This window comes from Ranitomeya imitator, chromosome 2, assembly GCF_032444005.1.
Source record: "Ranitomeya imitator isolate aRanImi1 chromosome 2, aRanImi1.pri, whole genome shotgun sequence".
Classification (NCBI taxonomy): domain Eukaryota; kingdom Metazoa; phylum Chordata; class Amphibia; order Anura; family Dendrobatidae; genus Ranitomeya; species Ranitomeya imitator.
This window is the reverse complement of record NC_091283.1, coordinates 357,150,732-357,271,457: the sequence shown is the minus strand read 5'-3', so window position 1 is coordinate 357,271,457 and position 120,726 is coordinate 357,150,732. Positions and strand designations below refer to the sequence as shown.

Sequence of the window (120,726 nt, the reverse complement as noted above, 5' to 3'; positions counted from 1 at the left end):
AGCTGCAAAAAAGGAAACAGAGAAGCACATTGCTAAGGAGAGTAAAACTAATCCCAAACTGTTCTTCAACTATATCAATAGTAAAAGAATAAAAACTGAAAATGTAGGCCCCTTAAAAAATAGTGAGGAAAGAATGGTTGTAGATGACGGGGAAAAAGCTAACATATTAAACACCTTCTTCTCCACGGTATTCACGGTGGAAAATGAAATGCTAGGTGAAATCCCAAGAAACAATGAAAACCCTATATTAAGGGTCACCAATCTAACCTAAGAAGAGGTGCGAAACCGGCTAAATAAGATTAAAATAGATAAATCTCCAGGTCCGGATGGCATACACCCACGAGTACTAAGAGAACTAAGTAATGTAATAGATAAACCATTATTTCTTATTTTTAGGGACTCTATAGCGACGGGGTTTGTTCCGCAGGACTGGCGCATAGCAAATGTGGTGCCAATATTCAAAAAGGGCTCTAAAAGTGAACCTGGAAATTATAGGCCAGTAAGTCTAACCTCTATTGTTGGTAAAATATTTGAAGGGTTTCTGAGGAATGTTATTCTGGATTATCTCAATGAGAATAACTGATTAACTCCATATCAGCATGGGTTTATGAGAAATCGCTCCTGTCAAACCAATCTAATCAGTTTTTATGAAGAGGTAAGCTATAGGATGGACCACGGTGAGTCATTGGACGTGGTATATCTCGATTTTTCCAAAGCGTTTGATACCGTGCCGCACAAGAGGTTGGTACACAAAATGAGAATGCTTGGTCTGGGGGAAAATGTGTGTAAATGGGTTAGTAACTGGCTTAGTGATAGAAAGCAGAGGGTGGTTATAAATGGTATAGTCTCTAACTGGGTCGCTGTGACCAGTGGGGTACCGCAGGGGTCGGTATTGGGACCTGTTCTCTTCAACATATTCATTAATGATCTGGTAGAAGGTTTACACAGTAAAATATCGATATTTGCAGATGATACAAAACTATGTAAAGCAGTTAATACAAGAGAAGATAGTATTCTGCTACAGATGGATCTGGATAAGTTGGAAACTTTGGCTGAAAGGTGGCAGATGAGGTTTAACAATGATAAATGTAAGGTTATACACATGGGAAGAAGGAATCAATATCACCATTACACACTGAATGGGAAACCACTGTGTAAATCTGACAAGGAGAAGGACTTGGGGATCCTAGTTAATGATAAACTTATCTGGAGCAGTCAGTGCCAGGCAGTGGCTGCCAAGGCAAACAGGATTATGGGGTGCATTAAGAGAGGTCTGGATACACATGATGAGAGCATTATACTGCCTCTGTACAAATCCCTAGTTAGACCGCACATGGAGTAGTGTGTCCAGTTTTGGGCACCGGTGCTCAGGAAGGATATAATGGAACTAGAGAGAGTACAAAGGAGGGCAACAAAATTAATAAAGGGGATGGGAGAACTACAATACCCAGATAGATTAGCGAAATTAGGATTATTTAGTCTAGAAAAAAGACGACTGAGGGGCGATCTAATAACCATGTATAAGTATATAAGGGGACAATACAAATATCTTGCTGAGGATCTGTTTATACCAAGGAAGGTGACTGGCACGAGGGGGCATTCTTTGCGTCTGGAGGAGAGAAGGTTTTTCCACCAACATAGAAGAGGATTCTTTACTGTTAGGGCAGTGAGAATCTGGAATTGCTTGCCTGAGGAGGTGGTGATGGCGAACTTTAGTCGAGGGGTTCAAGAGAGGCCTGGATGTCTTCCTGGAGCAGAACAATATTGTATCATACAATTATTAGGTTCTGTAGAAGGACGTAGATCTGGGGATTTATTATGATGGAATATAGGCTGAACTGGATGGACAAATGTCTTTTTTCGGCCTTACTAACTATGTTACTATGTTAAGGGAGGATCCAAGGGTCAGAGACTGACATGGCTCTGAGCCACGAAAACCACAGCCACTTGGGCCAAAACGGGGTTATCAAGATCACTTTTGCTCCTTCCTCCCTTATTTTTCTGATGGCTATTGGTAGAATTGTCATCGGGGGAAAGGCATAAGCCTGATGAAAGGTCCATGGGGACTGAAGGGAGTCGAGTATATCTAGATGGTTCTCTCTGTATAGCGAAACGAACCTTTCGACCTGTCGGTTATTTCTTGTACCAAAGAGGTCTATCTCTGGCATGCCCCACATGTCAGTTATCTTCTTGAAAATACAACGGTTGAGCACCCCTTCCCCCTGATCCAGGGTATGGCAACTTAGGAAGTCTGCTACAGAGTTGTCTACACCCCTGATGTGCATGGCTAAGAGGGACAAGAGATGTTCTTCGGCCAAATTTAGGATCCTGTCTGCGGTAGACATCAGAGTTCCTAATCGTGTTCCTCCTTGATGGTTTGAATATGCTACTGCCATGGTGTTGTCTGATAGAACTCTTGTATGAGTTCCTTGCAGCTGTAGAAGAATATTACGTATGGCATGATAAATCGCTTTTAACTCCCTTAAATTTTGAAGAGTCGTTTTCTTCAGTTAGAGACTACGGACCCTGAACTATATTTTCCTCTAAATGCGCTCCCCACCCAAAGGGGCTAGCATCCGTGGAAATGGTCTTTGAGGGTCTTACTACCCACAGAACTCCTCTCGAGAGGTGTCTTAGATCTAGCCACCATTCCAGGGATCTAACTACCTCAGTTGAAAGTGACAACTGTCCCTGCAATCTTTCCTCTTCTTGTAGGATAGCCCGCTGTAGCTGTCTAGTATGGAACTGGGCCCACTGTACTGCAGGGATACATGATGTAAGAGAGCCAAGCAGAGATATACCCTCCCTCAGGGACATTCTAGGGTTGTCAATTGCTGAAGGTGCTTTATTAACTATTGTTAATTGTTTTGCTTTTGGAAGAAGGCATTTCTGACTTACAGGGTCTAGATGAAGTCCCAGGAACGTCTGGCAGGTTATTGGGAACAACCTGTTTTTTTTTGCAGTTGATCAGCCAACCCAAATCCTGCAAAGATGAAATTACATCAACTAGCCGCCGCTCACATTGGAAGACTGAGTTTCCTACCACTAGAAGATTGCCCAGGTACGGAACTATTAAAGTGTCCTTTAACCGTAAATGTGACATCATCTCCACCATTAACTTGGTGACGATCCGAGGGGCCATGGACAATCCGAAAGGCATCGCCATGAACTGGAGATGACAGATCTGACCTTCTAACATGACTGCTACCCGGAGGTATTGTTGATGCAAGACATGAATTGGGAGATGGTAATATGCATCCTTGAGATCCAGGACTGCCATGAAGCACCTGGGAAAGAAAATTTTTATGGCTGATCGAATGGACTCCATTTTGAAAGTCCGAGATCTTAGAAAGGTGTTTAACTTTCTTAAGTTACCATATATACTCGAGTATAAGCCGAGATTTTCAGCCCATATTTTTGGGCTGAAAGTGCCCCTCTTGGCTTATATGTTGTGAATTCTGTTGTCAAGCTCCCTCCTGTGGTCATGAATGGTACTTCGGCTGGTTATGTCCATGGGCTTCCTCTGGTGGTTGGGAGTGGGGCTGCGGCTTCTGAGTTTCCTTCCACAGGTGACGAGGTTAATTCGTTAGCTGGCTGCTCTATTTAACTCCACTTAGATCATTGCTCCATGCCACCTGTCAATGTTCCAGTATTGGTCTAGTTCGCTCCTGGATCGTTCTTGTGACCTGTTTTCCCAGCAGAAGCTATTTTGTTTCTTGTCTTGCTTGCTGGAAGCTCTGGGACGCAGAGGGAGTGCCTCCGCACCGTGAGTCAGTGCGGAGGGTCTTTTTGCGCCCTCTGCGTGGTCTTTTTGTAGTTTTTTGTGCTGACCGCAAAGTTACCTTTCCTATCCTCTGTCTGTTCAGTAAGTCGGGCCTCACTTTGCTAAATCTATTTCATCTCTGTGTTTGTAATTTTCATCTTTACTCACAGTCATTATATGTGGGGGGCTGCCTTTTCCTTTGGGGAATTTCTCTGAGGCAAGGTAGGCTTTATTTTTCTATCTTTAGGGCTAGCTAGTTCCTTAGGCTGTGTCGAGTTGCATAGGGAGCGTTAGGAGCAATCCACGGCTATTTCTAGTGTGTGTGATAGGATTAGGGATTGCGGTCAGCAGAGTTCCCACGTCTCAGAGCTCGTCCTGTATTATTGGTAACTATCAGGTCATTCCGTGTGCTCTTAACCACCAGGTCCATTATTGTACTAACTACCAGGTCATAACAGTACAGGTGGCCCAAAGTATTAATTCATCTCAATAGAGGGATAAGAGAAGTTCTGAGACCTTTTTTTTTTCTTTGCAGTGTGTTTTGTCTCTCTTTTCCCCTTTACCTCTGGGTGGTTCATGATACAGGTGTAGATATGGACATTCAAGGTCTGTCCTCTTGTATGGATAATCTCACTGCAAGGGTACAAAACATTCAAGATTTTGTGGTTCAGAATCCGATGTTAGAGCCTAGGATTCCTATTCCTGATTTGTTTTTTGGGGATAGATCTAAGTTTCTGAATTTCAAAAATAATTGTAAATTGTTTCTTGCTTTGAAACCTCGCTCCTCAGGTGACCCTCTTCAACAAGTGAAAATCATTATTTCTTTGTTATGTGGCGACCCTCAAGACTGGGCATTTTCCCTTGCGCCAGGAGATCCGGCATTGCGTGATGTTGATGCGTTTTTTCTGGCGCTTGGATTGCTTTATGACGAACCAAATTCAGTGGATCAGGCAGAGAAAATCTTGCTGGCTCTGTGTTAGGGTCAGGATGAGGTAGAGATATATTGTCAGAAGTTTAGGAAGTGGTCTGTACTCACTCAGTGGAATGAATGTGCCCTGGCGGCAATTTTCAGAAAGGGTCTCTCTGAAGCTCTTAAGGATGTCATGGTGGGATTTCCCATGCCTGCTGGTCTGAATGAGTCTATGTCTTTGGCCATTCAGATCGATCGACGCTTGCGTGAGCGTAAAGCTGTGCACCATTTGGCGGTATTATCTGAGCATAGACCTGAGCCTATGCAATGTGATAGGACTTTGACCAGAGCTGAACGGCAAGAACACAGACGTCGGAATGGGCTGTGTTTTTACTGTGGTGATTCCACTCATGCTATCTCCGATTGTCCTAAGCGCACTAAGCGTTTCGCTAGGTCTGCCACCATTGGTACGGTACAGTCGAAATTTCTTTTGTCCGTTACTCTGATTTGCTCTTTGTCATCCTATTCTGTTATGGCATTTGTGGATTCAGGCACTGCCCTGAATTTGATGGACTTGGAGTTTGCTAGGCGCTGTGGTTTTTTCTTGGAGCCCTTGCAGTATCCTATTCCATTGAGTGGAATTGATGCTACGCCTTTGGCCAAGAATAAGCCTCAGTACTGGACCCAATTGACCATGTGCATGGCTCCTGCACATCAGGAGGATATTCGCTTTTTGGTGTTGCATAATCTGCATGATGTGGTCGTTTTGGGGTTGCCATGGCTACAGGTCCATAATCCAGTATTGGATTGGAAATCTATGTCTGTGTCCAGCTGGGGTTGTCAGGGGGTACATGGTGATGTTCCATTTCTGTCTATTTCGTCATCCACCCCTTCTGAAGTCCCGGAGTTTTTGTCGGATTACCGGGATGTATTTGATGAGCCCAAGTCCAGTGCCCTACCTCCTCATAGGGATTGCGATTGTGCTATCAATTTGATTCCTGGTAGTAAGTTTCCTAAGGGCCGACTGTTCAATTTATCTGTGCCAGAACACGCCGCTATGCGGAGTTATATAAAGGAATCCTTGGAGAAGGGTCATATTCGCCCGTCGTCGTCACCATTGGGAGCAGGGTTCTTTTTTGTGGCCAAGAAGGATGGTTCTTTGAGACCTTGTATTGATTACCGCCTTCTTAATAAGATCACAGTCAAATTTCAGTACCATTTGCCGCTGCTGTCTGATTTATTTGCTCGGATTAAGGGGGCTAGTTGGTTCACCAAGATAGATCTTCGTGGTGCGTATAATCTTGTGCGTATTAAACAGGGCGATGAATGGAAAACAGCATTTAATACGCCCGAGGGCCATTTTGAGTACCTGGTTATGCCTTTCGGGCTTTCCAATGCTCCATCAGTATTTCAGTCCTTTATGCATGACATCTTCCGAGAGTACCTGGATAAATTCCTGATTGTATATTTGGATGATATTTTGGTCTTCTCGGATGATTGGGAGTCTCACGTGAAGCAGGTCAGAATGGTGTTCCAGGTCCTTCGTGCGAATTCTTTGTTTGTGAAGGGGTCAAAGTGTCTCTTTGGAGTTCAGAAGGTTTCATTTTTGGGTTTCATTTTTTCCCCTTCTACTATCGAGATGGACCCTGTTAAAGTCCAGGCCATTTATGATTGGACTCAGCCGACATCTGTGAAGAGTCTGCAAAAGTTCCTGGGCTTTGCTAATTTTTATCGTCGCTTCATCAGTAATTTTTCTAGTGTTGCTAAACCGTTGACTGATTTGACCAAGAAGGGTGCTATTGTGGCCAATTGGTCTTCTGTGGCTGTGGAAGCTTTTCAGGAGTTGAAGCGTCATTTTTCTTCTGCCCCTGTGTTGTGCCAGCCAGATGTTTCGCTCCCGTTTCAGGTCGAGGTTGATGCTTCTGAGATTGGAGCAGGGGCTGTTTTGTCGCAAAGAAGTTCTGATGGCTCGGTGATGAAACCATGTGCCTTCTTTTCTAGAAAGTTTTCGCCTGCTGAGCGCAATTATGATGTTGGCAATCGAGAGTTGTTGGCCATGAAGTGGGCATTCGAGGAGTGGCGTCATTGGCTTGAAGGAGCCAAGCATCGCGTGGTGGTCTTGACGGATCACAAGAATTTGACTTATCTCGAGTCTGCCAAACGGTTGAATCCTAGACAGGCTCGTTGGTCGCTATTTTTCTCCCGTTTTGATTTTGTGGTTTTGTACCTTCCGGGCTCTAAGAATGTGAAGGCTGATGCCCTGTCAAGGAGTTTTGTGCCCGACTCTCCTGGTGTTCCTGAGCCGGCGGGTATTCTCAAAAAGGGGGTAATTTTGTCTGCCATCTCCCCTGATTTGCGGCGGGTGCTGCAAAAATTTCAGGCTGATAGACCTGACCGTTGCCCAGCGGAGAAACTGTTTGTCCCTGATAAATGGACTAGTAGAGTTATCTCTGAGGTTCATTGTTCGGTGTTGGCTGGTCATCCTGGAATCTTTGGTACCAGAGATTTGGTGGCTAGATCCTTTTGGTGGCCGTCTTTGTCGCGGGATGTGCGTTCTTTTGTGCAGTCCTGTGGGACTTATGCTCGGGCTAAGCCCTACTGTTCTCGTGCCAGTGGGTTGCTTTTGCCCTTGCCGGTCCCGAAGAGGCCCTAGACGCATATCTCTATGGATTTTATTTTGGATCTCCCTATCTCTCAAAAGATGTCGGTCATTTGTGTGGTTTATGATCGCTTCTCTAAGATGGTCCATTTGGTACCCTTGTCTAAATTGCCTTCCTCCTCTGATTTGGTGCCATTGTTTTTCCAGCATGTGGTTCGTTTACATGGCATTCCGGAGAACATCGTTTCGGACAGAGGTTCCCAGTTTGTTTCGAGGTTTTGGCGATCCTTTTGTGCTAGGATGGGCATTGATTTGTCTTTTTCCTCGGCTTTCCATCCTCAGACAAATGGCCAAACCGAACTAACTAATCAGACTTTGGAAACATATCTGAGATGCTTTGTTTCTGCTGATCAGGATGATTGGGTGTCCTTTTTGCCTTTAGCTGAGTTCGCCCTTAATAATCGGGCCAGCTCAGCTACTTTGGTTTTGCCGTTTTTCTGCAATTCTGGTTTCCATCCTCGTTTCTCTTCAGGGCAGGTTGAGTCTTCGGACTGTCCTGGTGTAGATACTGTGGTGGATAGGTTGCAGCAGATTTGGACTCATGTGGTGGACAATTTGACATTGTCCCAGGAGAAGTCTCAACGTTTCGCTAACCGCCGGCGCTGTGTGGGTCCCCGACTTCGTGTTGGGGATTTGGTTTGGTTGTCGTCTCGTTATATTCCTATGAAGGTTTCCTCTCCTAAGTTTAAGCCTCGTTTCATTGGTCCGTATAAGATTTCTGAGGTTCTCAATCCTGTGTCGTTTCGTTTGACCCTTCCAGCTTCTTTTGCCATCCATAATGTATTCCATAGGTCGTTGTTGCGGAGATACGTGGCTCATGTGGTTCCGTCCGTTGATCCTCCTGCCCCGGTGTTGGTTGAGGGGGAGTTGGAGTATGTGGTGGAGAAGATTTTGGATTCTCGTATTTCGAGACGGAAACTCCAGTACCTGGTCAAGTGGAAGGATTATGGTCAGGAAGATAATTCCTGGGTCTTTGCCTCTGATGTTCATGCTGCCGATCTGGTTCGTGCCTTTCATTTGGCTCATCCTGGTCGGCCTGGGGGCTCTGGTGAGGGTTCGGTGACCCCTCCTCAAGAAGGGGGTACTGTTGTGAATTCTGTTGTCAAGCTCCCTCCTGTGGTCATGAATGGTACTTCGGCTGGTTCTGTCCATGGGCTTCCTCTGGTGGTTGGGAGTGGGGCTGCGGCTTCTGAGTTTCCTTCCACAGGTGACGAGGTTAATTCGTTAGCTGGCTGCTCTATTTAACTCCACTTAGATCATTGCTCCATGCCACCTGTCAATGTTCCAGTATTGGTCTAGTTCGCTCCTGGATCGTTCTTGTGACCTGTCTTCCAAGCAGAAGCTAAGTTCCTGCTTGTTTTTCTCTGGTTTGCTATTTTTCTGTCCAGCTTGCTATTTTGTTTCTTGTCTTGCTTGCTGGAAGCTCTGGGACGCAGAGGGAGCGCCTCCGCACCGTGAGTCGGTGCGGAGGGTCTTTTTGCGCCCTCTGCGTGGTCTTTTTGTAGTTTTTTGTGCTGACCGCAAAGTTACCTTTCCTATCCTCTGTCTGTTCAGTAAGTCGGGCCTCACTTTACTAAATCTATTTCATCTCTGTGTTTGTAATTTTCATCTTTACTCACAGTCATTATATGTGGGGGGCTGCCTTTTCCTTTGGGGAATTTCTCTGAGGCAAGGTAGGCTTTATTTTTCTATCTTTAGGGCTAGCTAGTTCCTTAGGCTGTGTCGAGTTGCATAGGGAGCGTTAGGAGCAATCCACGGCTATTTCTAGTGTGTGTGATAGGATTAGGGATTGCGGTCAGCAGAGTTCCCACGTCTCAGAGCTCGTCCTGTATTATTGGTAACTATCAGGTCATTCCATGTGCTCTTAACCACCAGGTCCATTATTGTACTAACTACCAGGTCATAACACTTATACTCGAGTCATTGTCAGTGGGGGGGGTCAGCGGCTGTCACGTACTCACCTGCTCCTGGCGCGGTCCCTGCATGTCCGATGGTCTCCGGCAGCTTGTTCCTGTGTTCAGCGGTCACGTGGTACCGCTCATTAAAGTAATGAATATGGACGCATATTCATTACTTTAATGAGCGGTACCACATGACTGCTGAACATAGGAAGAAGCTGCCGGCTCCTGGAGACCATCTGACAGTGAGAAGCTGCCATGGACCGCATCGGGAGCAGGTGAGTATATCGGGGGAGGTGAGCATTCCGATATTCACCTGACCCCGTTCTATCGCTGCGCCCCCCCCATCTTCCTCATCCTCTGCCTGTGACTGTTCAGGTCAGAGTGGACGATGACATAGTTAGTGTGCGCCCTCTGCCTTGAACAGTCAGAGCCGGAAGACACAGCGGCGCAGCGGTGGAACAAGGAAGGTGAATATCGCAAGTGCCGGGGGCCTGAGCGACGAGAGGTATGTGATTTTATTTTAATCGCAGCATATGATGCATAATGTATGGAGCATCTTATGGGGCATAACGTACAGTTAGGTCCATATACATTTGGACAGAGAAAACATTTTCTAATTTTGGTTATAGACATTACCACAATGAATTTTAAACAAAACAATTCAGATGCAGTTGAAATTCAGACTTTCAGCTTTCATTTGAGGGTATCCACATTAAAACTGGATGAAGGATTTAGGAGTTTCAGCTCCTTAACAGGTGCCACCCTGTTTTTAAAGGGACCAAAAGTAATTGGACAATTGACACCAAGGCTATTTCATGGACAGGTGTGGGCAATCCGTTCATTATGTCATTCTCAATTAAGCAGATAAAAGGCCTGGAGTTGATTTGAGGTGTGGTGCTTGCATTTGGAAGGTTTTGCTGTGAAGTAAACATGCGGTCAAAGGAGCTCTCCATGCAGGTGAAACAAGCCATTCTTAAGCTGCGAAAACAGAAAAAACCCATCCGAGAAATTGCTACAATATTAGGAGTAGCAAAATCTACAGTTTGGTACATCCTGAGAAAGAAAGCACTGGTGAACTCATCAATGCAAAAAGACCTGGGCGCCCACGGAAGACAACAGTGGTGGATAATCGCAGAATAATTTCCATGGTTCCATGGTGAAGAGAAACCCCTTCACAACAGCCAACCAAGTGAACAACACTCTCCAGGAGGTAGGCGTATCAATATCCAAATCTACCATAAAGAGAAGACTACATGAAAGTAAATACAGAGGGTTCACTGCACGGTGCAAGCCACTCATAAGCTCAAGAATAAAAAGGCTTGACTGGACTTTGCTAAAAAACATCTAAAAAAGCCAGCACAGTTCTGGAAGAACATTCTTTGGACAGATGAAACCAAGATCAACCTCTACCATAATGATGGAAAGAGAAAAGTATGGCGAAGGCATGGTACAGCTCCTGATGCAAAGTATACCACATCATCTGTAAAACATGGCGGAGGCAGTGTGATGGCTTGGGCTTGCATGGCTGCCAGTGGCACTGGGTCTCTAGTGTTTATTGATGATGTGACACAGGACAGAAGCAGCCGAATGAATTCTGAGGTATTCAGAGCCATACTGTGTGCTCAGATCCAGCCAAATGCAGCAAAACTGATTGGTCGTCATTTCATACTACAAGTGGACAATGACCCAAAACATAAAGAAAAAGCAACCCAGGAGTTTATTAAAGCAAAGAAGTGGAATATTCTTGAATGGCCAAGTCAGTCACCTGATCTCAACCCAATTGAGCATGCATTCCACTTGTTAAAGACTAAACTTCAGACAGATAGGCCCACGAACAAACAGCAACTGAAAACCACTGCAGTGAAGGCCTGGCAGAACATCAAAAAGGAGGAAACACAGCGTCTGGTGATGTCCATGAGTTCAAGACTTCAGGCATTTTATTTAAAATTATTTAATCTGTCCAATTACTTTTGGTCCCCTTAAAAACAGGGTGGCACATGTTAAGAAGCTGAAACTCCTAAACCCTTCATCCAATTTCAATGTGGATACCCTCAAATGAAAGTTGAAAGTCTGACCTTCAACTGCATCTGAATTGTTTTGTTCAAAATTCATTGTGGTAATGTCTATAACCAAAATTAGAAAAATGTTGTCTCTATCCAAATATATTTGGACCTAACTGTATGGAGCATCTTATGGGGCATAATGTATGGAGCATCTTATGGGGCCATAATCTATGGAGCATTTTATGGGGCATAATCTATGGAGCATCTTATGGGGCATAATGTATGGAGCATCTTACGGGGCATAATGTATGGATCATCTTATGGGGCATAATGTATGGCAAGCATGTCAAACATGCGTCCCGCGGGCCACATGCGGCCCTTTACAGGCATATCTGTAAATCTACAATCAGTAGATTTGGTTTCCAGTACCATCTCTATGCTGACGACACCCAATTATACACTTCTGCTCCCGATATCACACCGACCTTTTTAGAAAACACCAGTGATTGTCTTACCGCTGTCTCTAACATCATGTCCTCCCTCTATCTGAAACTAAACCTGTCAAAAACTGAACTCCTCGTGTTCTCTCCCTCTACTAACCTACCTTTGCCTGACATTGCCATCTCCGTGTGCGGTTCCACCATTACTCCAAAGCAACATGCCCGCTGCCTTGGGGTCATCCTTGATTCTGACCTTTCATTCACCCCCTACATCCGATCACTGGCTCGCTCTTCTTACCTGCATCTCAAAAACATTTCTAGAATTCGCCCTTTTCTTAATTTCGACTCTGCAAAAACTCTGACTGTTTCACTTATTCATTCTCGTCTGGACTATTGTAACTCTCTACTAATCGGTCTCCCTCTTGCAAAACTCTCCCCGCTCCAATCTGTCCTGAATGCTGCAGCCAGGATCATATTCCTCACCAACCGTTACACCGATGCCTCTACCCTGTGCCAGTCATTACACTGGCTACCCATCCACTCCAGAATCCAGTACAAAACTACTACCCTCATCCACAAAGCACTCCATGGCTCAGCACCACCCTACATCTCCTCCCTGGTATCAGTCTACCACCCTACCCGTGCCCTCCGCTCCGCTAATGACCTCAGGTTAGCATCCTCAATAATCAGAACCTCCCACTCCCGTCTCCAAGACTTTACACGTGCTGCGCCGATTCTTTGGAATGCACTACCTAGGTTAATACGATTAATCCCCAATCCCCACAGTTTTAAGCGTGCCCTAAAAACTCATTTGTTCAGACTGGCCTACCGCCTCAATGCATTAACCTAACGATCCCTGTGTGGCCTATTTATAAAAAAAAAAAAAAAAGGTTCCTCGCATCATGTTCTCATACGCTTTGTGCAGTTATTAGCCCTCTGTGTCTGTACTGCTACATACTTAGGCAGATAACTGGTTCATGCAGCTTTACATGAACACCTGAGCCTTACACTATAGCTGGTCCGAATAACTAAAGCAATTGTTACCATCCACCTCTCGTGTCTCCCCTTTTCCCCATAGTTTGTAAGCTTGCGAGCAGGGCCCTCACTCCTCCTGGTATCTGTTTTGAACTGTATTTCTGTTATGCTGTAATGTCTATTGTCTGTACAAGTCCCCTCTATAATTTGTAAAGCGCTGCGGAATATGTTGGCGCTATATAAATAAAATTATTATTATTATTATTATTATATCTGCGGCCCGCACAAAAGTCTCAAACTTTGACTCTAAACACAAACTTTGAGACTTTTGTGCGGACGCAGATGCTCAAAACTTCACGATCAGCACTTCTGGCTCTTCATTCATTGGCCCATATCCCTGCATATGACCTGCTTACGTGTTCAGCAGCCGACCAACTAGCTCCATGTCAATCCATGACGTGTGTACTTTGGTCGGCTGCTGATCACGTAAGCAGGTCATATGCAGGGATATGGGCCAATGAATGACGACCCGGAAGTGCTGATCGTGAGTTTTGTACATCTGCAGCTCGCGTGGCTGCTGATCACCTAAGTCAGTTTTGTTGTGAGCGGAGGAAGAGTCGTGGCTGAGAGTGACTGGGATACTGTGACCGTGCTGAGGAAGAAGGGACCCACTGCCGCACAGGTAAAGTCCAAGCAAGTGAGTGGCCCTCCTGTATGTAACCATTAAAAACTAAAGAGAAGGGTGAGCACTCAGATTATAAATAATTGTGATGCAAAAAACAGTGGTGCTGATTGCATTTTTCATCCAATCAAACACAAAGGAGAAACAGCATCCAATATAAAGCACACACAAAATTTCTTTATTAAATAACACAGCAAACAAGGAAAAATTAAAAGCAATTAAAATACATGTGCACCCTTGGAGGCAAATACCAGGGGTGAACACCAAAAAGAACAAATCCTACAGACGCCCATTAAATAAATATAAAGTAAATAAATACATATTGAAAATTCATAATAATAATATAAATAATAATATAATAATATAATATAATGAATAGGCCTATTCATTATATTATTATTATGAATTTTCAATATGTATTTATTTACTTTATATTTATTTAATGGGCGGCTGTAGGATTTGTTGTTTTTGTTTTTGGTGTTAACCCCTGGTATTTGCCTCCAAGGGTGCACATGTATTTTAATTGCTGTATATTGGATGCTGTTTCTCCTTTGTGTTCGATGGCCCTCCTGTATGTGTTAGCAGAACAGAGCCATCTATATATAACCCCCCCTCTCCCCCCCCCCGGAGAGCTGTTACTCTATGAACTGGTGGAACACCATCTGTATGTAACCTGCCATTGGTGCTGTTACTATAGATACCAGTATTACAGCACCATCTGTACATACCCTTTTGGGGGAATCATTACTATATTGGCCAGTTGTCATTTCAGCCTGATATACCAACAATTGTTAGCACAAAGAGGTGTCATGCCTCAGGACAAAACACTAAAAATGATTGAAAAAAATTGATAGCAAATAAATGTTTAGCTTTTAATTGCTGTATTTTTGTTAAATATATTAGTTGCTGTTGCGCACTGCAAATATATGTTGCTGTTACATATTACTACTTCATATCTTGTTTTCATGACTGCTGTTAAAATACGCGTGTGACATTAGCTGCTGTGTGCGGCCCTCGCAACAACCTCTTGTTACTCATGTGGCCCTCGGGGTACCCTGAGTTTGACATGCCTGATGTATGGAGCATCTTATGGGGCCATAATCTATGGAGCATCTTATGGGGCATAATGTATGGAGCATCTTATGGGGCCATAATCTATGGAGCATCTTATGGGGCATAATGTATGGAGCATCTTATGGGGCCATAATCTATGGAGCATTTTATGGGGCATAATCTATAGAGCATCTTATTGGGCATAATCTATGGAACATCTTATGGGGCATAATCTATGGAGCATGTTATGGGGCCATCAACCTTTATACAGCATTGTATGGGGTAAATGTTTCTATGGAGCATCTTATGGGGCCATTATTAAACTTTGTGCAGCATTATATGGAGCATATTTTAATATGGAGCATCTTATGGGGCAAATCATGAACTGTATGGAGCATTATATGGGGCTCCTGATTCAATATGGATATTCAAAATCACTTAACCTACTGATGTCTCAATTAATTTTACTTTTATTGGTATCTATTTTTATTTTTGAAATTTACCAGTAGCTGCTGCATTTCCCACCCTAGGCTTATACTCGAGTCATTAAGTTTTCCCAGTTTTTGTTGCAAAATTAGGGGGGGGTCAGCTTATACTCGGGTCAGCTTATGAGTATATACGGTAACTATTGTCATATAAGAGCCATCAGGCTTAGAGACCAGAAATAAGGGGGAGTAAATTCCCTTCCCTCTTTGGTCTGCCGGAACCTCTTTAAGAACACGTTTAGCTAACAGACGCTTAATTTCCAACTCCAAAGCCTCCTGCTGAGCCTGAGACGTTAGAGAAGTGAATAGGAAGGAGTCCGGAGAGACCCGGGCAAGCTCTAATCGAAAGGTACCGTCACACTAAGCGACGCTGCAGCGATACCGACAACGATCCGGATCGCTGCAGCGTCGCTGTTTGGTCGCTGGAGAGCTGTCACACAGACAGCTCTCCAGCGACCAACGATGCCGGTAACCAGGGTAAACATCGGGTTACTAAGCGCAGGGCCGCGCTTAGTAACCCGATGTTTACCCTGGTTACCATCGTTAAAGTAAAAAAACAAACACTACATACTTACCTACCGCTGTCTGTCCTCGGCGCTCTGCTTCTCTGGTCTGGCTGTGAGCACAGCGTCCGGAAAGCACAGCGGTGACGTCACCGCTCTGCTTTCTGGCTGCCCGGCGCTCACAGCCAGACCAGAGAAGCAGAGCGCCGAGGACAGACAGCGGTAGGTAAGTATGTAGTGTTTGTTTTTTTACTTTAACGATGGTAACCAGGGTAAACATTGGGTTACTAAGCGCGGCCCTGCGCTTAGTAACCCGATGTTTACCCTGGTTACCAGCGAAGACATCGCTGAATCGTTGTCACACACACCGATTCAGCGATGTCAGCGGGAGAGCCAGCGACGAAATAAAGTTCTGGCCTTTCTTCCCCGACCAGCGACATCACAGCAGGGGCCTGATCGCTGCTGCGTGTCACACTGGACGATATCGCTAGCCAGGACGCTGCAACGTCACGGATCGCTAGCGATATCGTCTAGTGTGACGGTATATTTAAGCTAGATGACACGAGGCTAATGGCACAGGAGTTAATGTTATTGCCTTCCATTGACGGCAGAAGAGTAATAACCTGCCACCCACCGGCAGGTCGGAGCTACCGGGATTTATCTCCACTTCGAAAGGGACATCTGCCAAACAGGGTACCCTTCTACTTAGTATCTTTGTTGCCCCAGCGGTCTTGGTTCCTATAGTCTTTTCTCCTGTTGAATGACTGACCAAAACCTGCCTTCCTGAAGGCTCTCCCTGGCATGATATGGCACAGAGTTTTGATTTGGTGTGTGCGTCACCTCTCCAGCCTTTTAACCATAAGGCCAGACTGACTGCATTAGATAATCCTGCTGATTTTGCCGCTAGACGCAGAGAATCAGCCGAGGCGTCTGCTAAGAATGCAGCTGCACCTGATTAGAGGGATAGAGGCACATAATTTTTCCCTGGATAAGCCGGCTTTTATATTCTCCTCCAATTGATCTAGCCAAACTAACATGGATCTTGCAGTGCAGGTGGCTGATATTGCTGGTTTGAAGGCTCCAGTACATGCCTCCCAGGATCTTTTAAGGATAGTATCCGCTTTACGATCTAGGGGGTCAGAAAGCATTCCTGAGTCCTCCACTGGTAAAGAAGAACGGCGGGAGGTAGAGGCTACGGCCGCATCTATTTTGGGATCTTTTACCCAAGAGGCTAGATCATTATCATCGAAGGGGTACCATCACTTAGATGTTGAGCGAAGGAAACATCTCTGACCTTGCTTCCCCCATTTATTTACCAGTTCTTTAACTTCTGGTATTACTGGAAATGCACGCCTCTTCCCCTAAGAGAGACCTGCAAACTTAATTTCCTGAGGCGTTTTGGGGTCCTTAGTATCAGTCAACCCCATAGTCTTACGAACTGATCTGACAAGGTTAATACTGTCAGTCGGAAAGCAATTATGCTCCTCCGCTTCTGAAGATAATGTCTCCCGGGAGGAATCTGAGAGGAGCTCGCCACTGTCCAAAGATAACCTGGACATAGGGGAGGTATATTCCCTGCTGGGCCTCTGCCCTTTTGTTCCGTTAGAATCCCCCAGGGCCTGCAGCTCTTCTCTGATCATACATCTAATGTCCTCCGTTTTACTGAGAACTCCTGCAGAGTATACCCAATACAGGTCTGAAATAGCCTTTTGGTATAACTATAGGAAAGAGGCTGGGAACACAGAGCACATTCCTTATATTTAGTTTTTCCGGTCTTTTTAGCCTGAAGGGGTATCTAGAAAGAAGGGGCTGTCAGCTTAATAGGTGTAATTAGTAACACTCACGAAGTGAAGTTTATCAATATGGTACCGGATGTGGAGGTGAAGGCACAGGCTGAGATGTGGATTCGACTTTTTGCCTTTACCACTTTTATCTGTGGAACCGCTCTGTCCAGATTGTCCACTGCCGCCTTTTCTGCAGCCGTGCGTAGGCACCACTACTTTCTCTAGTGGTTGCATAATGGCGCCATTTGGGGACGACATCGCTGCACATCGGTAGGAGCGACGCCGATGCTTTTATGCAGCATGCCCCATTAGCGATGGAATCCTCAGAAAAATTATTATTTTTTCCCACCCGGAAGTGTTACCATCACTTCCAGGTCACGGACCGCAGGTCGGCGCGTCCCTGTTCTGTGCGCCTGCGTGGCTTTGCCGCTCTGTACAGGCACACAGCTCTTCTACCTCCCGGTTACCCCCGGAAGCTAAAGCCCATACTTCCAGGGGAGAGCACTCTCTGAGTCACTGCGCATGCACCCGCCGGCCGCATGGAAGCTTTGGGCAACAGCGCGTCCTCTCCGCCTGCTGATACTCACACCCAGCACAGACTCGGACAAGTACCAGCCCATCCAGCCGTACTGCACTCTCCACGTGAGCCAGGGCAGCCCTTCCCGGATCCTGGCCTCACGGTGTCCATCAGCTGAGGGGGGAGCTGAACGCAGGAGTCCCCCGACGCTGCATCCGCTGCTGGAGCTCTTGCCATTCCCGCATACACCGGATAGGCGGCATTCACAGCCCAGGTAACTTGCGACCTTCACTCCACAGTTTCCCTTAGGAACAGGAAACCAACTGAGGGAGCGAGAAGAACCACCCCTTTTATCTCTCTGTAGGTTTCTCGTGCCTAGAGGCGGATCCCCTCTCTCAGTGGGTGCTGTTGTGGCGAATAGAAAATAGGATTTTCCAGTAATTTTTTTATTTTTTATTGTAATTTTTGATTAAATACATGTTTCAATTTTTACAGGAAAAGAAAAAAAAATACATATAATTTTTTTTCACTATTGTTTATAGGTTGTCAACCAATCTTATTCTATAATAATACTTTATATACTTGAAATTGTTTAACTAAATGCTAAAGCGTAAAAGCTCACAAGCAAACACAGACTCAGACAAAATGAAAGGGGGGATATGATATCGATTGTTTTGACCTATTAATATCTATGTCATAGAGGTCATATTTGACATGGCCCGAAAGGATTACCAAGTTGACCAAAAATGGTTAAATCTCTAAAATATAGTCTACACAGTCAGTGACTGTGTATGCTCACTGCTCTTTTTGGTGATCAGAGCACGAAAGGTGAGCCCCCGTCAGACCGCAATCCATTATGTTGACAGATGAAATGGAAGATTTGACTAATGGCGATGAAGCTGTTAATGGCCTTATGGCAGGCAGAGAGGGAGCGGGGGAGTTTTTTACGGATTGTAACCACAAAGATGAACTGGAGCTGATAAGCACCAAGTCCCTGGAAGTTAAAATCCAGAATCTGGCAGAAAAAGAAATTCGCCTTTATTGGACAATTAAGTCTCTAAAGTCTTATATGGATTGTAATCGTGTCCCGAGAGGTTTAAGAGTATTGAAAGAGATTTCGCAGTTTAAGGAGGATCCTGGCTTCTTGAAAGCATGGGAGCAAATTCATCTTGAGTGCTCTCGAAACCTGCTACAATTAGTCACCACTCAGAATGAGAAAGACTATAAATTTATCTGTGAACAATTGGAAAAATCTAAATGTGAACTCTCCTCCCGCATAAGTGTGGATAATTTTAGATCCTTTGAGAAAAAGTTAGAGAAAAAATTGATCGTAGTCCAGATGGACACGAAAGAAAAGAAAAAAGAGAAATTTCTCAGAGATAAGCGGGATTTTGATTCAGGACAGATTTTTACATGGAATCAAAATAAGCCTAAAAAACCTTTTTCCCGGTTTCGTTCTAAGAAATTTTCTAAATATCAGAAAACGTCTCGCGATGGATGGATTACAGACTCAGATTCCAGCGCTACGGAGGAGGGTGGAGAAGAAGTGGCTTCCACCTCTAATGCCACACTTCCACTCCCAGCACCGGTTAATACTCCAATCCCTTTAGGAGGAAAAAAATCCGGCGAGGCGGCAGAAGAAAAAAGCGCTTGGAAGAAGCGCAAACAAGTGTCTTGGAGACGTTAGAGACACGTAGTGAGGATAGCCACCCAGATGACTCGCTCCAAGTTATTAATTTATCACAAAGAATGCTTACAGGGGATCAAATAAAAGTTCTCTCACGAGGGGTTAATTTTTGTCTGCCTGAGGCTTTTGACTTAAATGATTTCAAAATTGATTTATTTAAAGGTGTTAGAAAGCTACATTTACATAAACACTTTTCTAAATGTAAGGATAATCAGGCCAGCTCAGTCTCTACAGATACACCAGCCACAGTGGGATCTTTGGGCTTTATGGTATATCCTGTTATGGATCAAGGGGATATTGAAATGAGTACACTACTAGCGGGGTTAAGTGAGGACGCTGAAGAGGTTCATGATGATCGGCAAATAGCTTTTAAACATGGTCCAGCAAACCCCTTTACAGGGGGTACAAAATCTAGCTGGATGCCTCCTATCTCACCCGGTAATAATATAGATCTTTTTCAGGAGTTGTTGATCAAAGATATAGAGGCATTATTATATAGACAACCTCAATCCAATTTGTCATTTGAAGAGAAAAGAGCCCTGAAAGAAATACAGAGGTGGGACGATGTAATCATTAGAAAAGCCGATAAAGGCGGTAACCTCGTTATTTTAGATAAAGCGTATTACATCAAGGAGGCTTTGTCCCAACTAAATGACTCCAGCACATATTCGCTTTTACCTAATAATCCGACTAATAGGATTAAACAAAAACTAAGAACACTGTTACGAAAATATGTAGAAAAGGGGACCATTTCTAAAAAGCGAGCAGAAAAATTAATACCTGAATTCCCACATTTCCCTACCTGGTACAGTATCCCAAAGATTCATAAGAATGCAGAGCGTCCCCCTGGACGCCCAATAGTTTCAGGGAAGAATTCAGTGACTGAGCCGTTATCCCAGTTTTTAGATTGGTTGTTGAAACCCCTATTGTTGAAAATACCTTCGTTCGTCAAAGATTCAGGTGACTTCTTATTGGCGCTTAAGAACTTTGTTTGGCAACCCACCTTCGCCCTAACTTCGATAGACATTGTTAATCTGTATACGAGAATACCACAACAAAGAGGCTTGGAAGCTATCCAACGTATTCTTCTTAATACAGACAAAGATCATGACTTTGTTTCGTTTGTGCTGGAAGGACTTGAATTTGTGCTGTGCAATAACACTTTTAAATTCTTGGATAAATGGTACAGTCAAAGGGTCGGTACCGCGATGGGTACCCCGGTGGCGTGCGTTTTCGCGAACCTGTTTCTTGCAGCGTTTGAGGAGAAGCACATCACCGGAGCCCTAAATCCATACCTAAAACATATACGCCTTTATCTGCGTTTCGCGGATGACGTTTTCATTGTGTGGGATGGAGGTGAACCCACGTTTAACGATTTTGTCAGCTTCTTAAATAATAATAACGATCAAAATATGAAATTTACGTCCGTATTTGGAGATAAGCAACTAGAATTTCTGGATGTAAAAATTGAGATAGAGGAAGGCAGTATCAAAACTAGTGTCCACAGAAAAACAACGGCGACTAATAATGTGTTGCATTTTCAGAGCGCTCATCCAGCTCACACTAAGTGTGGTATCCCATATAGTCAGATGGTAAGATTAAGAAAAATTAATAATTGTGAGGAAAATTACATAAAACAACTGGAGGATCTCAAATTGCGCTTTAGAAATAGAGGTTATCCCAATCACATACTGCATAAGGCAGAACAAAGGGCCGCCAATTTAACCCAAGCTGATCTTTTAAGGAAAGGGAGAAATAAGAGTAGAGGAAATAATACTACGTTGACTAATCGTAAAGAAAACGGGACTTTTACTTTTTTATTTAAACATAGTCCACTTGATGATAACATCCATGCAGCCATCCGAAAAAATTGGCACGTGATTAAAAATGATACCGCTTTTCGCGATTTAACCACCTGTATCCCGCGTTTTGCCTATAAACGAACAGTAAATTTGGGCGACTTGGTAGTAAAGCACCGGCTGTCTGCTGACACCAGCAGCTGGATCAAAAAATCGCTCCCGCAAGGTAATTTCAGGTGCGGTGGTTGCAGTATGTGTCACCTCCATAATATTACTAATCCCCTCAAAATAAGCACTTTTTTTCATTTCGTAAAAGACTTCATAACATGTAAATGTAAATTTGTGGTATACGTTATTTTCTGCCCTTGTCATCGTTTTTATATCGGAAAAACCATAAGACCCCTATTTGTTAGGTTTCGCGAGCACTTTAACTCTGTACTTACAGGGAAGGGGCGTGTGCGCCTGGTAAAACATATACATGATGCGCATGGTGGCGACCCTAGTTCCCTTAGTTTTGCCGGCTTAGAGGTAGTTAAATTCCCTCAGCAAGGAGGAAACCATAATAAATTATTATTACAGCGCGAAGCACACTGGATTCTAAAAACTGACGCACAAGGTGCTTGGGGTCTTAACGATAAATTAGACATGGCGGTTTTCCTTTAGATCCGTTAAAATGTGGAGATAGTAGAATGAGTTATGTTGTTTTTAGTATTTGTTAATTGCACGCATATGTGGTAAGTAGGGCGTCAACTCCTATAAAAGGATATGACATCACTAACACAACTCACTGGACCCGTTGAAGCGATTGTTCGCGAAACGGCCGTCGTCTGTCTCGTCTCTGCACCCTCCCTCACCGCTCCCTCCTCATGTTGTAACCTGCCTTGTTCCTAGCTGGGAATGTTGAGCCACGGTCAATAAAGGACTATATTATCATTGAAGATCACGGGTGAGTGCTGCTTTCATTCATCTCCTCATGTTTTGGTCTAAAATATAGTCATTAAGGGCTGCCTAGTACTCAAAATACCTGATGCCCTTGATGCGAGAATATAGATCCTAGTAATTAATTTTTAACATTCTAGGTAGGATAATAACATTTTCCTGTGTGGGATTTTTAATCTTTAAAAGGGAACCTGTCACCCCCCCTGGTGTTTTTAACTAAAAGAGCCACCTTGTGCAGCACTAATGCTGCATTTTGTCAAGGTGACTCTTATTTGGGGTCCCTTCCAATGCTGAAATATTTGTTTTTATAATTTGCCCCTCATACCTGTAGTCTGTCCGGGGGGCATGTCTTTCCCCCGGACACAAACGCCCCCCAGCCATCCCTCAGCCCCTCCGTGCGCCGCCTCCTCTGCGGTCATTATCCTCCCCGGCGTCTGCGCTGTAAGTTGTTTTTTTTCCGGGCATGCGCAGATTGCGCTGCCCTTCGACTCCCATCACTTGATGGGAATTTGCAGCGCAGGCGCCGGGGACTTTAATGACTGCAGAGGAGGTGGCGTCCAGCGCACAGAGTTGAAAGGTTCCCTTTAAGAAGGTTCCATTTTCAGTTAAAACATTTCCCTCATTCTGAATGTGAAAAAGGCTTGTAACCTGTGTGGGTTCTCTGGTGTGTAATAAGATTTGATTTCTGATTAAAATATCTCCCACATTCTGAACAGAGAAAAGGCTTCTCCCCTGTGTGAATTCTCTGGTGTGTAGTAAGATTTGATTTCTGATTAAAATATTTCCCACATTCTGAACAGACAAAAGGCTTCTCCCCTGTGTGAATTCTCTGGTGACAAATAAGGGCTGATTTTGCTGCAAAACAACTTCCACATTCTGAACATGAAAAAGGCTTCTTCCCTGTGTGAGTTTTCTGGTGTGTATCAATATCTACTTTACATAACATTTGTTTCCCAAATTCTGAACACGAATATGGTTTCCCCCCTTTGTGAAATATCTGATGTGCAACAAGAAATGATTTACGTGTAAAACATTTCCCACATTCTGAACACGAAAAAGGCTTTTCCCCTGTGTGAGTTCTCTGATGTACAATAAGTGATGCATTCTTTCCAAAACATTTCCCACATTCTGAACATGAAAAAGGCTTCTCCCCAGTGTGAGTTATTTGATGTGCAACAAGTGATGATTTATGTGCAAAACATCTTTCACATTCCGAACATGAAAAAGGCTTTTCCCCTTTGTGAGTTCTCTGATGTGCAAGAAGTGATGATTTATGTCCAAAACATTTTCCACATTCTGTACATGAAAATGGCTTCTCCCCTGTGTGAGTTCTCTGGTGAATAACAAGATTTAATTTCACATTAAAACATTTCCCACATTCTGAACATGAATATGGCTTCCCCCCTTTGTGAAATATTTGATGAGCTACAAGAAATGATTTACGTGAAAAACATTTCTCACATTCTGAACACGAAAAAGGCTTCTCCCCTGTGTGAGTTCTCTGATGTACAGTAAGCGATGTTTTCTGTCCAAAACATTTCCCACATTCTGAACACGAAAAAGGCTTCTCCGAAGTGTGAGTTCTCTGATGTACAATAAGGGATGTTTTCTGTCCAAAGCATCTTTCACATTCTGAACATGAAAATGGCTTCTCCCCAGTGTGAGTTCTCTTATGTGCAGCAAATGAAGATTTATGTCCAAAACATCTTCCACATTCTGAACATGAAAAAGGCTTTTCTCCTTTGTGAATTCTCCGATGTGCAACAAGTGATGATTTATGTCCAAAACATTTTCCACATTCTGAACATGAAAATGGCTTCTCCCCTGTGTGAGTTCTTTGGTGAATAACAAGATTTGATTTCACATTAAAACATTTCCCACAGCTTGAACATGAATATGGCTTCTCCCCTGTGTGAGTTCTGTGGTGAATAACAAGATCAGTTTTCAGGTAAAAAGATTTCCCACATTCCAAACATGAACATGGCTTTTGCCCAGTATGAATTCTCTCATGCCTAACAAGTTTTGATTTCTGGTTAAAATCTCTTCCACATGTGATACAAGAAAATATCTTCTCCCCTGTGTTAATTTTTGGATGTTTAACAAAAGATGTTTGAAAGGGAAAATTATTTCCATGTTCTGGCTTCTTTGATTTAAGAGCAGTTTGTTTTTTAATGCCTTCTTTCTGACTTTTATTTTTATTAGCTGTCTGTAATGAAACAGAAGGTAGGACCTGATAAGATGATAGAGCTTTGCTGTTAAGGGATGATGGTATATAGGGAGTAACAGCATTCACTTCAGTTGTATTCTGTGTAATCGCAAGGTTATCTGATTTAAAAATTGAAGATGTCAGCTGTCCCTCTGATCTCCTGTCACTCTCATCTGCCAAGAATAAAACCAATTATTATTTTTGAATAAAATATCCATGAAATTTATAATTTTGAACATTTATATTCAATTTTTTCATCAAAATGGGAAGTTATAAAGCAAAATTAAATGATTCACTAGGACACTGACAATTCACAATCTAATAGGAAACCTGTATGAACTTGAACCAGTAGAGTATGGTTACATAGTTATTAAGGTTGAAGGAAGACTATAAGTCCAACTAGTTCAACCCATAGCCTAACCTAACATGCCCTAACATGTTGATCCAGAGGAAGGCAAAAAAAACCCATGTGGCAAAGAGTAAGCTCCACATTGGGGAAGAAAATTCCTTCCCAACTCCACATACGGCAATCAGACTAGTTCCCTGGATCAACGCCCTATCAAGGAATCTAGTGTATATACCCTGTAACATTATACTTTTCCAGAAAGGTATCCAGTCCCCTCTTAAATTTAAGTAATGAGTCACTCATTACAACATCATACGGCAGAGAGTTCCATAGTCTCACTGCTCTTACAGTAAAGAACCCGCGTCTGTTATTATGCCTAAACCTTCTTTCCTCCAAACGCAGAGGATGCCCCCTTGTCCCCGTTTCAGGTCTATGATTAAAAAGATCATCAGAAAGGTCTTTGTACTGTCCCCACATATATTTATACATTAACATAAGATCACCCCTTAGTCTTCGTTTTTCCAAACTAAATAGCCCCAAGTGTAATAACCTATCTTGGTATTGCAGACCCCCCCAGTCCTCTAATAACCTTGGTCGCTCTTCTCTGCACCCGCTCTAGTTCAGCTATGTCTTTCTTATACACCGGAGACCAGAACTGTGCACAGTATTCTAAGTGTGGTCGAACTAGTGACTTGTATAGAGGTAAAATTATGTTCTCCTCATGAGCATCTATGCCTCTTTTAATGCATCCCATTATTTTATTTGCCTTTGTAGCAGCTGCCTGACACTGGCCACTGAATATGAGTATGTCATCCACCCATACACCCAGGTCTTTTTCATTGACGTTTTGCCCAGAGTTTTAGAATTAAGCACATAATTATACATCTTATTACTTCTACCCAAGTGCATGACCTTACATTTATCCCCATTAAAGCTCATTTGCCATTTATCAGCCCAAGCTTCTAGTTTACATAAATCATCCTGTAATATAAAATTGTCCTCCTCTGTATTGATTACCCTGCAGAGTTTAGTGTCATCTGCAAATATTTAAATTCTACTCTGAATGCCCCCTACAAGGTCATTAATAAATATGTTAAAAAGAAGGCCCAATACTGACCCCTGTGGTACCCCACTGCTAACCGCTACCCAGTCCGAGTGTGCTCCATTAATAACCACCCTTTGTTTCCTATCCCTGAGCCAGCTCTCAACCCACTTGCACATATTTTCCCCTATCCCCATTATTCTCATTTTATGTATCAACCTTTTGTGTGGCACCGTATCAAAAGCTTTTGAAAAGTCCATATACACTACATCCACTGGGTTCCCTTGGTCCAATCCGGAACTTACCTCTTCATAGAAACTGATCAAATTAGTCTGACATGAACGGTCCCTAGTAAACCCGTGCTGATACTGGGTCATGAGGTTATTCCTCTTCAGATACTCCAGTATAGCATCCCTTAGAATTCCCTCCAGGATTTTACCCACAGTAGAGGTTAAGCTCACTGGCCGATAATTTCCGAGTTCAGTTTTTGTCCCCTTTTTGAATATTGGCACCACATTTGCTATACGCCAGTCCTGTGGTACAGACCCTGTTATTATGGAGTCTCTAAAGATTAAAAATAATGGTCTATCAATGACTGTACTTAATTCCTGCAGTACTCGAGGGTGTATCCCATCCGGGCCCGGAGATTAGTCAATTTTAGTGATTTTTAGACGCCGCCGCACTTCCTGCTGGGTTAAGCCGGTGACATTTAATTGGGAATTTTTATCACTAGTCATTTTGTCTGCCATGGGATTTTCTTGTGTAAATACTGATGAAAAAAAGTCATTTAGCATATTGGCTTTTTCCTCATCCTCATCCACCATTTCACCCAGACTATTTTTAAGGGGGCCAACACTATCATTTTTTAGTTTCTTACTATTTATGTAGTTAAAGAATATTTTAGGATTATTTTTACTCTCTCTGGCAATGAGTCTCTCTGTCTCAATCTTTGCTGCCTTGATTTGCTTTTTACAGAATTTATTTAATTTTTTGTATTTATTTAATGCCTCATCACTACCCACTTCCTTTAATTCTCTAAATGCTTTCTTCTTGTCACTTATCGCGCTCCTTACAGCTCTATTTAGCCATATTGGTTTCCTCCTATTTCTAGTATGTTTATTCCCATACGGTATATACTGTGCACAGGTCCTATCCAGGATGCTAATAAACGTCTCCCATTTTCTTTGTGTATTTTTATGTCTCAGGATATCGTCCCAGTTAATTGCACCAAGATCCTCTCTCATCCGTTGGAAATTTGCCCTCCTGAAATTTAGTGTCCTTGTAAGCCCTCTACTACAAATCTTATTAAAGGGTACATGAAAACTTATTATTTTGTGATCGCTATTTCCCAAGTGACCCCCAACCCTTATGCTTGATATGCGGTCTGGCCTGTTGGTTAATATTAGGTCTAGCAGTGCCCCCCTTCTTGTTGGGTCCTGAACCAGTTGTGAGAGGTAGTTGACTCTCATAGTTGTCAAAAACCGATTACCTTTGCTGGAACTGCAGGTTTCTGTTCCCCAATCTATTTCAGGGTAGTTGAAGTCCCCCATAATAATGACTTCTCCTTGAGTCGCAGCTTCATCTATTTGCTTTACGATGATATTCTCCATTGCTTCCATTATTTTTGGAGATTTATAACAAACCCCTATCAGTAATTTATTATTTTTCCCCCTCCCCTTATCTCCACCCACAGGGATTCTACATTTTCATTAAATTCACCTATGTTATCACGCAGGATGGGTTTTAAGGACGATTTTACATATAGACACACCCCTCCCCCTCGCTTATCTGTACGGTCATTTCTGAACAGGCTATAGCCCTGCAAGTTAACAGCCCAGTCTTGGCTCTCGTCCAGCCATGTCTCAGATATCCCCACCATGTCATAATTATGCTCCAACAACATTAGTTCTAATTCGTCCATTTTGTTGACGAGGCTTCTGGCATTAGTATACATGCACTTGATGTTCCTCTCTCTACCTCTATTCTTTCTTAAATTATTAACTGTTCTAACCCCAATACCCTCCCCCCCAATTCCTAGTTTAAACACTCCTCCAACCTTCTAGCCATTTTCTCCCCCAGCACAGCTGCACCCTCCCCATTGAGGTGCAGCCCGTCTTTAGCGTAGAGCCTGTAGCCAACTGAGAAGTCGGCACAGTTCTGCAGGAACCCAAACCCCTCCTTCCTACACCAATTCTTGAGCCACTTATTAACCTCATGGTGTTCAAGTGTTTGTTCATTCTGCCTCCCAAATATAAAAAGTCACCAAAAATGATGTAGTCAAAAATGATACTAATAAACTTTTACTTGTCCCAGTAAAAAACAAGCCCCCACACAGGTGTCAAAATAGTCACTACTCCTATAGATTAATTCAATGATGGTTACAATTTCTAAAAATTAGTTACTTTATGGGGTTTTCTACTGGTCTGGTTTTCTGCAATTCTGTAACATTGAGGCTTCTACAAATGGTGTTACATTTCTTCTGGGATCTTCTGCGATGTCTGCTTCTATCACTTTTATCAGTCGCCACCATCAGTCATTCTGCAGCCAGCGTTGGTGATTGAGGAAACATTGGAACCAGAAGCTCTAGGTGGCAGAGCCACTAAAAATAGCAGCATCACTCAATCTGGCAGTATGAGCATCTGTGCAATCCAGCTGGAACAATCAGTTCCCTCTTTCAGGTAATTGGAAAGCACCACACCCTTCAAAAGCTCAAAGCATATTGATGGAAGCTGCCAGATACAGCCTTGCTCTCCTCTGGTTCAGTCCTGTGTGCTCAGCTCCCAGCTTGTGTATTTGATCCTAGCATGTTTACTGACTTGACTCTTGTGTCTTCTAATTTAGTATTTTCTATGCCCTCCTGGTTCTATCTAAATTCTAGGTTCCCCCAAGTAATTTCAAGTAATTTGTTGCCCAAAAAATAAGTTTTGTAAATTGAAGTGAACATATAAAGACTTGCTGTTAAACTTGTAAGCCCTCTATCATCAGAAATAAAAAATAAAAAAGACTTGAAAGAATAAAATGGGATGCTGGAAAAATGCGGACTACCTAAAGAAGAAATACAGGAAATGTTATTAACTACTTTGTGTGGTATCACTATCTGATTAAAGATAGAAACATAAAAATGCAAAGTTTGAAAACTTCAAATCTTTCTAAACTATTTGGAAATTTTCAGATATTTTTAAAAATAAATGCAAAATATAACAACCTAAAATTGACAAACGTAAAATACAATGTGTCACAGAAAAAAAATAATCAGAGATCACTGGAATCAGAAGAAGCATCCAAAGTTTGTCACCACATAAGAGACACATGTCAGATTTGAAAAATGGGGCCAGATTAGGAACACAAAACTGGTTGCGGGAAGTGGTTAAAACAGAGTATTTGGGGCACTAACTACTGTAGTCAGAAACTCTGAATATGGACAATAACAGATCTACTGAAATGATCAAACTCTACAGTCTTCACCAGTAAAAAAAAATGGAGTAACTAGTGGTGAAATCTTTCAAGTAATTAGAGTATGCAGCTCGGTGGTTCTTGGAAATTGAAACTATCCTAGGACCAATAATTTCTGTCAGGTGAGTTTCTTGAAGGAATATTAGAGATATAACTTTTTATAATAGTGTAGAGCTGAGGCGTCTTAAAATTTGATCTCCGGAATTTGGAAGAGGCAATGGAGACTTTTTTTAAAGACTACCAAGGAGTTGCAGACTCACATAAATGAGGCAGGCCAACCGCACCAAAATAAAACATCATACATAATAGCCTATAACCTGCAGTAACCACCGATCGACCAAACCGCTGCATGCCCAGCTCTACCCTCGCCTACTGTATCCTCACCCATCCCTTGTAGATTGTGAGCTTTCACGGGCAAGGTCCTCTCTCCTCCTGTACCAGTTATGACTTGTATTGTTTAAGATTATTGTACCTGTTTTTATTATGTATACCCCTCCTTACATGTAAAGCGCCATGGAATAAATGGCGCTGTAACAATAAATAATAATAATAATACATAATGAACGTTTCCTGAGATCTCAATCTGCGTATGCGCTGCCACCAACAGCCATTTTCCTGAAGCCCACTGTTAGGGCTAGTGGAACACACCAAATAATTAAATATATATAATAAGGTGCGTTCGCAGCCCGGCGTCCACCGTGCAGAGATAGAACCTGCTACTAAGTAATGACAGACTATATGGAGGTACAATGAGGATACACACATGGGTTAACTTCACTCTGTATGAAGAAAGCGATCCCTGTTAAGTCACAGGGTCACGGTACCGCACAGAGAGCGCAAGCAAGGAACCACAGAACTCTATCCCAGGACACAGGATTAGAGTTAGTGTAGACCTCTTGTGATCGACACCACAATTGGGGTATCAGAGGTAACTAATATGCACAGAAGTGCATGCTGTGCCACACTAGCGGACGCCACTAACCACCCAGACTTGGGTAAGGTAAGCGCTCTAATAGCGCACGGCGCTGCACTGGCAGTCACAGCAGTTAGACGCTGTTTCGTGTGTTAAAGCTGTGAGTTCAGCTAGGCGCTAGATTGCAGCCATACACCTTACGCGAACAGTCATACACAAGAAGATGGGTTTTTTAAGGAACGACTTGCACTCATCAACACACACACGATAACAATTGTATACTAGCGCATGGCCGTGCGGCCATGCAAACCTTTTATAGCTGCAGCAAGTACAAGACCTTCCGAGAAGGACCAATGGGAGACTGCCACAGAAGAACACATTTAGGACCTTCCTAGAGGACCAATGGGATTAGCTGCAGTATCTAAGCATGTGACCCCCGACCTCCAATGGGAGGTCATCCCGTGGGCATGCTCAGAAAGGGAAAATCTGGACTTAGTCCCAGAAAGACCTGCTCGCTGCTGAACATTGCTGGCTACAAGAACAGAGCCTGGAAGGGCAGTAGTAACCAGTCGTCCAGTATTAGCCTGAGCTAGACTCTGGGACCGACGTCTCCGCTGAGCAGACTCCACTGCGGCTGGAGAAGAATGGGAGACCGCAGCGGAGATGGTTCGAGATTCCCCCTGTGCAGAGGCAGGAACTCGACATCTAACATTACCCCCCCTCCTAGGGCCCCCCCTCCTTGGGCCTCGCTACGCTTAAAGGCCGCAATGAGCTGTGGAGCTCGAATGTGTTCAGCAGGCTCCCAGGACCTGTCCTCTGGGCCATAACCCTTCCAATTTACTAAATAGAATTTTTTGCCACGTACCACCTTGCACCCCAAAATAGCGTTCACCTCGTAATCGTCCGTAGACGAACCCGATGTCCCGGCAGATGACTCGGAAAACCGGGACATGAATACGGGCTTCAAGAGGGACACATGAAGGTCCAGATGGTAGACCACAGGATTAACCTGTTCGAGGACCTTGAAGGGACCCAAGTAGCGAGGTGCAAACTTAGTGGACTCAACGCGCAGCCTGATGTTACGGGCGGAGAGCCACACCAAGTCGCCAGGAGCAAAAGTCGGAGCGGGGCGCCGATGTGCATCGGCGGAGGTCCTCATTCTCTCCTTGGAGGCCCGAATGGCATCCTGAGTGCGGTCCCAAATGTCCCGTGCCTCCACAGCCCAGTCTGCCACCCTGGAGTCAGCGGAAGACACAGGCATGGGCACAGGGACACGCGGATGCTGGCCGTAATTTAGGAGGAATGGAGTCTGACCGGTGGAGTCGGCTACAGCGTTGTTAAGCGCAAACTCTGCCCATGGTAGCAAGGATGCCCAGTCATCCTGCCTGGCAGAAACAAAATGTCGTAAATATGTGACCAGGGTCTGGTTGGCCCTCTCAACCAACCCATTCATCTCGGGATGATATGCCGAAGAGAGATTCAACTCAATAGTGAGTAGACGACAAAGCTCTCTCCAGAATCGAGACGCAAACTGGGGACCCCGGTCACTGACAATTTTGTCCGGCATACCGTGTAGGCGAAAGATATGCCTGATGAACAACGCTGCCAGAACCCGTGCAGAAGGTAGCCGTGGAAGAGGCACCAAATGAACCATTTTGGAAAAATGGTCGGTGACCACCCAGATAATGGTGCAGCTACGAGACTTGGGTAAGCCCACCACAAAGTCCATCCCCACCATCTCCCAGGGCCTGTCCGCCACCAGCAGGGGGTAAAGCAACCCAACTGGCCGTTACCGAGGAGACTTGTTCTTGGCGCAAGAGACACACGCCCGAACATAGTCTGCGACATCACGAGCCATATGCGTCTACCAGTATGTCCTTGCCAGTAACTCAGATGTCCTTTTGGACCCAAAATGTCCACCCACCCTGGACGAATGAGCCCAAGAGAGAACCTCCGGACGCAAACTGGATGGTACAAAAGTCTTGCCCGGAGCCACAGTCACTCTAGCGAAACCGGGGCCACAGTTCTCAGGCTCTCGGTGGAGACAATAAGCCGAGGCTCCTCTTCCTCCTCCACAGATGATACAACGGAGCGACAGAGAGCGTCGGCACCAATGTTCTTTTCCCTGGAAAGAAAATGAAGGGTGAAATGGAACCGGGAGAAGAACAAGGACCATCTGGCCTGGCGAGAATTTAACCGCTGGGCTGTCTGCAGGTACACCAAATTCTTGTGTTCTGTGAAGACTTGGAAGGGAAAACGAGCTCCCTCCAAGAGATGTCTCCACTCCGAGAAGGCCAACTTCATGGCTAGCAACTCCTTGTCCCCGATGGAATAATTCCTCTCTGCTGGTGAGAAGGTCTTAGAAAAGAAGAAGCAAGGATGCTTCCGACCTTGAGCATCCTTTTGGAAAAGGACTGCTCCAGTACCAACAGATGAGGCATCCACCTCCATTATAAATGGGTTATCTACATCGGGGCAATGTAGGATGGGAGCGCTAGCGAAGTGTGACTTAATCAAGAGAAAGGCCTTGGAGACCTCCTCAGACCACAATTTGGGATTTGCTCCCTTCTTGGTGAGGGCAAACAAGGGAGCTACCAAAGTTGAGAAGTGTGGAATGAACTGGCGATAGTAATTAATGAACCCCATAAAGCGTTGCACCGCTTTAAGAGAATGGGTTTCCTGCCAGTCCATCACAGCCTGTAGTTTGGCAGGATCCATAGCCAATCCCTGGGCGGAGATGATATAGCCTAGGAAAGGTAGGGACTCCTGCTCGAACACACACTTCTCCAACTTGGCATAGAGGGAGTTTGCCCGTAGGAGGTCGAAGTCTTTGCAAACATCTCTCCGGTGGGAGTCAATATCTGGAGAGTAGATGAGAATATCATCCAGATAGACTACGACCGAGGTGGAGAGCATATCCCGGAAGATGTCGTTCACAAAGTCTTGGAAAACGGCTGGGGCATTACAGAGCCCGAAGGGCATCACCAGATATTCATAGTGCCCATCCCTGGTGCTAAAAGCCGTCTTCCATTCATCCCCCTCACGGATGCGAATCAGGTTGTAAGCACCCCGCAGATCTAATTTTGTAAATACCCTTGCTCCCCGAAGCCTATCAAAGAGCTCAGATATCAGGGGCAAAGGATACTTATTCTTAACGGTGATGGCGTTAAGACCCCTGTAATCTATGCATGGACGTAGTTCCCCATTCTTCTTCTGCACAAAGAAGAACCCAGCCCCTGCAGGTGACACTGACTTCCTAATGAATCCTTGTGCCAAATTTTCCTTGATGTACTGTGACATTGCCTCCGTCTCCGGGAGAGATAACGGACAGACTCGACCCCGGAGAGGCTCAGCACCAGGCAAGAGGTCAATAGGACAGTCATAGGGGCGGTGAGGCGGAAGGGTCTCCGCAGCTCTTTTGGAGAACACGTCTGCATAGGGCCAATATTGCTTGGGGAGAGAGGATAGATCTGCGGGTACCTCAGTAGTAGCAACCTGAACACATTCCCTCTGACATCTACCCCAACAAGATTCACCCCATCCCAAAATTCTGCCTGTGGACCACTCAATATGAGGAGAGTGGTACCGTAGCCAAGGCATCCCCAACAGGACCTCGTCAATTCCCTCAGGAATGACAAGCAGAGATATAATCTCCTGATGAGATGGCGACATGGACAGAGTGAAAGGGATGGTCTGGTGTGTTATCTGTGAGGGCAGTGTCGACCCATTTACCACTCGTACGGTCACTGGTTGAGCTAACATTACCAGGGGAATTGCGTGACGTTGGACGAAGGCAGATGACATAAAATTGCCCTCCGCCCCAGAATCCACGCAGAGCTCTACCGAGTGGGAAAATGAGCCTATAGTACCGTATATACTCGAGTATAAGCCGACCCGAGTATAAGCCGACCCCCCTAATTTTGCCACAAAAAACTGGGAAAACTTATTGACTCGAGTATAAGCCTAGGGTGGAAATGCAGCAGCTACCAGTGAATTTCAATAATAAAAATAGATCATTATTTCCCCATAGCTGTGCCATATAGTGCTCTGCGCCGTTCATTATTGCCCTATAGCTCTGCCCCATATAGTGCTCTGCGCCGTTCATTATTGCCCTATAGCTGTGCCCCATATAGTGCTCTGCACCGTTCATTATTGCCCTATAGCTGTGCCCCATATCGTGCTCTGCACCGTTCATTATTGCCCTATAGCTCTGCCCCATATAGTGCTCTTGCACCGTTCATATTGCCCCATAGAAAGCTCTGCCCCATATAGTGCTCTGCACCGTTCATATTGCCCCATAGAAAGCTCTGCCCCATATAGTGCTCTTGCACCGTTCATATTGCCCCATAGAAAGCTCTGCCCCATATAGTGCTCTTGCACCGCTCATATTGCCCCATAGAAAGCTCTGCCCCATATAGTGCTCTTGCACCGTTCATATTGCCCCATAGAAAGCTCTGCCCCATATAGTGCTCTTGCACCGTTCATATTGCCCCATAGAAAGCTCTGCCCCATATAGTGCTCTTGCACCGTTCATATTGCCCCATAGAAAGCTCTGCCCCATATAGTGCTCTTGCACCGTTCATATTGCCCCATAGAAAGCTCTGCCCCATATAGTGCTCTTGCACCGTTCATATTGCCCCATAGAAAGCTCTGCCCCATATAGTGCTCTTGCACCATTCATATTGCCCCATAGAAAGCTCTGCCCCATATAGTGCTCTTGCACCGTTCATATTGCCCCATAGAAAGCTCTGCCCCATATAGTGCTCTTGCACCATTCATATTGCCCCATAGAAAGCTCTGCCCCATATAGTGCTCTTGCACCGTTCATATTGCCCCATAGAAAGCTCTGCCATTGTCGCTGCTGCTGCTGCTGAAGTAAAAAAAAAACCAAAACACATACTCACCTCTCTTGCTTGCAGCTCCCGGCGTCTCGTTCCGGCGTCTCGTCCCGGCGTCTCCGCTCTGACTGATCAGGCAGAGGGCGCCGCGCACACTATATGCGTCATCGCGCCCTCTGACCTGAACAGTCAGAGCGCAGAGACGGGAAGATGGAGCGGCGCCCGGCGGCTGGAACGCGGACAGGTGAATATTACATACTTACCTGGTCCTGGTGTCCGGCTCCTTCCCCCGCACAGCTGTCTTCGGTGCCGCAGCTTCTTCCTCTATCAGCGGTCACCGTTACCGCTGATTAGAGAAATGAATAGGCGGCTCCACCCCTATAGGAGGTGGAGCCGCCTATTCATTTCTCTAATGAGCGGTCCCACGTGACCGCTGATAGAGGAAGAACTGCAGCACCGAAGACCGTGGGACGGCAGGGGGAGCGCCAGGATCGCTGGGACTAGGTAAGTATGCCTCAGCGCCCTCTCCCCCTCACCCGCCGACCCCACCGCCGACCGTGACTCGAGTATAAGCCGAGAGGGGCACTTTCAGCCCAAAAATTTGGGCTGAAAATCTCGGCTTATACTCGAGTATATACGGTAATTGTCCCCTTATAGGACAATTTGGAGGCAAACGTCGCCGTGTCTAGTGTACCTCCACCCACTACCACTAGATGCTGACGTTTCCTCGACCGCTGGGGACATCTGGTGGCAAGATGTCCTGACTGCTGGCAAACATGACAAACCTGGAGTGCACGAGCGGTCCGGGACTTAGATCCCGCTCGTGACACTACCATAGGCTCATGGGACTCAGGGGCCTGGACTGGAGATTCCAAAGGTTTGGCGAAGGTAGGAGCCAGCCGAAAAATCTGCCTACACTGGGCTCGCTCTAACCTCCGCTTGTGAAAACGGAGGTCAATACGAGTGGACACTGCTATTAACTCTTCCAGTGTGGCTGGAATCTCCCTAGTGGCCAGAACATCCTTCACGTGGTCAGCCAGCCCCCTCCAAAATATTGGAATAAGGTCTTTATCCGACCACTCCAGCTCAGATGCTAGTGTGCGAAAGTGGACGGCAAAATGGCTGACCAAGGACGAGCCCTGAGTTAATGCCAACAGTTGGAGCGCCGTATCATGGGTGACACGAGGTCCTAAAAAGACCTGTTTCAGAGTACTCAGAAACAACGGAGCATTCTGCACCACATGATCGCTACGCTCCCACAGCGGCGTGGCCCACTCCAATGCCCTGTCCGACAGGAGAGACACAATAAATCCCACCTTAGCCCGCTCTGTAGGGAAACGAGAGGCCAGAAGCTCGAGATGAATAGAGCACTGACTCACGAAACCCCTACAAGATTTACTATCACCAGAAAATGTTTCTGGCAGCGGGAGGCGAGATAGAGTCGGAACAGGGGTGGCAGTGGACAAGGTTGCTGGAGCCACGCTAGCAGCATGAACAGCAACTGCGGTTACATCCACAGCTGAGGTTGTGCGCTCAAGAGCCGCCAACCTACCCTCCAGCTGCTGGATGTACTGCAAAGATTGCTGTTTGTATGTCATTACTAGCCAGACCTTGGTGCTAGTATAATGTTAGGGCTAGCGGAACGCACCAAATAATTAAATAGATATAATAAGGTGCGTTCGCAGCCCGGCGTCCACCGTGCAGAGATGGAACCTGCTTTTAAGTAATGACGGACTATATGGCGGTACAATGAGGATACACACATGGGTTAACTTCACTCTGTATGAAGAACGCGATCCCTGTTAAGTCACAGGGTCACGGTACCGCACAGAGAGCGCAAGCAAGAAACCACAGAACTCTATCCCAGGACACAGGATTAGAGTTAGTGTAGACCTCTTGCGATCGACACCACAATTGGGGTATCAGAGGTAACTAATATGCACAGAAGTGCATGCTGTGCCACACTAGCGGACGCCACTAACCACCCAGACTTGGGTAAAGTAAGCGCTCTAATAGCGCACGGCGCTGCATTGGCGGTCACAGCAGTTAGACGCTGTTTCGTGTGTTAAAGCTGTGAGTTCAGCCGGGCGCTAGATTGCAGCCATACACCTTACGCGAACAGTCATACACAAGGGATGGGTTTTTTAAGGAACGACTTGCACTCATCAACGCACACACGATAACAATTGTATACTAGCGCATGGCCGTGCGGCCATGCAAACCTTTTATAGCTGCAGCAAGTACAAGACCTTCCGAGAAGGACCAATGGGAGACTGCCACAGAAGAACACATTTAGGACCTTCCTAGAGGACCAATGGGATTAGCTGCAGTATCTAAGCATGTGACCCCCGACCTCCAATGGGAGGTCATCCCGTGGGCATGCTCAGAAAGGGAAAATCTGGACTTAGTCCCAGAAAGACCTGCTCGCTGCTGAACATTGCTGGCTACAAGAACAGAGCCTGGAAGGGCAGTAGTAACCAGTCGTCCAATATTAGCCTGAGCTAGACGCTGGGACCGACGTCTCCGCTGAGCAGACTCCACTGCGGCTGGAGAAGAATGGGAGAGCGCAGCGGAGATAGTTCGAGATTCCCCCTGTGCAGAGGCGGGAACTCGACACCTAACACCCACTGCCTGGAAGTAAATGGAAAGTAAGGGGACTCCACTCACCACCGACATTTTCTGAAAGCCCAGGGTCCACAGCCTCGCACCACCAGGATATCCCCTCCTCCCAGCCTGGGAGTCGCAGCATTGCCCCACTCCTGCCTCCGTCAGCTTCCTGTGACCCCACTAAACCGCCGCTGCCCCCCATAAGGTACCGTAAATTCAGACTATAAGATGCACCTCTATTTCCCATCCCAAAATTTTGGGGTGCGTCTAATTGTCCGCTGCGTTTTTTTGTCCATGAACCACGCCCAGCTTAGAGATATATCATGGCAGAGGTGTAATGTTTTTTGTGCAGTTTAAATCGAAATCCCCTTTGAAGTTAGTCAGTTTAAAAACAAAATGAAAAATCAGGAAAAAGGGAAACTGTAATTGTACGGAAATTCACACTTGGCCCTCACTGCACATTTAATGTTGACCTGGTCTTGTAGGGACCACAAGAGCACATTCAGTAGCACAGAAGGGAGACACGGTAGATCCTATATGATGCATCCTATATGATGCCATGATTCTATTAAGACAACAGAATCATCAATCTTCGCTTTTTCTTAAAGGAACACCATAATATTTTACTTCAAATGATTTTCTAACTTGTCTGCACAGCCGGTGACAAAGAAGAAACTGTGATTCTGTATTTAGTGGTTACTACTCACCTGGGTAGTTATATGTAGGAATCTCCTCTGTACACCACTTATCACCCCTCACATGTGTCTCTGTAGTATTAATATAGGTCAGATCTTTACCCTGAAACAAATATTGCAAAAGTTACAGACAGATTGAGAAGTCTCATCTATGATCAGCTCTAATCCTGCCATCTCCACCGTCCTCGTGTTCTCATTACACAAGTATAAAACATATACACACGTGGTCAAAATTGTTAGTACCCCTCGTTTAATGACAGAAAAACCCACAATGGTCACAGAAATAACTTGAATCTGCCAAAAGTAATAAAAAATTTTTTATGAAAATTAACAAATGAAAAACATTGCTTTCAACCATGCTTCAACAGAATTAAAAAAATAAAATAAAACTCATAAAATAGGCCTGGACAGAAATGATGATACCCTTAACTTATTTTGTTGCACAACCTTTTGAGGCAATCACTGCAATCAAATGATTCCTGTAACTGTCAATGAGACATCTGCACCTCTCGACAGGTATTTTGGCCCTCTCCTCAAGAGCAAACTGCTCCAGTTGTCTCGTGTTTGCAGGTTGCCTTTTCCAGACTGCATGTTTCAGCTCTTTCCACAGATGTTCAATAGGATTTAGGTCAGGGCTCATAGCAGGCCACTTCAGAATAGTCCAATGTATTCCTGCTAGCCATTCTTGGGTGTTTTTAGCTGTGTATTTTGGGTCATTATCCTGTTGCAAGACACATGACCGGTGACTGAAACCAAGCTTTCTGACACTGGGCAGCACATTTCTCTCTAGAATCTCTTGATAGTCTTGAGATTTCATTGTACCCTGCACAGATTCTAGACACCCTGTGCTAGATTCAGCAAAGCAGCCCGAGAACATAACAGAGCCTCCTCCATGTTTCACAGTAGGGACAGTGTTCTTTTCTTGATATGCTTACTTTTTTCGTCTGTGAACATAGAGCTGAGGTGCCTAGCCAAATAGTTCCATTTTTGTCTCATCTGTCCATAGAAAATTCTCCCAGAAGCTTTGTGGCTCATCGACATGTTGTCTGACAAATTCCATTCTGGCTATTTTATGATTTTTTTTCAACAATGGCGTTCTCCTTAGTCATCTCCCATGAAGTCCACTTTGGCTCAAACAATGACGGATGGTGCGATCTGACACTGATGTTCCTTGAGCTTGAAGTTCACCTTTAATCTGTTTAGAACTTTTTCTGGGCTCTTTTGTTACCATTTGTATTATCAGTCTCTTTGATTTGTCATCAATTTTTCTCCTGCAGCCACATCCGGGGAGGTTAGCTACAGTCCCATGGATCTTACATTTCTGAATAATATGAGCAACTGTAGTCACAGGAACATCAATCTGCTTGGAGATGGTCTTATAACTTTTACCTTTAACATGTTTGTCTATAATTTTCTTTATGATCTCCTGAGACAACTCTTTCCTTCGCTTCCTCTGGTCCATGTTGAGTGTGATACACATCATGTCACCAAACAGCACAGTGAGTATCTGTAGCCCTATATACAGGCCCACTCACTGATTCCAAGATTGTAGACACCTGTGATGCTAATTAGCGGACACACCTTAATTTAACATGTCCCTTTTGTCACATTATTTTCAGGGGTACCATCATTTCTGTCCCATCCTATTTCATGAGTTTTATTTTTTTCTAATTCTGTGGAAGCATGGTTGAAAAGCAATGTCTGACTTTCATTTGTTCATTTTCATAGATTTTTTATTTATTATTACTTTTGTCAAATTCAAGTAATTTCTATGACCATTATGGGTTTTCATGTCATTAAAGGGAATCTGTCACCCCAAAATTCTCCTATAAGCTAAGGCCACCGGCATCAGGGGCTTATCTATAGCATTCTGTAATGCTGTAGCTAAGACCCCGATGTCACCTGAAAGATGAGAAAAACAAGTTATATTATACTCACCAAGGGGTGGTCCCGATGTGGTGCGGTCCAATGGGTGTCGCAGGTCCACTGCAGTGCGTAGGCGCCGAGCCTCTCTGACCTTTCCTGGCGCCTGTGCACTGTAGTACTTTGCTCTGCCTTCAACAGGGCAGATAAAGTACGCCTGCGCAGGAGCCGCGTCAGGAAGCAAAGAAGAGGACATCATCGTAAGAAGATGGTAGGCCCCGGACCGGACCACACCGGGACCGCCCCTGGGTGAGTATAATCTAACTTGTTTTTCTTACCTTTCAGGATACATAGGAGACTTATCTACAGCATTACAGAATGATGTGGATAAGCCCCTGATGCCAGTGGCCTTAGCATAAAGGCGAATGTTAGGGTGACAGATTCCCTTTAAACAAAGGGTAAGAACAATTTTGAACATGTTTGTAAAACTGGTGGATAAAACAAGACTGAGCACAAGACCTTCATAGCCATCTACACAACATAGGAAAGATCTCATGACACCTTCACTCCATCTACCTGATGATCCTGAGGAACATCGGGCTTTTCTTGTTTACCGTGCTGTGGAAGAGGACGGGGACATCTCTCTGGTGTTGTCCTTTTACTGGATATATCTGGAGGAAACACATACAGGGACTGAATTCATTCTTTACATACAGTTAATTATAGGTTGTGTGTATTACGTACTGCCTATTACCTGGTGATGTGAGGGGCTGGGGAACCTTCATAATGAAGTCCTTGTACAGATCTTTGTGTCCTTCTAAAAACTCCCACTCCTCCATGGAGACATAGACAGCGACATCCTGACACCTTATAGGAACCTGACACAACACATACAATAATACCGTCATACCCCCGATCCGTTTACACCGTTACTGTATAATTTCCGCAATGTCACCTCTCCAGTCAGCAGCTCAATCATCTTGTAGGTGAGTTCAAGGATCTTCTGGTCATTGGTATCCTCATGTATCAAGGGGTGAGGTGGAAGCCCCGGTACTGGGCTCAGGGGTCTTCCCCATCCCTCAGACACAGGATCCTGACAGCGCTCACTAGAGGTCTTCTTCACTACTGTGTAATCCTGGTTATGGAGAGACACATTAATAAATCTCACTACAGACATTTCCAGAGTCCTCACCTCTCCAGTTCTGTCCATCTGTTATTCCCATAGATAAGAATGATGTAATGTGACGTCATCAGAATCTCTCACCTCTCCAGTAAGCCGGAAGAGGATCTCTAGGGTGAGGTGTAATATCCTCTCCGCCATCTTGTCTCTGTCCATATTCATCCTTAATTGGTATATCAGAAAAATTCTCTAAATATAGAAGATCTCCACTAATATTAGATATCATAGGGACCTGAATGAGAAGAAGATGAGGGCAATGTAACATCCTAAAAAATCCTGTGTAATAATCCAATTACTGGAGATAATAAGGGAAACATGAGATTTATTAATTTTACAGTACTTAGGTTTTTTTTCCCCTTCAAATCTACTAATATATCCTATGTATTTTACACCACACACAACAAGCAGTTTCCTCCTCGGAGTCGGCAGCTGAATACATTTCTCATAGACTCATCTTCCATACACATACATATAGACATATACACATACACATAGGAACAAAGGCCTTAATTTATGGAGACAAGTCCTGTGGTCTGATGAAACTAAAATTGAACTTTTGGGGCATAATGTCCACCATTACGTTTGGAGGAAAAAAGGGAGAAGCTTGGGAGCCTAAGAACACCATCCCAACTGTGAAACACGGGGGTGGCAGCATCAGGTTGTGGGGCTGTTTTGCTGAAGGAAGGACTGGTGCACTTCACAAAATAGATGCATCGCACCGCAACATACCACTGGCCACACATCCTCTGGTGACTTAGTTCCTCGCCTTTCTTGCTTCCCCTTAAAGATAAACTGTGAACAAGGACTTGTTTGGCCGAAACGTCAGTTTTTGTTATAACTAATACAATTTATGGTTAGCGTGTATTTTTTTCATGATGTAATACATTTTGGAATCTCTCTTTTTACTATTGACGCTGCCTATGCAGCATCAATAGTAAAAAGTTATAATGTTGAAAATAAAAAAATAAAAAATTGTCATATTCTTATCTTCCGGTGTCCCGCGCGGCCCCTGCAGCCTTCCCGCGGCCCTCCCGATACTCGCGATGCTGCCGGCAGCTCCAGTTCCCAGTGATGCATAGCGAAATGACCCGATGACGTAGCAGTCTCGCGAGACCGCTACGTCATCACAGGTCATTGTCTCGCTATGCATCACTGGGAACCGGAGCTGCCGGCAGCATCGAGAAGGCTGCAGGGACGACGGAAGGTAAGAATATCACGATTTTTTAATTTTTTTAATTATTTTTATCATGGGTTGTGTTGTGTATGCTTTTTCGTAGCGAGAAACCGCGGCGAAGATGCATACACGACGTGCACATAGCCTTCTAGGATGCACTGGAACCGTCAAAAAAACGGCTCCAGCGCACCCGTTTTTGACAATCAGCACAGGATCCGTCTTTTCAACATTTTGACGGATCCTGGCAGATTGTAAAAACGGAAGTGTGAAAGAGGCCTAACGTCATATATAGTGGAGTTTATAGGAGGATATTTCTGAATTCAATGATCACTTCAGTTATATTTATCAATTGTGGATTCAAGTGCCATCTAATGGTTGGATAATACAGGTCCTTCTCAAAAAATTAGCATATAGTGTAAAATTTCATGATTTACCATAATGTAATGATTACAATTAAACTTTCATATATTATAGATTCATTATCCACCAACTGAAATTTGTCAGGTCTTTTATTGTTTTAATACTGATGATTTTGGCATACAACTCCTGATAACCCAAAAAACCTGTCTCAATAAATTAGCATATTTCACCCATCCAATCAAATAAAAATGTTTTTTAATAACAAACAAAAAAACCATCAAATAATAATGTTCAGTTATGCACTCAATACTTGGTCGGGAATCCTTTGGCAGAAATGACTGCTTCAATGCGGCGTGGCATGGAGGCAATCAGCCTGTGACACTGCTGAGATGTTATGGAGGCCCAGGATGCTTCAATAACGGCCTTAAGCTCATCCAGAGTGTTGGGTCTTGCGTCTCTCAACTTTCTCTTCACAATATCCCACAGATTCTCTATGGGGTTCAGGTCAGGAGAGTTGGCAGGCCAATTGAGCACAGTAATACCATGGTCAGTAAACCATTTACCAGTGGTTTTGGCACTGTGAGCAGGTGCCAGGTCGTGCTGAAAAATGAAATCTTCATCTCCATAAAGCATTTCAGCCGATGGAAGCATGAAGTGCTCCAAAATCTCCTGATAGCTAGCTGCATTGACCCTGCCCTTGATGAAACACAGTGGACCAACACCAGCAGCTGACATGGCACCCCACACCATCACTGACTGTGGGTACTTGACACTGGACTTCAGGCATTTTGGCATTTCCTTCTCCCCAGTCTTCCTCCAGACTCTGGCACCTTGATTTCCGAATGACATGCAAAATTTGCTTTCATCAGAAAAAAGTACTTGGGACCACTTAGCAACAGTCCAGTGCTGCTTCTCTGTAGCTCAAAAGTGGCTTTACCTGGGGAATGCGGCACCTGTAGCCCATTTCCTGCACACGCCTGTGCACGGTGGCTATGGATGTTTCCACACCAGACTCAGTCCACTGCTTCCTCAGGTTCCCCAAGGTCTGGAATCGGTCCTTCTCCACAATCTTCCTCAGGGTCCGGTCTCCTCTTCTCGTTGTACAGCGTTTTCTGCCACATTGTTTCCTTCCAACAGACTTACCATTGAGGTGCCTTGATACAGCACTCTGGGAACAGCCTATTTGTTGAGAAATTTCTTTCTGGGTCTTACCCTCTTGCTTGAGGGTGTCAATGATGGCCTTCTTGACATCTGTCAGGTCGCTAGTCTTACCCATGATGGGGGTTTTGAGTAATGAACCAGGCAGGGAGTTTATAAAAGCCTCAGGTATCTTTTGCATGTGTTTAGAGTTAATTAGTTGATTCAGAAGATTAGGGTAATAGGTCGTTTAGAGAACCTTTTCTTGATATGCTAATTTATTGAGACAGGTTTTTTGGGTTATCAGGAGTTGTATGCCAAAATCATCAGTATTAAAACAATAAAAGACCTGACAAATTTCAGTTGGTGGATAATGATTCTATAATATATGAAAGTTTAATTGTAATCATTACATTATGGGAAATAATGAAATTTAACACTATATGCTAATTTTTTGAGAAGGACCTGTAGAACAACACTATTCCTATTTCTATATTGGATATTTTTCTAAAAGTAATTGGTTTAAGATTTGGTCTCACCATGATTAGCATTTTTACTCCATATTTATTATTGGCACTAGCACTTTTATAATTATTGGATGATTTGGTTCATTGTTTTGCAGCTGTGAGATTTACAATTCAAATAGAGATTAACAACACTGCATACCTATCTGCTACCTATTGACTATTTTTGACTTGTACCCCCTATTCTAGCACCTTTTTTCTGAAATTTTAAATATTTTTTCTTTGCTTTCTAATGAATGTTATGTTTTTATAAAAATACTCTAAAATTGTCATTGGTCACTTCTATTGTTGCACTTGGTTATCATATCAGGAGCAAAATGGTTTATTGAGCATATTCTTGTGGGTTATGGACATTTTGGGGATATTTAAGGACAAACGTGTGTTATTTAGTTGTGGGGGCATTGCACTGTGTTTGGGGGCATCGTACTGTTTGTGGCTGGGGCTGTGGGGGCATCGTATGTTGTGAGGGCATTGTACTGTGTATGGCTGGGGCTGTGGGAGCCTCGTATGTTTTTTGGGGGACATCGTACTGTGTATGGCTGGGGCTGTTGGGGCATCGTATGTTGTGTGGGCATTGTACTGTGTATGGCTGGGGCTGTTGGGGCATCGTATGTTCTGAGGGCATTGTACTGTGTATGGCTGGGGCTGTGGGAGCCTCGTATGTTGTGGGGCGTATTGTACTGTGTGTGTGGTGGCACTGAACTGTGTGCGGATTGTACGTTGTGGGGACATCGTACTGTGTGTGGCTGGGCTTTAGGAGCATCGTACATTGCGGAGGCATTGTACTGTGTGTGGGACATTGGGACATCGTTCTGGGGGTATTGCACTGTGTGTGTTAGGCTGTAGAGGATTGTACATTGTGGGGGTATCATACTATGTGTGACTGGGGCTGTAGAGCATCATACATTGTGGGGGCATCATACTATGTGTGACTGGGGCTGTAGAGCATCATACGTTGTGGGGGTATCAGACTGTATGTGGCTGGACCTGTAGAGAAGCATACGTTGTCAGGGCATCGTACTGTTTTTGTCTGAGGCTGTGGGGGCATTGTACGTTGTGGAGGCATTGTACTGTGTGTGACAGGGGCTGTAGAGCATTGTACATTGTGGGGGCATCATACTATGTGTGACTGGGGCTGTAGAGCATCATACGTTGTGGGGGCATCATACTGTGTGTGACTGGGGCTGTAGAGCATCATACATTGTGGGGGCATCATACTATGTGTGACTGGGGCTGTAGAGCATCATATGTTGTGGGGGTATCAGACTATATGTGGCTGGGCCTGTAGAGAAGCATACGTTGTGAGGGCATCGTACTGTTTTTGTCTGAGGCTGTGGGGGCATTGTACGTTGTGGAGGCATTGTACTGTGTGTGACAGGGGCTGTAGAGCATTATGCATTGTGGGGGCATCATACTATGTGTGACTGGGGCTGTAGAGCATCATACGTTGTGGGGGTATCAGACTATGTGTGGCTGGCCCTGTAGAGAAGCATATGTTGTGAGGGCATCGTATTGTTTGTGCCTGAGGCTGTGGGGGCATTGTACATTGTGGAGGCATTGTACTGTGTGTGACAGGGGCTGTAGAGCATTGTACATTGTGCGGGCATTGTGCTGTGTTTGAGGCATCATACTGTGTGCGGTTGGGACTGGGGGGCATCATAAGTTGTGGTGGCATTATACTGTGTGTGGGGGCATCGTAGTGTGTGGCTGGGCCTGTAGAGAAGCGTAAGTTGTGGGGGCATTGCACTGTGTGGGAGGGCTGTGGGGACATCTTACTGTGTGTACAATGACTGAATAACAGGAGCAAATGATTTATAGATTTTATAAAAAGCAGTGAATTATATGGAGATGATTCGCTGTTACAAATAAGGATACAAGTTACAATAATCCCTATGGTAACATGTAGCAGCGACCCAGCTGAATTCATTCTGCTCAGTATTAAATGATGCAAATACTATAAAATAATAATAATAATAATAATGTTAATATTGAGCAGAATTTCAGCCTACTGGTTCTGTCCCCACAACAGTCACAGACTCTCATGTGGTCCCTCGGGAAAATAAATTGGCCACCGCTGGTATACAGAATACTAAAATCTCACTATGAGGAAAAACTGGATCTTATAACGATGCTTCCATGTATGAATTGAGAACTTGTTTTCATCAGACGACCCTTTTATCACCAATCCAAGGTGATCGGTGTCCATCAGATGGGACCTGCACTGGCTGGCAGAATGGGGAAAACTTATCTCTGTATGGCCGCGCTCACACTGGCATATAACTCGGAAAAGTGCAATTCGATCAAAAAAACAGATTGCTCTCAGACCAATGTTATAATGAGGTTGTGCAGATCTGTGTATTTTTTTTCTCAGCTGTATTCGGCATACTACAATTTCACTCTGAAATGTGATGGGGGTGAGAAAAATATCAGATGCCATATGGACCATCAGTATACGGACCACCAGGATATGGAACACTAGGATATGGACCATCAGTATGTAGACCACTAGTATACGGACCACCAATATGCGGACCACCAGTATGGCATCAGATTTTTATAGATATATTACAATTCTGCGAGATGGGAAACTGTAAATGATCCTGTAGAAGATTAAAAGCTGCTGAGTAAAACAACAGATTGTACACAGATGACAAAAAATCATCCTACTTTCCTGGATGAGAATGGGACTGATTATTTATACGCTAGTGTGAGCGAGCCGTTAGAATTGAGCAGCAGTGCACGTGCCCAGTCTGAGCTCAATCATTTGAGCAGCAGTGCACATGCTCAGTCTGAGCTCCATTCTTGCTCTATGGGGCTGCAGAGAGCACTGCTTTTTCCAGCAGTTCCATTAGGAATGAACGGAGTAGTGGACGGCATCCAACCAGCCGCTCTACACTGCATGCAGAATTATTAGGCAAGTTGTTTTTTGTATCACATGATACTTTTTATACATGTTGTCCTACTCCAATCTGTTCAGGCTTGAGAGCCAACTACCAATTAAGTAAATCATGTGATGTGCATCTCTGTAATGTAATGTATATAAGGTGTGCTTAATTATTAGGCAATTTCCTTTCCTTTGGCAAAATGGGTCAGAAGAGAGATTTGAAGGGCTCTGAAAAGTCCAAAATTGTGAGATGTCTTGCAGAGGGATGCAGCAGTGTTGAAATTGCCAAACTTTTGAAGCGTGATCACCGAACAATCAAGCGTTTCATGGCAAATAGCCAACAGGGTCACAAGAAGCGTGTTGGCAAAAAAGACACAAAATAACTGCCCATGAATTCTGGAAAATCAAGCGTGAAGCTGCCAAGATGCCATTTGCCACCAGTTTTGCCATATTTCAGAGCTGCAACATTACTGGAGTAACAAAAAGCAAAGGTGTGCAATACTCAGGGACATGGCCAAGGTAAGGAAGGCTGAAAAACGGCCACCTTTGAACAAGAAACATAAGATAAAACGTCAAGACTGGGCCAAGAAATATCTTAAGACTGATTTTTCAAAGGTTTTATGGACTGATGAAATGAGAGTGACTCTTGATGGGCCAGATGGATGGGCCAGAGGCTGGATCAGTAAAGGGCAGAGAGCTCCACTCCGACTCAGACGCCAGCAAGGTGGAGGTGGGGTACTGGTATGAGCTGGTATCATCAAAGATGAACTTGTGGGACATTTTCGGGTTGAGGATGGAGTGAAGCTCAACTCCCAGACCTACTGCCAGTTTCTGGAAGACAACGGTCATGTCGGACACTGTTCACACTAGGGCGTCCGACAGACAGCGATAATTCCACATATGTCCACTATACGCTCAGTGGCGCCGGCTAGATTTTATCCAGGTTATCCAGGGTTAATCTGGCTGGTAATCTGGTTGAACGGGGGATACTATTGCCAGGCACTCCTTCTCGATGGCCGCATAGCTCACTTCACGGGGCAGTAGTTTCCGACTCAGGTAAGCTACCGCGTGTTCTTGGCCGTCCGGCCCGAATTGGCTTAGTACTGCCCCCAATCAAACATAGAAACATCTGTGTGGACAAGGAAACGTTTAGTTGGATCGGGTGCTGCCAATACAGGGGTATTGGTGAGGGGGTCCTTTAGCTGGCGAAAGGCTTCCTCACACTCTGGGGTCCAGGTTACCTGACGGGGTTGGTTCTTACGGGTCAGATCAGTGAGGGGCTTGGCTACGCTGCTGTAATTCATTCCTTTCCTCCTGTCGAAGGGATATCACATCCCGCTGTCTGCCACCAGTGTAATGGGGTCTACCAAGCTGGGGTACCTCTTTCAGTACCACCCCGTGTTTCAGGAAGTCCACTCTGCTTTTAATGTAGATTCTGAATGAAGGAAGCTGGCTGCAATTCCTTGGTTACGTGAGAGCATATAAAAGCTGACTGCTTCTCCACTTATTTCCAGTCTAAGAACAACCTTTATTTACAGCACACAGAATATATAACACAGATACACAGGGCAGGCCAATAGGAAAACAGCTGGCCAGACATACATTACAATAGCCGCAGGGGGCCGGAGCCTGCCAATATTTACTGTGGGAATTACAAAGGTGGGGGGAGGTCAGAAAGAGAATATCTTGTCCAGGGGCGCAGCCTGTGGACTGATGCATTTCACATGGAAACTATTATACATACATATACTGCATAACATTCTTGGTGCTGGGGGGGTTCTGTAACACCTTCGTTACCTAAGACAAAGACTCTGGCTCAGGTTTTTGTGCAGGAGGTGGTCAGACTTCACGGGGTCCCGTCTGACATAGTGTCTGATAGGGGTACTCCGTTTGTGGTGAAGTTTTGGAAAGCTTTTTGCTCACAACTGGGGATCAAGTTGTCACATTCTTCGGCGTTTCATCCTCAGTCAAATGGTCAGACCGAGCGTATGAACCAGAATTTGGAGCAGTACTTACGCTGCTTTGTTTCTGACAACCAGGAGGAATGGTCGACGTTCCTTCCTTTGGCTGAGTTTGCCATTAACAATCATCGCCAGGAATCGTCTTGGGAGTCCCCGTTCTTTTGTGTTTACGGGTACCATCCTCAATTTTGTACTCTGCGTCAGGGTGGCTCTGCTGGCGTTCCTGAGGAGGACCAGCTAGGAGCACATCTGTCATCTGTTTGGAGGAGAGTGAATCAGCGCTTGCTGAGCGTGGGTGCTAGGTACAAACGAGTGGCTGACAGTAGACGTGTGCCAGGTCCAGACCTGAGTGTGGGTGATTGGGTGTGGTTGTCCACAAAAAACATAAAGCTCAAAGTACCATCCCTGAAATTGGGTCCAAGGTTTATTGGTCCATTTAGGGTCGCCGCCATCATTAACCCGGTAGCCTACCGATTGGAACTTCCTGCGGTATATAAAATACACGTGTTTCACAGATCTCTGTTAAAGAAGGTGGTGGGTTCCGTGGACGCGGCGCCGATGCCACCTCCAGTCTTGGTGGATGGCAATTTGGAGCCTGAAACCTCCAAGGTGGTTGACTCTCGTATAGTGCGCCGCACATTACAGTACCTGGTACACTGGAGTGGTTATGGGCCAGAGGAGAGGTCTTGGGTACCAGCTTCGGACATACATGCGGACCGGCTGGTCAGTATGTTTCACCTTCGCCATCCGGACAAGCCGGGTCCTATAAGTCGTGAGGGCCCTAGGGTCCCTCGTAGAAGGCGGGGTTCTGTCATGTCGGACACTGTTTACACTAGGGCAGCTGACAAACAGCGGTAATTCCACATTTGTTCACTATACGCTCAGTGGCGCTGGCTAGATTTTATCCAGGTTATCCAGGGTTAATCTGGCTGGTAATCTGGTTGGAGGCTGGGTCACGCCCGTGGCCTTTAAATAGTCATTCTGGACTTTGGGGGTCGCCGATTATAGCATGTGTCTTGTGCCTGGTGATCTCGGTCTGGAGTGGTGGTCTAGGAGTTGAAGTATCGTATCTGGTGGTGTATTATCCTTTGTCATATTTCTCCTTCCTATATGTGTGTTTATTTTTGCCCTGTGCACATTATAGTGTTTTCCTGTGTGTCTGCGGCGAGGTGCGTTTTTAGTTTTCCCGGTCTGTACTTTCTGTGTAGGTTGGTGTGTGGTCTTATCACTGGGTGGCGGGTGGAGGTTTCAGCATAGGGCTGAAACAGGAGTCAGGGTCAGGCCTGGCGGCCTAGACAAGCACACCATCAGTGTAAATTCTGGGAGAGGGACAGACAGGGTTTTCCCTAGTCTGAGGGATATCGCAGGGGCCCAGGTAATCAGCTTTAGTCTACCCAATACCCCCGTGACAACAACTTCTTCAAGCAGTGGTACAGGAAGAAGGTCGGTATCGTTCAAGAAAAACATGATTTTCATGCAGGACAATGCTCCATCACATGCCTCCAACTACACCACAGCGTGGCTGGCCAGTAAAGGTCTCAAAGAAAAAAAAATAATGACATGGCCCCCTTGTTCACCTGATCTGAACCCCATAGAGCAGGGGTCCCCAACTCCAGTCCTCAAGGCCCACCAACAGGTCATGTTTTCAGGATTTCCTTTGCATTGCACAGGTGATGCAATTATTACATGGGCAAGACTAAGGAAATCCTGAAAACATGACATGTTGGTGGGCCTTGAGGACTGGAGTTGGGGACCCCTGCCATAGAGAACCTGTGGTCCCTCATAAAACGTGAGATCTACAGGGAGGGAAAATAGTACACCTCTCGAAACAGTGTCTGGGAGGATGTGGTGGCTGCTGCACGCAATGTTGGTCGTTACCAGATCAAACAACTGACAGAATCTATGGATGGAAGGCTGTTGAGTGTCATCATAAAGAAAGGAGGCTATATTGGTCACGAATTTATTTTGGTTTTGTTTTTGCATGTCAGAAATGTTTATTTCTAAATTTTGTACAGTTATATTGGTTTACCTGGTGAAAATAAACAGTAATAGTTACCTGCACAAACAGATATCCTCCTAAGATAGCCAAACCAAAAAAAAAAAAAAACACTCCAAGTTCCAAAAATATTAAGCTTTGATATTTATGAGTCTTTTTGGTTGATTGGGAACATAGTTGTTGAGCAATAATAAAACATAGTAACATAGTAACATAGTTAGTAAGGCCGAAAAAAGACATTTGTCCATCCAGTTCAGCCTATATTCCATCATAATAAATCCCCAGATTTACGACCTTCTACAGAACCTAATAATTGTATGATACAATATTGTTCTGCTCCAGGATAGCGATATTTTACTGTGTAAACCTTCTACCAGATCATTAATGAATATGTTGAAGAGAACAGGTCCCAATACCGACCCCTGCGGTACCCCACTGGTCACAGCGACCCAGTTAGAGACTATACCATTTATAACCACCCTCTGCTTTCTATCACTAAGCCAGTTACTAACCCATTTACACACATTTTCCCCCAGACCAAGCATTCTCATTTTGTGTACCAACCTCTTGTGCGGCACGGTATCAAACGCTTTGGAAAAATCGAGATATACCACGTCCAATGACTCACCGTGGTCCAGCCTATAGCTTACCTCTTCATAAAAACTGATTAGATTGGTTTGACAGGAGCGATTTCTCATAAACCCATGCTGATATGGAGTTAAACAGTTAAGGTACCGTCACACTTAGCGACGCTGCAGCGATACCGACAACGATCCGGATCGCTGCAGCGTCGCTGTTTGGTCGCTGGAGAGCTGTCACACAGACAGCTCTCCAGCGACCAACGATCCCGAGGTCCCCGGTAACCAGGGTAAACATCGGGTAACTAAGCGCAGGGCCGCGCTTAGTAACCCGATGTTTACCCTGGTTACCAGCGTAAAAAAACAAACAGTACATACTTACATTCAGCTTTCTGTCCCTTGCCGTCTGGTTCCTGCAGTGACTGCTGGCCGTAAAGTGAAAGTGAAAGCACAGCACAGCGGTGAGTCACACAGCGGTGACTCACCGCTGTGGCTGTGCTCTGCTTTCACTTTACGGCCAGCAGTCACTGCAGGAACCAGACGGCAAGGGACAGAAAGCTGAATGTAAGTATGTACTGTTTGTTTTTTTACGCTGGTAACCAGGGTAAACATCGGGTTACTAAGCGCGGCCCTGCGCTTAGTTACCCGATGTTTACCCTGGTTACCAGTGAAGACATCGCTGAATCGGTGTCACACACGCCGATTCAGCGATGTCTGCGGGGAGTCCAGCGACGAAATAAAGTTCTGGACTTTCTTCCCCGACCAGCGATCTCCCAGCAGGGGCCTGATCGCTGCTGCCTGTCACACTGGACGATATCGCTAGCGAGGACGCTGCAACGTCACGGATCGCTAGCGATATCGTCTAGTGTGACAGTACCTTTATTCTCATTGAGATAATCCAGAATAACATCCCTCAGAAACCCTTCAAATATTTTACCAACAATAGAGGTTAGACTTACTGGCCTATAATTTCCAGGTTCACTTTTAGAGCCCTTTTTGAATATTGGCACCACATTTGCTATGCGCCAGTCCTGCGGAACAGACCCTGTCGCTATAGAGTCCCTAAAAATAAGAAATAATGGTTTATCTATTACATTACTTAGTTCTCTTAGTACTCGTGGGTGTATGCCATCCGGACCCGGAGATTTATCTATTTTAATCTTATTTAGCCGGTTTCGCACCTCTTCTTGGGTTAGATTGGTGACCCTTAATATAGGGTTTTCATTGTTTCTTGGGATTTCACCTAGCATTTCATTTTCCACCGTGAATACCGTGGAGAAGAAGGTGTTTAATATGTTAGCTTTTTCCTCGTCATCTACAACCATTCTTTCCTCACTATTTTTTAAGGGGCCTACATTTTCAGTTTTTATTCTTTTACTATTGATATAGTTGAAGAACAGTTTGGGATTAGTTTTACTCTCCTTAGCAATGTGCTTCTCTGTTTCCTTTTTGGCAGCTTTAATTAGTTTTTTAGATAAAGTATTTTTCTCCCTATAGTTTTTTAGAGCTTCAATGGTGCCATCCTGCTTTAGTAGTGCAAATGCTTTCTTTTTACTGTTAATTGCCTGTCTTACTTCTTTGTTTAGCCACATTGGGTTTTTCCTATTTCTAGTCCTTTTATTCCCACAAGGTATAAACCGCTTACACTGCCTATTTAGGATGTTCTTAAACATTTCCCATTTATTATCTGTATTCTTATATTGTCCCAGTCTACCAGATTAAGGGCATCTCTAAGCTGGTCAAACTTTGCCTTCCTAAAGTTCAGTGTTTTTGTGACTCCCTGACAAGTCCCCCTAGTGAAAGACAGGTGAAACTGCACAATATTGTGGTCGCTATTTCCTAGATGCCCAACCACCTGCAGATTTGTTATTCTGTCAGGTCTATTAGATAGTATTAGGTCTAAAAGTGCTGCTCCTCTGGTTGGATTCTGCACCAATTGTGAAAGATAATTTTTCTTGGTTATTAGCAGAAACCTGTTGCCTTTATGGGTTTCACAGGTTTCTGTTTCCCAGTTAATATCCGGGTAGTTAAAGTCCCCCATAACCAGGACCTCATTATGGGTTGCAGCTTCATCTATCTGCTTTAGAAGTAGACTTTCCATGGTTTCTGTTATATTTGGGGGTTTGTAACAGACCCCAATGAGAATTTTGTTACCATTTTTCCCTCCATGAATTTCGACCCATATGGACTCGACATCCTCATTCCCTTCGCTAATATCCTCCCTTAAAGTGGACTTTAGACAAGACTTTACATAGAGACAAACCCCTCCTCCTCTCCGATTTTTACGATCCTTTCTAAACAGACTGTAACCCTGTAAGTTAACTGCCCAGTCATAGCTTTCATCTAACCATGTCTCGGTTATTCCCACTATGTCAAAGTTACCTGTAGATATTTCTGCTTCTAGTTCTTCCATCTTGTTTGTCAGGCTTCTGGCATTTGCGAGCATGCAGTTTAGAGGATTTTGTTTTGTTCCAATATCCTCGCTGTGGATTGTTTTAGAAATGTTCTTACCTCCCTTCTGAGTATGTTTTCCTGGGTCTTCTTTGTTCAAGTCTAATGTTTTTCTTCCCGTCCCCTCTTCTTCTAGTTTAACGCCCTCCTGATGAGTGTAGCGAGTCTTCTGGCGAATGTGTGTTTCCCAGGTTTGTTGAGGTGTAGTCCGTCTCTGGCGAGGAGTCCATCGTACAAGTAATTCACACCGTGGTCCAGGAATCCGAATCCTTGTTGTCTGCACCATCGTCTTAACCAGTTGTTTGCATCAAGGATCCTGTTCCATCTCCTGGTGCCATGCCCATCTACTGGAAGGATAGAAGAAAAAACTACCTGTGCATCCAGTTCCTTTACTTTCTTCCCTAACTCTTCAAAGTCTTTGCAGATTGTCGGTAGGTCCTTCCTTGCCGTGTCATTGGTGCCAACATGTATCAGAAGAAATGGGTGGACGTCCTTGGAGCTGAAGAGCTTTGGTATCCTATCGGTCACATCCTTGATCATCGCACCTGGAAGGCAGCATACTTCTCTTGCAGTTACGTCCGGTCTGCAGATGGCTGCTTCTGTGCCTCTCAGTAGTGAGTCTCCCACCACCACCACTCTTCGTTGCTTCTTGGCTGTACTTTTTGCTGTCACTTGTTGCTGTGTGCCCTTTTCTTTTTTGCTTGCTGGTATTGCTTCATCCTTAGGTGTGCCATCTTCATCCTCTACAAAGATTTGATATCGGTTCTTCAGTTGTGTGGTTGGTGATTTCTCCATGGTCTTCTTGCTTCTTTTGGTCACATGCTTCCACTCATCTGCTTTTGAAGGTTCTCTGACACTTTTTTCACCTTCTGTGACCAGTAGAGATGCTTCTGATCTGTCTAGAAAGTCTTCATTCTCTTTGATGAGTTTCAAAGTTGCTATTCTTTCTTCCAGACCCCGCACCTTTTCTTCTAAAAGGGCCACTAGTCTACACTTCTGACAGGTGAAATTTGATTCTTCTTCTGGTCGATCTGTGAACATGTAGCACATGCTGCAGCTCACCATGTAGGTTGTCACATCTGCCATGTTGCTCCTAGATCCTGCTGACTAGCTGTGTGCTTTCCTTCTTGTGTAATCTACTCAAACAAGCTCTCTTGCAATAATATCCTACAGGCAAAAATTTGCATGCCGTAAGGCGCGCGGTTTGGTGATGCTTTCCAAGCAGCTGGTCCCGGCTGTACCCAACGATCTTCTAGCTTAGGGAGACTTCGCTTTTCCCAGAAAGCACCTGGAATATGCAAATTAGCCTCCTCAAGCTTGAATCTTGAAAATAATCCTCTAAAATACAACTTGCCTAATAATTCTGCACGCAGTGTATTCTGTAACCGGGATATAAAGTCCCCGTTTTGCCAATCGGTGCAGGTCCCAGTGGTCGCACACTCACTGATCAGCATGTTATCACCTGTCCCATAGTTAGGTGATAACTTGTTTTCACTGCACGACCCCTTTAAAATGACTTTGTCAGAACAGGATGACATTCAAAAGAAGCACAGGTGCTCGGTGCACCCTTGTGGGCCAGACATTTAAAAGGGGTTGTCCACTACTAGTCCACTAAATGTTCGGGCCCAATAAAATAACAACGCCTATACTCCCCTCTCGTGCCGTGTCGGCTCCATTCCAGTGTTGTCGGCACTTGCGGACCTGGGGCTGTGATGAGTTCTTGAGTTCCTTCCTAGGTCCGATGCCCGGAGCCCGATGACCGCAGTCTGGAACCTGATGACCGCTGTCTGGAGCTTGGAGCCTGATGTCTCTGGTGGTGCCTGTCGTGTCAGATGTCCGGAACCGAACGACTTCTGTCTGATGTCTGCCAGTGACCCTGGGTCCAGATGTCCTGATGTCCTGTCTGTACCCTGATGTCCTGCCTGTGTCTTGATGACCTCATGGACCCTGATGTCCTGATATCCTGTCTGTTCCTAGATGTCCTGTCTGTATCCTGATGTCTTGCCTGTGCCCTGATGTCTTCATGTACCCTGATGTCCTGCCTGTGTCCCGATGTCCCGCCTATGTGTGCCTCGGTGATCCGTTGGTGCCTTGGGGTCCACTGGGTGGTACCCTTCTGAGGTGCGGAATCGGGAGCCTGACATCATCATGTTTTGTTTATGTACTGTGTGACTTTACTATAGTAAACTTTACTTTCTCTATACCTGAAGTTGTGCGGTGTAATCAAGTCCTACGTGTCTCTTTCCTTGTCCACATGCTCAGCTGCCACAGAACCCCGATCGCTGCCCCCCCAGTTCGGGTAGGCCGGGTCCCCCTCTGCGGTTTAAAGGGTCCGTATTGCGTTCCCAGGGGACGCGCGCCCTACGCCTTCTGAGGTTGGTCGGCTTGGGGGCGTCTATGGGCTGGGCCGCATCTGTGGCCGCTGCTGACCGTGACAACTATCACATGCAAAGGAGCACTTCGACAAATGTTCTTGTGCTGTCAATTAGAGAGTAGATGTCAGGCTCCTGTTTAACCCCTTCCCGACCTGTGAAGCCATGTAGGCATCAAGAAAGTCGGTGCCAATCCGACCTGTGACGCCTATGTGGCGTCATGGAGGGATCGCGTCCCTGCTGATCGGGTGAAAGGGTTAACTCCAATTTCACCCAATCTACAGGGGCGGGGGAATTGGTACTTCAGTCCAGGGGGGGTGGCTTCGCCCCCCCCGTGGCTACGTTCGCTCTGATTGGCTGTTGAAAGTGAAACAGCCAATCAGAGCAATTTGTAATATTTCACCTATAAAAAGTGGTGAAATATTACAATCCAGCCATGGCCGATGCTGCAATATCATCGGCGATGGCTGGAAACCCTGATCTGCCCCCCGCCACCGATCTCCTCCCCAGTCCTCCGTTCTGTCCCGTACTGTGGTCCGCTCCCCTCCGTCCTCCTGTCGGCTCCCCTGTCCTCCTGTCTGCTCCCCCGTTCTCCGATCCACCCCCCATGCTCCGATCAATCCCCCGTGCTCTGATCCCACCCCCTCATACTTACCGAGCCTCCCGATGTCCGTCCGTCTTCTTCATGGGCGCCGCCATCTTCCAAAATGGCGGTCGCATGCGCAGTGCGCCCGCCAATTCTGCCGGCCGGCAGATTCGTTCCAGGTACATTTTTATCACTGCGATAAAACCTATCACAGTGATAAAAATAAAAAAAAAAAGTAAATGAACCCCCCCTTTATCACCCCCATAGGTAGGGACAATAATAAAATAAAGAAAAAAATTTTTTTTCCACTAGGGATAGGGCTAGGGTTGGGGATAGGGCTAGGGTTATTGCTAGGGTTAAGGCTAGGGTTAGAATTATAGTTAGAACTAGGGTTAGGGTTAGAATTAAGCTATGTGCACATGGTGCGGATTTGGCTGTGGATCCGCAGCGGATTGGCCGCTGCGGATTCGTAGCAGTTTTCCATAAGGTTTACAGTACCATGTAAACCTATGGAAAACCAAATCTGCTGAGCCCATGGTGCGGAAAATACCGCGCGGAAACACTGTGTTATATTTTCCGCAGCATTTCAATTCTTTGTGCGGATTCCGCAGCGTTTTACACCTGTTCCTCAATAGGAATCCGCAGATGAAATCTTCACAAAAAACACTGGAAATCCACGGTAAATCCACAGGTAAAACGCAGTGCCTTTTACCTGCAGATCTTTCAAAAATGGTGCGGAAAAATCTCACACAAATCCGCAACGTGGGCACATAGCCTTAGGGTTAGGGTTGGAATTAGGGCTAGGGTTGGAAATAGGGATAAGATTAGGCTTGAAGTTAGGGTTATGGTTAGGGTTAGGGGTGTGTTGGGGTTAGGGTTGTGGTTAGGGTTGGGATTAGGGATAGGATTAGGGTTAGGGTTGGGATTAGGGTTAGGGGTGTGATTAGAGTTATATCTAGAGTTGGGATTAGGGTTTGGGGTGTGTTGGAGTTAGTGTTGGAGCTAGAATTGAGGGGTTTCCACTGTTTAGGTACATCAGGGGTCTCCAAACGCAACATGGCGCCACCATTGATTCCAGCCAATCTTGCGTTCAAAAAGTCAAATGGTGCTCCCTCCCTTCCGAGCCCCGACATGCACCCAAACAGTGGTTTACCCACACATATGGGGTACCAGCATACTCAGGACAAACTGAGCAACAATTATTGGGGTCCAATTTCTCCTGTTACCCTTGCAAAAATAAAAAATTGCTTGCTAAAACTTAATTTTTGAGGAATTTTCACGGCCCTGCGTTATAAACTTCTGTGAAGCACTTGGGGGTTCAAAATGCTCACCACAGATCTAGATAAGTTCTTTAGGGGGTCTAGTTTCCAAAATGGGGTCACTTGTGGGGGGTTTCTACTGTTTAGGCACATCAGGGACTCTACAAATGCAACGTGATGCCCGCAGACCAATCCATCAGTCTGCATTTCAAAACGTCACTACTTCCCTACCGAGCCCCGACGTGTGCCCAAACAGTGGTTTACCTCCACATATGGGGTACCAGCGTACTTAGGACAAACTGGACAACAATTATTGGGGTCCAATTTCTCCTGTTACTCTTGTGAAAATAAAAAATTGCGGGCTAAAAAATAATTTTTGAGGAAAGAAAAATGATTTTTATTTTCACGGCTCTGCGTTATAAACTTCTGTGAAGCACTTGGGGGTTTAAAGTGGTCACCGCACATCTAGATTAGTTCCAAGGGAGGTCTAGTTTCCAAAATGGGGTCACATGTGGGGGAGCTCCAATGTTTAGGCACACAGGGGCTCTCCAAACGCGACATGGTGTCCGCTAACGATTGGAGCTAATTTTTCATTCTAAAAGTCAAATGGCGCTCCTTCCCTTCCGAGGACTGCCATGTGCCCAAACAGTGGTTTACCCCCACAATTGAGGTATCAGTGTACTCAGGAGAAATTGCCCAATAAATTTTATGATCCATTTTATCCTGTTGCCCATGTGGAAATAAACAAATTGAGGCTAAAAGAAATTTTTTGTGAAAAAAAAGTACTTTTTCATTTTTACGGATCAATTTGTGAAGCACCTGGGGGTTCAAAGTGTTCACTATGCATCTATATAAGTTCCTTTGGGGGGGGTCTAGTTTCCAAAATGGGGTTACATGTGGGGGAGCTCCAATGTTTAGGCAGACAGGGGCTCTCCAAACGCGACATGGTGTCCGCTAACGATTAGAGCTAATTTTTCATTCAAAAGTCAAATGGCGCTCCTTTCCTTCCGAGCTTTTCCGTGTCCATAAACAGTGGTTTGTGACCACATATGAGGTATCGGTGTACTCAGGAGAAATTGCCCAACACAATTTATGATCCATTTTATCCTGTTGCCCATGTGAAAATGAAAAAATTGAGGCTAAAAGAACTTTTTGTGAAAAAAGTACTTTTTCATTTTTACGGATGTGAAGCACCTTGGGGTTCAAAGTGCTCACTATGCATCTAGATAAGTTCCTTGGGGGGGTCTAGTTTCCAAAATGGGGTCACTTGTGTGCGAGCTCCAATGTTTAGGCACACAGGGGCTCTCCAAACGCGACATGGTGTCCGCTAAAGATATGAACCAATTTTTCATTGAAAAAGTCAAATTGCGCTCCTTCCCTTCTGAGCCCTGTCGTGCGCCCAAACAGTGGTTCCCCCCACATATGGGGTATTGGTGTACTCAGGACAAATTGTACAATAACTTTTGGGGTCCAGTTTCTCTTTTTACCCTTGGGAAAATAAAAAAATTGTTGCTACAAGATCATTTTTGTGACTAAAAAGTTAAATGTTCATTTTTTCCTTCCATGTTGCTTCTGCTGCTGTGAAGCACCTGAAGGGTTAATAAACTTCTTGAATGTGGTTTTGAGTACGTTAAAGGGTGCAGTTTTTAGAATGCTGTCACTTTTGGGTATTTTCAGCCACATAGACCCCTCAAACTGACTTCAAATGTGAGGTGGTCCCTAAAAAAAATGGTTTTGTAAATTTCATTGTAAAAATGAGAAATCTCTGGTCAAATTTTAACCCTTATAACTTCCTAGCAAAAAAATGTTGTTTCCAAAATTGTGCTGATGTAAAGTAGACATGTGGGTAATGTTATTTATTAACTATTTTGTGTCACATAACTCTCTCGTTTAACAGAATAAAAATTCAAAATTTGAAAATTGCAACATTTTCAAAATTTTAGCTAATTTCCATTTTTTTCACAAATAAATGCAAAAATTATCGACCTAAATTTACCACTTACATGAAGCCCAATATATCACGAAAAAACAATCTCAGAACCGCTAGGATCCGTTTGAACGTTCCTGAGTTATTACCTCATAAAGGGACACTGGTCAGAATTGTAAAAAACGGCCAGGTCATTAAGGTCAAAATAGGCAGGGTCATGAAGGGGTTAACATGAGGATCAACCATTGGAATTCCAACATGCTGGATCCTTCCCTTAACACAAAGTATGGAAGGAAATTCGATAGGTTCCATACACATCAGATTATTGGCTGAACCTGGCAACTTTAGCCTTTCATGCACGGAAACCTTAGTGTAACCAGTAGAATAGACATTATGGTGTGCACAGAAATCATGATCCTCAGTGCACCAACTCCGATCTACTCATCCCTGTAGTGAGACAGCTAGAATGGAATTTTTGCACAGAGGACAACTTTACAGACAGTACTCAATGTCAGGCAGCAGCTGCAAAGGCAAACAAGATTTTAGGATGTATACAAAGAGATAAAATCATGTGATCCCAACGTATTGTTACCACTTTATAAATCACTGGTGAGGCCACATCTAGAACATGGGATCCAGTTTTGGGCTCCACATTATAAAAAGGATATTCAGAACTTAGAGTTCGTTTAAAGGTGGGCAACTAAATTATTACAAGGGATGCAAGGTCTCTCATATACTGAAAGGTTGGAAAAGTTGGGCTTGTTTAGCTTAGAAAAAAAACGCCTCAGAGGAGATCTCATGTATATGTATAAATACTGTATATGTGTGGCCAGTACAAAACACTGGCACATGACTTATTCCTTCCAATGACCATACTAAGGATAAGGGGGCACTCAATACGAGTGGAAGAAAGGCGATTCCGGCAGCTAAACAGGAAAGGGTTCTTTACAGTTAGAGCAGATAGACTGTGGAATGCCGACTATAAGAGGTAGTAATGGCCGACACTATAACAGCTTTTATAAAAGGGCTGGATGATTTCCTCCATACACATAACATTGCGGGTTATAGCTAAATTAGTGACGAAATGTACAATTGGTGGAGAATGGATGAACTTGATGGACCGTGGTCTTTTTTCAACCTACGTGACTGTATGTACAACAGTGTCAAAAATAATCCTGTCTGACCTGTGATGTCGCCGCCATTAAAGCCTTCAGCAATTCCATAACAAAAAACATTAAAAAGCCAGAAGAGGGGGATCACAATGAAATTTGTATGAGGAGCTCCAGGAACCAACTCCATTCTAGTCATTTCGGTACTGAGCTGTCTACATTGGAGACGATTATCTGAGGATCTCACTGCAGCCTCCGATCTGCTCACCTCAGCACTGAAGCATCTAGAGCGGAGTCGTTAAAATGAGGTCTTCAAAAAATCACCTCAGATCTAAAGACTACATCTCCACATACGTCTACCAAAATAGTCTCAGCGCTGAAGGGGTTACTGCCCCGGCCCAGTAATGGGGAATCTCCAGCACCTACCTCCACCCGCAGAGCCGCACACCACATATATGGCTGCTCTGTGAGCACAGGACCTGTGATGAGGTCACAGGAGGGGAGGAGTCAGGGGTCACATGATCAGGGGCCTCAGTGTATGCAGGACTCTGCTGTGCTGGTTGTCATGGTGCTGGATGAGGGGAAGATTATGTGTGGGGTCAGGAGGCGTTTAGGCTGTGTGCACATGTAGATTTGCCTGCGGATTTTTCTGCACTGAATCTACATCTCTTGTTTTTGATGCTTTTTTTTATGCTTTTTTGAAAGCTAAATAAAGATGTATTATTGTCCAACCTCTTCTTTTACATTTGTTCAACCCACACTCCATTACACACAGATAGATAGATCTATCTATAGATCTGTCATCTATCTATCTCATTCCTTCTATCTATATATATAATTGCCTAAGGGGTACTTCCATCTGTCTGTCGCGGAAATCCCAGGTGTCTGATTGGTCGCGGACTGCTGGCCGCGACCAATCAGCGACAGGCACAGTCCGGCCATGAATTGGCCCCTCCCTACTCCCCTCCAGTCAGTGCCCCCTCCATACTCCCCTCCAGTCAGCGGCCACATAGGGTTTTAGCAATCCGTCAAACGGACTACGTTACACCGCGGCATAACGCGGTGTAACACAGTCCATTAACGCTGCTATTAACCCTGTGTGACCAACTTTTTACTACTGATGCTGCCTATGCAGCATCAATAATAAAAACATACAATGTTAAAAATAATAACAAAAATAAAAAAAACATTATATTCTCACCTTCTGGTGCCTTTCCCACTCCTCGCGACGCTCCGGTCCCAAGAATGCATTGCGGCAATGACCGGAAATGAGGTAGCGGTCTTGCAAGACCGCTACATCATGACGTGTTATTGCCGCAATGCATTCTAGGGACCGGAGCGTCGCGAGGAGCATCGCTAAACGCCTGGGCTGGATCCGTGGGCCGACGGAAGGTGAGTATATAACTATTTTTTATTTTAATTCTTTTTTTTAACAGGGATATGGTGCCCACATACTGCGTGGGCTGTGTTATATACTGCGTGGCCTGTGTTATATACTATGTCTCTGTGCTATATACTACGTGGCCTGTGCTATATACTATGTGGTCTGTACTATATACTACATGGCTGTGCAATATACTGAGTGGCTGGGCAATATACTACGTGGCTGTGTTATATACTACGTGGGCTGTGTTATATACTATGTGGGCTGTGTTATATACTACGTGGCTGTGCAATATACTGCGTGGCTGGGCGATATACCATGTGGCTGTGTTATATACTACGTGGACTGTGTTATATCCTGCATGGCCTGTGTTATATACTACGTGGCTGTGTTATATATGTCTCTGTGCTATATACTACGTGGCCTGCGCTATATACTACGTGGCTGTGTAATATACTGCGTGGCTGGGCAATATACTATGTGGCTGTGTTATATACTACGTGGGCTGTGTTATATACTACGTGGGCTGTTATATACTACGTGGGCTGTGTTATATACTGTGTGGGCTGTGCTATATACTACGTGGCCTGTGCTATACACTACTATACATATTTTAGAATACCCGATGCGTTAGAATCGGGCCACCATCTAGTCTATCATATCTATCATCTATCTCTCATTCCTTCTATTTATTATATCTATCATCTATCTATCTCATTCCTTCGATAGATAAATTCACACTGAAGGCATCAAAACTATGAATTAACACATGTGGAATTATATACTTAACAAAAAAGTGTGAAACAACTGAAATTATGTCTTATATTCTAGGTTCTTCAAAATAGCCAGCTTTTGCTTTGATGACTCCTTTGTACACTCTTGACATTCTCTTGATGAGCTTCAAGAAGTAGTCACCGGAAATGGTTTTCAGTTCACAGGTGTGCCCTGTCAGGTTTAATAAGTGGGATTTCTTACTTTACAAATGGGGTTGAGACCATCAGTTGTTTTGTGCAGAAGTCTGGTGGATACACAGCTGATAGTCCTACTGAATAGACTGTTAGAATTTGTATTATGACAGGAAAAAAGTAGCTAAGTAAAGAAAAACGAGTGGCCATCATTACTTTGAAAAATGAAGATCAGTCAGTCCGAAAAATTGGGCAAACTTTGAAAGTGTCCCCAAGTGCAGTGGCCAAAACCATCAAGCGTTACAAAGAAACTGGCTCACATGAGGACCGCCCCAGGAAAGGAAGACCAAGAGTCACCTCTGCTTCTGAGGATAAGTTTATCCGAGTCACCAGCCTCAGAAATCGCAGGTTGACAGGAGCTCAGATTAGAGACCAGGTCAATGCCACACAGAGTTCTAGCAGCAGACACATCTCTACAACAACTGCTAAGAGGAGACTTTGTGCAGCAGGCCTTCATGGTAAAATAACTGCTAGGAAACCACTGCTAAGGACAGGCAACAAGCAGAAGAGACTTATTTGGGCTAAAGAACACAAGAAATGGACAGTAGACCAGTGGAAATCTATGCTTTGGTCTAATGAGTCCAAATTTGAGATCTTTGGATCCAACCACCGTGTCTTTGTGCGACGCAAAAAAGGTGGATGGATGGACTCTACTGTACATGTCTGGTTCCCTCCGTGAAGCATGGAGGAGGATGTGTGATGGTGTGGGGGTGTTTGCTGGTGACACTGTTGGGGATTTATTTAAAATTTAAGGCATACTGAACCAGCATGGCTACCACAGCATCTTGCTTCGGCATGCTATTCCATCCACTTTGTGTTTAGTTGGACCATCATTTATTTTTCAACAGAACAATGACCTCAAACACAGGCTGTGTAAGGGCTATTTGACCAAGTAGAAGAGTGATGGGGTGCTACGCCAGATCACCTGGCCTTCACAGTCACCAGACCTGAACCCAATCGAGATGGTTTGGGGTGAGCTGGACCGCAGAGTGAAGGCAAAAGGGCCAACAAGTGCTAAGCATCTCTGGGAACTCCTTCAAGATTGTTGGAAGACCATTCCCGATGACTACCTCTTGAAGCTTATCAAGAGAATGCCAAGAGTGTGCAAAGCAGTCATCAAAGCAAAAGGTGGCTACTTTGAAGAACCTAGAATTTAAGACATAATTTCAGTTGTTTCACACTTTTTTGTTAAGTATATAATTCCACATGTGTTAATTCATAGTTTTGATGCCTTCAGTGTGAATGTACAATTTTCATAGTCATGAAAATACAGAAAAATCTGTAAATGAGAAGGTGTGAACAGGTTTCTACAGACTTGTTCACTGTGCAAGTAGCCCATGTGTTTTTGGTTTTATAATTGTTCTCTTGTTTCTACAAGACTAGGGAGTCCACCACTCCTCCACTACATTTGCATTGTAGCTGTTCCATCTTGCAAGTTCTGCATGGATATTTTCTCTCTGAACCCTGTTCACACAGGTACTATACCGATGATCAGGTTTTAAAAATACATCAGATAGGGATTATGTACATTAGACAGGACTGCTCTATTATGGGTATACCTTGGCGATTGGTGAAGCAGCTTAACATACTTCTTTGCAAAAAAAAACGTATTGACTAAATATCCTGTTGTCACGATATGGTATGAAATATCATATAAGTTTAGTTGCTCGTCAGCTCATGAGGTGGGCTAAACCCCCCCCCCTTCACTAGCTGACTCTACTTGTTTCTCTCTGGGCTACGGACTGTATGCTAGAAGGGGGTTTTATTGCTCTGGGGTCGTAAATTCCAGGCTCAGAGGAAAGTCCCTCACCCCTCCCACATTCTCTAGTTCAAACTGGAAAAGTGGCTCCAAGATTCAGGAAAGATTCTTTGTTTAGTTTTTGTTAGATATTAGGCAAACGATTTAAGCTAGGAACATGAAAATATATATTCGTAGTCTCACTCGGTGTATCTACACATCCCATGAATCTCGGGTTTCTAACTCCGTCTGGTAAAGAAGTAGGGTTTTCTCTGTAAATATGTATCCCAGATAGGACATATTTGATCTCATTAGAATGCTCACGTTAATCCGAGATGAATGATAGGTTTGGTCTGACTCTGACATGTTTTGTAGTGAAGTTATAGAAATCAGAGAGAATAGTTTAAAGTTTAGGCAGAATGTAGAGAGAGGAGGGTCTGGATAAGCCAGCCTTTCTGTGATGTCACAGCCTTAATGTTTTAAGTGTCTGGCAGGCTCTGAGGAGGCACTTGCTGCTTGATTTCTTGTCTTGTCCTGGAAGAGCCCTGCTCACGTCCAAATGAGCTGGGACGTATGGGAAAAACTGCCCTAGCCTGGTTGCCTGTCATGCTTTGAACATGTAAGTGTTGCTTTTTCTCATTTATTCCCTTTATGTTATAATTACCCTTGTACATATTTGCAATTGTCTCATTTGTAACTTCTTTATAAAATATTTTTGGTAAAGCACTGCCTAATTAATTTCAATGGAATATACTATTATATATTAGTTCGGTCATCCATGCTCTAAACTTACCCAGTCTTCTGAAGTGAAATACGCTACTGTTATTGTTGTGTTGGGTTAGCTTCGGACCCGTTTAATCGAAGCTGGTGGCAGTGATACCGATAGTGTGTAGACTTTTGGGTGATGCTGAAGCGGCTGCGGGGTTAATAATTATTGTTCCTGCCTGAGTGGGAGTAGTTATCACGTCGCTGCAGCGTGCCCAATAGCCAGTACATAGCAGGCAGTCTGTCTGGCGACTAATTACCCAGGGTGCAGTACCTAATCTGACCTGAGAGTAAGGGGGCGCCAGAGAACTGCAAGTGTTAAGTGGAACTGTAAGCGGGATATACATAAATCCCTGCAGTTTGTGGTATATTGAAAGCAGTGGGATACCTAGAATAAGCCCCTGCTGTAAGCTAAGAGGTCAATAGCCTTGTGTGTGGTTTTTCATCACATCGTGGAGTGGAGGGATAACTAAGATAAGCCCCCCTGCACATGTGATAGCCGTCTGTTGGCCTAAAGTCACCTCAATCCGTGACGTAGGGGTGACGGTCACGGTGTGCATCCTGACCCATTGGTGACAGCGGTCAGGGGAATCGTGACAATTGGTGGCAAGGCGGTGGGATATCTTAGAGCATTAGTGATTTGGTTTGAGTAATCATTCCTCTCACTAAAAACTTGCAGAAAGTTCTTGCGAGGACTCTGCGCAAATAAGTTTGGAGAACGAACTCAGTGCTTTTTAGTTGTGAGACAATTGTGTACGGGTAATTATCCCCTCCCTTTCTCTTTGTTTTTCTATCCTATCTTTTATTTGGCAACCATGGCTGCGAAAGGGGAAGCCTGGTACAACCAGCAGAAGAAGGACTTTCTTGCTGGGATATGCACGTGCCATGGCCTGAACCCCCAGGGCAAGACCAAGGCTCAAATGGTCGCTGAACTGGTGCAATTTGAAGCAGACCAAGCCAGGCCACAGAGCCCAGAGGCCGCAGAAGCCAGCACGAGCGAACATGGTGCTGCAGCAGAGGTCCAACCACTGAATACGGGCCCTACTGGCAACCAGGGGGGTGCAGACCTCCTCCTGCAGCTGGCTCTGCAACAATGCTCCGCAGATGACCTAGAGAGGCGTCTGCAGCTGATCCAGCAATACCAGGAGCGAGCCGAGCGAGAGGCCGAGCGGGAGGCTGAGAGAGCCGAGCGCCAAGCCCAGCGAGCACATGAACTGGAGATGCTCCGGCAGGGGGGAATGCCCTCCACCGCCCAGAGACGTGAGCCCAGCAGCGCTCAGATACCTAAGCCCCGGCCCGATCACTTTCCTGTTATGGAGAAGGACGGGGACTTGGACACTTTTCTGCGGGCCTTTGAGAAAGCCTGCAGGCAGTACCAGCTGCCTACAGATGAATGGGCACGATACCTGACACCAGGGCTGAGAGGTAAAGCTCTGGAGGCGTTTGCTGCCCTCCCTCAAGAACAAGATGGTGACTATGAGGCCATCAAAAAGGCTCTGATAGCCAAGTACCAGCTTACACCCGAGGTGTACCGTAGAAAGTTCCGGACCCTCCAACGTGGCCCACACGACAGTTACAGTGATGTGATGCATGGACTGGGGACCCACTTTGACCAGTGGACCCAAGGACTGTCAGTGACCACCTTTGCACAGCTGCGAGACCTGATGATCAAAGACCAGTTCTTTCATCTTTGCCCAGCTGAGGTGCGACAGTTCGTGATGGACAGGGAACCCAAAGACGTGACGAAAGCAGCACAGATTGCCGATGCCTATGAGGCCAACCGTAGATCGGAAGGGCGGAAGCCAGTCACCACCAGCTGGAGAGGGGGTAAGCCTGCAACCAACGTCAGTACCCCTGCCAGCCAACACACCAGAGGTCCTGGCCCCGTGGCCAACAGCACCAGACCGACCACCGAACCTCGCACGTGTTACACCTGCCGTCAGACTGGTCATATCAGTCTCTCCTGCCCAACCAAGCAGAAGAACACCCAAGCCAAGGCCCCAGGGCCTAATGCAGCAGTTCTTTTGGTGGGTGGTGTGGTTGGAAGGGTGTGTGACAACGTACAGCCCGTTACTGTGGGGGGCCATGTTGCTACAGGCCTCAAGGACACCGGGGCTGAACGAACCCTCATCCGACCCGAACTGGCGGCCCCTGAAGAAATCATTCCGGGGAAAACCCTAACTGTCACTGGGATTGGGGGCATCAGCTGTCCCTTACCAATGGCCCGGGTTTTTATTGATTGGGGTGCTGGGAGCGGGGTGAAGGAAGTGGGGCTGTCTGATAATTTGCCCACTGATGTTTTGTTGGGGACTGATTTGGGGAGGATGGTTGCATACTACGTCCCTGACACCCCTCCCCAATCTACTAATAAGGGTAAAGTTAACCCTGATGATGATGATGATGGGAAATCGCATGTGTTACCTGACCATGCTTTATCTTGTAATGATGCATCTAATAACCATTTTTTCCCTAGGATTGATGGTGAAAATGTTGTACCTGTGCCAGCTGAACCTGATAATGATTTTTCTGTGAAGGTTAATGTGTCCATAGGTACAGGCGTGCCCAGCCACGTCGCTCTGCGGAGTGAGACGGCTGAGGAACCCCTAACAGGGGCAAGTGTCGGTGCTACAGGAAATGGGGAGATGCATGGGAACCGTGAGGAAGGTGACGCCATGAAAGTGACCAGTGCCACCGAGGAAGGTAACTGGCCCATAAGTAGCACTGCCCCTGGAGTGTTGGGGGTGGATGGGGAGGTAGAGCCCATAGCAGCGCCGGCTGATGGGCCTGTAGAAACCCCCGGGGAGACAGCCTACGTAGCTGCTGTCACCCGCAGTCAGAGTGCCCGGAACGCAGATAACTGTCGGCCTTCCGGACCCTCCTCAGTCATTACTGTGACTGAACCAGAGGTGGACCCAGAGCAGGTCCAAGAGGGTTCCCGTGGGGAAGGGACCCTGACGTCGCTTCTGGCTTCCCCTAGCCAGGAGTTTCAGGCCGCTCTGCACACAGATGCGAGCCTAGAGAGTTTGAGACAACTTGCCGGGACGCCCTTCTCCGAGACCGATAAGGAGAAGGTGTTCTGGGAACAAGGACGGTTATACCGGGAGACAGTACCCGGAGAATCACAAAAGGAGTGGTTGAGGGAAAGACAGCTGGTCATCCCACAGCAATTCCGGGGTGAGTTGTTGCAGATTGCCCATGAGATCCCGCTAGCTGGACACTTGGGGATCAGCAAAACTAAGGCCCGGCTGTCTCAACACTTCTATTGGCCTAAGATGGGGACAGATGTGTCAAACTACTGCCGCTCCTGTGTCACCTGTCAAAGGGTGGGGAAAGCGGGGCCTGCTCTTAAGGCTCCCCTGATCCCTTTGCCAGTGATAGAGGAGCCTTTCCAGAGGATCGCGGTGGACATTGTGGGCCCGCTTGCCATCCCCAGCAGCTCTGGAAAGCAATACATCCTTACTGTGGTAGACTATGCTACCCGGTACCCTGAGGCAGTAGTTCTGTCGTCAACTAGGGCAGATAAGGTGGCGGATGCCCTGTTGGCCATCTTTTCACGTGTAGGATTTCCCAGGGAAATGCTTACTGATCAAGGGACCCAATTTATGTCTCGCCTAATGCAGGCTCTCTGTAAGAGAATGCAGGTGAAGCACCTGGTATCGAGTGCGTATCACCCACAGACCAATGGCTTGTGTGAACGCTTCAATGGTACCCTCAAACAGATGCTACGCATGCTGGTTGAGACTCAAGGGCGCGACTGGGAGCGGTACCTCCCACACCTGCTGTTCGCTTACCGAGAAGTTCCGCAGGCCTCGACGGGGTTCTCCCCCTTCGAGCTCCTGTACGGCAGGCGAGTCCGGGGACCCCTTGGGTTGGTAAGAGAATCCTGGGAAGAGGAGCCGAACCCTTCTGAAGTGTCCATAGTGGAGTATGTCATGCGCTTCCGTGACAAGATGCAGACCTTGACGCAGTTGGTGCATGACAACATGACGCAGGCTCAGGCTGATCAGAAGCACTGGTACGACCAGAACGCCCGGGAGCGGACCTACCACGTGGGTCAAAAGGTGTGGGTGCTGGTCCCCGTACCAACGGAAAAGCTTCAGGCAGCCTGGGAGGGCCCGTACGTCGTCCACCAACAGCTCAACCCGGTCACGTACGTGGTCACGCTTGACCACGCTAGGGGTAGGCGAAAGGCCTTTCACGTCAACATGATGAAGGCTCATCACGAACGTGAACCTTTTGTCCTACCGGTCTGCAGCTTGCCCGAAGACGGGGAGGAAGACACCCTCCTGGACTTGCTGGCCCAAGCCAAGGCCAATGGGTCCATCGAGGATGTGGAGGTAAGCGCCTCGTTAACTGAACCCCAGCGGGTGCAGTTGCAAACCACCCTGGAACCTTTCCGGGTCGTGTTCTCCAACCGACCTGGGAGGACTGAGTTAGCAGTCCACAAGGTGGACACCGGGAATCACGCCCCACTACGGCGAACACCCTATCAAATCTCTGACCAGGTGCAGCAGACTATGCGCCAAGAGATCGATGAGCTGTTACAGCTGGGGGTGATTCGACGGTCAAAGAGCGCGTGGGCATCACCTGTAGTTCTCGTGCCAAAGAAGGACCGGACCACCCGGTTCTGCGTGGACTACAGGGGGCTCAACGCCATCACAGCCTCGGATGCGCACCCAATGCCGCGCATGGAGGAGCTGCTTGAGAAGTTAGCTGGCGCAGATTACCTAACAATAATGGATCTGAGTCGAGGATACTGGCAGATTCCCCTGAGCCCCGAGGCGCAGGAGAAGTCCGCCTTTATCACGCCCTTCGGACTGTACGAGTCCACGGTCATGCCCTTCGGCATGAAGAATGCCCCTGCCACTTTCCAGCGGATGGTCAACCTCCTGCTTCAGGGACTGGAGACGTACGCCGTGGCGTACTTGGATGACATTGCCATCTTCAGTCCCTCCTGGAAGGAACACCTGCAGCATCTCGAGGAGGTGCTCAGGCGAATTCACCAAGCAGGACTGACTATCAAGCCGGGAAAGTGCCAGATGGGCATGAGGGAGGTTCACTACCTGGGGCACCGGGTAGGCGGGAACACCCTGAAGCCAGAGCCTGACAAAGTGGGAGTGATCGTGAACTGGCCCACTCCCGTGACCAAGAAACAGGTGATGTCCTTCTTGGGCACTGCAGGGTACTATAGGCGCTTCGTAAAGCACTATAGTAGCCTGGCAAAACCTTTGACGGACCTCACCAGGAAGAAGCTACCTCACATTGTCAACTGGACAGATGGCTGTGAGGGGGCCTTCCAGGCGTTGAAAACCGCACTGTGCAACGCCCCTGTGTTGAAAGCAGTCGACAGCAGTCGACCGTTCTTGGTGCAGACCGACGCCAGCGAGTTTGGCCTTGGTGCTGTGCTCAGCCAGGTTGACTCGGAGGACCAAGAGCACCCCGTGTTATACCTGAGCCGGAAACATTTGCCGAGGGAAGTGGCCTACTCCACAATTGAGAAGGAGTGCCTGGCCATAGTCTGGGCCCTGCAGCGCTTGCAGCCCTACTTGTATGGTCACACTTTCACTGTGGTGACCGACCACAACCCTCTGCGCTGGCTAAATGCCATGTGTGGAACCAACGGCAGGTTGCTACGCTGGAGCCTTGCCCTTCAGCAGTTTGACTTCACCATTGAACATAAAACGGGCAAAGAGCATGGGAATGCAGATGGACTCTCCCGCCAGGGTGAACCTACTGAGGTGCCCATGGAGGCATACCGTGGGGTACTGCCTCCCTAGCGCACACCAAAAGGGGGAGGTGTCACGATATGGTATGAAATATCATATAAGTTTAGTTGCTCGTCAGCTCATGAGGTGGGCTAAACCCCCCCTTCACTAGCTGACTCTACTTGTTTCTCTCTGGGCTACGGACTGTATGCTAGAAGGGGGTTTTATTGCTCTGGGGTCGTAAATTCCAGGCTCAGAGGAAAGTCCCTCACCCCTCCCACATTCTCTAGTTCAAACTGGAAAAGTGGCTCCAAGATTCAGGAAAGATTCTTTGTTTAGTTTTTGTTAGATATTAGGCAAACGATTTAAGCTAGGAACATGAAAATATATATTCGTAGTCTCACTCGGTGTATCTACACATCCCATGAATCTCGGGTTTCTAACTCCGTCTGGTAAAGAAGTAGGGTTTTCTCTGTAAATATGTATCCCAGATAGGACATATTTGATCTCATTAGAATGCTCACGTTAATCCGAGATGAATGATAGGTTTGGTCTGACTCTGACATGTTTTGTAGTGAAGTTATAGAAATCAGAGAGAATAGTTTAAAGTTTAGGCAGAATGTAGAGAGAGGAGGGTCTGGATAAGCCAGCCTTTCTGTGATGTCACAGCCTTAATGTTTTAAGTGTCTGGCAGGCTCTGAGGAGGCACTTGCTGCTTGATTTCTTGTCTTGTCCTGGAAGAGCCCTGCTCACGTCCAAATGAGCTGGGACGTATGGGAAAAACTGCCCTAGCCTGGTTGCCTGTCATGCTTTGAACATGTAAGTGTTGCTTTTTCTCATTTATTCCCTTTATGTTATAATTACCCTTGTACATATTTGCAATTGTCTCATTTGTAACTTCTTTATAAAATATTTTTGGTAAAGCACTGCCTAATTAATTTCAATGGAATATACTATTATATATTAGTTCGGTCATCCATGCTCTAAACTTACCCAGTCTTCTGAAGTGAAATACGCTACTGTTATTGTTGTGTTGGGTTAGCTTCGGACCCGTTTAATCGAAGCTGGTGGCAGTGATACCGATAGTGTGTAGACTTTTGGGTGATGCTGAAGCGGCTGCGGGGTTAATAATTATTGTTCCTGCCTGAGTGGGAGTAGTTATCACGTCGCTGCAGCGTGCCCAATAGCCAGTACATAGCAGGCAGTCTGTCTGGCGACTAATTACCCAGGGTGCAGTACCTAATCTGACCTGAGAGTAAGGGGGCGCCAGAGAACTGCAAGTGTTAAGTGGAACTGTAAGCGGGATATACATAAATCCCTGCAGTTTGTGGTATATTGAAAGCAGTGGGATACCAAGAATAAGCCCCTGCTGTAAGCTAAGAGGTCAATAGCCTTGTGTGTGGTTTTTCATCACATCGTGGAGTGGAGGGATAACTAAGATAAGCCCCCCTGCACATGTGATAGCCGTCTGTTGGCCTAAAGTCACCTCAATCCGTGACGTAGGGGTGACGGTCACGGTGTGAATCCTGACCCATTGGTGACAGCGGTCACCTGTATTTTTTCATTTTTTGACTAGCACTTGCTTATTTACTGTGACTTTTTTACAACAGAGTATTTTTTTACCTCTCTGTGCGCTTTTGTGTCTTCAAGTTCTTTGGTGGTGTGAACAGGTTTCTACAGACTTGTTCGCTGTGCAAGTAGCCCATGTGTTTTTGGTTTTATAATTGTTTTCTTGTTTCTACAAGACTAGGGAGTCCACCACTCTTCTGTGGGTCATTTGCATTGTAGCTGTTCCATCTTGCAAGTTCTGCATGGATATTTTATCTCTGAACCCTGTTCACACAGGTACTATACCGATGATCAGGTTTTTAAATACATCAGATAGGGATTATGTACATTAGACAGGACTGCTCTATTATGGGTATACCTTGGCGATTGGTGAAGCAGCTTAACATACTTTTTTTGCAAAAAACGTATTAACTAAATGTTAGGGGTCGAGTTCCTGCCTCTGCACAGGGGGAATCTCGGGCCATCTCCGCTGCGGTCTCCCATTCTTTTCCTGCCGCAGTGGAGCCTGCTCAGCAGAGACATCGATCCCAGCGTCTCGCTCAGTCTGACTCTGTGCTAAGAGTTACTGCTGTATTTCCTGCTTCTGCCATTAAAGTCAGTGCTGGGCAGCGGCGAGCGGACGCTTCTGGGGCTATGTCCTGCTTTTCACATTCTGAGCATGCCCAGAGTAAGATCTCTCAGTGGAGATCGAGGGTCACATGATCAGATACTGCAGCTAAGGTCCTTGTAGGTGCTAGGACTAAATCCTGCTTTGCACTCTGAGCATGCCCAGGGCGAGATCTCTCACTGGAGATCTAGGGTCACATGCTCAGGTGCTGCAGCACTCCATTGGTCCTTCTTTGAAAGGTCCTAAACGTGCTGCAACTATTTAAGGCTCGCATGGCCGCACGGCCATGCGCTAGTATCAAGTCATATGTGCTTTGCGCCAGTGTGGTTATGCATAAGTGTGTTCAGGGACCCGGCTGAAATAAGCCCCTAGAATACCGGCACCTCCTGTGAGGAAATTGTATGAGAGTGTTCAGGGACCCGGCTGAAATAAGCCCCTAGAATACCAGCTTCTCCGGTGAGGAGATTGCATGTAGCATAACCACAGACTGCTATCAGCTTGGCAGTAAGCTTGTGCTCCTGTGAGGCTAACAGGGCGCAGTGCTTTCCTCTCGCGGCTGCTCTGTGAGGTAACAGAGCTAGTCTATACCGCCAAACAGTGCCACCATTCACTAGCAGCAGGTTCTTCCTGCACGGGGGACCCCGGGCTGCGAACGCACCATTTATAATAAATATCTATTTCTACTCGGTGCGTTCCGCCAGCCCTAACATAATACTAGCGCCAGGGTCTGGCTAGTAAATGGCGGACGATCAGCGTCTACAGCAGTACATCCAGCAGCTGGAGGGTAGGTTGGCGGCTCTAGAGCGTGCAACCTCAGCTGTGGACGTTACTGCTGTCGCTGTTCAGGCTGCAAGTGTAGCTGCAGCCAGTTTGTCCGCTGCAACCCCTGCTCCGACTTTATCCCGTCTCCCGCTTCCAGAAAAGTTTGCTGGTGACAGTAAGCTATGTCGGGGATTCGTGAGCCAGTGCTCCATACATCTCGAGCTGCTGGCTTCACGTTTTCCTACGGAACGGGCGATAGTGGGATTCATTTTATCTCTTTTGTCGGGCAGGGCGTTGGAGTGGGCAACGCCGCTTTGGGAATGTGATGATCATGTGGTACAGAATGCTCCTATCTTCCTTGACGCTCTGAGGCAGGTCTTTTTGGGACCCCGTGTCACCCACGATACCGCGCTCCAATTGTTGGCAACTACTCAGGGTTCGTCCATGGTCAGCCAGTTCGCCATCCAATTCCAAACTCTAGCTTCTGAGCTGGAATGGCCGGATAAAGTCCTTATTCCGGTGTTCTGGAAAGGACTGGCAGATCATGTAAAGGACGCCTTGGCCACCAGGGAGATTCCCGCCACACTGGAGAAGCTCATTACTTTATCTACCCGCATCGATCTCCATTTTAACAAGCGGAGGTTGGAGCGGACCCAGTGTAGGCAGAGGTTTCGGCTGGCTCCCACCTTTGCCAAACCTCTAGAATCTCCTGTTATGGCGTCCGACTCCCATGAGGCCATGGAGGTTTCTCGAGCGGGACCTAGGTCTCAGTCCGCTCGAGTATCTGTGGTGTGTAAAAATTGCCAGCAACTTAGACATTACGCTAATAAATGTCCACGGCGGTCGGGAAACGATCGCGTCTAGTGACCATTGGAGGAGGTTCACTGGACACAGCGGCATTTTCCTCCAAATTGTCCTTTAAAGGGACAATCCTGTTAGGCACATCCACTCTTACAGTAGAGCTTTGTGTGGATTCAGGAGCAGAGGGAAATTTTATGTCTTCTGCTTTTGCTCTGCGCCACGCAATACCTCTGGTTATGCTTGCCAAACCAGTAACCGTTAGAGTGGTGAATGGGTCGACACTTCCGTTACAGATCACACATCAGACTGTCCCTTTCACGTTAGCCATGTCCCCATCCCACCAGGAGATTATTTCCCTTCTTGTCCTTCCCGAGGGAATGGATGAGATTCTGCTGGGAATACCCTGGCTCCGTTTCCACTCCCCACATATTGAGTGGACCTCTGGGAGGATATTGGGTTGGAGTGAATCCTGTAAGGGCACATGTGTGAAAGAGTGCGTTCAGGTTTCCACCACTGAGATACCCGCAGATCTCTCTACTCTCCCCAAATACTATTGGTCCTATGCAGACGTCTTCTTCAAAAAGGCCGCGGAGACCCTTCCGCCTCACTGTCCCTATGACTGTCCTATAGATCTCTTGCCTGGAGCAGAACCTCCTCGGGGACGTGTCTATCCCCTCTCTCTCCCGGAAACGGAGGCTATGTCCCAATACATCCAGGAGAATTTGGCAAGAGGGTTTATTAGGAGGTCAGTGTCACCAGCAGGGGCAGGGTTCTTCTTCGTACAGAAGAATGGAGAATTGCGTCCTTGCATAGATTACAGGGGTCTTAACGCCATCACCGTTAAGAATAAGTACCCGCTGCCCCTGATTTCTGAGCTCTTTGATAGGCTACGGGGAGCTAAGGTATTTACCAAATTAGACCTGCGGGGAGCTTATAACCTGATTCGCATCCGTGAGGGTGACGAATGGAAGACTGCGTTTAACACCAGAGATGGGCACTATGAGTATCTGGTGATGCCCTTCGGGCTCTGTAAGGCCCCAGCCGTTTTCCAAGACTTTGTCAACGACATCTTCCGGGATATGCTTTCCACCTCGGTCGTAGTCTATCTGGATGATATTCTCATCTTCTCTCCAGATATTGACTCCCACCGGAGAGATGTTGGCAGAGTCTTCGACCTCTTACGGGCAAACTCTCTTTACGCAAAGTTGGAGAAGTGTGTGTTTGAGCAGGAGTCTTTACCTTTCCTGGGCTATATAATCTCTGCCCAGGGATTGGCTATGGATCCTGCCAAACTACAGGCTGTGATGGACTGGCAAGAACCCCATTCACTTAAAGCGGTGCAGCGCTTTATGGGGTTCATTAATTATTACCGCCAGTTCATTCCCCATTTCTCAACTTTGGTAGCTCCCTTGGTAGCCCTCACCAAGAAGGGAGCAAATCCCAAAGTGTGGTCTGAAGAGGTCTCTAGGGTCTTTTCTTCTACTAAGTCTCATTTTGCTAGCGCTCCCATCCTACATCGTCCCGATGTCGATAAGCCGTTTATAATGGAGGTGGATGCCTCTTCCCGTTGGTGCTGGAGCAGTCCTCTTCCAAAAGGATGTTCAAGGTCGGAAGCATCCGTGCTTCTTCTTCTCCAAGACCTTCACACCAGCGGAGAGGAATTATTCCATCGGGGACAGGGAGTTGCTAGCGATGAAATTGGCTTTCTCAGAGTGGAGACATCTCTTGGAGGGGGCTCGTTTTCCCTTTCAAGTTTTTACAGACCATAAAAATTTGCTATATTTGCAAACAGCCCAGCGGCTAAATTCTCGCCAGGCCAGATGGTCCTTATTCTTCTCCCGATTCCACTTCACCCTCCATTATCTCGCTGGGGAGAAGAACATTCGAGCTGATGCCCTTTCTCGCTCTGTTGTGTCATATGAGGAGGAAGGAGAGCCTCGGCTTATTGTTCCTTCTGAGAGCTTGAGAACCGTGGCTCCGGTGTCGCTTGAGTCTGTGCCTCCGGGCAAGACTTTTGTGCCCATAAATTTGCAACCGGAGGTTCTCTCTTGGGCTCATTCCTCCAGGGTGGGTGGACACTTTGGGACAAAAAGGACATCTGAGCTGCTGGCGAGGACGTACTGGTGGCCGCATATGCTCCGAGATGTCAGAGATTACGTTCTGGCGTGTGTCTCATGCGCCAAAAATAAGTCTCCTCGACAACGCCCGTCTGGGTTACTCTATCCCTTTCCGGTGGCAGACAGGCCCTGGGAGATGGTCGGGATGGACTTTGTAGTGGGTTTGCCCAAGTCTCGCGGCTGTACCGTCATTTGGGTTATTACCGATCATTTCTCGAAAATGGTGCATTTGGTGCCGCTCCCACGGTTACCTTCTGCACGGGCCTTGGCAGCGTTGTTCATAAGACACATCTTCCGCCTACACGGCATGCCAGACAAAATTTCAGTGACCGGGGTCCCCAGTTTGCGTCTCGGTTCTGGAGAGAGCTTTGTCGTCTTCTCAGCATTGAGTTAAATCTCTCTTCCGCATATCATCCCGAGACGAATGGGTTGGTAGAGGGCCAATCAGACTCTGGTCACATATCTACGACATTTTGTTTCTGCCAGGCAGGATGACTGGGCATCTTTATTACCATGGGAAGAGTTCGCCCTTAATAACGCTGTAGCCGACTCCACCGGTCAGACTCCTTTCCTCCTTAATTACGGCCAGCATCCGCGGGTTCCTGTGCCTATGCCCGTGTCCTCTGCTGACTCCAGGGTGGCAGACTGGGCAGTGGAGGCACGGGACATTTGGGACCACACTCAGGATGCCATTCGGGCCTCGAAGGAGAGAATGAGGTCCTCCGCCGATGCACATCGGCGCCCTGCCTGGCGATTTAGTGTGGCTCTCCGCCAGTAACATCAGGCTGCGTGTAGAGTCCACTAAGTTTGCACCTCGCTACTTGGGTCCCTTCAAGGTCCTCGAACAGGTTAATCCTGTGGTCTACCGTCTGGCCCTTCCTCCACGCCTAGGTATCACCGACACCTTTCATGTGTCCCTCCTTAAGCCCGTATACATGTCCCGATTTTCTGAGTCATCTGCCGAGACATCGGGTTCGTCTACGGACGATTTCGAGGTGAACGCTATTTTGGGGTGCGAGGTGGTACGTGGCAAAAAATTTTATTTGGTGGACTGGAAGGGTTACGGCCCTAAGGATAGGTCCTGGGAGCCTGCTGAGCACATTCGGGCTCCGCAGCTTATTGCTGCATTCGAATGTAGCGAGGCCCAAGGAGGGGGGGCCCTAGGAGGGGGGTAATGTTAGGGGTCGAGTTCCTGCCTCTGCATAGGGGGAATCTCGGGCCATCTCCGCTGCGGTCTCCCATTCTTTTCCTGCCGCAGTGGAGCCTGCTCAGCGGAGACGTCGATCCCAGCGTCTCGCTCAGTCTGACTCTGTGCTAAGAGTTACTGCTGCGTTTCCTGCTTCTGCCATTAAAGTCAGTGCTGGGCAGCGGCGAGCGGACGCTTCTGGGGCTAAGTCCTGCTTTTCACATTCTGAGCATGCCCAGAGTAAGATCTCTCAGTGGAGATCAAGGGTCACATGATCAGATACTGCAGCTAAGGTCCTTGTAGGTGCTAGGACTAAATCCTGCTTTGCACTCTGAGCATGCCCAGGGCGAGATCTCTCACTGGAGATCTAGGGTCACATGCTCAGGTGCTGCAGCACTCCATTGGTCCTTCTTTGAAAGGTCCTAAACGTGCTGCAACTATTTAAGGCTCGCATGGCCGCACGGCCATGCGCTAGTATCAAGTCATATGTGCTTTGCGCCAGTGTGGTTATGCATAAGTGTGTTCAGGGACCCGGCTGAAATAAGCCCCCAGAATACCGGCACCTCCGATGAGGAGATTGTATGAGAGTGTTCAGGGAACCGGCTGAAATAAGCCCCTAGAATACCGGCTTCTCCGGTGAGGAGATTGCATGTAGCATAACCACAGACTGCTATCAGCTTGGCAGTAAGCTTGTGCTCCTGTGAGGCTAACAGGGCGCAGTGCTTTCCTCTCGCGGCTGTTCTGTGAGGTAACAGAGCTAGTCTATACCGCCAAACAGTGCCACCATTCACTAGCAGCAGGTTCTTCCTGCACGGTGGACCCCGGGCTGCGAACGCACCATTTATAATAAATATCTATTTCTACTCGGTGCGTTCCGCCAGCCCTAACACTAAATACCCTGTATTTTTTCATTTTTTGACTAGCACTTGCTTATTTACTGTGACTTTTTTACAAGAGTATTTTTTTTACCTCTCTGTGCGCTTTTGTGTCTTCAAATGAGAAGGTGTGTCCAAACTTTTGGTCTGTACTGTATGTAAGTGTTGAAAACCCTTGCATGAAGTATTTCAATGTGAAACGTGCGTCGGGTGTGGTGGGGCCCCAGGTTCGCTCCTTGGTAACTATGCCTTAATTCTATTCATGCAACTTTCAACACTTACATATATGTGGGTACTCGAAGCCGAATGTTGTTTACTGTATAATTTTCCTCCTCTTTGTGAAGATACGGATACCACTGTATACTTGATATATCTGTATTTACCGATGCATCTTTACTTCATCACTAGATTTTGATCTATTCCTACTCTTCTTTACTCTGTGGCTTCCCTGATCTGTACTTTTTCGGCGAATTATTTTACATATATGTTTTGTATACTTACTGTTAGGACTGGTGGAACGCACCAAGAAAGATGTAATAGATGCGTTCGCAGTCCGGGGTCCACCGTGCAGGTGAAAACCTGCTGCTAGTAAATGGCAGCGTAATATGGCGGTGGAAGCGAACCCGGTAAAGCCACAGGTCCGCAATACCGCACTAAAGAGTGCAAGCAAGGAGTCAGCGAACACAACCCCAAGACTCAGGATTGAAGTCCGATTAGACCACTTGCTGACACAACACCGCAACTGGGTGTGTTAGGTAACTATTATAATTAGAGCACCGAAGTGAGAACTGTGCCGTGCTGGCAGACACCACTAAGCACCCAGACGTGGGTCAGGAAGCGCACTACTGGCGCGTGGCGCCGCACTGGCGGACACAGCAATAGACGCTGATACGTGTGTGACACGTTGAGTGGTTAGTCGGGAGCTAGATAGCAGCCATACACCATACGCGAACAGTCATACAATAGGGTAGGGGTATTTAATGAACGACTTGCACTCACAACAAACACACGTATACAAATGTACACTAGCGCATGGCCGTGCGGTCATGCGAAGCTTATATAGCTGTAGTACTTTCAGGACCTTCCAATAAAGGACCAATGGGCAGCTGCCACAGAAATTAGCCCTTTCAGGACCTGCCAGGAGGACCAATGGGAACCACTGCAGCATCTGAGCATGTGACCCTTGATCTCCAACGGGAGATCTCACCCTGGGCATGCTCAGACGGGAAAAAGGAGGACTTATGTTGTGAGTTCTGTTTTTGGGCTCCCTCTGGTGGTTACTGATGGTACTGGGTGACTTGTGTTCTCTGCGGTCTCTGGTGTCCACCTGTTCCATCAGGTTATGGGAGTTTCCTATTTAACCTGGCTTTTTTGTCATTTCCTCGCCAGCTATCAATGTAATCAGCGTGTCTTTTTACCTCTGCTACCTGCGTCTGTTATCTTCAGGACAAGCTAAGTTTTGATTTTCCTGTTCCACGTTTTGCTTAATTTTTGTCTTAGTCCAGCTTGCAGATATGTGATTCCTTGCTGCTGGTTGCTCTAGTGGGCTGAAATTACTCCTCATGTTCCATGAGTTGGCACATGAGTTCAAGTAATTTCAGGATGGTTTTTTGAAGGGTTTTTCGCTGACCGCACAGTTCACTTTTGTATCCTCTGCTATCTAGCTTTAGCGGGCCTCATTTTTGCTGATTCTATTTTCATAACTACGTATGTGTTTTCCTCTCATTTCACCGTTATTACATGTGGGGGGCTGCTATTTCTGTGGGGTGTTTCTCTGGAGGCAAGTGAGGTCTGTGTTTCTTCTAATAAGGGAAGTTAATCCTTCGGCTGGCGCGAGACGTCTAGGAATCATCGTAGGCACGTTCCCCGGCTACTGCTAGTTGTGTGTTTAGGTTCAGGATCGCAGTCAGCTCAGGTTCCATCACCCTAGAGCTTGTTTTGTTTTTGTGCTTGTCCTTTTGTGATCCCCTGCCATTGGGATCATGACAGTATAGCCGGCCAAGAAAAAATTGGTCATCGTTTTGGCTGAAGTAGGAGGAAAAGTAGTCTGAGGAAGTTTTTTTTTTTTTTTTTCCCTCCTCAGTGTTTGCTGCCTAGCCTTAATTGCAGCTTGGCTGCTTCTTCCTCCTCTTAATCCTTGAATGGCTCTGACCTCAGCTGTTTATCATGGACGTCCAGAGTTTGGCTTCTAGCCTGAATAATCTTGCTGCTAAGGTTCAAAATATACAAGATTTTGTTGTACATACTCCTATGTCTGAACCTAGAATTCCTATCCCAGAGTTTTTTTCTGGAGATAGATCTAGTTTTCTGAATTTTAGGAACAATTGCAAGTTGTTTCTTTCCTTGAAATCTCGCTCCTCTGGAGACCCTGCTCAGCAGGTCAAGATTGTTATATCTTTCCTGCGGGGTGACCCTCAGAATTGGGCATTTGCATTGGCACCAGGGGATCCTGCGTTGCTCAATGTGGATGCGTTTTTTCTGGCATTGGGTTTGCTCTATGAGGAATCTAACCTAGAGATTCAGGCTGAAAAAGCTTTATTGGCTCTCTCTCAGGGGCAAGATGAAGCAGAAATATATTGTCAGAAATTTCGGAAATGGTCGGTGCTTACTCAGTGGAATGAGTGCGCTCTGGCTGCAAAATTCAGAGATGGCCTTTCTGAGGCCATTAAAGATGTTATGGTGGGGTTCCCGGCGCCTACAGGTCTGAATGAGTCCATGACTATGGCTATTCAGATTGATCGGCGTTTACGGGAGCGCAAACCTGTGCACCATTTTGCGGTGTCTTCTGAACAGGCACCTGAGATAATGCAATGTGATAGAATTCAGTCCAGAAGTGAACGGCAAAATTATAGGCGGAAAAATGGATTGTGTTTTTATTGTGGTGATTCAGCTCATGTTATATCAGCATGCTCTAAACGCACAAAAAAGGTTGATAAGTCTGTTGCCATTGGTACTTTACAGTCTAAGTTCATTCTGTCTGTGACTCTGATTTGTTCATTATCATCCATTTCCGTCGATGCCTATGTGGATTCAGGCGCTGCCCTGAGTCTTATGGATTGGTCATTTGCCAATCGCTGTGGGTTTAGTCTGGAACCTCTGGAAGTTCCTATTCCTTTGAAAGGAATTGACTCTACACCTTTGGCTATGAATAAACCTCAGTACTGGACACAGGTGACCATGCGTATGACTCCCGTTCATCAGGAGGTGATTCGCTTCCTGGTACTGTATAATTTACATGATGTCTTAGTGCTTGGTCTGCCATGGTTACAAACTCATAACCCAGTCCTGGACTGGAAAACAATGTCTGTGTTAAGCTGGGGATGTCAGGGGTTCATGATGATGTATCTCCGATTTCTATCGCTTCATCTTCTCCTTCTGAGGTTCCGGTATTTTTGTCTGATTATCGGGAGGTTTTTGAGGAGCCTAAGCTCAGTTCGCTTCCTCCTCACAGGGATTGCGATTGTGCTATAGATTTGATTCCTGGCAGTAAATTCCCTAAAGGTCGTTTGTTCAATCTGTCAGTGCCAGAGCATACTGCTATGCGGAATTATGTTAAGGAGTCCTTGGAAAAGGGACATATCCGTCCATCTTCGCCCCCTTTGGGAGCAGGTTTTTTTTTCGTGGCCAAAAAAGATGGTTCCTTGAGGCCTTGCATAGATTATCGTCTTTTGAATAAGATTACAGTCAAATATCAGTATCCTTTGGCATTGTTGACTGATTTGTTCGCTCGCATTAAGGGGGCTAAATGGTTCACTAAGATTGATCTTCGGGGTGCGTATAATCTTGTGCGGATAAGGCAGGGTGATGAGTGGAAAACCGCATTGAATACGCCTGAGGGCCATTTCGAGTATTTGGTGATGCCTTTTGGACTTTCTAATGCTCCTTCTGTCTTCCAGTCTTTTATGCACGATATTTTCCGTGAATATCTGGATAAATTTATTATCGTGTATTTGGATGATGTTTTGATTTTTTCTGATGACTGGGAGTCTCATGTTCAGCAGGTCAGGAAGGTGTTTCAGGTCCTGCGGGCCAATTCTTTGTTTGTAAAAGGTTCTAAATGTCTCTTTGGAGTCCAGAAGATTTCTTTTTTGGGGTATATTTTTTCCCCTTCTACTATTGAGATGGATCCCGTCAAGGTTCAGGCTATTTGTGACTGGACGCAGCCTACATCTCTTAAGAGTCTACAGAAGTTCTTGGGCTTTGCTAATTTTTATCGTCGCTTCATAACTAATTTTTCTAGTGTTTTTAAGCCTTTGACGGATTTGACTAAGAAGGGTGCTGATGTTACTGATTGGTCTCCTGCGGCTGTGGAGGCCTTTCAGGAACTTAAGCGCCGGTTTTCTTCTGCTCCTGTGTTGCGTCAGCCAGATACGTCGCTTCCTTTTCAGGTTGAGGTTGATGCTTCCGAGATCGGAGCGGGGGCGGTTTTGTCACAGAGAAGCTCCGATGGCTCAGTGATGAAGCCATGTGCGTTCTTTTCTAGAAAATTTTCGCCCGCTGAACGGAATTATGATGTTGGTAATTGGGAGCTTTTGGCCATGAAGTGGGCATTTGAGGAGTGGCGTCATTGGCTTGAGGGTGCTAGACATCGTGTGGTGTTCTTGACTGATCACAAAAATCTGATGTACCTTGAGTCTGCCAAGCGTCTGAATCCTAGACAGGCTCGTTGGTCACTGTTTTTCTCCCGTTTCAATTTTGTGGTTTCATACCTGCCAGGTTCAAAGAATGTGAAGGCGGATGCTCTTTCTAGGAGTTTTGTGCCTGACTCCCCTGGAAATTCTGAGCCCACTGGTATCCTTAGGGATGGAGTGATTTTGTCGGCTGTCTCCCCAGACTTGCGACGTGCTTTGCAGGAGTTTCAGGCGGATAAACCTGATCGTTGTCTGCCGGAAAGACTGTTTGTTCCGGATAATTGGACCAGTAGAGTCATCTCCGAGGTCCATTCTTCTGTGTTGGCAGGTCATCCTGGAATATTTGGTACTAGAGACTTGGTGGCCAGGTCTTTTTGGTGGCCTTCCTTGTCGAGGGATGTGCGTTCTTTCGTGCAGTCTTGTGGAGTTTGCGCTCGGGCTAAGCCTTGCTGTTCTCGGGCCAGTGGATTGTTGTCACCTTTGCCTATCCCGAAGAGGCCTTGGACGCACATTTCCATGGACTTTATTTCGGATCTCCCTGTCTCTCAAAAAATGTCCGTCATATGGGTTGTGTGTGACCGCTTTTCTAAGATGGTTCATCTGGTATCCTTGCCTAAGTTACCTTTCTCCTCTGAGTTGGTCCCTCTGTTTTTTCAAAACGTGGTCCGTTTGCATGGCATTCCGGAGAACATCGTTTCTGACAGGGGATCCCAGTTTGTGTCTAGATTTTGGTGGACGTTCTGTGCTAAGATGGGCATTGATTTGTCCTTTTCGTCTGCATTCCATCCCCAGACGAATGGCCAGACGGAACGAACTAATCAGACTTTAGAAACTTATTTAAGGTGTTTTGTTTCTGCTGATCAAGATGACTGGGTTACCTTTTTGCCGCTTGCCGAGTTTGCCCTTAATAATCGGGCTAGTTCTGCTACCTTGGTTTCTCCTTTCTTTTGTAATTCGGGGTTTCATCCTCGTTTTTCCTCTGGTCAGGTGGAGCCTTCTGATTGTCCTGGAGTGGACATGGTGGTGGATAGGTTGCATCAGATTTAGAGTCATGTGGTGGACAATTTGAAGTTGTCCCAGGAGAGGGCTCAGCAGTTTGCTAATCGCCGTCGCCGCGTGGGTCCTCGACTTCTTGTTGGGGACTTGGTGTGGTTGTCTTCTCGTTTTGTTCCTATGAAGGTCTCTTCTCCTAAGTTCAAGCCTCGGTTCATCGGTCCCTATAGGATCTTGGAAATTCTTAACCCTGTGTCGTTTCGTTTGGATCTCCCAGCATCGTTTGCTATTCATAATGTGTTCCATCGGTCGTTGTTGCGGAAGTATGAGGTACCTGTTGTTCCTTCGCTTGAGCCTCCTGCTCCGGTGCTGGTGGAGGGTGAATTGGAGTATGTTGTGGAGAAGATCTTGGATTCTCGTGTTTACAGACGGAAACTCCAGTATTTGGTCAAGTGGAAGGGTTATGGTCAGGAGGATAATTCTTGGGTGGTTGCCTCTGATGTTCATGCTGCCGATTTGGTCCGTGCTTTTCATAGGGCTCATCCTGGTCGCCCTGGTGGTTCTCGTGAGGGTTCGGTGACCCCTCCTCAAGGGGGGGTACTGTTATGAGTTCTGTTTTTGGGCTCCCTCTGGTGGTTACTGATGGTACTGGGTGACTTGTGTTCTCTGCGGTCTCTGGTGTCCACCTGTTCCATCAGGTTATGGGAGTTTCCTATTTAACCTGGCTTTTTTGTCATTTCCTCGTCGGCTATCAATGTAATCAGCGTGTCTTTTTACCTCTGCTACCTGCGTCTGTCATCTTCAGGACAAGCTAAGTTTTGATTTTCCTGTTCCACGTTTTGCTTAATTTTTGTCTTAGTCCAGCTTGCAGATATGTGATTCCTTGCTGCTGGTTGCTCTAGTGGGCTGAAATTACTCCTCATGTTCCATGAGTTGGCACATGAGTTCAAGTAATTTCAGGATGGTTTTTTGAAGGGTTTTTCGCTGACCGTGCAGTTCACTTTTGTATCCTCTGCTATCTAGCTTTAGCGGGCCTCATTTTTACTGATTCTATTTTCATAACTACGTATGTGTTTTCCTCTCATTTCACCGTTATTACATGTGGGGGGCTGCTATTTCTGTGGGGTGTTTCTCTGGAGACAAGTGAGGTCTGTGTTTCTTCTAATAGGGGAAGTTAATCCTTCGGCTGGCGCGAGACGTCTAGGAATCATCGTAGGCACGTTCCCCGGCTACTGCTAGTTGTGTGTTTAGGTTCAGGATCGCGGTCAGCTCAGGTTCCATCACCCTAGAGCTTGTTTTGTTTTTGTGCTTGTCCTTTTGTGATCCCCTGCCATTGGGATCATGACAGACTTAGTCCAAAAGCGTCCGCTCGCTGCTGTCCAGCACTGGCTTTAATGGCAAAAGCTGGAGAAGCAACAGCAAGCCTAAGCACAGAGTGAGACTGAGCCAGACGCAAGGACCGACGTCTCCGCTGAGCAGGTTTAGCTGCGGCAGGAGAATGGGAGACCGCAGCAGAAGCGGCCCGAGATTCCCCCTGTGCAGAAGCGGGAACTCGACCCCTAACATCACCCCCCCCAGGACCCCCCTCCCCCTGGGCCTCTCTACGTTCGAAGGCAGCAATGAGCTGCGGAGCCCGAATGTGCTCAGCAGGCTCCCAGGATCTATCCTCAGGACCGTAACCCCTCCAGTCCACCAAATAAAATTTTTTGCCACGAACCACCTTGTATCCCAAGATAGCGTTCACCTCGTAATCGTCCGTAGACGAACCCGACGTCCCAGTAGATGACTCAGAAAACCGGGACATGTACACGGGCTTAAGGAGGGACACATGAAAGGTGTCGGTGATACCTAGGCGTGGAGGAAGGGCTAGACGGTAAACCACAGGATTAACCTGTTCAAGGACCTAAGTAGCGAGGTGCAAACTTGGTAGACTCAACTCGCAGCCTGATGTTACGGGCGGAGAGCCACACTAAGTCGCCAGGAGCAAAGGTTGGAGCGGGGCGCCGATGTGTGTCGGCGGAGGACCTCATTCTCTCCTTGGAAGCCCGAATGGCATCCTGAGTGCGATCCCAAATGTCCCGTGCCTCCACAGCCCAGTCTGCCACCCTGGAATCGGCGGAAGACACGGGCATGGGCACAGGTACCCGCGGATGCTGACCATAGTTAAGGAGGAATGGGGTCTGTCCAGTGGAGTCAGCTACAGCATTGTTAAGAGCAAACTCCGCCCACGGTAGCAAAGATGCCCAGTCATCTTGCCTAGCAGAGACAAAATGTTGCAGATATGTGACCAAGGTCTGGTTGGCTCTCTCCACCAACCCATTCGTCTCGGGATGATATGCCGAAGAGAGATTTAACTCAATACTGAGAAGATGACAAAGCTCTCTCCAGAACCGAGACGCAAACTGGGAACCCCGGTCACTGACAATTTTGTCTGGCATACGGTGAAGGCGGAAGATGTGTTTAATAAACAACACTGCCAAGGCCCGTGCAGAAGGTAGCCGAGGAAGCGGCACCAAATGCACCATTTTAGAAAAATGGTCGGTGATTACCCAAATGATGGTACAGCCACGAGACTTGGGCAAACCCACCACAAAGTCCATCCCGACCATCTCCCAGGGCCTGTCTGCCACCGGCAGAGGGTATAACAAACCAGCTGGCCGTTGACGGAGAGACTTATTTTTGGCACAAGAGACACATGCTCGAACGTAGTCTCCGACGTCACGAACCATATGTGGCCACCAGTACATTCTCGCCAGCAACTCAGATGTCCTCTTTGCCCCAAAGTGTCCACCCACTCTGGACGAATGAGCCCAAGAGAGAACCTTCAGTCGCAAATTGATGGGAACAAAAGTCTTGCCCGGAAGCACAGACTCAAGCGAAACCGGAGCTACGGTTCTCAGACTCTCCGAAGGGACAATAAGCTGAGGCTCCTCCTCCTCCTCCTCAGTTGACACAAGGGAGCGAGAGAGAGTGTCAGCACGAATGTTCTTCTCCCCAGCGAGATAATGTAGAGTGAAGTGGAATCGGAAGAAAAACAAGGACCATCTGGCCTGACGAGAATTCAGCCGCTGGGCTGTACGCAAATAGACCAAATTTTTGTGGTCCGTGAAGACTTGGAATGGAAACCGAGCACCCTCCAAAAGATGTCTCCACTCCGAAAAGGCCAACTTCATTGCTAGCAACTCCCTATCCCCGATGGAGTAATTTCTCTCCGCTGGTGTGAAGGTCTTTGAGAAGAAGCATGGATGCTTCCGACCTTGAGCATCCTTTTGATAGAGAACTGCTCCAGCACCAACGGATGAGGCATCCACCTCCATAAGGAATGGCTTATCCACATCGGGACGATGTAAGATGGGAGCGCTAGCAAAATGGGACTTTATAGAAGTGAAGGCCTTGGAGACCTCTTCCGACCACAATTTGGGATTTGCTCCCTTCTTGGTGAGGGATACCAAGGGAGCTATCAAAGTGGAGAAGTGGGGGATGAACTGGCGATAGTAATTTATGAACCCCATAAAGCGCTGCACCGCTTTAAGAGAATGGGGTTCTTGCCAGTCCATCACAGCCTGTAGTTTGGCAGGATCCATAGCCAATCCCTGGGCCGAGATGATATAGCCCAGGAAAGGTAAAGACTCCTGCTCAAACACACACTTCTCCAACTTTGCATAAAGAGAATTCGTCCGTAAGAGTTCGAAGACTCTGCCAACATCTCTCCGGTGGGAGTCAATATCTGGAGAGAAGATGAGAATATCATCCAGATAGACTACAACCGAGGTGGAAAGCATATCCCGGAAGATATCGTTGACAAAGTCCTGAAAAACGGCTGGGGCATTACAGAGCCCTAAGGGCATCACCAGGTACTCATAGTGCCCATCCCTGGTATTGAAAGCCGTTTTCCATTCGTCCCCCTCACGGATGCGAATCAGGTTGTAGGCACCTCGCAGATCTAGTTTGGTGAATATCTTAGCTCCCCTTAGCCTGTCAAAGAGCTCCGATATCAGGGGCAATGGGTACTTATTTTTAATGGTGATAGCATTGAGACCCCTGTAATCGATGCAAGGACGTAATTCCTCGTTCTTCTTCTGTACGAAGAAGAATCCCGCCCCTGCAGGAGACACTGACTTCCTAATGAACCCTATTGCCAAATTCTCCTGGATGTATTGAGACATAGCCTCCGTCTCAGGGAGAGAGAGGGGATATACCCTTCCCCGAGGAGGTTCAGCTCCAGGCAAGAGGTCAATAGGACAGTCATAGGGGCGATGAGGCGGTAGAGTCTCTGCTGCCTTTTTAGAGAATACATCTGCATAGCACCAATAGCACCTTGGAAGAGATGAAAGGTCTGCGGGTACCTCGGTAGTAGAGACCTGTACACACTCACTCACACACCTGCCCATACAAGACTTACTCCAACCCAATATTCTCCCTGAGGACCACTCAATATGTGGGGAGTGGTAACGGAGCCAGGGTTTTCCCAGTAAAATCTCATCCATTCCCTCGGGAAGGACTAGAAGGGAAATAATCTCCTGGTGGGAAGGGGACATGGACAACGAGAATGGAACAGTCTGGTGTGTGATTTGTTGTGGAAGTGTCGACCCATTCACAACTCTAACAGTTACAGGTTTGGCGAGCATAACAAGTGGTACAGCGTGGCGCAGAGTAAAAGCAGAGGACATGAAATTTCCCTCTGCTCCTGAGTCCACACAAAGCTCGACTGTTAGAGTGGATGAGTCAAACAGGATTGTCCCTTTAAAGGACAGTTTGGAGGAAAATGCCGCTGTGTCTAGTGAACCTCCCCCTAAGGTTACTAGACGCGATCGTTTTCCCGACCGCCGTGGACATTTATTAGTGTAATGTCCTCGTTGGTGACAATTTTTACAAACCATGGGTACTCGAGCGGCCTGAGACTTAGGTCCCGCTTGAGAAACCTCCATGGCCTCATGGGAGTCGGACGCCAAAACGGAAGATTCAAGAGGTCTGGCGAAGGTGGGAGCCAGTCTAAACCTCTGCTTACACTGGGTCTGCTCTAACCTTCGTTCGTGAAAACGGAGGTCGATGCGGATGGATAGAGAAATAAGCTCCTCCAGTGTGGCGGGTATCTCTCTGGTGGCTAAGGCGTCCTTCACGTGATCTGCCAGTCCCCTCCAGAACACTGGAATTAGCACTTTATCCGACCACTCTAACTCCGAAGCTAGAGTCCGGAACTGGATGGCAAACTGGCTGACCACGGACGAGCCCTGAGTAATTGTCAATAACTGGAGCACAGTATCGTGTGTAATACGGGGTCCCAAAAAGACCTGCTTCAGAGCATCCAGAAAGAGCGGAGCACTCTGTAGCACACAGTCATCATGCTCCCAAAGTGGCGTTGCCCACTCCAACGCCCTGCCCGACAAGAGTGATAAAATAAATCCCACTTTCGCCCGTTCCGTAGGGAAACGCGCCGCCAGGATCTCGAGATGTATGGAGCACTGGCTTACGTGGGTCAGGAAGCGCACTACTGGCGCGTGGCGCCGCACTGGCGGACACAGCAATAGACGCTGATACGTGTGTGACACGTTGAGTGGTTAGTCGGGCGCTAGATAGCAGCCATACACCATACGCGAACAGTCATACAATAGGGTAGGGGTATTTAATGAACAACTTGCACTCACAACAAACACACGTATACAAATGTACACTAGCGCATGGCCGTGCGGTCATGCAAAGCTTATATAGCTGTAGTACTTTCAGGACCTTCCAATAAAGGACCAATGGGCAGCTGCCACAGAAGTTAGCCCTTTCAGGACCTGCCAGGAGGACCAATGGGAACCACTGCAGCATCTGAGCATGTGACCCTTGATCTCCAACGGGAGATCTCACCCTGGGCATGCTCAGAAGGGAAAAAGGAGGACTTAGTCCCAAAAGCGTCCGCTCGCTGCTGCCCAGCACTGGCTTTAATGGCAAAAGCTGGAGAAGCAACAGCAAGCCTAAGCACAGAGTGAGACTGAGCCAGACGCAAGGACCGACGTCTCCGCTGAGCAGGTTTAGCTGTGGCAGGAGAAGAATGGGAGACCGCAGCAGAAGCGGCCCGAGATTCCCCCTGTGCAGAAGCGGCAACTCGACCCCTAACATTTACACAATTGATGTGTACACTTGTATTATATAGATGTACCCTGTTTGTGTTTGTTTTTTGGGGTAGTTCCTGTTGGTGTCCCACCATTTCTCCTGCATTTGTGGTATTTGCCTTGATTTTAATGGTTATTTATGCTTTAATAAAGATACATATTTTTAAATAATTTGAAGGGTTTTTCATTTTTTATGTTTGACTAAATAATTTCAGTAAGCAGTCTCCAATAGGTAAGACAATTACAAATATCATCCATATAAAGTTTTTACCAAATCCCTTTATATGCTTTTATCAAATCTTTTCACTTGTTTTTATCAGGTCTCAGTAGGTCAAGGGGAGAGTTTTAACACCTGAACAAGATGATTATCTGAATGATGATCTATCCAGGGTTGCCAAAGTTTAAAAAAGGAATCCCAAGCATCATTTCTTGTTGCTTCTATTCTTTCATACAACATAATATCATTCATCCTGTCGTTCACCCTATGAATTGAAAGAGATGATTTCCATTGCGCCGCAATATGGATTTTAGTGGCCAAACATAAATAATTTATCAATTTCTGAAAGCTTTTTGAAGTCTGGGGCAGTCTAGATCCCAACAACAAAACAGGAGGGTTCAGATCAACTGGCCTACCAAGCATTTGTATGATTAAAACTTTTATCTCTTCCCATAAACTAGTTACCACCATACATGACCACCATATATGTTTTATGTCCCCAGTCATTCTGCATCCTCTAAAACAGTCTCCTGAAATATTAGGGAATATGGTGTGGATTTTTTCCGGTACATAATAAGTTCTATGTAATAATTTTAGGGAGGTCTCCACCAGGGAAGTCTGAAGGCTACCCTTTGAGAGAGTGTCACAACTACGAAACCATTCCTCTAATGGCATTTCGAATTCCATATCTTCCTCCAATTGAACCATGTACTTCAATTTTTTATTGTCTTGTGAAGAATTTAAAGTATGATAAATCAAGGAAATCGTTCCTCTACCAAGTGGATCATTCAAACATTTATTTTCAAATAATGTAGATTTGAGGGTAGTTCCACTTGGAAGGAGCTGTTTTGTGAGTTGGAATATCTATCTTAATCACATGACCTCCTTATTCGGAGGATCAAATTTCTGAACAAATTCTTGTCTTTCAAATAGAACATTAAATGGGGAACATAGGTGCTTGAGTAATCGAATACCTTTCAGTGTCCACCAAGAGAATATTCGTGGTTCCAGGCCAGGTGAAAACATTGGGTTCTGTAAAATAGCTATCATTGGAGAAGCTGATTGAAGTTGAAATTTAAATCGAACTTTCCTCCAGAGGAGAAGAGAGTGGACTGTAAAAGGCGCCTCATTCTCCAGCCCCCTCGGAAGCCGATCCAAGGTTCACATCAAACCTGGCAAAGAGTATGGCCCAGTAAGAAATAATTCTAAAGTAACCCATCTCGGACTATTAGGATATATACACGTATTCATTAATTGCGCAATTTGTGCAGATTTGTGGTAGGATAAAAAATTGGGTAGGGAAAAGCCTTCCTCCTTCCTATGGCACCACATGAGTTTTTGCACTATTCTAGGCCATTTCCCCAGCCAGATAAACTTTGTTATCAGAGAGTGTAGATGGGTAAACGTTCTATTTGGTATTGGGATTTGGAGGGATCTAAATAAATATATAAAGTGAGGCAGGGATATCATTTTCAGAGCATGCAATCTACCAAGCCATGAAATTTTCATTAAGGCCCATCTATCCAAATCCCTCTGAAAGCTCTGGATTAGTGGGGTATAATTCCATTTCAATAAGGTTGATCTACTGGCTGTCAAGTTGATTCCCAAATAAGTTAGGTATTGTTCTTTATTAATAAACCCAAAATGAGATGCTATATTTGTTTGTTCTGTTTTAGGGAAATTAACAAATAGGGCTTCAGACTTGTCTATGTTAATTTTTAATCCTGATATTTTTTCATACTGTTGTAGAAAAGAGAACAAATGTGGGAGGGTAGTGTGGGGATTTATCAATGTTAAAAGAAGGTCGTCCGCAAACAGGCTGACCTTATATTGATCCAGGATATTTTGATATCCTTATTGCTTCCACAATGGGTTCCATTGTCAAAGCGAAAAGGGCCAGCGATAAAGGACAACCTTGTCTGGTGACTCTTTGAATTTTAATTGGGGTGGGGGATGTACATGGGAGCTTTAACCCCTTTACCCCCAAGGGTGGTTTGCACGTTAATGACAAGGCTAATTTTTACAATTCTGACCACTGTCCCTTCATGAGGTTATAACTCTGGAACGCTTCAACGGATCCCAGTGAATCTGACATTGTTTTCTCGTGACATATATTTCTTCATGACAATGGTAAAAATTCTTTGATGGTACCTGCGTTTATTTGTGAAAAAAACGGAAATTTGGCGAAAATTATGAAAATTTCGCAATTTTCCAACTTTTAATTTTTTTTGCAATTAAATCACAGAGATATGTCACACAAAATACTTAATAAGTAACATTTCCCACATGTCTACTTTACATCAGCACAATTTTGGAACCAAAATTTTTTTTTGTTAGGGAGTTATAAGGGTGAAAAGTTGACCAGCAATTTCTCATTTTTACAACACCATTTTTTTTTAGGGACCACATCTCATTTGAAGTCATTTTGAGGGGTCTATATGATAGAAAATACCCAAGTGTGACACCATTCTAAAAACTACACCCCTCAAGGTGCTCAAAACCACATTCAAGAAGTTTATTAACCCTTCTGGTGCTTCACAGGAATTTTTTGAATGTTTAAATAAAAATGAACATTTAACTTTTTTTCACAAAAAATTTAATTCAGCTCCAATTTGTTTTATTTTACCAAGGGTAACAGGAGAAAATGGACCCCAAACATTGTTGTACAATTTGTCCTGAGTACGCCAATACCCCACATGTGGGGGAAAACCACTGTTTGGGCGCATGGCACAGCTCGGAAGCGAAGGAGCGCCATTTGACTTTTCAATGCAAAATTGACTGGAATTGAGATGGGACGCCATGTTTCGTTTGGAGAGCCCCTGATGTGCCTAAACATTGAAACCCCCCACAAGTGACACAATTTTGGAAAGTAGACCCCCTAAGGAACTTATCTAGAGGTGTGGTGAGCACTTTGACCCACCAAGTGCTTCACAGAAGTTTATAATGCAGAACCGTAAAAATAAAAAATCATATTTTTTCACAAAAATTATCTTTTCGCCCCCAATTTTTTATTTTCCCAAGGGTAAGAGAAGAAATTGGACCCCAAAAGTTGTTGTACAATTTGTCCTGAGTACTCTGATACCCCATATGTGGGGGTAAACCACTGTCTGGGCGGATGGGAGAGCTCGGAAAGGAAGGAGCGCCGTTTGACTTTTCAATGCAAAATTGACAGGAATTGAGATGAGACGCCATGTTGCATTTGCAGAGCCCCTAATGTACCTAAATAGTAGAAACCCCTCACAAGTGACACAATTTTGGAAAGTAGACCCCCTAAGGAACTTATCTAGATGTGTGGTGAGCGCTTTGACCCACCAAGGGCTTCACAGAAGTTTATAATGGAGAGCCGTAAAAATAAAACAAAAATTTTTTCCCACAAAAATTATTTTTTAGCCCCCAGTTTTGTATTTTCCCGAGGGTAACAGGAGAAATTGGACCCCAAAATTTGTTGTCCAATTTGTCCTGAGTGCGCTGATACCCCATATGTGGGGGGAAACCACTGTTTGGGCGCATGGGAGGGCTCGGAAGGGAAGGAGTGCCATTTGAATGCACTTAGATGGAATGGTCTGCAGGTGTCACATTGCGTTTGCAGAGCCACTAATGTACCTAAACAGTAGAAACCCCCCACAAGTGACACCATTTTGGAAAGTAGACCCCCTAAGGAACTTATCTAGATGTGTGGTGAGCGCTTTGACCCACCAAGGGCTTCACAGAAGTTTATAATGGAGAGCCGTAAAAAAAAAAAAAAAATTTTTCCCACAAAAATTATTTTTTAGCCCCCAGTTTTGTATTTTCCCGAGGGTAACAGGAGAAATTGGACCCCAAAATTTGTTGTCCAATTTGTCCTGAGTACGCTGATACCCCATATGTTGGGGGGAACCACCGTTTGGGCGCATGGGAGGGCTCGGAAGGGAAGGAGTGCCATTTGGAATGCAAACTTAGATGGAATGGTCTGCAGGCGTCACATTGCAGAACCCCTAATGTACCTAAACAGTAGAAACCCCCCACAAGTGACCCCATATTGGAAACTAGACCCCCCCAGGGAACTTATCTAGATGTGTTGTGAGAACTTTGAACCCCCAAGTGTTTCACTACAGTTTATAACGCAGAGCCGTAAAAATAAAAAATCCTTTTTTTTCACACAAAAATTATTTTTTAGCCCCCAGTTTTGTGTTTTCCCAAGGGTAACAGGAGAAATTGGACCCCAACAGTTGTTGTCCTATTTGTCCTGAGTATGCTGATACCCCATATGTTGGGGTAAACCCCTGTTTGGGCACACGGGAGAGCTCGAAAGGGAAGAAGCACTGTTTTACTTTTTCAACGCAGAATTGGCTGGAATTGAGATCGGACGCCATGTCGCGTTTGGAGAGCCCCTGATGTGCCTAAACAGTGGAAACCCCCCAATTATAACTGAAACCCTAATCCAAACACACCCCTAACCCTAATTCCAACGGTAACCCTAACCACACCTCTAACCCTGACACACCCCTAACCCTAATCCCAACCCTATTCCCAACTGTAAATGTAATCTAGACCCTAACTGTAACTTTAGCCCCAACCCAAACTGTAGCCCTAGCCCTAATGGGAAAATGGAAATAAATACATTTTTTTAATTTTTCCCTAACTAAGGGGGTGATGAAGGGGGGTTTGATTTACTTTTATAGTGGGTTTTTTAGCGGATTTTTATGATTGGCACCCGTCACACACTGAAAGACGCTTTTTATTGCAAAAAATATTTTTTGCATTACCACATTTTGAGAGCTATAATTTTTCCATATTTTGGTCCACAGAGTCATGTGAGGTCTTGTTTTTTGTGGGACGAGTTGACGTTTTTATTGGTAACATTTTCGGGCACGTGACATTTTTTGATCGCTTTTTATTCGGACTTTTGTGAGGCAGAATGACCAAAAACCAGCTATTCATGAATTTCTTTTGGGGGAGGCGTTTATACCGTTCCGCGTTTGGTAAAATTGATAAAGCAGTTTTATTCTTCGGGTCAGTACGATTACAGCGACACCTCATTTATATCATCTTTTTACGTTTTGGCGCTTTTATACGATAAAAACTATTTTATAGAAAAAAATAATTATTTTTGCATCGCTTTATTCTCAGGACTATAACTTTTTTATTTTTTTGCTGATGATGCTGTATGGCAGCTCGTTTTTTGCGGGACAAGATGACGTTTTCAGCGGTACCATGTTTATTTATATCTATCTTTTAGATCGCATGTTATTCCACTTTTTGTTCGGCGGTATGATAATAAAGCGTTTTTTGCCTCGTTTTTTTTTTTTTTTCCTTACGGTGTTTACTGAAGGGGTTAACTAGTGGGCCAGTTTTATAGGTCGGGCCGTTACGGACGCGGCGATACTAAATATATGTACTTTTATTGTTTTTTTTATTTATTTATTTAGATAAAGAAATGTATTTATGGGAATAATATTTTTTTTTTCATTATTTAGGAATATTTTTTTAAATTTTTTTTTACACATTTGGAAAAATTTTTTTTAACTTTTTTACTTTGTCCCAGGGGGGACATCACAGATCGGTGATCTGACAGTGTGCACAGCACTCTGTCAGATCACTGATCTCACTTAAAGCAGTACAGCCTTCACAGTGCCTGCTCTGAGCAGGCGCTGTGAAGCCACCTCCCTCCCTGCAGGACCCGGATCCGCGGCCATCTTGGACCCGGGTCTGGAGCAGGCAGGGAGGTAGGTAAGACCCTCGCAGCAACGCGATCACATCGCGTTGCTGCGGGGGGCTCAGGGAAGCACGCAGGGAGCCCCCTCCCTGCGCGATGCTTCCCTGCACCGCCGGCACATCACAATCATCTTTGATCGCGGTGTGCCAGGGGTTAATGTGTCGGGGGCGGTCCGTGACCGCTCCTGGCACATAGTGCCAGATATCAGCTGCGATAGGCAGCTGACACCCAGCCGCGATCGGCCGCGCTCCCCCCGTGAGCGCCGCCGATTGCTCTGGACGTACTATCCCGTCCGTGGTCATAGGGGCCCACCCCACCTCGACGGGATAGTACGTCCGATGTCAGAAAGGGGTTAAATATGCTATTGGGTTATCACAGGGCCGTATTTGCCACTAGGCACTTGAGGGCACGTGCCTAGGGCGGGGACGATGCGGGGGTGGCACCAGAGCAAGGTTTTTTTTTTGTTTTTTTTAAAGTCTTGGGTCACCTCCCGACCGACCGCCCCTCCTTGAAGACGATACTCACCCTGCTCCAGCGATGCCTGGTCTCAGCGCCTGTAGCGTCCTGAGTGAGCAGTCACGTGGTACCGCTCATTAAGGTCATGAATATGCGGTACCAGGCTGACCGCCACTGTATTTAGGAGGCCTTTATGGCACAGCGAATATAAAAAACGTAGTGTAGTACTGCCCCATTATGAGATTGCCGTGAAGTGGCATGGTAGCTCAAAGAATTGATCAATTGTTTGCTAAATGTCTCATTTTGAAATACAGTTAGAAATCAATATGTGCATTTGCACTTTATGTATTGCGTTCTGACCATAGGCAGCGCTGGCTTCTCCCCCTTCTTGCTTCAGGATTATGAGCCATGCATACAGTAGGGGGGGATATGAGCCATCATACAGGAGGGGGGGAATATGAGCCATGCATACAGGAGGTGGGGAAATATGAGCCATGCATACAGGAGGAGGGGGGAATATGAGCCATGCATATGGGATGGGAGGGAGATGAGCCATGCATACAAGATGGGAGGGGGGTATTATACAGTATTGAGCATCATGTGGGGTCATTATACAGTATGGAGCATCATGTGGTGTCATTATACAGTTTGGAGCATCATGTGGGGCCATTATACCATATTGAGCATCATGTGTGGCCATTATACAGTATAGAGCATCATGTGTGGCCATTATACAGTATGGAGCATCATGTGTGGCCATTATACAGTATTGAGCATCATGTGTGGCCATTATACAGTATAGAGCATCATGTGGGGCCATTGTACAGTATTGAACATCATGTGGGGTCATTATACAGTATGGCGCATCATGTGTGGCCATTATACAATATGGAGCATCATGTGTGGCCAATGGCCATTATACAGTATTGAGCATCATGTGTGGCCATTATACAGTATGGAGCATCATGTGTGGCCATTATACAGTATAGAGCATCATGGTTGGCCATTATACAGTATGGAGAATTATGTGTGGCCATATTTATTTTTGTTTATAATTATTGTATATGAAACGTGATCAGCAGTGCTAAATGGGTGTGGTTGGGATGTGGATATGGGTGTGACTAGTTGTGAAATGGGTGTGGCCAGAGGTGGGGCCTAAAATTTGCTGCGGCGCACATAGTGCGCCGCAAACTTTATGCCTCTTTCCTTTCTTCAAAAGTTGAGAGGTATGGTACATTTGCCAGATCAAGGCAAGTGCCACAAATCCCATGGGGAATGAAAGAGGCCGTAAGTGATCCGTTACACGGCAGATGCAGAAAAACTGCCCGATCTGCTGCAAAGGCTACTTTCACATCAGCGATTCTTGCCAAAGTCTATGCCAATAGTGTCATACTCACCAATGGGGGAGGCAGCACTAAAAGTGCCTAGGGCAGCAGAAACTCTAAATACGGCCCTGGGTTATCATATAATAATTGGAGACATTTTATAAGTTTAGAGGAGAAATCAATTTTGAAAGAACTGCAAAAAGATAGGGCCAGGATACCGAATCGAATGCTTTCTCAATGTCAAGAGCAAGCAATAATAGCCCTTTCCGTTGCAAGTTAGATGTGTGAATAATATTTATTGCTCTTCTGATGTTATCAGGAGCTTGTCGCAATGGTATGAATCCAACTTGGTCTTGATGGATGAGGTGATGAAGGAATTTATTGATCCTTGCAGTCACAATGGATGTGAAGATTTTTAGATCGATATTTAGGAGGGATATGGGTCTATAGCGTTTTGTAAGGAGGTGATCCTTTTTAGGTTTAGGGATTACTGTGACGTGTTATATAAAATTCAGGAGGTAGATGCGAACTATTCAATAGTGAGTTACAGAGATTTTTAATATGTGGGATCAGTATATCGCTGAATTTTCTGTAATATAGTGCTGTGAGACCATCTGGTCCTGGAGCTTTCCCCTTCTTCAGTTTTTTTATTGTATTGGCTATTTCTTCTTCGGATATGTCTAAATGGTTTTTTTGTGCTGCAGATTCTGTTAGTCTTGGCAAATGTAGACTACGGACAAATGAGTCCAATAGGGAAGGGGGAGGGAATTGCGTGGGTCAGTAGAGCTTTTGGTAATAATCACTGAAGGTGTTGTAAATGGTATCAGGATGAGCCGAGATCTGACCCATAGAGTCTTTAATAGAGGATATTACGTTGAGCAGCTCTTTTTTTAAAGTTTTCGCGCTAGCATCCTGTTAGGCTTATTGGAGTGTTTATAGAAGTTAGCTTTGGTCCATGTTAGAGCTCTTTCCTTTTTAATAGTGAGAATGGCGTTTAGCTGTAGTTTTGTATCTTGAATCTGCTTATATAGATATATGGATGACGAGAGTTGATTGGCCGATTCTAATTTCTGCAATTTAGTTTCTAGCCTAGTTTGTAGTACAGATCTTTCTCTTCTTCTAATGGTTGCCAACTTAATCAAGGATCCTGTGATGTATTTTTTGTGTGCAAGCAAAATTGTTCCTAACGATGATTCTTTCAGAGTGTTAGATTCAAAATAATACTTCAGGTCTTCTTTTATAGTTGTTACATTAACTGGGTCAGCTAAAATAGATTCATTAAGTCTCCACTTATACAATTTAGATGTAGTTATATGGAATCAAAATACTGACAAGACAGCATCATTGTCCGACCATGAGGAAGGTATATGGCGTGTGTAAAGAGCTGTTATGAGAGAGGTTGGTGTGGTCAAATGCATATTGATTCTCAAATAAGATTTATGGGCAGGTAATAAGTGTAACCTCTTAAAAGTCCCATTATGTTCTCTCCAAAGATCTACCAGATGATTCTCCTTCATGAGATTAAGGATTTTCTTTCTCTCTAATTTTGATATGTCAGAACGTTTTATAGCACTACTATCTAGTGAGGGGTTAATGGTGAAGTTAATGTCACCACACCATATCAAATGAATAAAAGAAAGTGTATTGAGTTTGGCTAAAATTAATTTGAAAACCTTAAATTGGGTTGGGGATGGTAGGTAACTATTGACAATACAAATGTTTTGTCCTTGCAAAGTACCTTGGAGGATGCAAAATCTGCCCTCTGAATCTACATAATTATTTACCGGCTGCAAGGGGAAACTATTTTTGATGAAGATGGCAACCCCCTTTGTTTTATGATCCCAAGTTGAAATAAAAAAAAGGGGAATAAGAAGAGTCAAAGTATTTAGGGCATGAAGAGTCAGAGAAATGAGTCTTTTGGAGACAGATGATGTCTGGGTTATGTTTTTGGTAATCTAAGAATGCTTTTTTGCACTTTAAAGGGGAGTTAAAACCCCTTACATTGTGTGAAAGTACTCTTCACATGTTTTATAGGTTTGGAGCTGAAAGAGATATTTCCCCAATAACTCACCCAGTACTCTTGATTGCATGAATACAATTTGAGATCCTTATAAAGAATTCGCAACCAAACGCAGTTATTAAGATGAGCAATCCTATATGGAAACATAAGGGAAGAACAGAAGAAAGGAGAGACACAGACACTTATTAAACAATGAACATAAAACATCCAATGGACTATAAGTCCAGAACTTGTAGCAATCAGGTTCCCTCTATTATCAGAGGTAGGCCGAAAATCACCAAAGTGAGGCAGCAAGTAATGTCTCTGCAGGCGTAGCCCATGCATATAATATATTCTTGCAGTAGCCAGGATTATGCCAAGATAGGATCCGGTATCCGAACCGTCACCAACAGTCCTCTCCACCCGTGAAGTAGGGGAAGTGCAATCAGAGAAATAAAATAACAATAAGGCTGAACAATCTCAGTCAATCCAGCATAGGTTATCTAATTAGAATTAGACAGAACCCACACTCTGAACTGAGCATATGACAATATTTAGAGTCTTCAGATGGAATTCGGCTGTGGGCGGTTTGACCTGCGGACTTCTTTCCACTCTCTTGTCGGTCTATTACGGCGAGGTGGTAGTGGGTGAGGGGCTTCCGTTCCAGGTATACCTGCTTGAGTCAGAGCCAACTCCCCCTCTTCCAATGTCTTGCATATATAAGTTTTGTTGTGCACTGAAAAGGATAGGGCAAAAGGGAATCCCCACCTATATTTGACTTGGGCTGCCTGAAGTGCCGCTGTTACCGGCTTGAAATTCTTTCTCCTTATCAGGGAGGCAGGTGCCAAATCTGCAAAGATTTTCACTGTATCTGGAAGATCAGGCAGTGTATGTAATTTTTTTGTTGCCAAAAGAATCAGGTCACGTGCTTTGTCATGCAAGAGTTTCAGGATAACATCCCTGGGGTTTTTATCTGAGCGTGGTTTCCCTACTGCTCTGTGAATTCTGGTAATATGTAAAAAAGCAGGTTCTGTTTGTGGAAGCAAAGCAGAAAATAATGTAGTAGCTGTAGCTTTAAGAGCTGTAATCTCCTTGGGGAGGCCACGGATCCGTAGGTTCCCCTACGGGACCTGTTTTCTATGTCCTCACATTTGAGCTCAAGTTCAGTTATGTGATCCATGTTGTTTTTAATATCCCCCTGGTCATCTTAAAGAGTGTCAGCTACAGCGTCCATCCTTTCCTCTAATACAAAGGTTCTTTGTACGTCTTGCAGTTTTGCGGTGATAGTCTGCATGGCTGAAGCTAATTCTGCTTTAAAAGTGTACTGTAAGGTTTTTATCAGCTCTGCTGTATGAATAGCAGTGTCCCCGAGTAGGGTTGAGTCATCTCCCTCTGTAATCTCCGTTACCTGGGCCTGGGAGGCGGGAGAAGCTGCTGGCGTTTTGTGTGCGGTGGCCATCTTAGATTTTCTTCCTCTCTAGAAGTGCTCTGTGATCGGGTGGGGCACTGGCCCGACAGAGCTTTTCCTTGTCGGCATTACCCTCCCGTGGTCTGGGGTGAGTACTGGCTGCCGCGACATCCGATTTACCACTGCCCGGGTGCTGGTAAGGGCTATTTTTAGCCTGCAGGGGAGTGGAGCTCAGCGGCGTGCATCCGTCGCCATCGAGGTCCGCGCATGCACCACCTATAGGAATATTTTTGAGTAAAATTTAAATTGTTCTTTTATTCTATAAACTACTGAGAACGTCTCTGCAGTTTGAAGCAATACATTTTGTATTTATTTTCTGAAAATGAGAAATGGTCAAAATAACTTGCAGACCTCAAATAATACAAAAAAAAGTGTCAATCATTTAGAAACAACAATACTAATGTTTTAACTCAGGAACAGTTCAGAATTCAATATTTTGTGAAATAACCATGATGCAAGACACTGTGTCTCCAGGTCTCAGTCCAACCATTAGACGACCAGGTGTTGATCTGGGGATGCTTCAGCAAGGCTGGAATTGGGCAGGTTCTTCTTTGCGAAGGATGTATGAATCAATCTTCATACAAGGTTATCCTGGAAAAACAGTTGTGGATGATGGACCACCAAATCAAATCCCTGTCGTGGCCAGCCCAATCTCCAGACCTGAACGGCATTGAAAACCTCTGGAATGTAATCAAGAGGAAGATAGATAGTCACAAGCCATCAAACAAAGAAGAACTGCTTACATTTTTGTACTGGGAGTGGCATAAGGTCACCCAAAAGCAGTGTGAAAGACAGGTGGAAAGCATGCCAAGACACATGAAAGCTGTGATTAAAAATCATGGTTATTCCACAAATTATTGATTTCTGAACTCTTAAAACATTAGTATTGTTGTTTCTAAATGATTATGAACTTGTTTTTTTGCATTACTTGATATCTGCAAGCAATGTTTTTTTGTTATTATGACCATTTCTCATTTTCAGAAAATAAATATAAAATGTATTGCTTGGAACTTCAGAGTCAAGCTGTCAGTAGTTTATAGAATAAAGGAACAATTTACATTTTACTCAAAAACATACCTATTAAGAGAAAAATCAGAGAAACTGAAAATTTTGCAGTGGTCTCTCAATTTTTGCCAGAGCTGTAGATCCCAGTAATGAATGTTTCACATTATAGGTAGGATGACTTCTCGTTGTGTGGGATTTTTGATGTTCAAGAAGGTACCATTTTCGGCTAAAATATTTTCCTCATTCTGAACATTAAAAAGGCTTGTAACCTGTGTGGGTTCTCTGGTGTGTAATAAAATTTCATTTCTGATTAAAATATCTCCCACATTCTGAACAGAGAAAAGGCTTCTTCCCTGTGTGAATTCTCTGGTGACAAACAAGGGCAGATTTTGCTGCAAAACAACTTCCACATTCTGAACATGAAAATGGTTTCTTCCCTGTGTAAGTTCTCCGGTGTGTATCAAGATTGAATTTATACAACATTTTTTTCTCCAAATTCTGAATATGACTATAGCTTTCCGCCTTTGTGAAATATTTGATGTGCAACAAGAAATGATTTACGTGTATAAGATTTCCCACATTCTGAACACGAAAAAGGCTTCTCCCCTGTGTGAGTTCTCAGATGTCTAACAAGGTGAGATTTCTCTACAAAACATTTTCCACATTCTGAACATGAAAAAGGCTTCTCCGAAGTGTGAATTCTCTGATGTACAATAAGGGATGTTTTCTGGCCAAAACATTTTTTACATTCTGAACATGAAAAGGGCTTTTCTCCTTTGTGAGTTCTCTGATGTGCAACAAGCGATGATTTATGTCCAAAACATTTTTCACATTCTGAACATGAAAATGGCTTCTCCCCTGTGTGACTTCTTTGGTGAATAACAAGATTTGATTTCACATTAAAACATTTCCCACAGCTTGAACATGAATATGGCTTCTCCCCTGTGTGAGTTCTCTGGTGAATAACAAGATCAGTTTTCAGGTAAAAAGATTTCCCACATTCTAAACATGAATATGGCTTCTGCCCAGTATGAATTTTCTCATGCCTAACAAGTTTGGATTTCTGGTTAAAATATCTCCCACATTTGATACAAGAAAATGTTTTCTCCTCTGTGTCAATTTTTGGATGTTTAACAAAAGATGTTTGAAAGGGGAAAATATTTCCATGTTCTGGCTTCTTTGATTTAAGAGCAGTTGGTTTTTTAATGCCTCTACTCTGACTTTTATTTTTATCGGGCGTCTGTAATGAATAAGAAGATAGGACCTGATAAGATGATTGATCTTTGCTGTGAAGGGATGATGGTATATAGGAAGTAATAGCATTCATTTCAGTTGTATTCTGTGTGATCTCAAGGTCAATTGATTTAAAAATTGAAGATGGCGGCTGTCCCTCTGATGTCCTGTCACCGTCATCTGTCAAGAATAAAGCCAATTATTATTTTTTAATACAATATTCTTGAAATGTATATTTTTGAACATTTCTACTCAAATTTTTAAACAAAATGGGAAGTTATGTAGCAAAATTTAATTATTCACTAGGACAATGAAAGTTCACAGTTTAATAGAACCTGTAACCTGTATGAACATGAACCAGTAGAACGTGGTGTCCAACTGTTTGTTCATTCTGCCTCCCAAATGTAAAAAGTCACCAAAAAATTGTTATGTAGTCGAAAATGATACTAATAAACTTTTACTCATCCCAGTAAAAACATGCCTCTACTCCAGTGTCAAAATAGTCTAGTTTTGTAAATTGAATTGAACATATAAAAAAATATTGCTAAACTTGTAAACCTTCTATCATCAGAAAAAATATAAGAGAATGTTGAAATAATAAAACGGGATGTTGGAAAAATGTAGAGTAGAAATACACCTGTGCACTGCAGTACTTTCTTCTTCCCTCAACAGGGAAAATAAGTACACCTGTGCAGGAGTGCGATGACAGGGAGCCATGAAACAAGCAGGACGGCGGCGATCATAAGAAGATGGGAGGCCCCGAACCAGGACCTGCGACACCCTTCTGACCATACTGCCCCCCAGGTGAGTATAATAAAATGTATGTTTCTTATCTTTTAGGTCGAATAGGGAGCTTATCTACAGCATTATAGAATGCTGTAAATAACACTGAAAGGCAGTGGCCGTATCTTATATCAGCCAAACCTGGTGACAGGTTTGCTTTAAAGTTTGAAAATTACAAACTTTTCTAAACCATTTGGAAAATTTCAGGTATTTTCCAAAATAAACTCAAAATATAACCTAAAATTAACAGAAACGTAAAGTACAAAGTGTCACAGAAAAAAAAAAATTCAGAAATCACTGGAATCAGAAGAAGCATACAAAGTTTTCACCATATAAAGTGATATGTCAGATTTGAAAAATGGGGCCTGGTTAAGAACACAAAATTTGCTGTGGGAAGTGGTTAAATCAGAGTATTTTGGGCACTAATTACTGTATAAGGATAGGTTCACATTGCGTTAGGGCAATCCGTTTAGCGCATACGCTAGCGGATTGTGCTAATGCAATGTTCCAAAAGGGATCGCGTTTGGCGATCCCGCTAGCGCAGATGCCCGATCTGGACAGAACTATGTGAAACTTTGTCTTACGTCTCTGTTGTCTAAGGGGATATGTACTGTGTCTAGACCAACTGTGTGGTCTATTGTATTTACAGAACATGCACTTTATTTATAATTTTATTGACACTTGTGAGATTTATAGGCACGTTATATTCACTTTATAGCAGACAACTTATATTAATATTTGATTGTTGTTTACATACTGCTTTGCTATTTCCAGGTGTTTCCACCTTTTTTCTGTCCCTGGTTTTATGTATCCCCTTGTGGGCTATACTTATTGGACTATTTATGTGACTATTATTGTTTATTTTTTTAATTGTTAATAAAAATACATTTTCAACTCATGTGGGAATATTTGCTTTTTCTCAGTGTATACACTAATTACTGTAGTCAAAAGCTGTGACTATAGACAATAACACTTCTACTGAAATGATCAAACTCTACAGTCTTCATCAGAGAAAAAATTAATAACTAGTGGTGAAACTTCTCTGGAGTAATTAGAGTATGCGGCTCGGTGGCTCTTGGCAATCTAAACTATCTTACAACCAATATTTTTGTGAAGAAATATTAGACATTTAAAAATAACTTTTTATAATAGTGCAGAGCTGAAGTGTCTTAAATGTAGATATCTGGCTTTTGAAAGAAGCAATGTAGACATTTTTTTTAAAGACTACCAAGGAGTTGCAGACTCACATAAGTGAGGCAGGTCGATTCCACTAAAATAAAACATAATGAATGTCTCCCGAGACCTCAATCTGCGCCCGCACTGCCTCCAGCGTCCATTTTCCTGTATCCCACCATTTGGGAAGTCAATAGGAAGTACAGGGACTCCGCTCACTGCCGATATTTTCTGAAAGCCCAGGGCCCATAGCATTACCACAATCCTGCCTCTGCCAGCTTCCTGCAGCAGCAACCTTGCTTCCTGTGAACCCGCTCCATCGTCGCTGCATCACCCGTAAGCTAACGTAAGTTCGGACTATAAGATGCATCACTATTTCCTATTTTCCTCCCCAAAATTTGGGTTTTGTCTTATAGTCCACAAGATATGGTACATTAGAGCCATCAACAATACACAAACATATAGGCAGAGGTGTAATGTATTTTGTGTAGTTTATCTAAATACTTTTTAAAGTTAGTCAGTTGAAAAAAAAAAGTCAGGAAAAAGGGAAACTATTGCAATTGTACAGAAATTCACACTTGGCCCACCAGGATACCCCCTCCTCCCAGCCTGGGAGTCACAGCATTGCCCCACTGCTGCCTCCGTCAGCTTCCTGTAACCCGACTCCACCGCCGCTGCCCCCCATAAGGTAACGTAAATTCAGACTATAAGATGCACCTCCATTTCCTATTTTCCTTCCCAAAATTTGGGGTGCGTCTTATGGTCCGCTGCGTTTTATAGTCAATGAAACATGCACAGCTTAGAGATATATCATGGCAGAGGTGTAATGTTTTTTATGCAGTTTAAATCCAAATCCTCTTTGAAGTTAGTCAGTTTAAAAACAAAATGAAAAGTCAGGAAAAAGGGAAACGCTGTTGTAACTGTAGGGAAATTCACACTTGGCCCTCACTGCACATTTAATGTTGACCTGGTCTTGTAGGGACCACAAGAGCACATTCAGTAGCACAGAAGGGAGAGAAGGTAGATTCATCCTATATGATGCCATGATTCTATTAAGACAACGGCATCATCAACCTCCACTTTTTCTTAGAGGAACACCATAATATTTTTCTTCAAGTGATTTTCTATCTTGTCAGCACATTCTACGTACGCTGGCATTTGGCTTATTAGTTGACAGATCAGGGCAGATAAGAGCAACTTCAAGTTCCAGGGGGTAGGTGGATCCTCCAGTTTGTAAGCTCTATAGAAAAAGGACTTTTAGTCATCAAAGTAATTTGAAAAGTTCCGTTTTGCCTCCAAACCGAGAATGTTGTAGTTTGGAGGCAAAATGGTGATCACATGAATTTGATATGGCCGCACTACACCACTGATAAAGCAGCCACAGCCGGTGACTAAGAAGAAACTGTGACTCTGTATTTACTGACTACTCACTTGGGTAGTTATATGTAGCAATCTCCTCTTCACACCGCTCAGCACCCATCATACATGTCTCTGTAGTATTAATATGGGTCAGATCTTTACCCTGAAACAAATATTGTAAAAGTCACAGAAAGATGGAGGAGTCACATCTATGATCAGCTCTCATCCTGCCATCTCCTCTGTTCTCATTACACAAGTATAAGACATATATTACTGGTGGATAAACCAAGACTGAGCACAAGACCTTCACAGCCGTCTACACATCATAGGGGAGATCTCATGACACCTTCTCTCCATCTACCTGATGATCCTGAGGAACACTGGGATTTTCTTGTTTACAGTCCTGAGGAAGAAGAGGACGGGGACATCTCTCCGGTGTTGTCCTCTTACTGGATAGAACTGGAAAAAAAATATAGGGACTGAATTCATTCTTTACATACAGATAATTACAGGCCATATGTATTAAATTCCGTCTGTTACCTGGTGATGTGAGGGGCTGGGGAACCTCCATCAAGAAGTCCTTGTACAGATCTTTGCATCCTTCTAAATACTCCCACTCTTCCATAGAGAAATAAACGCTGACATCCTGACACCTTATAGGAACCTGACACATACAGAGATACCGTCATCCCTCCGATCCCTTCATAGCATTACTGTATAATGTCCCAGCATTCCCAGCAGTGTCACCTCTCCAGTCAGCAGCTCAATCATCTTGTAGGTGAGTTCTAGGATCTTCTGATCATTGATGTCCTCATGTATCAGGGTGTGAGGTGGAGAACCTGTGATTGGGCTCATGGGTCTTCCCAATTCCTCAGACACAGGGGCCTGACAGCACTCATTAGAGGTCTTCTTCACTACCGTGTAATCCTGGTTATGGAGATAAATATTAATAAATCTCACTACAGACATTTCCAGAGTCCTCACCTCTCCAGTTCTGTCCATCTGTTATTCCCATATATAAGAATGATGTAATGTGACGTCATCAGAATCTCTCACCTCTCCAGTAAGCCGGAAGAGGATCTCTAAGGTGAAGTGTAATAGCCTCTCCACCATCTTGTCTCTGTCCAACTGCATCCTTAATGAGTAAATCAGAAAAATTCTCTAAATATAGAAGATCTCCACTGAAAAGATCAGATATCGTAGAGACCTGAAAGAGACGATGAACCAAAACAGCATCATAAAGAATCCTGTGTAATAATTCAATTACTGGAGACTTATTATTTTAAAGTATTCAGTTTTATTTCCTTCATACCTACTAATAAATCCTATATATTTTAGACCACACACAACAAGCAGTTTCTTCCTCGGAGTCGGCAGCTGAATACGTTTCTCATAGACTCATTTTCCATAACGCTTCTCGTCTCATTTACCGACACTGGAATCGGCATTAGCAATACAGCAGGATATATTCATTACACGTGACAGGAGAAATAACTACCGTATATACTCGAGTATAAGCCGAGATTTTCAGCCCAAATTTTTGGGCTGAAAGTGCCCCTCTCGGCTTATACTCGAGTCACGGTGGGCGGCAGGGTCGGCGGGTGAGGTGGAGAGGGCGCTGAGGCATACTTACCTAGTCCTGGCGCTCCTGACGCTGCCCCTGCCTGTCACACTGTCTCCGGGTGCCGCAGCTATTCCTGTTCAGCGGTCACGTGGGACCGCTCATTAAACTTATGAATATGGACTCCACTCCCATAGGGGTGGAGCCACATATTCATTCCTCTGAGCGGTGCCAGTGACCGCTGACAGGAAGAGCTGCGGCACCCGGAGACAGTGTGACAGGCAGGGGCAGCGTCAGGAGCGCCGGGACTAGGTAAGTATTTTATATTCACCTGTCCCTGTTCCACACGCCGGACGTCGCTCCATCTTCCCGGCGCCGCTCTGTCTTCCCGGCGTCTCTGCGCTCTGACTGTTCAGGTCAGAGGGCGCGATGATGCATATAGTGTGCGCGGCGCCCTCTGCCTGATCAGTCAGTGCGGAGAGACGCCGGGACGGGACGTCGGGAGCTGCAATCAAGAGAGGTGAGTATGGCTTTTTTTTTTATTATTGCAGCAGCAGCAGCAGCAATGGCACAGCTTTATATGGAGCATCTATGGGGCAATAATGAACGGTGCAGAGCACTATATGGCAGAGCTATGGGGCAATAATGAACGGTGCAGAGCACTATATGGCACAGCTATGGGGCAAGAATCAACGGTGCAGAGCACTATATGGCACAGCTATGGGACAATAATGAACGGTGCAGAGCACTATACGGAGCATCTATGGGGCAAAAATGAACGGTGCAGAGCACTATATGGCAGAGCTATGGGGCAAGAATGAACAGAGCAGAGCACTATATGGAGCATCTATGGGGCAAAAATGAACGGTGCAGTGCACTATATGGCAGAAGTGTCCAAAAGAAAGAAAAAATGAAAGCGCACTCACCGGTGGTGAACTTCAGCGATTTATTAACACATAGTTACGTGATGCAGGGAGGGTAGTGAACGCATACAGGACGACAGCTGTTTCGTGCTATGCAGCACTTCGACAGGTCCGATCGGACCTGTCGAAGTGCTGCATAGCACGAAACAGCTGTCGTCCTGTATGCGTTCACTACCCTCCCTGCATCACGTAACTATGTGTTAATAAATCGCTGAAGTTCACCACCGGTGAGTGCGCTTTCATTTTTTCTTTCTTTTGGACACTTCTATATGATCTGTTTTTTCTTGGAAGCGGCACCCAGGTGGAATGCCCATGGCGATTGATGTTTTATTTTGACAAAAGGCATATACGGTACATTGCATATACCCCTGAGTCACAAGGGTCTAACTAATTACGGCAGTGCGGGTGTCATATCTCTTCAGTTTGGATTTAACTATATGGCAGAGCTATGTGTTATGACCTGGTGGTCAGGACAATAATGGACCTGGTGGTTAAGAGCACACGGAATGACCTGATAGGTACTGACAATAAGGACGAGCTCTGGGACGTGGGAACTCTGCTGACCGCAATCCCTAAACCTATCAAACACACTAGAAATAGCCGTGGATTGCGCCTAACGCTCCCTATGCAACTCGGCACAGCCTAAGAAACTAGCTAGCCCTGAAGATAGAAAAATAAAGCCTACCTTGCCTCAGAGAAATTCCCCAAAGGAAAAGGCAGCCCCCCACATATAATGACTGTGAGTAAAGATGAAAATACAAACACAGAGATGAAATAGATTTAGCAAAGTGAGGCCCGACTTACTGAACAGACCGAGGATAGGAAAGGTTACTTTGCGGTCAGCACAAAAACCTACAAAAAGACCACGCAGAGGGCGCAAAAGAGAGGCGCTCCCTCTGCGTCCCAGAGCTTCCAGCAAGCAAGACAACAAATTAAAAAGCAAACTGGACAGAAAAATAGCAAACCAAGGAAATACAAGCTGGAACTTAGCTTCTGATGGGAAGACAGGTCACAAGAACGATCCAGGAGTGAACAGACCAATACTGGAACATTGACAGGTGGCATGGAGCAAAGATCTAAGTGGAGTTAAATAGAGCAGCAGCTAACGAATTAACCTCGTCACCTGTGAAACTCAGAAACACCCACCAGAGGAAGTCCATGGACAGAACCAGCCGAAGTACCATTCATGACCACAGGAGGGAGCCCGACAACAGAATTCACAACAGCTATGGGGCAAGAATGAACGGTGCAGAGCACTATATGGCACAGCTATGGGGCAAGAATGAACGGTGCAGAGCACTATATGGCAGAGCTATGGGGCAATAATGAACGGTGCAGAGCACTATATGGCACAGCTATGGGGCAAGAATGAACGGTGCAGAGCACTATATGGCACAGCTATGGGACAATAATGAACAGTGCAGAGCACTATATGGCAGAGCTATGGGGCAAGAATGAACGGAGCAGAGCACTATATGGCACATCTATGGGGCAAGAATGAACGGTGCAGAGCACTATATGGCACAGCTATGGGGCAATATGAACGGTGCAGAGCACTATATGGCACAGCTATGGGACAAAAATGAACGGTGCCGAGCACTATATGGCACAGCTATGGGGCAGTATGAACGGTGCAGAGCACTATATGGCACATCTATGGGACAATAATGAACGGTGCAGAGCACTATATGGAGCATCTATGGGGCAAAAATGAACGGTGCAGAGCACTATATGGCAGAGCTATGGGGCAAGAATGAACGGTGCAGAGCACTATATGGCACAGATATGGGGCAAAAATGAACGGTGCAGAGCACTATATGGCAGAGCTATGGGGCAAGAATGAACGGTGCAGAGCACTATATGGCAGAGCTATGGGGCAAGAATGAACGGAGCAGAGCACTATATGGCACATCTATGGGGCAAGAATGAACGGTGCAGAGCACTATATGGCACAGCTATGGGGCAAGAATGAACGATGCAGAGCACGATATGGCACAGCTATGGGACAATAATGAACAGTGAAGAGCACTATATGGCAGAGCTATGGAGCAAGAATGAACGGAGCAGAGCACTATATGGCAAATCTATGGGGCAAGAATGAACGGTGCAGAGCACTATATGGAGCATCTATGGGGCAAAAATGAACGGTGCAGAGCACTATATGGCAGAGCTATGGGGCAAGAATGAACGGTGCAGAGCACTATATGGCACAGATATGGGGCAAAAATGAACGGTGCAGAGCACTATATGGCACAGCTATGGGGCCATAATGAACGGTATGGAGCATCTATTTTTATTTTTGAAATTCACTGGTAGCTGCTGCATTTTCCACCCTAGGCTTATACTCGAGTCAATAAGTTTTCCCAGTTTTTTGTGGCAAAATTAGGGGGGTCGGCTTATACTCGGGTCGGCTTATACTTGAGTATATACGGTACTTCATGATGAGGACGACATCTTCATCTTCTACTACGGCTCTAGAAACATATCTGGCCAGAGTCTGTCACTGACTACATCTCCACCGGCCGCCTGTATGAATGTTTCCCGTCTTACCCGCACTGTAATCTTTTATCGTGTTAGATCTCATATCTAATACACACAGAAAAGTTTCAGGCATTTATAAAAGCTGTTTGTAAGAACACTGCAGACAGGAGGGATTTGATGCCAAAATCTACATGTAGAGTTTTATGTTTCTGTTTTTTTTTATTCTGGATATGATGTTTTTCTGGTATTGTCTCCTTAGGTTTCACTAAATTACATGAAAAATAGGTGTTAACATGATACAAAATAGAATTGACACCAACTTGTAAAACACCGGAATAGTATGGGACACATGGTGCACTTTTTCTGTCAAATGTTAAGCATTTTTATAGAGACCACAGGAAAGATCGGCCGAGTAGAACAGTTGTGTATGAGGCAGTCAGGAGAAATAGACATCAGCTGAATGATTAGAGATATAAAAGACAGCGCCTCACATGTTGGTGAAATAAATCACAATTTATTCTGCCTTCTGTGGCGACGTTTCGATCCCAAATATCTTTTCGCCACAGAAGACAGAATAAATTGTGATTTATTTCACCAACATGTGAGGTGCTGTCTTTTATTTCCCTATACATTGGACTACATACCAAGAAGGACTACTTGCCTGAGACGTGCGCTCTTTATATGAGTAATGTTGACCCTGCTTTTCCCATGAGGTGCTTTGTTCCACTGATTATGCTATATCAGCTGAATGACTGTCCGGCCAACAGCTATCTCATGTGTATGGGGCCATTAGTATCACACTGACAGGCAGGGATAATACCCTGCACTACAGTGGTACAGGGCATCACCGGAGCCATCAGAGGCTTGTATGCTGTATGATCGCACTAATGAGGGTGTGGGAAAAAGCTTAAAGAGAAAAATAAATATCAGTTTTAGGAAGAGAGAAATAACATTCTCCATTCTTGATGAGGACAGAGAGAAGACATCTTCTATATATCTGAGGTAACTGAGAGACAACATCCATTATTGTATCTGAGGCAGAAAGACAGAGGCAGAGAGCGTCCTCCATTATATCTGGGGCACAGAGAGACACATCCCAATATATCGTAATATATTGTGTGTGGCGGGATGGCGGTACTGGGGGAACATTAGACTGTGTGTGGGGGATGGCGGTACTGGGGGAACATTAGACTGTGTGTGGGGGGGTGGCGGTACTGTGGGAACAGTAAGCATTGTACTATGTGAGGAATACGTGTTTCCGTCCTATTTTTATACTTGGGTCCTATTTATCAGGGAAAAAGGAAACAACCGTTATGATTCTTAGTGGCAACAAAAATGACCAAAATAGTCTCAGCGCTGAAGGGGTTACTGCCCCCTGTGCTCAGTAATGGGAAATCTCCAGCACCTACCTCCACCTGCAGAGCCGCACACCACATATATGGCTGTTCTGTGCGCACAGGACCTGTGATGAGGTCACAGGAGGGGAGGAGTCAGGGGTCACATGATCAGGGGCCTCAGTGTATGCAGGACTCTGCTGTGCTGGTTGTCATGGTGCTGGATGAGGGGAAGATTATGTGTTGGGTCAGGAGGGGTTTACAGAGTGGATATAGCAGAGCCGCGTGTACGAGGTGTACGGAGCGGAGCTGTGTGTACAAGGTGTACGGAGCGGAGCCGTGTGTGTACGAGGTGTACGGAGCAGAGCCGTGTGTGTACGAGGTGTACGGAGCAGAGCCGTGTGTGTACGAGGTGTACGGAGCGGAGCCGTGTGTGTACGAGGTGTACGGAGCGGAGCCGTGTGTGTACGAGGTGTACGGAGCGGAGCCGTGTGTGTACGAGGTGTACGGAGCGGAGCCGTGTGTGTACGAGGTGTACGGAGCGGAGCCGTGTGTGTACGGAGCGGAGCCGTGTGTGTACGAGGTGTACGGAGCGGAGCCGTGTGTGTACGAGGTGTACGGAGCGGAGCCGTGTGTGTACGAGGTGTACGGAGCGGAGCCGTGTGTGTACGAGGTGTACGGAGCGGAGCCGTGTGTGTACGAGGTGTACGGAGCGGAGCCGTGTGTGTACGAGGTGTACGGAGCGGAGCCGTGTGTGTACGGAGCGGAGCCGTGTGTGTACAAGGTGTACGGAGCGGAGCCGTGTGTGTACGAGGTGTACGGAGCGGAGCCGTGTGTGTACGAGGTGTACGGAGCGGAGCCGTGTGTGTACGAGGTGTACGGAGCGGAGCCGTGTGTGTACGAGGTGTACGGAGCGGAGCCGTGTGTGTACGAGGTGTACGGAGCGGAGCCGTGTGTGTAAGAGGTGTACGGAGCGGAGCTGTGTGTGTACAAGGTGTACGGAGCGGAGCCGTGTGTGTACGAAGTGTACAGAGAGGAGACGTGTGAGTGTGTGTACGAGGTGTATGGAGTGGAGCCGTGTGTACGAGGTGTACGGAGCAGAGCTGTGTTTATGAGGTCTACAGAGCAGAGCCACGTGTGTATGAGGTGTACTGAGCAGGGCCACATGTGTACGGAGCGGAGCCACGTATGTACAAGGTGTGCAGAGCGGAGATGTACGTGGAGTGGAGCCTCGTGTGGAAGACTTGTATGAAGCAGAGCCAAGTGTGTACGACACACCAGCATTTTTCTGGAAGACCCTAACAGGAGGGCTGAGGGGGCAGGAAAATCGCTGCTCAAATGGACTGGGAACAGCATGGGGAAGACACCTGGACGCTTCTGACTCCCAGGTCGCTGTTGGGAACAATGTTGTCAGAGTATTACGCCACTTTTAAGGACTCACAAAATATACAAAACCGAAGATAAAATGGATTTTACACCAAAAAAGGTTAGGAAACACTATTTCCTGTATAATGTTTCGTATATAAGGCAAAATTAAGAAGAGAAATAAAAACACCTCTTCATGGCCATGCCATCTCTCATCCTATGTCCCCCTCACCTATAACTACAGTAGGTTACATAGTAGAGGGGGAAATAAAACTACGCCCACTAGTGGTCACCGATAAATGTAATTTTAACATTTTACTACCTTATCTGGGTATGTGGTGGGTGTGACATGGTCAGACACATCCTGTGTAATTTTTGAAGGAGGGACTCTGAAACTCACAAAACCTATGCGGACAATGCAAAGACTGCTAAAAATTAGAAGGTAGAGGGACTCCTATACACCCTGGATTAGACATAAAGAAGGGCCTCATACACATTTTATTAAAATTGATAGGTAGTGGACTCCTAGACTCATAAAGCCTATGGACTAAGTGCAGGGGCTGCCAAAAATTAGGTGGAAGGGACAGCAATACACTGCAGGAGGGCCGCAGAAAATATGTTTTTTTCCTTCAGTTATTATGCCCCTGGCAACAATAAAAACGTGCTCTGACATAAAACTAGCAGCAAAGCAGCCCATTACCTCCAAGGCGTAGAAGGACAGTTCATGCGACGTGTCCAGCATACCCAAAAGTTTTACGGCACAGAGGAATCACTAAAGACATTTGTACGGTCAGCTAGGTACTTTACCATCTTCCACCTCTTCCTTCCTTGTTCATGCGAGTACATCAGGGCCCGGGTGCTAGGAGGGTCTAATGAAGATGTCTCAGACCTTTAATAGTGTTCCCCTGCCTCTGTTGGACCTGGTATGTTTCTCCGTCGTCTATCCTCCTTGATTGTCCAAGAAACTGACTTTTTCACCAGTGTTGTCAGATGGGAATTTTTGTACTAATTGTTCGACTAGGGCCTTCTGGAATTGCACCATTTTACTAGCCCTCTCCACTGCAGGAAGGAGATATGGAAAGTTCTCCTTGTAGCATGGGTCGAGAAGAGTGAACAAACAGTTATCAGTGTTGTGTTCGCCAAAATGTGTGTAATGGGAATGGCAGCGGCACATAAAGTCAGCCATGTGTACCAAACTTCCAGCCGGCAAGACTTCCCTGTCCCTAGCATATGAACCACTCTTCATCTCCATGTGTACTTTCTTCCTCCATCTCTTCCTGGTCCACATGCAAAGCTTACTCTTTAAGGGTATGTGTCCACGTTCAGGATTGCATCAGGATTTGGTCAGGATTTTATGCAGGTAAAATCCTGACCAAATCTGCACCTGAGGTCACTGGCAGGTCACCTGCGCTGTCCATGCGTTTCTGCAATATAAGGACATGCTGCGTTCTTAAAAGACGCGCCGCACGTTCGTTTTCACAGGTATGCCGCATGCGTGTTTTAATGCATAGTGGAGACGGGATTTCATGAAATCCCCTCCACTATGCTGTAACATCTGGATGCTGCGTTTTTGACACTGCGGCTCAACGCAGCGTAAAAAACGCAGCGTTTCCTGAACGTGGAAACATACCCTAAGGCTATGTGCACACGTGTTCTAGGTCCACTGCGGATTTTTCTGCAGCGGATTTGATTAAACCGCTGCAGATTTATCGTGGTTTTTACTGGGGTTTTACAACTGCGGTTTTCCATAGGGGCAGATGTAAAACCACTGCGGAATCCGCAGAAAGAAGTGACATGCTGCGGAATGTAAACCGCTGCGTTTCCGCAGCATGTGCACAGCGTTTTTGGTTTCCCATAGGTTTACATTGAACTGGAAACGTATGGGAAACTGCTGCGGATTCGCAGCTGCGGAAATGTTGCAGATCCGCAGCAAAATCCGCATCGTGTGCACATACCCTAATTGTGAGCAGCGAGTGTTTGCATGCACAGTAGTGGCATGATTACGCTGATTATTGCATCATCGCCTCTCCCCATCTTGCTTGATTCATCAAAGTTTTTTAGAACCTCACAGATGTCAAACTTCCATGCTCTCTCTTGTGCTGTTATGTGCGGACGGAGGCTGACTTACCAACAGGCATGATGTAGCTGGTATTCAACTACTGCCCTCTGCTGGTCACAAAGCCTTGCCAACATGTGTAATGTTTAGTTCCAGTGCGTAGTCATGAAGTGACCGAGGGCAAGGTCGCCCATGTATATCTATGATCTGGCCCAGCAAAACTTCCACACTCAGATTCCATTTTAACAATCGTATCTTTACTGTTATACATTTTTCCTTAACACCGCGGAACACAATAATAGACAATACAAAATATGCCTATTCACAGAGATAACGTGTAATAACAAACTGTCCCTCACTTTCCCTATCCACACGTTACCAGTTCCTTTGCTCCAAGAGGTTATCTTCCCACGTCGCAGGCCTGTCTGTCACTGCAGGGGGACGCTCCGGCCGAAGAGAAAACAACAAGGATTAAACAAAACGCCGTCTCTCAGGTCCAGACTGTAGTCCTTGGGGTTCAACAGGTAAGGGTGGAAGGTTCGGCCTCTCAACAGAGGACCCGCTTACAGTTCATGGGCTCCAGGATCTGTGAGGATGTCACCGTTGGGTGCTCCGCAGTGTGGGAGCTCGGAACAATCTGGATGTCAGCTTTCAAGAGAGAGAGGTCATCCAGGCAATCTTCTATATCGCCTCTACAGGAGGACGCCAGCACACACCGACCTCTCTCTGCACACACCAGTTTCCCGGGCTTCCTCTTTCACTCCCCTTCCTGTTCACATGACACCCCAGGGGAAAGTTTTGCCAATACAGTTTGTCCCTCTGTAATCACATTTGGCATAGGTATAACTTCTGGCCACACGGAGGCAGTGTCTGTCACAGATTCTATGTCAATGATAACAGAACAGTCACAGCCGGCCAGCTCACTACAGTCATGTCACACACCAGTCTGTTAGGTGCAAGCGCTGCTATAGCACTGCCAGACAGGTGGCAACTGTAGCTGACTTGTGGAAATGGGCACACACGCTGTGTACCTTCTGAAGCTCAACCACATCAGGATAGACTTTCAGAAACCACTGAACCATTAAGTTGAGCAAGTGGGCCATGCATGGTACGTGTGCAAGTTTGCCACCAAATTACGGCCATTATCACACACAACCATGCCTGGTTGTAGGTTCAGTTGAGTTGAGTTGAGTTGAGGTTCAGCAACGAGAGTCACTGATCTGTTCGTTCTGTTAGACCTTTCAACAACTCTGCAACGGTGTGCTGTTTGTCACCTAAACAAATTAGTTTCAGCTGATGCCGTTTCAGGCAGTGCTGCAGTGCTTCCTGCTTTCAACTGATTTGGACAACTTGCTCCGAGATGACAATTAGGAAATGGAGGATGATTACGAAGAGGGGGTGCAAGAACTGGTGTAGGAGGTGAAGGAAATGCTGATCGAACTATGGCCCGCAATTGTAGCACGTGTGCCTTCACAAGGTCCACCCAGTGTGCCATCAGGGAAATGTAGTGTCTCTGACCACAAGCATTTGTACACTTTTTCGTTGTTAAGTGGATGTTTCCAGTAACTGCATTGATCAGTGCATGGGTGATGTTATGGGACACGTGCTGGTGTAAGGCAGGGATGGCGCACGAAGAAAAATATTGGCGTCTGGAGACAGAGTACTGAGAGACGACCACCGCTACGAGGTTGGCAACATTTACAAGGCAAGACGTTTCTAAAACATGCCTGTTTAGTGTTTGGGACCGTAGGTGGATGGCTGGATATTTCCATTCCTTGGTCTGTTAAGGACAGAACGCTGCGCTGCGACAAAGAATTGGAAGTGTTTGCTGATGCTGCCTGCGCATGTGTAACGACAGGTGTAGGGCAGGCTGCATCCGTGCTTACAACCTGGACAGGGGATTGGTGGCAATCACGTAGCACAGGGGAAGAGGCAGTGGTGTCACCCACAGACACTGATTGTGGACCCATGCGTTCGGCCCTCCTAGTCAGGTGCTTTCATCACATGTGTCTAAGCATGCTGGTGGTGGTCAGGCTGGTAGTGGTCATGCCCCTGCTGATCTTGGAACGGCATAGGTTGCAAATTACCATTCTTCTATCATGTGCACTTTCTTTATAAAAGCTCCAGATTGGGGAAGACCTAATACTTTGGCCTCAGAACTTTCCACCTGTGGGTGGTCTTGGGAACACTTGCCATCCTTCTACCTCTGGCCACCCTACTGCCTTTTCCTGCCTGTTGCAGTGCTGCGGATCCCACCCCCTCTACACTACTGTCCTAATTCTGCATGGCACCTTCCCAAGTTAAGTCAGTGACTTAATTGTCCACCACCTCGTCTTCTACTTCCGCACTCTGGTCCTTCTGACTTGACTTACCAACATCACTTGTTGGCAATTGCGTCTCATCATCACTTACCTCTTGAGACACTAATTGCCGTTCCCCACAGACATCTTTTTACAGTGGCTGCTCAAATATTTGGGCATCACTACACACCATCTCCTCGTGTCCCTTGTTAAAGGAATAGCAAAGCAAAGAGGAC

The 120,726-nt window shown here is 45.5% G+C and overlaps 1 pseudogene; it reads right to left on the bottom strand.

Moving 5' to 3' along the window:
• Nucleotides 1-22,149: 22,149 nt before the first annotated feature.
• On the bottom strand, nucleotides 22,150-114,900 carry LOC138663802 (zinc finger protein 585A-like; annotated as a pseudogene).
• Between the last annotated feature and the right edge of the window lie 5,826 nt (nucleotides 114,901-120,726).